The following is a 144179-nucleotide window of genomic DNA, read 5'->3' as shown; positions in this document are numbered from 1 at the left end:
CACCGGAGCAAAGGAGATCAAGGATCTTCGACCGATCAGCATGGTAGGTTGTGTGTATAAAGTAATTTCCAAAGTGATGGTTAGGAGGATGAGAATAATCATGCCAGGTCTAGTGGGGGAGACCCAGAGCGCATTTGTTAAGGGACGGAAAATACATGATGGGGCTCTTATTGCATGTGAAACAGTACACTGATTAAAGACAAAGAAGAAGAAAGCGACAATCAATAAGTTAGACTTCCAGAAGGCTTATGACCGGGTAAAGTGGAGCTTTGTGGATATTGTGCTACAGAAGATGGGCTTTGGGAGGAGATGGAGGGAATGGGTGAAGGAGTGTCTGGGTACAGCATCTATGTCGATCCTGATAAATGGTTCACCATCTAAACCCTTTAAGATGGAGAGGGGCTTGAGACAAGGTGATCCCCTATCTCCATTTTTGTTTGTTCTGGTTGTTGATGTTCTTCATAGGATGGTAGGGGAGGCAGTGAGGAACAAACGTATGTTGTCGCTACTGATTGGTAAGGACAATATATAGTTATCACACTTATAGTTTGAGATGATGTAAGGGTTATCTATTAACTTTGATAAGTCAAGTTTAATCCCAATAATTGTGACCAGCAGTGGACTCACAACATGTGCAACAACTTATTGGGTGCAAGGAGGCTAGCCTTCCAATCAGATATCTTGGCATTTTCTTAGGAGCAAACCCAAGGTTGGCTAGGACTTGGAAACCGATAATTGACAAGATTGAGGAAAAGCTCAGCTTGTGGAAGGCAAAAGTTCTTAATAAAGCAGGTAAGCTTGTCCTCATTAAATCTGTATTAAATAGCCTGCCGGTGTACTACTTAAGTCTGTATAAGATGTCGAAAATAGTGGCAAAAAAGTTGATATCGCTGCAGAGGAGATTCCTGTGGAGCAAGGAGGAAGGTAAAAATGGTTTGGCACTAGTTAAGTGGGAGATGGTTCAGGCCCCTAAAAAGATGGGCAGATTGGGGGTGGGTGATGCAGTGATTAGAAATACTGCACTTCTTTTCAAGTGGTGGTGGCGGTTTTTAAAAGAGGAGTGTCCGTTATGGAAGAGAGTCGTTTGCTCTTGCTATGACTTGAATCCCAATGTGATGTTATCAGCTCAGACATTATCTACTAGAGGGGGCCCTTGGAAGGATATCTGTCAGCTGCAGGTCAGGAATAGTATTGTGAGAGACAAGATGGTCGTGAGGTTATTTATGGAAGTGGATGATGGAAGGCGAACTCGATTCTGGGAAGACATCTGGTTACAAAGTGGTCCGCTAAATATGAGTTTTCTGAGACTGTTCTCTGTTTCAAACCAAAAAGGATCCGTTATAGGGGATTGTAGGTTTTGGGATGGGTTAGAGTGGATCTGGAATTTCTAGTGGAGAAGAGAGTTATACCAATAGGAGTTGGAACTAGTGCAAGACAGAGTAGTTTGGAAGTTCGACAAGGAAGGTATATTTTCAACTAACTCTTTTGTATAGGTGATGTAGTCAGAATACCTTCCAGAGGAAATAACCAGTTACAGCTTCACCAGAACCATTTGGAAAGGTTTGGTCCTGCCACGAGTGGAGTTATTTATTTGGTTTACTTTGATAGGAAGAGTTAACACTAAAGAAAGACTCCATAGACTGGAAATTATTAGTCAGGGTGATAACATATGCGTTCTGTGTAAAAAAGACGTCGAATATATTCACCACTTGTTTCTGGGCTGTGAGTTTACTTGGCAGGTGTGGTGCTACTGGTTATCTAACTTTGGGAGATCGTGGTCTTTTCCGGACTCACTAAAAGAGCACTTTGAGAGTTGGACAGGTGCTGCTACTAGAAAAGGAGTACGCAACAAGTGGCTCATGTGCTTCTTTTCAGTTATTTGGAACGTCTGGCTAGAGAGAAATGGGCGGATTTTTAGTAATAAGGAAGGGAGTTCAGAGGAGGTGTTCCAAAAATCCTTAATCAGCTGTAGAGAGTAGAGTAGCTTGGATCTCTTTTGTTGTTGATGGCAATGCCGGAGATGACATTAGGGATAGTGGTCTGTTTATAGTCTTACATGTTCTTTTGTTTGTTTGCTTCTCGTTCCACTGTTTTGTATTGAGCTCTTTTGTTAAAAAAAATCATTAGAATCAGGATGAACGCAGGTAGCACCACACAAAAGCCTAAGGCCTTGTTGGTAGTAAAAGAATTTAGTAGAGTGATTTGTGAATAGCGATTATAAGATCTTACTTTCTGCACATGTGAAGTGAAATTAACCTACCCCTAATTATAATATTGTATTATTGTAATAATAAATGAGAAATCACTACAAAAAGATATCTATTTATATATATTTGAAAATTGTAGTTAAAAAAAATGATGTCTTAGACAAAGACTATACTTTTCAGACTATGGAGACACTTTAATCGGAATACCTATTCAGTCATTGTCTATTCAGCCGTTGCCTATACATAAGTATTTTCTAATAAAAGTCAACAACAAGGTTCTGAAAATCGAATCGGACCGATCGGTTCAACTGGATTAACCGCAAACCGAACAGGTAGTTGGTCCGATTCACCTATAAAACTGTTCTGCAAAAAACCGATGAAAAAATTGGTCGAACTACCAGTTAACCAAAAAACCGGTCGAATCGCCCAGGTTTCAGCAAGTTTCGGTTTTTTCCCAAGCCACGAAACGATGCCTTTTTGGCGCTGGGTAAAAAAAAAGAGGGAAAAAAGGGGCTGCTGTAAAAATAACATTGCTGGAGCCACTTTCCTGAGTTTCCTCTTCGAAAAGCAGTCACCCCCAACCCTAAATTTCTCTTCAACCTTCTTCCCCACAAATGCCACCGTCACCATCACCTCCACCAAACGCCGGAGCAAAGCTCACCGTTGCGTGTTGAAGCGTCACCGTCGCGGATCAAGGCAGCTCTCACGGATCGAAGCGTCACCATCACCAAAGCATTGTCGTCATCTGGTCCTCGCCTTAGCATCGTCGTGGTTGTCGTCTGCTTGTCGTCGTCACTGAAGTGTTGGTCGTCGTCTGGCTCTGACCTTTTGTGTTCTCCGCCTCTCCCGTGGTGAGTGCTTCACTGTTTTTGTTTTTTAATTAATTTTGTGTATTTGGTGTTGGTGACAAAACTGTATGAATTGGGCAGATTTGAGTTCATGGGTTTTTGGTTTTTTCAATTAAATTTTTATTCCGTGAAGAATATAGGGTAGATTGGAGTTCATAAATTCAGATGCAGAGTTCTTCTGAGTTCTTTTGAGTTCTTCTAAGTTCAGTTTTAGAATTTTGCTATATAAATTAAAATTCTGCTCTGTTGAGTTTTTATTTGAATTTTGGTATTTTGAATTTTGCTGAATAAATTTAATTCTGCTCTGTTGAATTCGGCTATATTGAGTTTTGGTGAATTAACCAGATGAATTGCTAAATTTAATGATGTTGATTGTCGTATGAATTGATATATTCGTCTGAATTTTGGATTGTTGTCATTTTGAATTTAGATGAAACAATCACAAAATAATCAGTATTCACAGCAATTGATATTTTTCTAATAAAATCAAAATGATTGGTAAAAAAGATGCTTGACCCCTGTATAATCAATAATCTTGAGAAAAGTAGAAAGGTTATTTGTAGTTTATCATTAAGAGAGAACTTTTATACAGGTCAATAAAACTAGACTCCAAAATCTTTCAAATCAGAGAACTTAAATTAGTAGCATTATAGATAGAATATAGATAACATAAAATGCACCCAACAAAATTTCCAAGTCCATTCACTAAAGCATTGAAGACAGCACAAAACCAAATCTATATATAATGTCATTGCAGCAACTCACAAGGACCAACATGGTAATAACAAACTAAACATGGTAAGATATATGTCATTAATATTGATTTCTTATTGAGTTTTTCTCCTATTTTATTAGATGGAAGAGACATAGAAGTTGAGATGGATATGCCTGATATTTTAATTGAATCCTCAAATACTTCTTTTGGTGGTACTTCTAAAGATGGTGGCTTTGGATTATCTATTTATAATGGAGACATCGGAACACTTAATGATGATTATGACTTCTCATGAATAGTGCTTTTATTTTGTTGAAGTATTGTTTGTTCAATGTTGTTTCTTTTGGTTGCAAAACATATTGTGTTTGTCATTTATGTTAGTCTTGATTTTCTTTAGTTATAAACTTTGATATTTGAAGTTGTTTATGACTTTTTAATGATTAATTATGAATAATTTATTTTGTGAAATTGTTAAATTGTTAAATTTTATTAGTTTTAGAAATTATTGAATTTAAACTTTTAAAATGATATATTAAATTTTTTATAATTTTACTCTATATTTAATTAAACCAATTCAACTACGGTTCAACCTCGGTTGAATCATTGAACTAATTATTTGATCGGTTTGATGACCGGTCCGGTTCTCGCAACCTTGGTCAATAGTCAATCATACCTATTAAGCTGTTTCCTATTTTCAAAAGCTATACTTTTTTTGTACCAAAAGCTACATTTTTGACATTTAAAAATAGGGTGCGCTTTTCAAGTGATGCTGTTCAGGATCAAAGACTATGTTTTTCAGCTTCCATGCTTATCAGAATAGACTACACTTATCCTTGCTACTGCATCACTTATAAAGCGTAGCCACATTCTATACCATAACTACTAAGTATAGTCTTAGGTCCCTCGTTTTTTTTTGTTTTCTATATATATATATATATTTAATAATTTTTTGTACAACATAATATTTAGTAGCATGATTACATATATTATTCTATATTTTTAATTAAATGAGTTAAATATTATAAAATAAAAATAAATATATAATTATACAAAATAATTTCTTTAAATAATAAAAATTATATGTAAACAATAAATTTATAATGATCCAAAAGTACTGAAATGAAGATAATTTTGAATATTCATACATCTCATACTAAATTAAGTATAGTTATATCAAAATAAACATGAGACCACTTAAAATTTATTACTAATACTCTAAGAAAAACTAAAATATTATATCCTATACATAAGTATCTTCTAATAAAAGTCAATAGTCAACCATACATGTATTCATTTTTAACATTACTACATCTTAGCCAATAAACCACAATGATAAACAACTTAATCTTCATTATTCATTCTCAATATTACCGTGCATAATTATATAGTAAAATATTTATAATGACATTCGCAATTATAAAAATAAAAAAATTAAACTGAAAATAGTTGGGTAAATTATCAAAACTATGTCAGTTTAAAAAATAAAGTTAGCACAATTCTTGATGCTGCTTCAGTTTCTGATAACCAGAAAAATGATATTCAATAGAAAAAAAAGCATATATAGCTACAAAGGACATGCATTATTACATATTGAATTCGGGTAAAGTACCATTACGCTTTCAAATGCTATTCAACTTATAATTACCAACACTTCAAAACTATCAATGGCTGAAATTAGAAGATATATAGAATTGCAGAATTGAAAATTACAGAAAGAAGTGCATAAATTTAAAATTGTAGAAGTGCACAAATTCAAAAGTGCAAAAATGGGAATTCTAGCAAACAGAAGTGCACAAAATTAGAATTACAACAACCAAAATTGCACAAATAATTTTCAGTCATAGTAATACAACTTCAAGTGTTAAAGTGTTAATAAAGCCAGCAACATATGATTTTCAGCCATAGTAATTAAAATAAATACAAGCAAAAAATTATAGAACAAGGAAAAATGGGCATACCACATCTATGTTCGAAAAATGATCGAATTGATCCATGAGTATTATTCGCATCTATTGGAGAGTGTTGGGCATCTTGTAACAAAACTTCAAGTTCTTCTGGCCTCATTCTATGTTTAGATCGCTGCAGTATTAACTTAACCATATTTCGCAATTTATGAATCTCTTTTTCTTGGTGCTGTTGTTTGGCCTTCATGTCTCCAAGTTCATCTTCAAATTTGTCACTTTCTCTTTGTGCTACTTCTCTATTTCAGAAATTTTAGCATGTTTTTTTAAATCACTTTGTGTAATAAATCTTCCATACCACCTAACCCGATCTGGTTGTTCTTTCCTAAATAAGGCCTCAAATGCTTCCTTTTCCATATCACCAGCAGCTTGTCGATTTTGGAAGTCTTTTTGCTTAGAAGAATTTAAAATTGAATTAGTTACTGTATCCTAAATTTGAAATATAATTATTATTAATGATTCAATGAATTCTTATATTGCATCTTGTGTTTCCTGATCAATTTCTTTCCTCTTCCAACTTGTTTGAGTAGCAATGAACATTTTAAATCTTTTTGGTTCCTCATTTGTTTCTTTTGTAGCTCGCTACAAAACAAGGTCTTACTTCAGTTTCTTCCTTCAATTTATGCAAATATAAGTCCTAATAAATATAAATTTGCTCTTCTATATTAAATAATTAAGTGAACACCCAACCCGGTACCTGTCCTTTTCCTCGATGGACATCACGACCCTTGTCCAAAAAAAAGGGACATATCGGTCCCTGTCCCATACTTCCATGAGACTTCCCGGTCCTTCCGTCATCTCTCCTTACCAAAACAGACGGAAATTGCCTACATGTCAGTTAACGTTGTTGAGTTGGAGGTTAACACTCTGTTAAGTTCCACTTGGCCATTAGGGAATGGACAGTGGTTGATCTGTCCCCCTTTAGAGACCTAAAACTACGTCGTTTTAGGGGTCTGAGACGTTGCGTTTCAATTGAATAAGGGAACGTGACATTGGAGTTTCCATATAAGCCCCATGTGTTGCTCAGATAATTACTAGAAAACCCTAGTAGAGCAAGAGTCGTCCCCTTATAGTGATTGTTGACCTCTCAAAGTTAGAGCGACGTGCTGACAGTGTTGCTGACAAGGTTGCTAACTGACCTCCACATATTGGTGTTGACGGTGGTTGGATAGTGTGGTTGACGGAGCTTTGTTGAAGCCTGGACAGATATTGCACAGCGTTTACGGCGTGCCAGATTAGTGTGGTCCTTCCATTGCCTTTTCAAATGTGTGTTGTCGCTTTCAATAATTCTGACATGTTTTGGCATGTACATTGTGTGTGTGGTCCAAGAAGAAGAGAAATAATAAATAATGTCACTGGAAATAGAAATTGAATTAGGGTTTCTAATTTATAAGTAAAATTGAAATGGATTCAAATTAAATTTGTATGCTAGTTTCTGCTTTAATGTATGTATTATATTATACTACAGATGTCTGAATATTTTGCTATTCCCGTGTTTCATCACAGGGGAAAGTTTGTGAGAGACAGTGGAGGATATATGAGTTATGTGGATGGTAAAGTGAAGAGGTTCCCACCAATGGATTTGGATTATGTGAATTTTTTCGATTTGGTTGTTTTATTTAAAGAGTTGGGGTATGTTGAGTATAAGGAGATGTATTGGTATGACATATTGGCCTCTGACATGGAGTTTGGGCTTCATCCCATTAAGGGTGATCATGAGATTAATGAGATGAGGGAGAACAAACTCAAGAACAGGGACAGTGAGGAGTTTTACATTTATTTTAACCATCCTGTAGATATGTCAGAGGTGGTAGGTGATGGCTTGGCAGGTGAAAGTGTTGTTTTGAGTGATTCTTCATCAAGTTTTGACGACGGATATGAGAGTGCCAAGGATGAGGCATGGAAACCACCTCTAGCTGGTTATGAGGAGAACTCTGACACTAGTTCTGATGAGAGAGTGCTTAAGAAGAAGACACATAAGAAGTCTACTCCAAAAAAAGTTGTAACCCAAAGCAAGAAGAAAGGTAATGACAGGGGCATCTCCCCTAGCACTGCTAAGAGGTTGGCCTCGGGGAAGTATTCTGGTGTGAGGAGGAAGCATATCTTGAAGGATGGAAAGTCTAATGGTGGGAGCAAGGATAAAAGTAGGTCTCATTCAGCTGATGCAGGCCCAAGTAAGGAGCAAAGTATTAAGTGCAGTGGGTCAAGATGCCAACAACCACTTTTATGTGGTGGCCTTTGCAGTGGTACCCAATGAGTGCAAAGACACTTGGAAGTGGTTCTTGTCTGTTGGCTGAAGACTTGGGAGCTGTTGGGCAACATGGTTGGAACTTTATCTCAGATAAACAAAAGGTAGTATTTATTGACTTAATTTTCATTTATCTGTACTTTTATTCGTTGTTAGAACTTCCAGTTTTTTAGCATGAATATGTTGGACTGTGTTGATAACAAGGTCTGGAGTTGGCAATTAAGGAGGTCATGCCTAACGCACATCATAGGAATTGTGTACTTCACATTTGGAAGAACTTCATCAAACACTTCAAGGATCAGTAGACAAGGTCCAGCTCTGAGGTCCCATGCTTCGACAAATCCTACTCATGGCCCAATAGCTCCTTCAACAAATCCAACAAGTGGAGGTGGTGCAATATCAGCAGAAACAATGGCTGCTGGAAGCTTGGGAACTGCTTCAAGGGTTTTTAAATTTGTACCCACTCCCGGGTTCAAGCGTCCAGGACTTAGGCCACCTAAGAAGACATGAACTTGGACTACCTTTCGTTGCTATTTTGTATCATGGTTATAAGCCTTCAGGACACATGTTTTGCTTCAAAAAAAGTTCTATGTTTTGCTACTTAATACTACTGGTTTTAGGCATAGGGCTTTTGGTTGAGATCCCTACTATATTTTGGTTATCTAACTCAGGGCCATGTTACTGCCCATATTTTGAATGGCATATTATGTGTTAAGTTGTTTTAACAACTGTACTGCTCCTTTATTATCAATATATTAACATGCATCTTTCTTTGAATGTAGATACTTACTGCTACTTAGCTAGCATGTATATTTGTTAAGTTTATTTCATGACATATATGCCATTATCTATCAATACAGGGATGAAATTTAACATATTCATCACAGGCCATGGTTCAAATTTTACAAATTCACCACAATAATTCTTATTTCATTCATCATCAAAAGTGTTGTTCACAACTCAACTCTATGAAATGACAAAATTCAGCTATCAAAATCCTACACACTTGCTTTGAACAAGCTTGCAATTACAACCCCACCCAGAAATGCTAACAAATTAAACCCATACCTAATACATTTACTTTCAACCATTTTCAATCTGCAGTAATCTAACTGATCCTCTAAACCAATTAATCTTTTCTCCAACTCATTAACTTTGTTATCCACCACATAAGCATGGCCTTCCAATCAATTCTGCTTCTGCTTTGATGTCCCAAATGAGACAGCCTTGTTAGCATCCTCACCACATGAAGATACATAATCTTCTAGCCATGCAAAGAAGTTGCAATGCCATTTTTCAGTCTACAAAAAAGTTTAACATTTGTTATCATCTGTGGAATAGAAATTGAAAACAAAAAATTAGCTAAACCCTAAAAAACTACCTTGAAGTTTGGGCAGCAAAAGAATAATCTGTCTGGATTCTTCATCGTCCCTGACATGAACAATATTGCATGAGAACCACAATAACAAATTGGGGCAACCCATTTCTTCTTCCTCGGAGCTCCAGTACTCCCACTAGAATTCAGGCTCCAGCCTAAATCGTCTCTGCTTCGTAGGTTTGATGATGAACAACACTCTCCACTACCAATCATGGTCTCCAGGGTTTGTATTTGGGTTGGGAGAAGAGTGAGAGATTAGCAGCGTAGAATCACTTTCAAACCATTGTGTTTCAGTGAAGACTAAAAACGACGTAGTTTTTGGTTTCTAAAGCGGGACAGATCGACCCCTTACCATTTCCTAATGGCACGTGGCGAGAAACCCTAAAACGACGTAGTTTTAGGTCTCTAAAGGGGGACAAATCAACCCATGTCCATTCCCTAATGGCCACGTGGAACTTAACAGAGTGTTAACCTCCAACTCAGCAATGTTAACTGACACGTAGGCAATTTCTGTCTGTTTTGGTCAGGGGAGATGATGGAAGGACCGGGATGTCTCACGGAAGTATGGGATAGGGACTGATATGTCCCTTTTTTTGGACAAGGGTCGTGATGTCCATCGAGGAAAAGGACAGGGACTGCGTTGGGTATTCACTCTTAAATAATTATACTAGAACCACTCGTACTCTTCCAAAATTGATTGGCGCATGTGGTGTGAAAACTTCTGTTGTTTCTTATGTTAGTTGTTCTTTTGACTTATTGACTATAAGTGAACAACAAATTAGCATATAATTACATAAAATAGAATTGGCAGAAAATCAAATTACAGAAGACAAAATTAACAGAAAATAAAAATTGGAAAAAAAACATAATTACATAAAACAAAAGTGCACAAAATCTCCTAACGCCTCCACCACCAGTTATTATTGCAGAAAATAGAAGTGCAGAAAATTTAATTACAAAAAATTGAATTAGCATAAAACTAAATTACAGCAAATATAGCAAAATCCATTGGCAATATAGCAAAATCCATGGAATAAACCCACAACATATATAATTTCTAGCAGAATAAACTGACCTGAACTTTACAAAAATTATAAACAAAATATTTCATAATCACTAAATATTCAAGGATTACAAAATTCTATGACAGAAAAATCCAAATTATCCTTATAAAACACATGAGCAATCCTCACCTTAATAATTTTAACAAGTTGATCGACTCCACTCTCTCCAAGAAACAAAGGCTGCAATATAAGTTGAGCTTCAGGGAAGAAATGCAAAAATGAGTAAAAACATTGAGACCTACTTATTCAAGCGTCAAATTACCTATCCAAGCTAGAAGTAATTCAGCTACTACACAACCAGTTGACCATATATCTATCACGGTTGTATATTCATCAGTGGCATCAAAGATAAGTTTTGGAGCACGATAGTATCTTGAACAGATGTAAGAAACATTAGGTTCTCCTTTCACCTGATGAATTAAAACATGGATGAAGCTTGAGTGAAAAACAAAAAACCTCTATCAACAATTTGTGTACTAAGCACAAAATCTTACCAATACTTCAGCACTTCCAAAATCATATAGTTTCAGCTGATGAGTGTGTAGGTTCACCTGACACCAGTAATGTTTATCTGAGTACGACAAATAGTAACTAATGCCATCATAAGTATACTAGACAAAGATCTTACCATCTTTGTGTTAAATTAAGCATAACTTAAATTCACAAGTATTACAAAAAAGTATGGTTCTAAAAATCAGACCGAATTGGCCGGTCGGACCGGTTCAACTGGAAACCGACAATGAAAACGGTCCGATTCGTTATCAATAACCACTGATTAGAGAACCGTTCAGAAACTGTTGAATCATCTGGGAATCAGTCGGCTGGACTGGACTAGTAATTGGCCGGTTCTAAAAAAATGCCGCCATTTTATGTTTTTTTTTTAAAAAAGAAAAACCAAAACCAAGTTGAAGCCATTCATGAACCCTTCACTTTCCCAATCATTCATGCAAATCCCTTTGAAGAAAAGTGAAAGTACCAAATCAAAACGGCTAAATCCTAGCCCTAGGTTCCTTGCTGCTGTCGTCCCCAGGTTCTTGGTGCCTCCTCTTCTTCCTCTTCCCCCTGTCCTGAACCCAAGTAGCTCGGCACGTTGTCCACTGGCTTTTCTGTTCATGGCTTGGAGCGGTTCGCCGTTTGCCGTCGTCTCACCTCTCGCTGTTGTCTCGCCTTTCGTCGTCGTCTCGCCGGTTGCCGTCCGTGTCTCTGTCGAAGGTGAGTAGTCGTGCTTTGCTTCTTCCTTTTAATTTTGCTTTGGTCCTGATGGCTCTGTTTAATTTCTGAATGCTCGATTCTTCTTCTTCCTTTTAATTTATGAAATTTTTGTTAAAATAATGTTGCTAATGCTCTTATTCTTCTTCTTTGCTAATGCTCAATTTAATTTAGTGTCATCACTGTTTTGATATGTTTTATAATGTACTACTCTTGCTGTTTTCAGTGTTTTGTAATTGCTATTTTATAATTTGTCATCCTTTTAGTGTAATTATTAGTTAATGCTCCGTAATGTTTGTTGCTGAATGCTGATTGTTGAGTTCACAGATGGTATTGAATGTTTGTTGCTGAATGCTGGTATTCAATCCGTAGTTGCTTTTTTATAATGTTTGTTGCTGAATGCTAAAAATGAAAATCAAAAGGTAGTAAAAATCAAGTGACAATGAAACCGACACAACACGAAATGTATAATTAGGGTTTAAGGTCTCCTCCACCACACGCTGCCAGCGAGCAAGCAATTAAACACGCTCATTGAGAGAGAGAATCAAGAAGCAAGAAAAGATCAATGGCATCAAGGGGTGAGTCTCTGAAGCTTGAAGGTGAAGGGAAAGAGCTCGAAGGGTTCGAAGGGATCAGAGGATCGTTCCTTAAGCGAGAGCGTGAAGGAGTGGTCGACATGGGCGATGAGGAAGGCCAAGGTTATCACCCACTATGGATTCATCCCTTTCGTCATCATCATCGGCATGAACTCCAAACCAAAACCCTAACTCTCTCAGCTTTTCAGCTCTATTTGATTCTTCATCTCAGCGAATTGAATCAAATCAACCAGGCCTTCCTCTTCTTTTTCTTTTAGTTGGTTCTTAATTTTTCTAATATATGTAACTTTCTGAATCAACTGGGTCATATTATGTAGCTTTTTTTATTTGGGATATTTTTGGAGACGCATTAGAAGAGCTATTTTATTATTATGTTTGCAATAATAATATTCACATGTTGTGTATGCTTGTGATTGTTCGGTGTTTCCATTTTCTTTTCAAGTCACTTGTTGTGGTTGTTTATTGAGTTAAGGCTTTGTATTTGTGTGTGTGATAAGAATATATGATAATGTTGAATGCTGTTGCATCTAATAGGAGTTCTTGGAGTACCCTCATCTTTGGTCTTTTATATAATTTATTTATTATTTTATTTTAAAATAGTTTTTTCGGTTGAATTACTGGTGGAATCGATTGGACTAATAAACCAATAAATCAAAGACTAAAATGGTTTGATGGTTGGTCCCATTCTAAGAAGCTTACTAAAAGGCAACGAGGCCTACATGTTCAAGAAATACGACGGTCCACTTATGATAAAATGAAATCTGGCATTTTCATATAGAGCAACAGGAAGAAGTATTTGATTAAAGAAAAATACAAATGCAAAGTAGTTTTAAGAGCAAGTCACCTTCAGTTGCTATGCACAGAAATAGACATTTGAGGATATAGGAATAAGGTGTATAAAATTTTCAACAAATATAAGATGAAAATTGATTTAACAAAAAGAAAGGTATAATTCCTAATACAAAATCGCAGAATGTAACATGAGGCAGAAAACATCCCAATCCAGATAGAGAGTGAGCCAGAGAATGATTAATTACCTAGTGAGCGCATGATGGTGAGCGACGATGATGAGTGCACGAGGCTTGCGACGATGGTGAGCAACGACGGTGAGCGCCCGAGACGACGATTGTGAGCACCCGAGACGACGATTGTGAGCAAAGATGACGATGGTGAGCGAGATGGCAATGGTGAGTGGCAGCGATGGTTAGAGATAGACGAAGGTGAAGAAGAAGAGGAGAGAGACGAATGAAGGTGATGAGTGAAGGTGTGGGGAAGAGTAGCTTTCTTTGATTTGGTGAAATGAGTGGCGCAAAGGGGAAAAGCTAAGCGGAAAAGATTAAGTGTATTTGGTGAAAAGGAAAAAAAAATTACTAAGTGTTGGTGTGTATATTTGATCCTAGATATATTAGGCAACACTTTTGAAATGCACCCAAAACATAACAAACAGGTTATTCTTTTAAAAACGCATTCTTTGGTAAAAAAAAAAAGTATATTCATAGATATTAAGATAAGGTTACGCTTTATAAGTGCTCTTTATAATATCTAAGGAGACGCTTTTCAAGTGATGCTACAACTATATTTCTTATTCTCCTCTAAAAAGGTACGTAACATGAAGAAAAGCGTAGCCTATTCCAAATGTAGCTTAAAAAAAGTGTGGTTGAATTGGTGCTTTTCTTGTAGTGAATGCTAGTAATTTATAGCTAGCTGCTTATTTTAATTTTTAAAAGTGTGCCATAAAAAATAGCTTATGTTAGAGATATAACCATTAATGTTATCTTTTTTTTATCAACTTAAATTTTTAGAATAAATAATTTTATGACATAATATCAGAATTCTCAAGAGTCTCTCATTTGAGAAAAAATGTTATGGATATAATCATTATGTTATCTTCTTTTATCATCTTAAATTTTTTGAATGAGTGATTTGATGATCGTTTAAATAATATAAATTAAATGTTCTGTTAGTTAAGAATATATGAAAAAAAATTATCTTTGTCAATTTTTTTTAAAATAAAATATACTCAACTCATTCCTTTTTATCAATCCCTAGCTAAATCCATAATTATCATATGAATCTTGGAATTAATAATAATTTAAAAGGATTATCAAATAAAATTTGATTAACAATCAACAGAAAAAAAATAGTTGTCTACTTCTAAAAAGATTTATTCATTGTTAAGAATATAATTGATACTTCAATGATAAATAGTGCATACAAGAATGGGAGCGGGTTATATTATATGAAAAAAAATAAAATTAAATAAAAACAACAAATTTGAGTGTAGAAAAAAGTAGTATAAAATAATTTTACTCCTTTTTAGCATTTTTAATGTTTATTTTTATCACATTTATATATAGTCACTTATTATAATTTATGATATAAAAAAATAGCACAAAAATTAAAAAAAAAAATAGCTATAATTACTTGAATTAAATGTACTTATAATTAAGAACATATACAAATATTATGTTTTTCAATTTCAAAAAATATATTCCACTTGTTCTTTTTTTATCTATTACTTTGACTAATAATAAACGCTTATCAGGAAACTTAAAATAATCAAGGAGTAATTTAAAAAATATTACTAAATAGAATTTAATTAAAAATGAGAAAGAGAGTTGTTAAGTAATTTTAAATAGATTTATTATGAGTTAAATTTTAAAATGGTTCATAAAATTGTATTCGAGACTCAAAGTAGTCCTTAAAATTAATAGTTATTCAATTTCGTCCTCGAAATTACACTTTGAGATTCATAGTAGTCCCTCAAGCAATTTCCGTCATCGAAAAACTGAGGTGGATTGATTCTTGCTATGCTGGCATGCCAACGATTACTGACGTGGCAAACGAAACTTTTTTGTTTGCAATGTGGTCCATTTCTCCTTTTAAATTTATAATCCCCAATTTTTGTTTCATAAATTCTCTTCCTCATTCTCTTCTTCTTCAACCCCTTTTTCTACTCTTACTCTTCCAAATCCAATCATCAATGCAACAACAATGTAAAACATCAATAGTTATTTATTAACAAATTCATAGTAAATCACGGTATAAGCTTTTCAACGCGTACTAAAGTACCAGTACCAAAGATAAGAAACAAAAAACATCATTTCATAACTAAGACAAAAAGAAATCCAATAAATTTTGTATAATGCTATAGATTACCAATTAGTTTATCACACACAATGTTCTAAGGAAAAACACTTTCAATTCATCTCCAACGATGATGATTCAACTCACCACTACCACCATCACATGGCTAACAACAACGATAACGTTGATGAAGCCCCAGCCTTCCCTCCCCATTCACTCGCAGCCAAGGCCACCTTCTCCCACCAGAGTTCCACCTGCTACAGCTCCCCGTCCGAGGTGGCATTAACTGCCAGCGACCCCACGGAGCCAGGCCCTACCAACAGCGCACTACTCCAACTTTAGCTTTCGCGATGGAACTCCTCCGGCATGGTGTCAGAGTTATTTCGGAAGGGACCCACGATGACGTTCCGGGACAACTTCGACGATGAGGAGCAAGACAACGAGGACGGGTCATGTACGGATGGCAGTAGGACACTATCAGCAAGAGAGGCGGTCGCGGCACAGGAAGCGGTTGAGGTGGTTGCCGTAGGGGAGGTTGTTGGAGGGAGAGAGGAAGACGAGGCAGTGCAGCCAGTGATGATGTCACTGATGGACTTGTTGGAGAAGACTGACAGGGAGATGGGGCTTGAAGGATCAAGGTACATTCTGAGTGATGATGAATTTGATGACGATGAGGAAGATGAGGATGGTGATGACTTAGAATACAGATTATATAATAGAGATAATTGATGATTGAATTTGAAAGAGTGAGAGTAGAGAATGGAGTTGAAAAAGAAGAGGATGAGGAAGAGAATTTAGGGAATAAAAATTGTAGATTAGGATTTTAAAAGGGGAAAGGGACCACCTTGCAAACAAAAAAGTTTCGTTTGCCACGTCAATAATCGTTGGCGTGCCAATGTGGCAGGAATCAGTCCACTTCAGCTTTTTGATGACAGAAATTGTTTGAGGGACTATTATGAGTCTTGGAGTGTAACTTTGAGGACGAAATTGAATAACTATTAATTTTAGAGACCACTTTAAACTTTGAGTACAATTTCAGAGATCACTTTAAGGTTTGACTCGATTTATTAATAATTAAGGATATAATTCATAATCAATGACAAATAAAAATAGTGCATGAAAATAAGAGTGAGTGGAAGATACCATAAAATAAAAAGGGAAATGATAAAACTAAAGTGACTACTACTTTAAAAGGAACAATTCAAGTATACATTACATTACACATATATAATATAATTTTATTTCTTTATTTTCAAAATAATTATCCAAAAACAAAAACAAAAGCACACATATTAGCAAGAAAGAGTGAAAGTGGACAATATTACACAACAAAACAACATTAAAAAAAGGTTAAAATAACTGATAATAAAAAGAAAAATGAAATATACATATTTATAATATAATTTAATCTCTTTAGAGTTTAGGATTTTTTATTATTTATATCTTTTAAAATGAATTTTTGAATACTATACTACTATTTTAGTAATTTACTTTTTGATAAGAGAAGAAAGTGTTATTTTCTTATGTGTTTAATTCTCTCCCTAGCTAGTAGTATCATCTGAAGGTTAATTGGTAATAAATAAGGCAGGTAACCTTTAATAATGTAACTTGAGAGCAGGGGCAGAAGACAGTGACAGATCTATAGTCATGGAAAACTTTAGAATATCTACTATAATAGCTAGTAGATTCCGAATGAGAAAATGTATTAAATACATACATAATCAGTAATTTAATAACTTAAGTTTTAAAGATAAAAAATAGGGTTTCCAACATCCTAAACACTCAAATAAACAAAAATTTTCCTCAATATAAGAAAAATCATGCAATCTTTTAAAAAAGTGACGAGTTTCTAGAGATGAAAAAAAAAAAGATTATCAATCTCTTCTTCATATGTTGTATATAGTAAGTGCACTATTTTTTTTGTTCCCCAAGATAGCGTTTGGTAGAGAGACAGAGACGGAAAGACTGAGACTGAGAGACAGAGACTAAGAGACAGGGATTGAAATAAATCTCAGTATTTTGTTTAGTGTAAAATGGGAGACAGGAATTGAAACAAGAATGAAACTCTAATTTAATTTGCACAAAGGGTAAAATTAGAATTAATTAATTGAAATGAAAGTATTTTAAGTATAAAATGTTATTAAAGTTTCAGTCTCCATCTCTAAAAATTTCAGTCCCCTGTGTCCCTATTTTTTGGAGGTACTGAAATACTGAAATTTTAAAGACAGAGACAGAAATTTTAGTACCAGTCTCTGAACTAACAAACACGATACTGAGTCTCAGTCTCTCAGTTTCTGTCTCAGTACCTCAAAACAAACGCTACCAAAGGAATGGAAGGGAGAGCATGATGTGAACTTAAGTTACTATACACCACCTATAAATAGGAACAATAATCATACCAATATAACTCGGACAATAATATGCCTGCAGTCTCACCCGGAAACCCTAAATCATAGCATTTCCAGTAAGGACTCGTGACAGTGTTTATCCCTGCAATTCAAAACACTAAATTAATTAATAACTGAAAAACAAAAAAAAATATAGAAGATCAGTTAACAAATTCTCATAATTATCCAGCAACTAATTATTAAAAGAAAATTTCATTTATAAACTCAGAGATACCAAACACCTACTTTTTTATATATACATAATTAATAAAATTTATTATTTTTTTATTAATATTTAGTTAACATTCTAAATCTTAATTATTGAATTTTAAATTTTAACCTTTAAATTATAAATTCTAATAATATAAAAATAAAGTGTTGATCAAGTATTTTATGTACAAATTTTATTTTAACATCCTCTTAAAAAATCTTATTTTATTTTTTTGAGAACTCTCAAGAATCTCTTATTTGAGAGAAAATATTACAAATATAACAATTATATCATCTTCTCTTATGAGTTTAAATTTTTAATATGAGTGATTTTATGACAGTTTAAATAACATAAATTAAATGTCCTTTTAGATAAAAACATATGAAAAAAAATTATCTTTGTCAATATTTTTTAAAAACAATATACTCAACTCATTCCTTTTTATCAATCACTAGCTAAATCCATAGTTATCATATGAATCTTGGAATTAATAGTAATTTAAAAGGATTATCAAATAAAATTTGATTAACAATCAACAGAAAAAGAATAGTTGTCTACTTCTAAAAAGATTTATTGATTGTTAAGGATATAATTGATACTTCAATGATAAATAATGCATAGAAGAATGATAGTGGGATATATTATATGAACAAAAAAGTGTAAAATCAATAAATAAAATCAACAAATTTGAGTGTAGAAAAAAGTAGTACAAAATAATTTTACTCCTTTTTAGCATTTTTAATGTTTATTTTTATCACATTTATATATAGTCACTTATTATAATTTATGATATAAAAAAATAGCACAAAAATTAAAAAAAAAATAGCTATAATTACTTGAATTAAATGTACTTATAATTAAGAACATATACAAATATTATGTTTTCGATTTCAAAAAATATATTCCACTTGTTCTTTTTTTATCTATTACTTTGACTAATAATGCACGCTTATTATCAGGAAACTTAAAATAATTAAGGAGTAATCTAAAAAATATTACTAAATAGAATTTAATTAAAAATGAGAAAGAGAGTAGTTAAGTAATTCTAAATAGATTTATTAATGACTAAGGATATAATGCATAATCAATGACAAATACAAATAGTGCATGAAAATAAGAGTGGAAGATACCATAAAGTAAAAAAGGGAAATAATAAAACTAAAGTGACTACTACTTAAAAGGAACAATTCAAGTATACATCACACATATATAATATAATTTTATTTCTTTATTTTCAAAATAATTATCCAAAAACAAAAACAAAAACAAAAGCACACATATATATTAGCAAGAAAGAGTGAAAGTGGACAATATTACACAACAAAACAAAATGAAAAAAAGTTAAAATAACCGAAAAAAATGAAATATACATATTTAATTTGTAATATCATATAATTTCTTTAGAGTTTAGGATTTATGTATTATTCATATCTTTTAAAATGAATTTTTGAATACTATACTACTATTTTAGTAATTTACTTTTTTATAAGAGAAGAGAGTGTCATTTTCTTATATGTTTAATTCTCTCCCTAACTAGTAGTATTATCTGAAGGTTGGTAATAAATAAGTTGGGTAACCTTTAATAATGTAACTTGAGAGTAGGGACAGAAAATGACAGATCTATAGTCATGGAAACTTTGGAATATCTACTATATATAATAGCTAGTAGATTCCGAATGAAAAATTGTATTAAATATATAATCGGTAATTTAATAACTTAAGTTTTAAAGATAAAAAAATAAGGTTTCCAACATCCTAGACACTCAAGAAAACAAAAATTTCTTCAATATGAAAAAAAAGCATGCAATCTTTTAAAAGAGTGACGAGTTTCTAGAGATTAAAAAAAAAAAACATGTTGATCAATCTCTTCTTCATATATCGTATATAGAAAGTGCACTATTTTTTTGTTCCCCATAGGCCCATATAGGAATGGAAGGGAGAGTATGATATGAACTTACGTTACTACACCACCTATAAATAGAAATAATAATGATACCAATATGACTCGGACAATAATATCCCTGCAATCTCACCTCTAAACCCTAAACCATAGCATTTCCAGTAAAGACTTGTGACAGTGTCCCTGCCATGCAAAACACCAAATTAATTAATAACTGAAAAAAAATATAGAAGATCAGTTAAAAAATTCTCATAATTATCTAGCAACTAATTATTAAAAGAAAATTTTCATTTATAAACTCAGAGATATCAAACACCTACTTTTGTATATTTTTTTATTTTGATTTAAATAATATTACATGATTAATAAAATTTATTATTTTTTATTAATATTTGGTTAACATTCTAAATCTTAATTATTAAATTTTAAATTCTAATTTTTAAATTCTAAATTTTAATAGTATAAAAATAAAATGTTGATCAAGTATTGTCTAATATATATATTAATAAAGAATGTTGGATATAATTCTAACATTTTTCTTTTGTTTTATCTTCTGCTTCTCGAAAATCAAATGATTACAATTTTGCATTGCTTGATGTCACATTTAGATGTCAAATAAGTATTAAATAGAAAATTATGTTTGTAAAATATACTCGAACAAATGATCCTTTTTTATCAATAGATTTGATTGTTAACAATACTGATCACAAAAACATTTAAATAGATTTTCACCCACTAAAATCTTACTCCGTATGACATTTTAATTTTAATTAATCGTGAATTTTGAGTTGTTACCATTAACTACTATTTTTATATGGCAAGTGAGTGTACAAAAATACTCATAAAAATTGATTCACATGACAAAAAATACCCATAAAAAATTAAAAACTCTCTTGTAACAGTTAAAAATAAAGTTCATATGTCAAATTTAACAGTTCTCATTACGTGTTTTGGTTGAATGACTGAAAGTGTGAGAATCTTTCTAGTTTACGTAAAATTTTTTATTAATGGTCAATTTATTATCTGGTTGTTCAAGTTTAGTTCCGATTTTGAATGAGTTTTGGTTAGTGAAAGGGGAAGTTAAGGTAAGAGCAATGAGATTTTGCAGTAGAAAATAAAGGGATCGGAGAGAAAAACTTCACCGATGGAGTTGAGTTTTTATTAAGCGTAAAGTATATTTTTTTTAAGTTTATTAAAAATTTTAAAAATATTTTTAATTTTTATTTTATTTTAATTTTGTTTTTGAAATTTTTAATTTGTATCAAATATATTCTTTAAGATTAATCTAGTCATAATACATGACACACTTATGTCTGATTTATTTGTATTGAAAGTTGTTCTTATAAAAATTATTATTGCTAAATTTATTCTAAATTTTTTGAAAAATTAGTCGTTAGGGGTATATATTTGATGCAAATCGAAAATTTATGAGGCAAAATTGAAACAAAATAAAATTTAGAGATATTTTTAAAATTTTAACAAATTTTAAAGACAAAAAATATACTTTAATAAAATTTAGAAGTATTGTTTATAGATATTTCTGTCATGTGAATAATTTTTTTATGAGTATTTTCACTACAACAAGTTATTAAATGAATAGCTACACTTATTTTGTGACCTTTATTTAAATAGTCATTATTAAATAAAATGATGACACTTATTTATATAATTTTTTTAGCATCACTAAAAATTCAAGTGTCCCAGTAATAAGAAACATAACAATCTATTCCTTTTCCTCTTTTTTTTTTTTGTTTATTTTCTATTTCTGATAACCATTTCTATTTTTCAAAACTATAATTGATTCAAGTGGTCCTGTAGCAATTGGAGTTGAGATTAGAAGCAAAGAGATGAGAAAGTACAACGGTGTTCGCATTTTTCGCCATTCGTGCTCTTCGCAGTTCGCATTTTTTGTGGTTCGCGTTCTTCACGGTTCAGTACTACTACCGCAGAGATGAGATGAAAGATGGCGTTTGCAGATTTAAATATGAATCTCTAGGAAGTTAGCATTTGTTATTCGCATCACAATTCGCAGTTTGCAGTTCGTGTGGTTCCTTATCTTCCCTTTTTTGAGTGCAAACCTTAATCTCCTCTTTTTGGCGGCCATTTTTTCTCTTTCAACGACAATATTGAATAAAGGTAGTGAGTAGCTGATTGTTCTTCTACTATTTTTTTTTCTCCTGTAATTTCTTTGTTGTTGCTTAGTGTTTATTGTACTGAACTTGTTGCAATTGTTTGTTGTTAGTGCTATATTTTACTAAAATTTATCATAATGATTATAACATGTTTTTTTTTGTTGTTTTTTTTGGTATTCTCTTATTTCTTTATAATTTTATTGGAACTCAACATGTTCAATGAAATACTTCAACTAAATTTCTTTGAATGTTTTATTTCTTATAAAATTCTACAATCTGTATCACAATCACAACTATGCGTTATATAAGAACGAATTGAAGGGAGAAAGAAAGATGCAGAATAAAAATCAAGGATTTGGCCTTTGAATTTAAGAAAATGTTATATATGAGTGTTATTGAACAATCTTAATAAAATATTATTTACTTCACTACAACATTTTCAGGTTGAGACAACATTTAAAAAGTGTTTCTAAAAGCTGCTAAAATGTTGCTTTTGATCTATGGCAACACTTTTGGACCTAAGACAACGTTTTTGGGCGGCGTTGCATATGCAGCCGTTGCCTTAGATCAAGGCAACACTTTTTTGTTTCAAAAGCAACGCTTTTGAGAGCAACACTTGGTAAGTGTTGCCTTTAGTTGAAAAACAACAACATTTCAAAAGTGTGTTTGAGACAACACTTTTGTAGTGTTGTCTCTTCTCTCGTATTTTGGTCACTACTAAAAAGTGTTGTTTATTTGCAATAAAATGCAACTCTTTTACGTGTTGCTTATAAGTTAGAATTTGCAATCCTTTGAAATGTTGCTTATTAGTTTTAAATATGTAACCCTTTAAAGTATTGCCTTTTCTTTTGGATATGCAACCTATACAAGTGTTGCCTTTTTTTTGGATATGCAACCTATTCAAGTGTTGCTTTTTCTTTTGGATATGCAACCATACAAGTGTTGTCTAATATTCAAAATATGCAATTAATAAAAGGGTTTCTCTTTTGATAAAAATAAAAATTATTTTTGTAATAAAAATACAAAAATATAAAATTTACAAATTGCATGAAGATGAACCCTATAATCATGATGAATAATTGATGTTCCTGCTATTTTTACACGATAAGCGTTAGAATAATCACCGGATAAATCATGGGACAAATATAAGAGCTTATTATTAATATTGTTGGTAAGATCAAAATGCGATTTTGCAAAGTGGGAATCAGATAACAGAGAGAGCCATTGCTTAGAGACGCATTTGAATTGAAAAACGGACTTCACTGGTAACCTTAACAAAATTCCTCTTAACAATTCCGTTGGAAGATCCATAGGAGAAAGCTGTTGTGCTTCTTTTTAGTGTCCATTTATGGTTTGTTTCTGAAATGCAAATCAATACATATAGATGAAGACCAATGAGCCCTTAAATAGACATCAAATCTGTTGTGGATTAAATCAACAAGGAGCTGAAGTTTAATTAGATTTTGTTTTAGACAATTCAAATTACCTATTTTTTAACCCTTATAATTCATCTATATAATAGATTATCTATTTTTTAAAATTATTCTTTTCCAGACAATTCAAATTACCTACAATGATATACATAGTGTGTTCAAATTTCACTTAATCCTCGTTTCAGTATAGATCATAAGCTATTCATTTCACAGTAGCTTAGTAGCAAATGGATTATTATATATAGATTGTTAACTCTCCAATACAAAATCTTTTCAGAGACATTCAGAGAAACTCAACTTTCATCTTCTATTTTTTTCTTTGCCCGGATTTAGTCACTACCATTATGCTTGAAAGTTAAAACATTTCAAAATAAATAAATAGCATTAATGACAATTATGATAACTAATAAATAATAGTAATTACTAAAACAAAAAGCACATTGTTAGTGACAGAACAAAGTAAAACAGATTTCATTAGTAGTAAAGACCGCAAGAAGCACACACCTTGTTGAAGAAACACATCTCTTCTGCTACCATTTTTGTTCTTCTACAAACAGACCAGCATGAATTTCATAACTACCGTTTTCTATAAATTTTATGTATAGCAAAATAGAGAAGGTCAGAGAGCTGAAGGTTGGAGAAAGGCTTGTATGAAGAGTAAAGACTTGTGAAAGAAAATACAAAAGTACAAGATTAGTAAGAAAATTGGAAGTGGTCCTTCCATTATTTTTCTCAAATAAGTTCAAACTCACTACAACAAGTCACCAGTATTAGAATTAGGGATCAAATCACCAAAAACACTAAAACAAAAAAGGGAAACACTACAACATTTTTAACCTATTGCAACATGTAAGGTAAGCAACACGTAAAAAGTGTTGTTTAAAATGATCAAAAACAATGCTTAATATTTGTTGCAATTAAATATTGCTATCGCCACACTTTTTTAACTAACACTACATAAGTGTTCCCTTTGATTAGATAGACAACACGTAAAAGGCGTTGCTTCAGCGAAATACACATGCAACGCTTACCATGTACATAAATTACACTTTTTTAGAATTGCTTTAAAAGTTTTAATAAGCTTCTCATTATAAGTGTTGTCTAAAATATATAAGTATTTTTTTTGTTAAAATTTCAATTTTTCCGCTAAATATATCAATAGAAAACCAAATGATTGAAATACAGAAATTTTTATTCATTCATCATCTTCACATTCAATTCCAAACAAAATGTTGAAACAAAATGCTATTGGTAACCCTAACCCCTAAATCAATGCAATTCGCGATTCCTTCTCTACTCGCGGAGAAGCATTCCCTCTCTGTGTTCCTCCCTAGTCGCAGTTTGTCGTGTTTGTCCCTACTGGCCTTGTTGTCCTCTCTTCGTGTTCCTCTGTACTCGCGGTTCGTCATGCTAGTCAGGTTCTTCTGTTCGTCTTGTTTTGCTCGCGTTCCTGCTCTCGCCTTGTTAGTTTGCATCATTTCAGCTAGTATATTTTTTAGTTGAGTTTTTCTTTTTCTGCTGAGCTATTTTTTCATTCATTTCTGTTTTCAACACATTTTACCTCGTGTTCCTCTCTTTATCGAAACACAAACACAAAATCCCTAACCCTAACACACAATCCCTAAACACAATCTTGAATTCGATTATGGCAATGGAGACATTGATGTGCGTTCTTCTCTGCTCGTTCATCATTGTTCGCGGTTTGCCCTAATCTGCTTGTGTTCATCGTTTTGCTCGTGTTCTTCTTTAGTTTTGAGCTTCGATCATCACTATTCGTTGTCTTCATCTCTAAACTCTTCGATTTTACTGGCGTTTGTTCATCACCACTAGTCACTGTTCCGCAAATACCTATGATTCTACCTCTTTCTTTTTCTTTTTCTTTTTCGCGCTTTAAATCCTAATTTTAATAATGTTGATGTTGCTATTATAGCTTTTTGGTGATATTTAATCGCCATCGCCATGCTCGATTATCAGTGCTCGCGTTTCTGCTCGTGCTTTGAGCTTCTCTATTTTGAGATTCTCATGTTCGATCATTACTGCTCGCCCTTCATCTCTGATTTCTTCCAATTTGCCGGCATTCTTCTGCTAGTATTCACCATTGCCAGTCACTATTCTGCAGGTATTAATGATTCTGCCTCTGTTTTTCTTTTCTATTTTAGCACTTTTTTGGTTTTGAATCCTAATTTTTGGTTATATGAAACTTGTGCACGTTAGTTTTGAGGTAGCTACTCTCACGGTGTGTAGCTACAAATTAAAAGTAATTGGTTCTACTCTCACTGTGTTTATTTGGATTGAAATCTCTCTGTAGAATTTAATATTGAACGTTATTGTGTAAATTTAAGGGTTTGGTCAGATTTTGTGATTATGAAATGTGGAGTTGTGAACTTTAACTTCAGCATTTTAGTATTCTTTCTTATTTGGTAAATTGAACTTTTACTCTTGGTTGACTTGCAATGTTCCCTTAGCAATTGTTGTATGAGTTCTATTATATAAACTTGTTTATTGGATCATAATGATATAACTGCATATTTTATAGCCTAATTCTATATGTATTTACGGTTATCATCCTGAAATTAAAGTAATTTTGGTTTAGCTAGCTAGGTCCGCTGATAAATACTTCATGATCTGAATTGATAGCTTATTTAATTATTATCCTTTTAGATACTTCATGTTCTAAGACCATATAACAAACACAAATTGGATTACAAGTCTCATAAATGTTTATTTCTCTGCCGTTGTTGTTGCCTTTTTGCCTCTTAACTACTGCTCTGTGTTTGTCGCCATCTTTGCCTCTGTGCTTGTTGCTGTAGTCCTCCAGGTAGGCTGTCGTTCCTCAATTTGTTAATTTATGTCCTGAGTTTGTCGCCAGTCCCTGTTTTAGTGTCTTTTGTCTCATATAAGATAATTAAAGTGTTCATACTATTAATTTATGCCCTGAGTTTGTCTCTATCCCCTGTGCTTGGTGTTTGGCTTTTGTTTTTATCTTGAAGGAGATTGATAAAAAAAATATTTATGGATCTTTGGTGAACACTAAGTGCAAATTGTGTGTATATAGCAAATTGTTGCGTCATAACCTCGTAAGATATTTCTATGGGTTGATTCTTCTTGATATTCTTTCTCACTCATTATGCATTTAGATGTGATTATATCCACATTTGACTATGGTAGTGGCTCTATTAGTGCCTATGATACCGGTGTCTAATTAGTAATTAATAATATGAATATCTGAATTTGGTTAACACTTGGGTCAAGTCATTACAATTTGTCTTTCCTCTTTTAATACAAACTTAATGTGCTTTATTGTATGATATTGATTTACAAACCATGGCTATAAATTCTGTGATTCTTTACAATCTTATCCACGAAACAATTTAGAATGGCATTTAGATACTTGTTTGCCTTCTTGTTGGCTTTATGCCTCTCACACCCTCCTTATTCTGTTCTTGTTGCACAAAATTTGCCATACAAAGCTGTGAATCTAGGAAATTGGTTGCTTGCTGAGGGATGGATGAAACCTTCTCTCTTTGATGGAAATGCCAACAAAGGTCTCTTGTTATGATTCTTTCTTTATTAAGGTCCACTTCATTTGCAAATTTAATAGAACTCCTTATGATTTCAGGATGGAACTCAAGTGCAGCTAATGCCACTAAGTTCCAGAAATGTCTCGCCGCAAAAAATGGAGGAGGAGCTGATCTTGTTGCCAACTGTACTTCAGCTTCTGCTTCAGGTTGGGAAACATTCAAGGTACGTTGCTATATATGAAAGAATTCCATTTAGATCCATTTTTTTATGCTTTAGGACTTTCGGTTGCGTAAACCAAAACTATCTTGTGCTTTTTTGCAGCTATGGTGGGTCAGTGACACATCTTTCAATTTTAGAGTGTTTAACAAGCAATTTCTTAGGATGGAAAAGTAATTTCAAGGTACGTTGCTATATATTAATTGATGAAAGAAATAAATAAATAGACATAGATGGACTGGAAGATATAAAGCTCATCTTTGGGATAATAGCTACAGAAGGGAAGGACAATAAAGAAAAGGTAGCCAAGGTGTGTGTCTACTATTTTATTTTATTTTATTTTATTTTTACATTCAATCAAGGTTTTTATGACTTTTCTCTGGTGATTTTCATGAATGCAATGCAACTTCTCTCTCCCTTCAGTGTATTTGGGTAAGAGTCTCTCTTTGATTCCTTCTTGTTATTATGTGTTTAGGGAGACTCTAGTTTATTTAATTTGTATGCATATATATATGTAGGTGAATATGATAAAGAAGATAAAGCAGCTAGGGCTTATGATTTGGCTGCATTGAAGTATTGGGGGACATCCACTACTACCAACGTTCCTGTAATTTATTCTATGTAACTTGATGTTTCACTTCAATCAATTAATTCTATATATAATTCTGTATCTATCACTGTTTTTACATATCAGCAACTATGAGAAGGAATTGGATGAAATGAAACACATGACAAGACAAGAATTTGTAGCCGCCATAAGAAGGTTGTACTAGTGCAGTGAATATTCTTGAGTAGAATATTATTCAAACTCAATTATTTTTTGTTCATCAATTGCAGGAAAAGTAATGGTTTCTCGAGAGGTGCATCAATGTATCGTGGAGTTACAAGGTTTCTAATCAAGTTTAATTTATCTAATCTATATTCTGTAATCATCACCAATGGAGTTTATATAATTTATTATTGTTATTATTAGGCATCACCAACATGGGAGATGGCAAGCAAGAATTGGAAGGGTCGCCGGAAACAAAGATCTTTACTTAGGAACATTTAGTAAGAAATACAAATAATAGAGAAAAATGAAAGCTGAATTATAAGAAATAATGTGAATATAAGAAAAATTGTTGCATGCAGGTACGGAAGAAGAGGCTGCAGAAGCTTATAGCCAGAGTTTTTAAGCAAGAAATATGAGAAGTACAAACATTGTAGCGGAAATAACATCCAAATTGATTGTTGAAGAAGCTAAATTTCGTGATATACAGGTAATTAGAAATTTGCATTATTATTTAGCAAATAGTAAAAGGATTTTAGGGAAGAATGAATTGTTATTAGCCTTGCTTAATGGATATAAAGGTAATTATAAAAGTAAGAAGAATGAGATTTTGCAGCGGGAAGGGAGAAGAAAATGATTTTTCTGTGGTCTGAGGTTCTTCTTGTGAGGATTTTACTCCTACTTAATTGGTCTACTTAAAGAGCTTTTGTTTTTAGTAATTGACTGTGTGGGATTGGCTTGGTTTTTTCTAGTTTTGAAATTTTGCTGAAAATGAAGCTTTCTTCAGCTGATTTTTGTCTTCCACCTCCGGAAGGTATGTTATGTATACACTCTTGTTTGCATATTCTTCTTCATTGTTCATCTCCCTTTCTATTCTCCACTATTTTGGAGCTAGTTATTGTTGCATACCAGTGTTAAGGGGGGTGAGAATGCTATTCTCTTTTAGATCTTGATGGACTTTGGTTGCTGAGAATTTTGTTTCTCAAACGTGATTTGGTTTGATTTGCTCAGCGCCAAGCCTTTTGTTGTTTATTAAGATAATGGTTTTGCTAATGAATATACCAAAATCAGTTAGTGCTCTTGACGAATTTAGGTGGCAGTTATGAACATTCTGTTGGATATTCATGGCATTGTGATGGTTGTTATTAAGATCATTGGTTAATGTACTAACTGAAAATATTTCACTTGAAGATTTGAAAACAGAAAATTAGATTCTGCTGAATATGAAAGTATGCTGGAAATCCAAGAATTTAAAATAGAAAATAATTGTGGAAGGATTAATGAAAGAGAAAGGAGAAGCTAGAAAGGAGAAGTTAAGGAGTGAAGGAAAAGAGAAAAATGTTAGAATAGGATAGAGCTATAATATACCTTCTGATTTACCCAAATAAAATAAAATAAATAGCTCGTTATGAAATAATGCAAATGTCCTAAATTGGATTCTGTTACAAATATTAGGACATTTAATATATGACATATGAGTAATTTTATATGAATAGGGTATATTATATTGATACATGAAGAAATAAAAAAAAATGGGGATTATAGCCAGATTTTAACACATTTTGATTGGGGGATTGCAGCTTGAATGGGCTTGGCAGCACCCTGTCGAATCCTTGGCCGTAAGGAAGGTAGCTGCAAATTTTAAATCCCTTTCGGGAGTTGCCAATAAGATCAAACTCGCATACACAATGCTCACCCTACCATCTTGGCAGAGGTATGGTCTTTATTTCTTTATTGAGTTTGGAATTGAAATTCTCTTTTTGTTGGGCTATATTTCAGTTCAATTGAGTTAGCGCTAAGTTTTTTGCCATGCTTCTAATTACGTTCACTTCTTTTTTTCTGCTTCTCTCTTTTTGAAAATTTTGTAGGTTTGCTTTCATAGCTATAATATTTGCAAATTCATCTCAAGAGCCATTTATAGGCATTTCCCTTTATTTTTGCTTTCACTCATTCCAAATATCATGGACTTCTTTTCTTTTACCATCATATTTTCTTTGTTTTTCTGGTCATTGCAGAAATATAGACTTGGGAAAAGCCAACCACAACTTGAAATCTGTTTTGGCAACAACAAACATGAAGGTAACTTGGTTATGGCTTCTCAGTTATTATAAATAGATTCTGATTCTGACAATGACACATAAATCATGTGTCTTCTCATTACAAGATCCATATTCAGATTCAGATGTTAGTAAAGAGAATGCAGGGTAATGTGTTCTTCTTCTCTCAGATCTTGAACATTAAAACACGTCATTAATTAATAGGTAGCATACATACCCCACCAATGAAAACTGTTTAGAGGAAAAAGAAATGGCTCTTTCCTAGAAAATGTGTAGCATTTGTACTATGATTTATAGCCTTATAGGCCAATGGATTTTGGTCAAGAAAGAAAGAAAGAATATGAGTAAGGACTAAATTAATGGTTTAAGTACGTGGTTATTGTTCAACTAGAAAGAAAGAAGAACCTGATTTTGATTCAATGAATTTGTAGAAGAGAAAAAATGGAGGATTCAGGAGTATGTGGAGAAGGGAAAAGAAAAGTGAAACCCAGGTGGTATATAAATGAGGGTGGTGATGAGGGCGGACAAGAAATTAAAGGGCTTATTAATTAAGAATAGTAGTTTCTTTGTGTTTTGTTAATTTATGATTGCTCTGTTTTTGCAGCACCTCTAAGCATTGTGGTCAGTGATTAATTATCATTTAATTTCATTAATTTCTTAATATCATACTTGTTATTAGCTTTGTGATTAGTTATTATTGTACGTGATGCAGGCACATGTTATAAGAACAAAGAGTGTTCAATTTATGCCATTCAATTTGTCATTTTTCCTCACATTAAGTGCGGTTATGTGGTTTGCATATGGTTTATTTCTCAGTGATATATGTATTGCCATAAGTACACCAACTTTATTAGTTTGAATATAAAGTTAAAGAATTTGAAAGCGACTTGACTTATTAATTGAGTAATTAATTGTCAGCTACCAAATGTGTTGGATTTTGCACTTGGGGTACTTCAGATGCTGCTATATGCCATATACAGAAATACTGCTATATACCATATAAAAAAGCTTACTATTTGGGACACAGGTAATTGATTTTCTAGTTATTTGATGAAATTTTTTTGTGCAAATGTTAAAAAAAATAGTTAATTAAGAATCTTCATTGTTCTTAATATTAAGTGCTTTTTTTTATTGTTATTTTGGCCACTGATGCATCCTAGTGCTCCACTTTATATTGTGTGCAGCAGTTTCAAACAAATAATAATCTGCAAGCACTCACATTGTCCATGAGAAGTGGTAGTAATAAGGATTCATCAACAACCAGCTGTGACAATAACAGCATTATTGAAGCCCTACCTTCTAATGGAAGAACTCTAGATACTTTGGCCAGAGAACTTCAATATACCGTGGCGTAACAAGGTTTCAATTTCATTATTGTGTTTAATTTGGAAATTCCTGCCTTGTATATTCCAATATATTAATTGATGAAAGAAATAAATAAATAGACATAGATGGACTGGAAGATATGAAGCTCATCTTTCGGATAATAGCTGTAGAAGGGAAGGACAATCAAGAAAAGGTCGCCAAGGTGTGTGTCTACTATTTTATTTTATTTTATTTTATTTTATTTTATTTTTACATTCAATCAAGGTTTTTATGACTTTTCTCTTGTGATTTTCATGAATGCAATGCAACTTCTCTCTTCCTTCAGTGTATTTGGGTAAGAGTCTCTCTTTGATTCCTTCTTGTTATTATGTGTTTAGGGAGACTCTAGTTTATTTAATTTGTATGTATATATATATGTAGGTGAATATGATAAAGAAGATAAAGCAGCTAGGGCTTATGATTTGGCTGCATTAAAGTATTGGGGGACATTCACTACTACCAATTTTTATGTAATTTACTCGATGTATCTTGATGCTTCACTTCAATCAATTAATTCTATATATAATTCTGTATCTATCACTGTTTTTACACATCATGTATTTAAAATACTAATTGAACTTTTAATATATATTTTAATTAGAATTTTATTATTAGTTATTTTGTCTCTTTTATAATTTTTTTTATTGTGCATAAATTTATTTATTAATTAAAATAATTATACATGTATGAACAAAAAAATTTATTGTATATTTTATTTTTTTATATTTTTATTACAAAAGTAATTTTTATTTTTACCAAAAAGGCAACCCTTCTATTAGTTGCATATTTTGTATATTAGACAATACTTGTATGGTTGCATATCCAAAAGAAAAAGCAACACTTGTATAGGTTGCATATCCAAAAGAAAAGGCAACACTTGTATAAGTTGTATATCCAAAAGAAAAGGTAATACTTTAAAAGATTGTATATTCAAAACTATAAGGCAACACTTTAAAGTATTACAAATTCAAACTTATAAGTAACATATAAAAAGGTTGTATTTTATTACAAATAGGTAACATTTTTTAGTAGTGGTCAAAATATGAGAAAAGACAACCTTGCAAAAGTGTTGTCTCAAACACACTTTTGAAGTGGTGTTGTTTTTCAACTAAAGGCAACACTTACCAAGTGTTACTCTCAAAAGCGTTGCTTTTGAAACAAAAAAGTGTTGCCTTGATCTAAGGCAACAGCTGCATATGCAACGCCGTCCAAAAACGTTGCCTTAGGTCTAAAAGTGTTGCCATAGATCAAAAGCAACCTTTTGTCAGCTTTTAGGCAACACTTTTTAAATGTTGCCTCAGCCTGAAAATGTTGTAGTGAAAGAAAAGAGGCAGCATCATACCGACTGTGATGGCGATATAGATGAATCCCACACAAGCCAAAATTTCAAAACTAGAAAAAACCAAGCCAATCCCACACAGTCAATTACTAAAAACAAAAGCTCTTTAAGTAGACCAATTAAGTAGGAGCAAAATGCTCACAAGAAGAACCTCAGACCACAGAAAAATCCTTTTTTTCTCTCCCTTCCTGCTGCAAAATCTCATTCTTCTTACCTTTATAATTACTTTTATATCCATTAAGCAAGGCTAATAACAATTCATTCTTCCCTAAAATCCTTTTACTATTTGCCAAATAATAATGCAAATTTCTAATTACCTGTATATCACGAAATTTAGCTTCTTCAACAATCAATTTGGATGTTATTTCCGCTACAATGTTTGTACTTCTCCTCATATTTCTTGCTTAACAACTCTGCCTATAAAATAGCAGCAACTGAGATTTTATTCTTCCAATTTCTTAAACTTAAAATTAAATGACATATTTCAAGACAAAAGGAACATACCTCACATTTATCTGCAGATAGCATTTCTGTAATCTAATTGAGTTACATGAAATTTCTGAAACATTAAGAAAAAGAAAAACAAGGTCACATTTCTCACTATTTTTACATAAGTAGCTACTTCTCCCAATTTAGAATACGGAGGAATGGAGCAGAACTCAGCACGAGAGAACGAAGAACAAGGTGCGAGCAAAAGAACATAGCGGAGCAGAGCAAACCTCGGCGCGAGCAGAAGAACATGGTGGAGCAAAGCAGAACTCGATGCGAGGAGAAGAACACGGCAGAGTAGAAGAACACGGTGGAGTAGAGCAGAACTTGGCAGAGCAGAGAGAAACGCAGAATGCGCGCATCAGTGTTGTGAAATTGGGGAAATTGTGTTAGGGATGGGATTAGGAATTAGGGATTTAGGGTTATTCATGATTTTGATTCTGAACGCCATCCAAGTGTTTGTCTGGGAGAGATCGGAGACCAACGCGCCTCCGCAATCAACCATGAAACTCACACACGCCACCCAAGCAAGCCTCCATGGAGCTGGCGCATCCACTCGAAAGAACCTTCCAGGACAATGGCGAGAGAAAGGAACGCAGAACGCGAGTCAATGTAGTCAAATTGGGGAAATTGAGCTAGGGTTGGAGTTAGGATTTTGATTCTAAAATAGTAGGATTTGAGTTCTGTTTCTAAGTAATAAACTAACAGGAGTGAGGAGGTGATGAATCAATTATCGCTTGTTTTCTTTCCTGTTTTTGGTTTCAGGGGAATTAAAATATTTGGAAGGAATTAAAATTTGGATGAAAAAAAATTAAGCAACGCTTTTCACCAGAAGTTTATTATTATATATTTAAAAGCAACTCTTATAAAGAGTAATATATAAATGTTATAAATGTTGTTTGTTTAATTTATTAAAACAACGTTTTTTATATATTTTTTAAATTGACAAAAAATAACACTTATTAACAAAGTGTTGTATTAGCCTTATTTTTTTGCAATAAATTTTAAGTAATGCTTTTAACCACTTTAGACAACACTTTTTAAGTGTTATTTATCGCACATGTTGCAATAGCTTAAAAATATTGTAGGGCTTGTAATTATGTGTGATTTATTTATTTATATAACTATATATTCAACATCTATATATGACTTGATCCTCTTTAATTTATTGTGTTTCTTACAGATTAATATATAATGTTATTTTTTTTGTTGATTGGTATGAATTTTCTACCAAAATTTCAGTCACGTTTTGAGATCCTAGGCATTACAATATATGACATTGGATTCTAAGCACTAGCAAAGAGCTTTCCTGCAAATTCAAGCTCCCCTCCTGCACACATAGTATAAATTTCTTATTATATCTTATTACAATATATGACATTGGATAATCTTTGATTTTTGATATGGTGTGTATACTCATATTTTGTGCACTCATATAGTATATTAGTATTGCGTGCTAAGAGTGGATACTCACTCCCTCACAAAAGTGATTAAGCATGTCAAAGGTTAATTAAATTAAAGTTTCACAGTATTCATTATTAAATTACATACCAATTTTAATGTAGTTTTTAAGTTTCTGTTATTTCAATTCATTGATTGCTTTTAAATAAACATCACATTTTCTCTGCCCGATGCGTTTACTTTTCTCCCAATTTTAAACACTTACTTGTGAATTGTGATGTAAGAATAGCATCTAATTAATGACATGAGCTCAAAATTGACTATTGCTTCAAAGTATCAAAGAGAACAAAATTTTGATGAATAAAAAATCTATTTAAATTTTTTCATCAATATTATCAGTGCCTAAATTTTTTTTACTAGAAATAGTGATTTTTTTTAAGAGTAAAGTATCGTTTTTGTCCTCAACGTTTGGGGTAAATCTTATTTGTGTCTCTAACATTTAAATCATCCTATGTATTCCTAACTTTTGTAAAAGTGATTCAATGTTATCCTGTCGTCAATTACACATCATGAACGCTTTAGTTTGAGTTTTAAAAATCTCTTATTAAAGTTAGAATACAAATGTCTGAGATAGAATCGATGATTCACTCCGAAAAACTAATTCCTACAACATTTACATAATTCACTTCTCTAGGAACATAATTGAATCTAAACACAAATAGTGGGTATAATATTAAAATCGAACACATCTAACTGAGACCTAATTGAGAATGAATACATCCAAGTGAGAATAATTGAAAAATATAATCTAATTTGTTAGTATAATTGATAGTAGGATAACATTGAATCACTTTTATAAACGTTAGGGATACAAATAGGATGATTTAAATGTTATGGACACAAATAGAACTTACCCCAAACGTTGAGGGTAAAAACGATACTTTACTCTTTTTTTAAAATAAAGTCAGATAATTAATGAGACAAATATATATATATATATATATATATTATTTAGTGTTCCGTTACTCAACCCTTGGCCCACAAACCGCATATATCTCGGAATCTAGTATAATTGGTAGATACCTTCTCTAACAAACTCTATACTCAGACTAGGGGTGTGCATGGGCCGGGTGAAACCGGGTTTGATGTGACCCAGATCCGGCCCGAAATATATACCGGGTCTATTTGTTAGACCCGAACCCGACCCTAGACCCGATGAAACCTATACACTTTCGAGCCACGATTATACCGGGTAAAAACCGGGTGAAAACCGGGCCGTTAACATTATATTATCTTGATACCTTCTTGTAAGTTAGCATGTAAAAATATCCAAATTTCCAAAATTCGAACCATTATTTGACATGATAAATTCACTTAGAAAAATATAATAAGAACTAACTCTTCTCTAAAATTAAAGTATAACCATAATCAATACTAATATTGCCTAATAACACCAAATATTTAAATCAATACAAATAGCACAAGATTATGCATTAGTCTAAAGTTTTATGCATTTTAAACATAAAATATTAACTTATAGTCTTATATATAATGACTAATAACACAAAATATTAAAGTTTACAATACTTAAATTTCACATAATAATAGCCATTATCCATCACTAATAACACAAAATATTAATTATGTATGATGACTGGGCTACCGGACCGATTTCGGGTGACCCGAGCTATGGCCCAGACCCGACCCGAAATAATGACCGGGTCTACTTTTGAGACCCATACCCGGCCCTAGACCCGATGAAATCATATCAAATTAGCCCCTAAAGTGTTCGGGACCGGGTCGGGTCTTCGGGCCGGGCCGGGCCATGCACACCCCTAACTCAGACTACCACCATCCCAATAAGTGCGGATAATAACAAACCATGGACCCGTCAAACTTGCAACAGAGATAGTACGCAATTTATTTTAATTCTATTCTAAACTCTCTCACACTCATACTTACTTGAACGTTTGAGTCTCTTTGCAGGTATCCAACGCTGCCTCCCCACAAGAAGATGACGTTCCACATCCTTCACTCCAAGAAAAACCAGTTCAAGTATCAACAGAACAAATTATATCTCAAAGTCTACTTTCATACAGAAATATTTAGTATTCTCATTGTCTAACTGTACTTTTCTATATCTCTAACTGTAAATATTGTTCGGATGCCGTGGGGATTAAACCTTTGCAGTTAGGTTAGCCTAAAATATGGTCCACTTGCATTGCGTTGCCCGAACAAACATAGGATACATGTGCGGGAAAGCTTAAAAGCAACTAAACTAAAAGACAAAGAATAAATAGATAAATAAATACTCCCTTATTAGCCACATGGATCAGAGACTCCATGGCATTAAAATTGAATGTTAAGGCTCCACCTAAAATCTTGAAGGAAACAGTAGTACCAGTACATGCTCCTTATATTTCCAGCACAACTCAAACTGAGAAGAGGAGAAAGAATTGATGATGCTGACTGCTTACATTTGAGAGATCAATCAATATAATATACGGATATCTCCTCAAAGACGGAACATGTAGGTACCCACTTCCTTTTCTTTCTTTCATTCATTCATTTCTCCATATATCTTCCTACGTTTAATTTGTGTTTTGTCTCTTTCCCTCTCCCGGCCCCCACTCCCCTCTCTTCATTTATGGCTCCCTCTCCCCCATATACTTCCCATGTTAATATGTCAAAACCGAATTGATAATTGACCAGTTAACTTTGCTAATTAAAATATTAAATAATTAAATAAAATTTTATTTTATAACAAGTGTTTTTTAATTTTATTTTTTATTAAGTTAACTATTATTTTTAAATTTAATTAATTTATTAATTAATTTATATCTATTATATATTTCAAATATTTATTAATAAATATTATATAATTATAAAAAATATGTTGTGATTAATAAAAAATATTTTTTTTCTTATTTACAAATATATTAACAAATTTTGATATTTATTTTAAAAAATGTGTATCATTAAAAAATATGATTAATTAAAATAAAATTAAAAATATAAAAACAAACATCGCTTTAGTATTTTGGAACTATTTCGTACTTCTTTGCGCTTTGAAATTCGACATCACTCAAAATGGATTGGATAGCAGTGTTTATAAGTCTCAATACAAGTCATAGAATGAGTAGATCACATGCAACGGTCGAGTTTTTTTAATATGAAGTTTATGAGCGGATAAAATTTAAAATCGGCATTGTAATTTTTTGATATTATGAAGCATTAAACATATGAAAATACTGCAACAAGTAAATTGAATTTATAATTGTGAAGGATAGAATAAGAATATGTGATGAAAATAGAGATCAAGAATTGAATCAAGAAATGTTAGCAACTAATTTCTGTATCTAGTTAACTAACTAACAAGTAGTTAGAAGCTGTTGAGCTAATTACTATAAATGGTAACACTACTCTAGCTAAATGCAACTCTAATTCAGTAATTCATTTTTTTTACATTCTCAATTTCTTTCAATTCTCTACTCTTATATTCTCTCAGCTTCATCTTTCTTTTTATTCTGATGATTTGCTCTCTCATCAATGTATGATAAAAAATATTAAAATAGTATCAAGAGCCTAAAGATTAGCAACACTTTCACCATTTTTCAAGTATCTCTTTCATGTCATCATTGACAAACGCAATGAAAATTATTACATTACATGAAATCATTCAGCCATTACCACGGTAGAAAACCAGAACTGAGTGATAAAATTATGAAAGAATAAAAAAAGAAGGGAAGAAGAATATTATACTTTGTATTTTTTATTGATTGAATTGTATATGAAAGTAAAACTAAGTATATATAGAGCATTGGCCTATAAAAGATAAAAACAAATAAAAATAAGATAAAGATAAAAATAAGATAAAAATAAGATAAAATAAAAACTAAAATTATAATTAAATTTGTGTATTTTATTGAGTTAAATTTATGGGTCATGAAATTTTCTTATTATTGTCATGTACTAAGATGAAAGAATAGTTTAATAGAAAGTCACTTCAAGAAAGAAAACATTTCAGCTCAATTCACTGATGCAATCGATCTTGCCAAATCAACAAAGATGGATCGGAATCAGAAGGGAACGAATTGATGGTCATCCGTGGACCCTCCAATCTTTATGTGTACACCATATGTGGTAACTTAATTTGGATCATATATACTGTTTAATCAATTATGATAGGTGTATAGTAAAATTAATTATTAAAATTAATTATTAGTATAAAATATATATTAAAATATTAATATATATATAAATAAATTAAATAATATATATTTATATATAAATATATTAATAATTAATTTTAATAGTTAATTTTAGTGTTAAATAATATTTTTATATTTTAATATATATCTCAATAATAGTTATAAGTATTAGAATATTAATATTCTGAGAAGGACAACGGCATACCTTATAACCTTTCATTTTTGTATTTCGAAATTATATATTGTATGATTTTTTTTAGGGTCCATTTAGTGTATAGATGTATTTTGGTACAGATTTATAGATTTTTGTTTTTATTTGGTTGTTTATTGATTTAAAAGCGTATCACTAAAAGTGTTGCTTAAAGAGAAAGTGTTACCCTTAATCGTTAACTTGGCTCTGATACCAATTTTTTGACTTTTCTTTCTTTTTCGAAATTTCTATTAACTCTTCATATTTTACTTCGAATAAGTTTATAATTTGTATAGATTCGATTGGTGGTGCTTTATTTAAATAATTTTTAAAAAATGTTGACCATTTCTACTATTACTAGTATTCTGATTTCATTTTTATAGTTTTTCAATCTTGTTTTAGTTTATAATATTCTTTTTTGCATGGATTATTATATATAAAATCTTTTATTTGTTTGTCTTTTTCTTTAATATAATTTCTCAAATCTTCAAAAACTTCTTTTATTTCTACACTTTCTGTTGTTTCTAAATATCTTTTTAATTTTTCAACTTTATTCTCCATTTTTTCTTTTAACAGCTTTAATTCTTTTAAGTCATAATATGGTTTTCCAGGCATTTATAAATTTTTTAAGTTTAACTCCAACTTGTTTATATTTATTCTTATTTCTATCCTTTTTATCATAAGGTCATCAATTTCGATCTGAAGATTATTTAATTCCCTTTTATACTCCTTTATTTTATTTTTTAATTTTTCACCCTTTTTCTTTTTATTTTATTTTCTGGTCTTTCAATCTTTGTATGCTTCATTATTTATTTTAGAATTTCTGCAAATTCTATCATTGATTCATCACTATTTTCTAGAGATTCTATTAATTTTTCTAGCTCTTCAACTTCTCTTTTCAACTTGTCATAGATTATTTTTAGAGCTTCAAATGCTCTTTGATTTATTTCAGAAAACTGTAAATAATTCAACCGATTTTCTCTTTCAAAGAGCTCTTGTTTCTTGTCTTGATAAGTTACATATATTTTTTCTTTATTTATTGTCATAATTTAGTGTTTAAGATTTCATTTAATTTTTCGACCTTTTTTGTTAATTCTTTTATTTCAGAATTTTCTTCTTTTAACTTAGATAAACTTAAAGGGCTATTAATTTTAGATTCTCTTATTTGAAAATTCGGTGAAACTAATTTTCCTGATGGTTCTTTTAATAATAGAACTGGGTTTTCAATAGCTTTATATTTTGGTATTTCTGTTTTCACAATTTTCTGAAATAATTCATCGACATAAATTCTTTCTCTGTTTTTAAATATTATACTATGATGGCTATTTGTTAAAGCATAATTTATTGCATATGTAATTGAAAATGGTTCATCGTCTTGTTCCATTAGATTCTTTCTGTGAAATTTATAAGCCAAACTTATAGATCTTCCAAGATTTTCAGTTGATAAAGGTATAGCATATCCAAGATGGGCATTGAATTTAACATTTACGTTTGCCAAGCTTCCATGAACAATTCCAATTATTTGATCTATCGGGTCATCAGTAATTCTCTTGTCACAAATTGCTAAGCTTATTGGTGAATTAATTCCTTTCATATATGTAGATTTGATTAAGACTTGTATGGTACTAATATGAATCCATCCAATTTTAGATCTTTTTTGTTGATCCTTAATTTTCTCAATCTGTTTACTCAATTCTTCATCATTTATCAAGGCTATTTCAAGTTCTCCGTTGGCGGATTTTATCTTTATAGGGGCTTCAAGTTGAATTTTTCCATAGTATATTATATTTTTTCTATTAAAAACTTCTTTTAAAAGATTTTGTTTATTAAAATTTTTATTTGATTTGAGATTTAATTCTGTTTTTAGAACAGCCTGTTTTTCATTATCTAATAAAGCAGTTAATCTATAATAATCAGATTCTTCTGTTAATTCTAAACTTTCTAAATAATTCATAATTGAAAGACTAGAATGAAGATGTACCTTTTTGGAGAAAAACTTCCTTTATTTAGTATATTTTACATAAGGTGTTTTTATCTCCAGATGGGAGATTATAGATACTAACTCCAGAGGGGAGTTTAGAATTATTTTTTCCCTAAGGAAATTCTTTCTCAGACTATAGAATCGCCTCGGCAGCTTCCTCCTTGTTCTCCTAGCATATGAGTACTCTTAGCCTCCTGCTTCCTATTGTCTGATGCCTTTACAATTGCCTAAGCAACCTATTTATAATAGTTGGGTTTGATGGACAATTCCCATCCTTACCCTTCTTATGACGTCATTGCTTACGTCATTGTTTGTTCTCTTTCACCAGCTACATTGTTGGTGCTCTATGACCTAAGTGCTTACGTCACTATGCAATAATGTTGAGAGATGCTTCAGATGCACTGTCCTCCTCTTTTATCATGTGACCCTCATATGCATTGTCTTCTTCTTTCATCATGTGAGTTGATTCCGTTTCATTATTGCTTTCTTCAGATATCTCTAAAGCACATAGCTGGCACTTGTGGTCTTCTCTGTCTTTTATCAAATAGCACAGATTCCTCTTTATCCCTTCAGGGAGCTTTTCTAAAAGTCCAGATAAGCTGTAGAATGCTGATTCAAATTCCACCAGGAGTCTCATCTCTCTTTCTTCAATTTCATTTCTTTTACTGGATACGAGCAGAGTACTTCTGCTTTTATAATTAATCCTTGTGTGAGATTCTTTCGTTATTTTTTGAGTTCTTTCAAAGACCTTTGCTAATGTGCTGGCGAGCCTTCCTTCATGACTGTAAATCGTTAAATCTTGAATCTGATCAATTGGTTGAAAATTTTCTGGGAAGACGGACATGAATATTACTTGGTGTGCTGGAACCAAGCATTCTTCTTCTTCATTAAAAATAGGTTGACTGTTTGTAAATTTTAGGGATATATCCCTTGGATTTACATTGTCAATCATATTTTTAAATCTCTTTACTGCATCAACGAATCCTGCAGGAAACTCACTAATAATTTTTAGATCATTAAAAATTAAAATTGTATCAATTAATCCATACTGAAAAAACTGATAGGTGTCAGATGGGGAAGCATCTGGAAATATAACCAGCTTTGTTAGCTGTTCTTTGGCAATAGGATAATATCCCAAAATTGCCCTTTTTTCTTCAGTCCAATTCAGGACTATGTTAAGGGTTTCTCTGAGATTTGATCTACAGACCCTTTTCTTTTCCTTGATTTCAGCCCTTGTAGGAATGTTTCTGATTATCCCTGTTCTCTGGGTTTGAATTGGAGCTTTATCTGCTCTTTTTAGGGTTTGCTCTGGATGGAGAGCTTCATATTCCCTGAAGGATTCCTTTGCCTCTTCCAGTGTTAGAAATCCTCTTTTATGAATTATCCTTGATTGATGTGTGAATGGTGCTGCTTTTTTCCAGGCATCATATACTTCTTTCATGGGGCCATTATAAATTACATAATATTTTTTATCTTGGGTGGATTTTTTAATGATTTCAGCAATTGTTTTATTTTCTGAAATTTTTTTTTCACCTGATTTGTCCACCATGCTTAGCTGGTTGAACTCTGATGGTTTTGCTTGTTGTGTTGATTTCATTGCTTCAATGGCCTTCTTGAGAGATTGGATCTGTGTCCTTATTTGCTGACAATGCTTGCATTTTTCGAGTTCTTGCTCATAATTTTGAATTTCTTGATCTAATGCGTTGTAGACGAACTCCATTCTCTTGTTAATAATGTATCTGCAATAACATTTTTGTCACCCTTAATATATTCAATTTTTATTGGATATTGTAACAAAAATAATTGCCATCTTACCAATCGTCCATGATTATAATCAACTTTTAAATTATATCGTATGAAACCTGTTAGGTAACTTGAATCTGTCCTTAATGTAAATTCTCTGGGTAGTAAATCAATTTTCCATTTCTTAAGAGATTTAATTGCTGCTAGAGTTTCCGTTTCATGAGTGGTATATCTCTGTTCTGTTGGAGTAAAAGCCCCTGAAATATACCTGCAAAGTAATTCCTTTGGGGAATATTTAGAATCTAGTGATTCTTTTTCTTGTTCCAAACTTTTTATAGCTTTCTTAGCTTTTAGACATCCTGACCAGGTTATGTCTGAAGCATCTGTTTCTACTATTAAGTAGTCATTTTCTTCTAGAATATAAAGTTCTGGAAGTTTTTCACATAATTCTTTTATTCTTTGAATTTGCATACTATCTTTTTCACCCCATTTCCATTCTTTTTTAGTACTTATTTTTGGAAATAAGCTTTTAGTGTATTCTGTTATATTTTTTAAAAATCCTTGATCAGAAATATAATTTATACACCCTAAAAATCTTTGTAATTGTTTTCTATCTTCTATTTTATTAGGAAATAAATTTACCTTTTCTAGGACATTTGGTTGAAGTTTTAGCTTTCCTTGAGTGGATAGAATTAATCCAAGAAACTCTATTTCTTGTTTTGCTATTCTTGCTTTCCTTTTGCTAAGAACTAATCCTTTTTTTTTACATCTTTCTAAAACTATTAATAATTTTTGAAGATGATCTTCTTTATCCTGTTTTGTAAAAATTAGTATATCATCAATGTATACTAAAATAAATTCATTTAACTCTTTTAGATTTTCTTCCATAAATCTTTGGTAAATACTTGGGGCTTGTTTTAATCCGAATGGTAATACATTCCATTCATAGAGCAACACACTTGTTGATTCTTTTGTTGGGCAAGTAAAAGCAGTTAATTTCTTTGTTTCTTCGTCTAAACGAAGTTGCCAATATCCTGATTTTGCATCAAGAGATGAAAACTAAGTTGCTCCTTTGATTTTTTCTAAAATAGAATCTTTTCTTGGAAGTTTATGAGCATCACCAATAGTTGCTTCATTCATCTTCTTATAGTTAATAACCATTCTTCGTTTTCCCCTTTTAATTTCATTATTGTTTTCGACATAAAAGGCTGGAGCCGCATGAGGACTTTTACTTAATCTTATAATTCCTTTTTCCAAAAGATCTCTACATTCTAATGAGAACTCTTCTCTATCTCTTGCGGAATAAGGAATTTTATTTGGAACATTTATCTCTTTTGTAGGATCTTTTAATTTAATGCTTACTAATTCGTTGTTTGTATTTTTAATATCTAAAGGATTTTCAGCACAAATTTCTTCCAAAAGTTCTTCTATCTTTATTTCAAGATTATTTTTTGGGATATTTATCTGAAAGTATAAATTTAAATAACATGCCTCTAATATAGAAAATATTTTAAATTTTAAGATCTTATCTATAGTAGTAGTTGGTATTTTTATACGTTTTGATTTTTGATTTATTGAAGAATCGTGTGGAGCTTTTAAAACTATATATGTTAATTCTTGAATGAATGGATGATATAGCTTTAAAAAGTTATTTCCTATGATAAAATCCATTCCAGAGTCTAACATATATATAGATGGAACAATGAACCTATAATTTTGAATAAAAATTTCAGCCATCTCTGCTTTTTGGTTAATTTTATGTATTGATTTGTCAGCTATTCTAACTCTTAATGGTTTCTTTAATTTTTTCCAATCAAGTTTTATATTTGAACTAGCAAAGCATTGTGTTGCTCCAGAATCTATGAAAGCATTTATAAACTTTTTTGTTATTTTTATAGTAATAAATGTGGCATTATTACTCAGTCTCTGAGTCTGTTTCTGAGACATATTCAAAAATATAGTCTAAGTTATCATCAGATTCCTCTAATGGTTCCATGAAACAAGACTTAGCAATTTCTATTTGTTTAGTAAGATCCTTTTTATCCTTCTTTTTCGGGCATTCATTTGAATAGTGTCCTTCTTGGCAGTACCAACACTTACAATTTTCTTTTTTATTCGGGCAATAGTCATTTTTTTGTCTTTTGTTTTTATTGTTATTTCTTTTTCTAAAATACCTCTTTTTTCTCCAGTTTGGATAGTATTTTCTTTTTCTAAATTGATATTTTCTTTTTCTTTGAAAATTTTTATTAAGACCATATTTTTGGGGTATCTCTTCATTATCCTGACAGCAAATTCTAATTATATTTGCAAATATTTTTTGAGTTGCTTCTTGCATACAACGTTCTTTTATTTCCTCTCTTATTGCAAAGGTTGCTCCACCAAAATTATTTTCAATTGTCCCTCTATTTATTTCTCTTATAAATCTTCCCATTATAAATTCATTAGCAGGATATGGAAGTTTTGTTATATACATACTAAGATAATGATTTTTATCTTCTTCTTTTAATTTGTAATAATGTATTCTATATTCACATATATAAGACTCCACATTACATAGATCATATATCTGAATATTAACTAAATGGTTTTTTGCTTCTTGATATTCTTTATTATAGACTTCTTGTCTATGATCTATAATATTTTTTCCAAAAAATTCTTTATATAGAATCATCATTATATATAATATCTTATCATAAGCTGTTATTTTTGTTGCTAATTCTTCTATTATTTGATTTTCTATTGATGTCATATAATCTCTTATAGTTCCTTTAGTATGAAAACCTATGTAATTCCAGATATCTCTTCCAGACAATTCACTAAGTTTTGGATTAGTAAAGGCTTCTAATAAAAAGGAATTCAACCAATTTTCGAAAATTTCTTTTTCATTCTTTTTACAGTCTAAGTCAAGCATTCTCTCTCCTTCCATTTCCTAGATTTTAGGAACGTATTTTGATGGTATTTTTGTATATTTTGAATCTTTATTTATAAACCCTTTTCTAAAAGCATAACTATCAAAACCTGTTTCCCATTTAAATTGAGATTGATTATCCTTAGATGTTCCAGCTTCATTATTTTTAACTTGTATTGGAATTGCTGGTTCTTCGTCACTTGAATAATCTAGGATGTGTTCTTCATTTTCTATATTGTCAGAATTTACTAATTCTTCTTCTATTTGAAATTCCTGTTCCATAATATTATTTTCTTGAGCCATTTTTAATTGTTTAAAAAGCATTGTAACTTCTTCTAATTTTTCTTCAATATTCATAACTTTAGTGGTGGTTTTACCTTTAAATCTGTTATGTTGATTATATTTTGAAATTTTTCTTCCTTGGTATTCTCTTTTTCCTTATTTCTTTGAAATTTTATGGATACTAATATTTCTTCAAGCATATCTACTATAGAATTTAATTGTGGATTAAAAGTATGATAAAGATGTGGGAAATCATTTCCATGGTAACATTTTTTAGAAATTCCGTGTGAAAAATAAGTTTTTTCAGATTTTTGAAGTCCTTCAATAAAACTTATAGTAAAATAAAGATTTTGAAAAAAATCATTTTGTATTGATTTTAAGAATTCGGTGTCATTGGTTAAAATCATTAATTTTTGATTTATTAATTTTGATAACTTAATTATTTCTTCTCTTAAATCTTCTAATTTACTTTTTTCTATTAGGTGACGTTTTTTTCTGTAAAAAGTTACAATTTTAAGTGAAAAATATAGTTTTAAAATGTGTGGTTTAGATTTTGCCACGTAAGCAATCTTTAAATCTTTAGATTTTTGTCTATAATTCACTTGTTTTTCTTAATACGGTTACATAACCAAGTTAATACGAATACATTTTTAAAGTGGTATCTGAATTGATGTTGTATATTATAATTGTTTTTAAAATTTTAATTGTATTAATTATATTTTTAAATATAATATATCAATTTTTTATTTATTTTTTGTTAAGAACATGTTGATGTGATTTAATGACATAAATTTTTAATAATATGTGTCATATTATAATTTAACTACATATAATTGTATGATTACAAATCTGTTAATAATACGTAATTTGGAGATAGAGTTATATCACATTTTACAAATTTATTCAGCCACGTAAAAATATATACCACATATTATAATATTATTTATTTATGAATAATCTATTCTATTATTATTATATATACACTAAATTAATCCTTCACTTTAAGTGATTTAGTTTAACTTTTAAAAATAAATATTATGTACCAAAATAATTCTTTCATAATTTTTTTTTTATTTTTCTTGGTCTATTCAAAATTCAAGAACCATTTTAATGCACAACACTAATTTTAAAGACCGACATAGAAATTTAGTTAGTTAATATATATTAAACCGTAACGAAATTTCCATATGTCTTCAGAAACGGAGGTCATCGATGATCATTATCATGATCATGATGGTATGATGATAACAAAGTACTCAAGTTCGGGAGCAATTACTACCCGATGCAGAGTTTGGGGCATGCATGGGTCTTTTATCTAGCTAATCAAATTCGGATTAAAATAAAAAAGAAAGAAAGATAAACTAAAACTTCTAATCATTTTTTAAAATATTGATAAATCTTTTTTATTATTATTGATAAAAATATAGTGATTAATTTATTATTAATTTTTAATATACATAAAATATTTTTATATATACAAATATATGATAATTAATTTAATATTTAAATTTTGTGTACTAATAACAAACACTTTTTTATTGTCGACATGATACTGATCTACTTTAAATATCTAATGATTCAAATAAAACAAAAATACAAAATGAAATGATAAAGGACGTGAGTGCTTGGTTCATTATTAAAGAGCACTTATGTCTCTCAAAGTGGATGTACACACACGTGTAATATATATATATATATATATATATATATATATATATATATATATATATATATATATTAGTATATTTATTCTATAATAATTCTGATAGTTATCAAATTTTAAAAAATATTATAAAAATTAAAATAATATGTTTTTTATTATTAAAAATATTATTAAAATATAAAAAAATATAATTTTAATTTTAACAATATAATTATCATAGTTATTATATGTATAGTAATATGAGAGAGAGAGAGAGAGAGAGAGAGAGAGAGAGAGAGAGAGAGAGACCTTAATTTTGTTAAATTGAGTGCTTTATTTGACACCGAATGCATCGTTATTCATTTGCAGCTTTTGCTTCTCTTTGTCATAAATAATTGTCTACGGATTCGAAAGCAGTGGTGCTAGACTTTATAAACTGAATGGCTAACAGTATTAATTGCTACAGGATACACATTTCTGTACTATATATATGGGGATTTTTTCCGTAAAAAAATTAAAATAATTAATTATTTTTTTGAAAAAGATTTCTTAGCTTTATTTTTAAGGATATGAATTTGCTTTTTGAAAACAACAATAAATTTGTCGTACTTTTGGCGAACTCTATAATGAGTTCGGCACTCTATAATGAGTTCGGTACACTATTTAAATTTGGTGGGACCATTTTTATTTGTTCCTTTCTTTTTTTTTTTGGTGACTTTTGTTCCTTTCTTTTATTCTTTCTTTCAAATTTTTTTTATTATTCTTTTTTGTGTTTTCTATATTCGTAAAGTTTGGTATGAACGATATTCTAGGTTAGTAAATAATAGTCTATTTTTTATCTTAATTAAAATTATTTCTTATGCTTATATAAAGTTATTGTTTACATGTTAGATAAAATTGTTAGGTATAGATTTTTTGTTGGTTAGAATAACAGATTTACTGTTTACATGTTAGTTAGTTAGACGTACTTTTAAGTGTTGTTATGTTAAGTAGATTGTTTTATGTTACCGTTTTTCAGTATAGTTACTGTTTATTGTCTACAAACATGTTAATGAATATAAGAAAGTATATTATTAGTTAATTTAGTCAGAGTTATTAGCTTGCGTTGTGAATTAGAAGGTAATTAGTGGAATAATTAATTAGGTTAACTTAGATAAGAAAGAAACGTGAGCAATAAAATTTAGAGTTGAGTTAGTTATAAATTAATTAGTTACATGACGACGTCAATTAAATTGGGTAACCTTAAAATTAATAGGTTTATAAGCTATTTTTCATTTAATTTATTTTTTAATAATTTCGTGTTTGATTTTATTTTACTAGATTGTGTTTTGATGGAGCAACAGTTATTGGGATATGAGGATGAGATGTATAGATTGGATCACGCTGAGCACATTGTTGGGAGGCTTGATCGAGTGGTATAATTTTTTACTTTTTTTTTATTTTATTGTATTTAATAAGCAGTGAACTTGTTATTATATTTCTTTACCGTCCCTTTTTTCTTACCTTTTTTTTTTGTTTGGTAGGCGCCTCGAATCTTGCGCACCAGATGGAATCTGATGACACGGCCGCTGGAGCAGATTAGGCCATATCTGAGACGAGCCGAGTTTGAGTATATGGCCTATATGGTCGAGTTCGAGCACGATTGGTCGCTTGCCTCGACATTGATAGAGAGGTGGAGGCCTGAGTCCCATACCTTTCGTCTACCGTGCGGGGAGATGACTATCACCCTACAGGATGTGGCCTATCAGTTGGGACTCAGGATTGACAGTGATCCTGTGAGTGGATGCATAGGTGGGTGGGAGTAGCACCATCAGGGACGGACCATTGAGGAGTTATATGAGCATATTCTGGATGTTGTTCCCGGCCCAGAGGACAGACAGTCACAGACGAAGTGGACTGTGAAGCTCACTTGGTTCCATAATACGGTTTGTGGAGAGCTAGAGCAGGACGCCACAGAGGAGCGCCTGATGAGGTACACGAGAGGATACATCATGCAGTTGATAGGGGGTATCCTCTTCCCAATTGCATCTGACTCTCGGGTGCATATCAGGTGGCTTCCCCTGCTGGAGGACCTTGATACGTGTGGCCGGTTGTCGTGGGGTTCGGCTGTGCTGGCATGGCTGTACCGCCAGATGTGCCGGGCCACGAAACATGGTCAACGCAACTTGGGAGGATGCGTCAGCTTGATGCTTTCCTAGGCCTACCACCATATTCCGTTAGTACGGCCCGATGGCTTTGATACTCGTCGCTTTCTGGTGGTCGAGAGGTATTATAAACACTTACCAAAATTATTCATATCATTATTAAGTTGTTAATTAATAATAATGGATAAAATAATATTGTTGTTGGTTGTGTAAGTGGGTTCAGTACCGGCCTGACAATGCCACAGGCGAGAGCAGGCTGAGGTATTACAGGCGTACCCTGAACGGGATCGGGATGCTGAATGTAAGTGATTACTGTTTAATTTTAACAAATTTATGTTTAGTTTACTTTTGTACCTTTTGCATATGATTATTTGAATGTCGTCGTGTATCTGGATCCAGGAATTGTCGCTAACTCTTCAACCGTGAAGTTTGTCCTCGATCGATCAAACTGGTAAACATTCATAGTGTTCACGTGCTTCGAGTTGAATTCTATGGCCTTCATCAATGTCTGTGAGAATTCAGCACCGACCTGACGTTGGGCCAGTGTCTCGGAACCCTTCCTTGCAAAAAGTTCACCTAAACGAAAATAACTTGACTTAACAAGACCCGTGATTGCCAAATTGCGGGAACCCTTCATAACAGCATTAATGCACTCAGAGATATTGGTTGTCATATGACCAAATCGATGACCCTCATCAGCATACTGTGCCCACTATGACCGTGGCATTTCTTCAAACCAATTTGTAATAGCTACGTTTTCGCCCCTCAGACGGCCATAATAATGAGCGAACTCACGATGCGACTTCGAGTATGCTGCATTAATAAGAACCTTCTTAAAGTCTTTGTTCTTAAAGTGGGTCATGAAGTTGGCTACAATGTGTCTTGTACAAAACGCTTGGAAGGCATGAGGTGGTTTCCATAAACTCCCTTCGGCATTCAGTGCTCCATCAATGGACTTGTGTCTGTCAGAAATCACTAAAACCCCTGGTTGTGGTGTCACATGCTCCCATAGGTACGAAAGAAAGAACGACCACGCCTCCTTTGTCTCACCCTCTGACAAACCCCAATTTGACGGTTTATCTTGTATTGAATTTAGGGGATTTTATCACCTTTTACCCACATTTATTCAATGAAATAGCATGGTTTTGTATATTCTCCTTTAATTGTGCTTAAGAGTGAAAACATGCTTTTTAGGTCTTAAAATAGCTAAATTTAATTCTCCTTGATTCCATTAGATGCCTTGATATGTTTGCTAAGTGATTTCAGATTTAGAAGGCAAAGATTGGGTCAAGGGAATGAAGAAAGAAGCATGAAAAGGTGGAGAACTCATGAAGAAATGAAAGAACCGGAAAGCTGTCAAGCCGACCTCTTTGCACTTAAACGACCATAACTTGAGCTACAGAGATCCAATTGATGCGGTTCCAGTTGGGTTGGAAAGCTAACATCCGGGGCTTCGAAACGATATAAGATTTGCCATAGTTGCTACACGTATGGTGGCGCGCACGCGCAAAGTACGCGAACGCGCCGTTGCTGCCACCTAGCTCACTTAATGCAACACGTGGCCATCGATTTTAGAAGCCTTGTGGGCCTAATCCAACTCATTTCTGATGCTATTTAAGCCAAGGATTGAAGGGGGATCAATATACTTTAATCATTAGTCATAGTTTAGTTTTAGAAATAGTTAGAGTTAGAGAGAGAAGCTCTCCCTTCTCTCTAGAATTAGGATTAGGAATTAGGGTTAGATTAGGATCTCATAGTTCTAGGTTTAATTCAAGTCTCCTTCTACTTCTACCTTCAATTGATGATTGCCACACTTTGGTCCTTCTCTCTATCCCTATTCTCTTGTTGTAATTTCTCTTATTTTGTTTCTAGGTTTTGTAATTGAGATACTCTTGTTCTCTCTATTTTCTTTCAATAATGCAATTTGAGGTAATTCATGATAATTGTGATTTCTTTGATTGTTGTTGTTAATTCTTTACATTCAATTGTAGTTAGAATTCATTCTTGTTGTGATTGACTATACTTTTCTTTTGTGCCTTCCAAGTGTTTGATTAAATGCTTGGAAGAATGTTAGACTAGAATTTTATGTTCTTGGCTTGAGAAGGTAACTTAGGATTTCTTGAGTCACTAGTGTCCAATTGATTGATAGTTGATAGCCATTAACTCTAGCCTTCATTAATCCAATTAGTGGAAAGCTAGGACTTATGGACTAGGATTGATATAACTCACTTGACTTTCCTTTGTTAATCGATTTAAGGATGACTAAGTGGGATTAATCCTTGCAACTACCATACTTGTGGCTAGTGATAATGATGAAGATCCTTGACAACCAAACCTTGCCAAGACCATTTTGCGAATAAAGTTTTCCTACCATTTACTATTCACATTCCTCATCCAAAACCCCAAAATAAACAAGTCCATAACCAATAACAAGAACACTACCCTGCAAGTCCTTTGAGAGACGACCCGAGGTTTAAATACTTCGGTTTATAGATTTTAGGGGTTTGTACTTGTGACAAACAAATTTTTGTATGAAAGGATTATTGTTGGTTTAGAAGCTATACTTTACAACGAGAATTCATTTGTGAAATTCTATACCATCAAAAATCCATTCATCAAAAGTTCAATTACATGCATTTCACCTATATTATCTATATTCTTGCAAGTTTGAACTCCTTTTAACAATTCAATACAATTGTGGTTTGGACTTGGTCCTTATTACTTAGCTCTTGTACTTACACATGCTCTCTTGGGAATTGATTTGTTTGAACTAAGCATTTCCAATTGCCTTAGATAGTTGCATTTAGATAGGACTCATATAGTTTAGTTGCATTCAATAAATGCCATACCCCTTAGTTCCTTCTTATTTTAGCATGAGGACATGCTAAGGCTTAAGTGTGGGGAGGTTGACAAACCCCAATTTGACGGTTTGTTTTGCCTTGAATTTAGAACATTTTGATAACCTCTTGTCACATTTAGCCTAAGAATTAGCATGGTTTTGTTATCTCTTCCATGATTGTGCTTAAGTGTAAAAACATGCTTTTTAAGCCTTGTCTTGGTGAATTCTAGTTTCTGTTTGATTCCATACGATGCCTTGATGTGTTTGCTAGTAACCTCAGGTTGAAACTAGGCATGGATCAAAGGAAGCAAGGAAGGAAGCATACAAGTGGAGAGAAGCATAAAAAAGTCAAAGAAGCAAAGTCAGCCATGCACGCGCACGCGCACAAGGCGCTTGCGCGCACATTGCAGAATCGACCAGGGACGCGCACGCGTACCATGCGCGCACGCGCCGATGATGGCACATGACCTCATTAATGCAACACGTGCCTGGCGATTTGAGAGGTTTTCTGAACCCATTTTTGGCGCCAAATTGCTAAGGGAAAGGAATAAAAGGATGAAGGATTAAGGAGGAGGCATGAATCATTCATCACTTAGGATCATTGATCACTTTAGGTGTTAGTTACCAATTAGCTTTGTAGTTAGTTTCTAGAGAGAGAAGCTCTCTCTTCTCTCTAGGATTAGGATTAGGTTTAGGTTAATCTCCCTTCTTAGATCTAGGTTTAACTCATGCTTTGATTTACCTTTCATTTACCAATTCTTAATCTTCTCCTCTTCCTCTTTCTAGATGTGTGCTTAAATAATTGTAATTCTTCATTTTGTTTTGGATATATTGTTGTTCCTTGGTTTTCTTTCAATAATGCAATTTGAGGTAATTCATGATAATTGTGATTTCCTTGATTGTTGTTGTTAATTCTTTACATTCAATTGTAGTTAGAATTCATTCTTGTTGTGATTGACTATACTCTTCTTTTGTGCCTTCCAAGTGTTTGATGAAATGCTTGGTTGGATTTTAGTGTAGATTTTGTTCCTCTTGGCCTAGGTAGAGTAATTAGTGACACTTGAGTTATCTAATTCCTTTGTTGATTGGTAATTGGAGAGATTGCTAATTAGTTTGGAGTGCACTAAAGCTAGCCTTTCCTTGGGAGTTGGCTAGGACTTGTGGCTCAAGTCAATTCATCCACTTGACTTTCCTTTAATTAGTAAGGGTTAACTAAGTGGTAGCAATGAACAATTCTCATCACAATTGAGAAGGATAACTAGGATAGGATTTCTAGTTCTCACACCTTACCAAGAGCCTTTTATAGTTGTTAGTTTATTTTCATTGCCATTTACTTTTCATGCTTCTTATCCAAAACCCCAAAATAACTCATAACCAATAACAAGACACTTCATTGTAAGTCCTAGGGAGAACGACCCGAGGTTTGAATACTTCGGTTTATAAATTTTAGGGGTTTGTTTTAGTGACAAACAACTTTTTGTATGAAAGGATTAGTGATTGGTTTAGAAACTATACTTTACAACGAGAATTCATTTGTGAAATTCTAAACCATCAAAAATCCGTTCGTCAAAATGGCGCCGTTGCCGGGGATTTGCAATGGTGTTAGGTTATTGGTTATTGTACATATGTGAATATTGTGAATAGGTTTATCTTTTGTTGTTTCTTAATTTTTGTTAGTTTTATTTTGTTCTCTCATTATGAATTCTCACCACTTTGGCTTTGAGTTTGGTTCTAAGTGTGTTGTAGGAAATGTGGACTTTAATGGCAACATGTACCATGGATGGAACCAACAAAGATGGGAAGAGCCTCAAGGAATTGATCACTCCTATTGGCAACAACCTCCGGATACTTATAGGTATAATTTCCATCCTAATGCATGCCAACTTAGCGGCTATGATGATTCTTTTTGTGACACTCAACAACCACCATCATATGCCTATGAATCTCATCCTCAACATGACTTTGAACCACCTTACTCACAAGCCTCATACCACCAAACACCTCCATATGATCCTAATCCCTATCTACCATACCAACCACCTTATGAGCCATATGAACCATACATGGAACCACCACCATTCCAACACAATTACTCTCAAGAACCACCTCAAATGTATGAAAATCTCCAGCCACAAGATGAATACCACTTTCCACCACAACCTCCCATGGAAGAATACTCATGTCCTTCAATCCAAGAGTCATATGATCCTACCCATGATATCCAAGAAGAACAAGAGTCAAGGGATCGTTTCAAGGAGACATTGGATCAATTTCAAGCAACCATGGAGTGTTTTGTGCAACAAATGAAAATAATGGAAAATATTGAACCACCACAACCTTACCAAGATGAACCACCTTCCAATTATGAAACTTCCCTCCCAAATAATGAACCTTCTTTTCCACCATCACCTCCCGATGAAGCCCCCACGCAAGAATTGAGAGATCTTGAATCTCATATCTTGAGGCCACAAGAGGAGGATGAAAAGAAGTTTAAGGAGCTAGGAGCCAAGATGGCTATCCTAGTGGAAGCCGTTAGCAACATGGCCTCCTCCCAACTAAGCAATCAAGGAACTCACATTGACGAATGTGGAGAAGCAACCAAGGAGCATAGTGAGGGAGTGAGTTTAGAGCTTCAAGGTGAAGAAAAGGTGTTGAAGCAAGAATTGCCACAAGGGGAGGAAGTTACGATAATTGAGCCGGAAGAAGTGGTTGAAGCCTTTGAAGAGGTTGACCAAGAGATGGATTCAATCATTGAAGAATTCTTATGTACAATTGAATCCTCTCCAATTGGGTTTGACATAGAGGGTAAGGAAGAAGATACCTCACCTCTCATGCCTTTGGTGAGCAATGAAGAAGAAATTGAAGTGGAAGCAAGCCACCAAGAGGAAGATGTTGAAGCTGAGGAAAGTTGTAAAGAGGTGGAGATAGTCAAGGAAGAGCACAAGGGAGTGGAACTTGCAAGATCATTGGAACCACCCCTTCCTAAGTCACCATCCTACACAACATTCAAGTGGGTAAAATTCTTATCCCTAAGCTTTACTTTCCCACTTGAATATGGTTTGATTGAAAATGATGGTCAACTTAGAGCTCTTTGTGGAGTTAAGAGTAAGAGAGAGTTGTGTAGTGGTTGGAAACATCATTCCAAGTTCATGATGGTTGCATGCTCAAAGTTGAATGGCAATGGTTGGTGTAAAATCAAATGGCATGGGTCTAGAAGGTTGTTTGGAAGCTTCTTTGAGAATTCTAAGGTCATGACACCCAATTGGAGCTATGATGATCAACTCGAAGATGGGTGCAAAAACAAGATTTGGGATCCGGGAATATATGAGGATCAATTTTGGGAGCTCATATCTTGGGAAGAACCTCACCCAAGCTTGGTGGAAATGGTTGGAAATTCTGACAACCAATTGAAGAGCAAGCATCCTTGGAGATTCAAGGATGAGTACAAACATAAGCCACCATGACAATAAGCTCCTCAAAATGTCCAACTTAAGGACTTAAACTAAAAGTGCTAGGTGGGAGACACCCCACCATGGTAAAATCTTTCCTTCCTCTTTTAGTTTTGTTTAATAAGTGATTTGAGTTGCCATTGTAGGTAGATTTTCATTTCATATTGATTTGTTTGTAAAGATTGGTTGTTAGTATGTTGTATTCATTAGTAGTAGATGAATAAATCCTAAAATCAAATTGCATTTTTGTGAATTGTTTGATATTTGATTGAATAAAGAAGAGTTTTGGACATTATAGGGAGCTCTTGGGCATTTTTTCTGCTTTTTAGGCAAAAAAAAAAAAAAAAAAAAAAAAAGAGGGCATCGGCGCGTAAGCACGCTGTGCGCGCGCGCGCGGATTGCACTTCTGCAACTTCCAGTACAAAAACCAGAGAGTTGTGCACGCTTTGTGCCAGCATTGTGCTGGGAGCACAAGCTCATCCACGCGTAAGCGCGCTGTGCGCGCGCGCGCGGATTGTCCCTGCTGCATCCACGCGTAAGCGCACTGTGCGCGCGCGCGCGGATTGTCCCTGCTGCATCCACGCGTAAGTGCGCTGTGCGCGCGCGCGCGGATTTGCACCCTGCTTTTCTCCTCCCTCCTTTCTCCTTCTTTCCTCTTCTCTTCTTCTTTCTTTCTCATTTTTTTTTCTTCTTCCTCTCTTGAAAGATTTTTTTTTTCTTTTCTCTTTTAATGTAAATAAAAAAAAAATTTAATAATAAAAAATATATATATATATATATATAAATAATAATAATAAATAAATAAATAAATAAATAAAATACAAAAAAAAAAATTTTTTTTTCTCTTCTTCCATTTTCTTTTGTCTATTACATTTGCATTCTTTTATTCTTTGCATTTTAATTCTATTTGTTCTCGTTTTATTTTCTAAATTTCTCATTTTAATAATGGTGTTGAATCCTCTCACTCAATTGTTGAGAATTTCTTGCATTTGTTTTGGTGCTTCATGACTTGTTACATTAATTGTAATATTTGTCAACACACAAGATTAGTGCTTTAGTCCTTCCTAATTCATTATCCTTTGTTTTTTTTTCTTGTGCCGTTTCATCATTGAGTTAGGATAGAATCAAATGCTTTCATGCGTATCACTAATCTTGTTTGTGTCAATTCTTATTCGATCTTGATGCTCAATATACTCTCCATGCTTTAAATTTACTCTTGCATCAAGTATCAGTTGATATGCCTTTTGCTTATATTGATTTCTCACTCACATGTTGTAGCTACCATGTAGTAGAGAATCATACTCTTATTTGGCATTAGCCCCCGCCTATGTTCTATTTACTTTGATATCTTTGTTGTAGGCTTAATTTTCTTTCTTTTTCTCTCCTTTTAGGCTGGCCACCAAGAAAGGAGGAAACGGAAAAGCTTTTAAATGGGGGCAACGAACAAGTCATCCGCACAACCTTTCGAAGAAGCTCATCAATTGTAGCAACCCATCCACCTTGCTCTCCTTTGCATGCACCGAGGGCGGTGCAATCTTCAAGTGTGGGGAGGTCATTCGACCGATCTCCATGGGTAACAATTTCCTTTTCAACACCAAATTTTTCTATCTTTCTTTGTTAGAGTAGCTATTGCATTGCATGATAGGTTGCATGTTAGTTAGAATTTGTACATATTCTTACCACTTCTTTCATATTAGGACTACTTGGTTATGGTGATGATTTCTTTTCCAAGAAAATTGTTTTTAGGGCACCCTACCAATTTGAAAATTTTTGTTGAACTTGCTTGAAAGAATTTATTTTGGAACATGGTTTTGAGCTAAGAACACAAGCTTGTGAGATTTGAGCCTAATGGTGTGGTTACATCTTATAACCACTTATTTTCCTTCGTGCGTGTAATTGTTCTCTTTCTATGATTGTAATCTTTGATTTGTTTGAATCTATATGTCCCATTATTCCTTGTATTCATGCATTTATATGATTGAGGCCATCATTTCATTAGCTCACTTATCCAAATAGCCTTACCTTTTACTCTCCTTTGTTAGCCGATTTTGAGCCTACGCTTAACCCACTTGTTCTTATTTTAGCACATTACAAGCCTTAAAGCGGAAAACAATGAATGTCCTTTATTTGGATCTTTGATTGGCTTAGGCTAGTGAGTGTGAGTGTCATCCAAGAGTGGGAAAACTTTGGGACATTGGTTGGGATAAAAGGGTGTTTGTGTTTTGTATTTTTATATTGGGGAATTGGTACATACTCATGTATTGATTAAATGTATAGACCTTATGCATTGATGTTCTTGTGTATAGTTTGAAAGAAAAAAGAAAAAAATGAAAAGAAAAAGAAATAAAAGTGAAAAAGAAAAAAAAAGAAAAGAAAAGAAAAAATGTATATAGAAAAAGAAAGAAAAAAAAAAGAGAAGAGCAATAAAGGGGACAAAATGCCCCAAAATGAAGCTCAATAAGAATCAATGCATAAGTGTTGTGAAATGAAAAGAAAATGCATGAGTATGTGAAAAAGTGAGAAATGGGTAGTTAGATTAGTACTTAATTGTATAGGTCATTATATAGGTTAGGTGGGAAAGTTTAAGTTAATCAAAGATTCAAATCCTAAGTCCACTAGCCATATATGATCCTACCTTGACCCTAGCCCCATTACAACCTAAAGAAAAGACCTCATGATACATGTATGCATGCATTGAATAAATGTTGATTGTTAGAAGAAAAACAAATCTTGGAAAGCATGATTAGGGGAGAATTGAGGGAATCAACCCCAAACACCGAGCGACTAGAGTGCAAACACTTCCGGTGAGGGTTCGATGCTCAATTCCTTGATTCCCGGCTTTCACGAGCGTTCTTCTTGCAAGTCTATTTGAACTTCAATTTTTATATTCGAATTGGTAGGATTCATGAATCGTTATATGATCTTGACCCTACTTGTGCATGAATGACTTGGAGGATTGATTTATTTTTAACCAAATAGGTACAACCATTTTGCATCTAGTTGCATTCATGTAGATAGGATGCATATAGATAGGTTACATTGAATAAATGTTGATGCCCTTTGCTTTCTCTTGGCTTAAGCATGAGGACATGCTTGGTTTAAGTGTGGGGAGGTTGACAAACCCCAATTTGACAGTTTATCTTGTATTGAATTTAGGGGATTTTATCACCTTTTACCCACATTTATTCAATGAAATAGCATGGTTTTGTATATTCTCCTTTAATTGTGCTTAAGAGTGAAAACATGCTTTTTAGGTCTTAAAATAGCTAAATTTAATTCTCCTTGATTCCATTAGATGCCTTGATATGTTTGCTAAGTGATTTCAGATTTAGAAGGCAAAGATTGGGTCAAGGGAATGAAGAAAGAAGCATGAAAAGGTGGAGAACTCATGAAGAAATGAAAGAACCGGAAATCAGTCAAGCCGACCTCTTTGTACTTAAACGACCATAACTTGAGCTACAAAGGTCCAATTGATGTGGTTCCAGTTGGGTTGGAAAGCTAACATCCGGGGCTTCGAAACGATATAAGATTTGCCATAGTTGCTACACGTATGGTGGCGCGCACACGCAAAGTACGCGCACACGCCGTTGCTGCCACCTAGCTCACTTAATGCAACACGTGGCCATCGATTTTAGAAGCCTTGTGGGCCCAATCCAACTCATTTCTGATGCTATTTAAGCCAAGGATTGAAGGGGGATCAATATACTTTAATCATTAGTCATAGTTTAGTTTTAGAAATAGTTAGAGTTAGAGAGAGAAGCTCTCCCTTCTCTCTAGAATTAGGATTAGGAATTAGGGTTAGATTAGGATCTCATAGTTCTAGGTTTAATTCAAGTCTCCTTCTACTTCTACCTTCAATTGATGATTGCCACACTTTGGTCCTTCTCTCTATCCCTATTCTCTTGTTGTAATTTCTCTTATTTTGTTTCTAGGTTTTGTAATTGAGATACTCTTGTTCTCTCTATTTTCTTTCAATAATGCAATTTGAGGTAATTCATGATAATTGTGATTTCCTTGATTGTTGTTGTTAATTCTTTACATTCAATTGTAGTTAGAATTCATTCTTGTTGTGATTGACTATATTTTTCTTTTGTGCCTTCCAAGTGTTTGATTAAATGCTTGGAAGAATGTTAGACTAGAATTTTATGTTCTTGGCTTGAGAAGGTAACTTAGGATTTCTTGAGTCACTAGTGTCCAATTGATTGATAGTTGATAGCCATTAACTCTAGCCTTCATTAATCCAATTAGTGGAAAGCTAGGACTTATGGACTAGGATTGATATAACTCACTTGACTTTCCTTTGTTAATCGATTTAAGGATGACTAAGTGGGATTAATCCTTGCAACTACCATACTTGTGGCTAGTGATAATGATGAAGATCCTTGACAACCAAACCTTGCCAAGACCATTTTGTGAATAAAGTTTTCCTACCATTTACTATTCACATTCCTCATCCAAAACCCCAAAATAAACAAGTCCATAACCAATAACAAGAACACTACCCTGCAAGTCCTTTGAGAGACGACCCGAGGTTTAAATACTTCGGTTTATAAATTTTAGGGGTTTGTTTTAGTGACAAACAACTTTTTGTATGAAAGGATTAGTGATTGGTTTAGAAACTATACTTTACAACGAGAATTCATTTGTGAAATTCTAAACCATCAAAAATCCGTTCGTCACCCTCAACAACTGCAATTGCAATGGGCAGAATATTTGCATTGCCGTCTTGCGCTATGGCCATCAACTAGTTGCACCAAGGTACCTAAATAGACATACATTAGTGGACTTCTTGTACACGGCTGAATTATTTAATAGCGAATAACTAAACCTGAAATAAATCTTACCTGGCAAGTACATCTGCATAGCAAATAACCAACGAGGAAGCTCATTGTATGAGTCCTCCCAATCGCCATTTATTCTAGCGATGACTCTCTGTTTTGCAAGCCAAACCTTTCTGTAGGACACCTTGTAACCAAAGTGATTCTCCACACATCCATGTAGAACCCTGATGCTAATTGTTGCATCGGCCTTGACCATTGTGAAAATGTGTTGCGCAATCACCTTCGAATCCAACCTACGATGATCTTGCCCCATCGAAGTTTGCATGCAAGTATGAGGACCAGTGTATCTCCTATCCTCCCACCTTTCTTGCTTTCGGCGATATGATATGAGTATGCTCCAATTACAACTGGGTCCGAACTGGATATGTAACACCCTCACTATCAAAATGTCACGCTTCCAGCTGCGCTACTCTGATAGCAAAAAGTATTATGACGACTTCATATACTTAATAATAAAATAGGAGCCTTTGACTCGAAATCGTATCACTGTTCTTTTTGAAAATCGGAAAAAAAGAATACTAAAAATCAATGGTAGCGTTCACAAGGAATGGATAAACTCAAAAAAGAATGAATTCACTTTTTCGAAAGAAATACTAAAGGTATTGCATCAAAACAACTCAACTTAAAATAATATATGCAAGGTTTATAAAATAGAACTTAATTAAGCTATGAGCAAAAATATTTCCTCCAGAGTCTTGAAACACACTCAGGTGCGAAATCACATAAGAATACGTATAAAAATTGTGATAAAGTTGAAAGAAAATCGAGTTGTAGTCAAAGAAGGAAATCTAAGGTAGAAAATGTTTTCACATATCTATAAAAGAATAGGTGAAACATTACAGGTAAACAGATCTAAGTATATAAAGAAATTTTTCTGTTTATCTGTAATGTTTCACCTATTCTTTTGTAGATATGTGAAAACAATTTCTACCTTAGATTTCCTTCTTTGACTACAACTCGATTTACTTTCAAATTTATCACAATTTTTATACGTATTATGTGATTTCGCACCTGAGTATGTTTCAAGACTCTAGAGGAAATATTTTTGCTCATAGCTTAATTAAGTTCTATTTTATAAACCTTGCATATCTTATTTTAAGTTAAGTTGTTTTGATGCAATACCTTTAGTATTTCTTTCTCAAAAGTGAATTCATTCCCTTTTGAGTTTATCCATTCCTTGTGAACGCTACCATTGATTTTTAGTATTCTTTTTTTTCTAGTTTTCAAAAAGAACAGTGATACGATTTTGAGTCAAAAACTCCTATTTTATTATTAAGTATATGAAGTCGTCGTAATACTTCTTACTATCAGAGTAGTGCAGCCGGAAGCGTGACATTCTGATAGTGAGAGTGTTACAAGATACATCGTGAATTATACCTCAAATGGTCACTCTCTAATTTTGTACTCCGTAGCCCTCCTGATGCTGTACTGCTTAACTGCCAACATGACTTCTTCCTTGTTCCCAAATTATTGTCCAACCTCAAACTCGTTGCTTGGGTCTTCTTCAGGACCTCTCTGGGTAAACGACCAATCCAAAGTCATTGCATTGAGATTCAACCTCGTGAAATGATCTGGCCGGTCATATGGTCGAGAAATGGCAGGCTGTGTCAGAGAAGTCTGTGTGTCACCGTAGTAGTTCATCTCCTCTTCCTCGTCACCATCATAAGGGATTTCGGGTGGTTCTTCGTCAGCATTATCTCCATCATCGGGGTTGACTTCATACTGCTCCATCATCGGATCTCTGATAGCAGAGCCGTCATGACTTTCAAGACCGTCATCCATTAAGTCAACGTTACGAACTTCAACATTAGACCCCTCCTGACTACTCTCAGGTGGCATATTTAGATCCACCATCGTCCTTCTGATAGTTCGTCTAACAACTCCACTCGTCGGACTATCATCGACAGTATCTGCAGATGATCCTCGGCGACCAAAGTCAACAAGAAACACATATAATTCCAACAGATGAATATTGGTCCATCGGTTGTGCCACGACCTTATAAGCCATACGTCCTCGTCGTCACGCAACCGGTACCTAATTCAAAACAATAGAAATATCGCTCACAACCATGGTCTGATAAATATAATAGTAACAGAGACAAAGACAATACAACTGTAATATACCTTTTATAAAACAAATTGCCATCTATTTTGGTCGGATAACTGTAGTAAATTTTTTCACCCTTTTTAGATTCTTATGCTGTCCGACAGAATAAAATATCACATTCTTCAAAGCTGTTAAACTGTTGACTTTCAGTGTCATATAGGTAATTATCGGTTGACCCAATCTAAAAATAATTGAACTTTCTTCATCATACACTATTTCACCATCGTAATGAATGGATAACAATGGATTTCCTGACATCGTAGCGACAATGTTAATAGTGAGAAAGAAAGTAAATAGAGAAATTGTGGCTCCTTAATCTTCTCTCCAATAGACCTGCTTTTATTTCCGAACTTATCATAGAGTTTGTCGAGGGTAAGGCGAACTCTATATAAATTATAGAGTTTGCTGGTGGGTGCGGCAAACTTGCTGTTATTAAAAAAAAAATCGTATCCTTAAAAATAAAGTTGAGAAATCTTTTCCGGAGAAATAATTAATTATTTAATTTTATTTACGAAAAAAATCCATATATATGGTTATTGGATGGTGTAGAACTTGAGAAAATTGTATGTGGATCATATATACGTAGGAGTGGCAATATGTATTCTATTCGTAGATATCAAATTCGATCCAATCTGATCGGATAGAATTGTCAACTCGATTCGCAAGGGGTAGGATAGGGTGCAAGTAGGATTTTCGTGCGAGTCGAGTAGGGTGCGGATTGAGTCTCAATCCTATCCGACCAACCTGCTTCTTATAGATATAGTATTATATACTTATATAGAAGAGTAAAGTATCGTTTTTGTCTCAAATATTTAGGGTAAGTCTCAAAATTGTTCCTAACGTTTAAATCTTCCTATTTAAGTCGCTTATGTTTCAAAATTGGCTCAATGTTATCCTATCGTTTGGAATCTGTTAACAGAATTAATGGCGGGACAAAATTCAGACGATCATTAATTAATAATTTAATATGTTTTTTTTTTACATAAAAGTCAGTTCTATTTTAAATTATCATGAAATTATATAATAATATTACATCTTTTTTATAACTCATGGATAGAGTCAGATACGTGCGGATTAAAAATGCGTAGAGTTAGGATTAGAATATTCTCAATCCACAGAATATAATTGAATTTATATAAAAATCTCAATTCGCAGATCGAACCTCGTGGCCGTCTTCTTCTACATCGTCTTCGTCTTCGTCGTCATGGACTTGCAGATCGAAGCGCGGTGGTTGGATTCCGCCATTGCTAGTCAGTTTGCTCGATCCCGTCTCTGTCTCGCCGTTCCTCCCTTACCTCCTCGCCGCTTGTTTCGTTCCTCCATCAACATCATTTTGGGTCTTCTGTCGTTAGTAACTCTGCTTCAGTTTTTTTTTCTTTTGTTAATTTCAATGATTTTGATTTTCTATTTTTTAATGAGTCAAATATTTGAGTTAATTTTTTTGTCGGTTTTTTTCAAGTAGCTTTTCATGTCAATTGGACCGACTAAATAAAGACCAGTTCCGTCAACTCATAACAATAAATATTTGAGTTAATTTAATGTCAATACAAAATTATTTAGCAAACTATTATTTTAGGTAACTTTATAGAACTAACTCAATTAATATCAAATTAGTTTATATTTTTTATAGTTAAAATTATCGATACTCAAATATATGAGTTTCGAAATAATAATTTACTTTTCACAAATAATTATCTTTTAAGGGTTCTTTTATTAAATCAGACAACTCTAAATAAGTTATATTATTTTGACAGAAAAATTCCTTTAGCAAATTTTGAAATAATTAATATAAGATAATTAATTAAATAATATCATTAAAATAAAAATAAAGTATATAAAAAATAATTAAAAATTACTATAGAGAACTAACTTTTAATTAACTAATATTAATAATTAAAATAACTATCACCATTATTGCCATTATTATCATATTTCATGACACTGCAATCCAATAAATACTGACAACAACACATCCATAATCGTATCAAGCGAAAAAGTAGTTTTCAATGAGAATAAAAAAACAACAAAAAGTTTCCAATGACAAAAAAATAAAGACGAAAAAGAAGCGATTATGTCGTCAGAAGAAGTAGAAAATAACTATTTCGTGGTGATTCGATTAATCCCAAAACAAACGGCACAAACGACCGAAATAGAATTGAAGTACATTGTTTTTAAAATTGTCGCATCATCGAATTTGTGGGAACAAAGAAAAGAATACATCAAAATATGGTGGAGATCAAAAGAAACTAGAGATGTTTAGTTGGATCAGAAAATAACAACAATAAAAAAAATGAAGAATTACCAGAGATTAGAATATTTTTTAGATTAGTATCAAGATGAACAACGTCAACGAAGAGGAGAGGAGTGGAAACAAAAAATAAAGATGAATATTTAGGGATTAGGGTTTTATAAATAAGAATTGAATCAATTTATGTGTTTTAATTAAATTCGAGATACCAATTTGAGTTGAACTTATTGTGTGTCTATATCAGCGTGCAGTTAAGTACCAACTTAGTACTTAACTATACACCTGAACGTCGTTAAAACGTCTAATAACTTTTGGACTAACAAAAATTATTTATTATTCTAAGAGTGAAAGATTTATTTAATCATTTTAAAAAGTAAAAGACTAATCTAAAATAAATTAAAAATTTTAAGGACTATTTTAAATATTACCTCATTTAGAATACATGAAGGTATGATTGATTTGATTATGATATTGTAAATCTCGCGTGCCATATATTCATTTCTAAAATATAAAGAGTATATTATATCTCATATATTAATTAAAAGTATTGTTCTTATGATGTTCATAAATATGACATAATTCTTATTTTTTAAGTTAATTTTTAAAATTAAATTTGAACTATATAATTTTAATAGAATTAAATTCTTTAAGCCGATTCATCTCAATATTTTTTAAAAAGTATTGAATATATTATGTTAACTTTATTTTCTAAAAGGATATTATAATCTTTGCTTCACAGAGAATGCATTATTAACATTTGTCCTTTAGTCGTCATACCCAAATTATACCTACAGGAATGTTATTGTATTTATCGAATTATCTTTATTCTATCTAAAATTTTGGATATTCTTGTTTTAAATGTTAGTTAATACCAAATTCTTTCAGGCCCGAATTTGACGCGTATACAAAAATTTGTTTGGTTAAAATTTAGGGTAAAAAACCCTAATAAGCCAAGCCAAAAATAGTGTAACGTAAATACGCCAAACTAAAAATCGTTTCAGCAATAAGCCAAAAGCTATTTTTATGTAATTCGAACCAGCTTGGTTCGAACTCCATTTCTACATCATTCGAACTAGCTTGGTTCGAATTATATACAAACACATGCACACACATAATTCGAACCAGCTTGGTTCGAATTACACACAAACACACACACTAATTCGAACCAATTTGGTTCGAATTACACACAGTAATTCATGGTATAATTCGAATTATGTTGTTAAAAAATTAATAATTTATTAAAAAAAATTTATTAAAAAATTTATTAAAAAAATTAATAATTTAAAAATTAAAAAAATATATATTTTTATTTCATACGTTAAAAAAAAGCTAACAAAATATTTAATTATGAAACTTCCTTAAAATATTAATGAGCTATCAATTCGAATTCCATACAATACTTTTCTGTCCATTTTTAATAGTTCATGAATATTTTTTAATAAATTTTTTTAATAAATTTTTTTAAATTATACTACAAAAAATATTTTATCCTATGCAAAACAATTTTAAAAAAATGGCTTAAAAAATGTTAGGAGTACTATAAAAATTTGTAATGTTATAATAACTTAGGTAAATACATGCATGTACTCAAATTTTAAATAAAATATTATACATAGTCAATAATAATTTAGAAATGAAAGAAAATATTTTATTCCATACAAAATAATTAAAAAATATATTTTATTCTATACAAAATAATTTTAAAAAATGGCTTAAAATATGTTATGAGTACTATAAAAGTTTGTAATATTCTAGTGATTTAGGTAAATACATGATAAAAATATTTTTTCTTTAATTTCTAAATTATTAGTGACTATGTGGAGTATTTTTTTAATGTCTTAAGTCATTAGGACATTACAAATTTTTATAGTATAGTACTTCTAACATTTTTTAAGGCATTTTTTAAATTATTTTGCATAGAATAAAATATTTTTTTATGGTATAATTTAAATAAATTTATTAAAAAATATTCATGAGCTATCAAGAATGGGCAGAAGAGTATTGTATAGAATTCGAATTGCTCAACATATAATTTGAATCAGAGTAATTCGAACTTCCCTATGCGTAATTCGAATCATGTAATATCTCACCATATAATACAAAATAATTTTATTAAAAAATTATCATGAATATTTTTTAATAAAATTATTTAAATTATACCATAAAAAAATATTTTATTCTATGCAAAATAATTTAAAAAATGCCTTAAAAGATGTTAGAAGTACTATACTATAAAAATTTGTAATGTCCTAATGACTTAAGACATTAAAGAAATACTCCACATAGTCACTAATAATTTAGAAATTAAAGAAAAAATATTTTTATCATGTATTTACCTAAATCACTAGAATATTACAAACTTTTATAGTACTCATAACATCTTTTAAGCCATTTTTTAAAATTATTTTGTATAGAATAAAATATATTTTTTAATTATTTTGTATGGAATAAAATATTTTCTTTCATTTCTAAATTATTATTGACTATGTAGAATATTTTATTTAAAATTTGAGTACATGCATGTATTTACCTAAGTTATTATAACATTACAAATTTTTATAGTACTCATAACATTTTTTAAGCCATTTTTTTTAAATTGTTTTGCATAGGATAAAATATTTTTTGTAGTATAATTTAAAAAAATTTATTAAAAAAATTTATTAAAAAATATTCATGAACTATTAAAAATGGGCAGAAAAATATTGTATGAAATTCGAATTGATAGCTCATTAATATTTTAAAAAAGTCTCGTAATTAAATATTTTGTTAGCTTTTTTTTAACGTATGAAATAAAAATATATTTTTTTTAATTTTTAAATTATTAATTTTTTAACAGCATAATTCGAATTATACCATGAATTACTGTGTGTAATTCGAACCAAGCTGGTTCGAATTATGTGTGTGCGTGTGTTTGTGTGTAATTCGAACCAAGGTGGTTCGAATTATGTGTGTGCATGTGTTTGTATATAATTCGAACCAAGCTGATTCGAATTATGTAGAAATAGAGTTCGAACCAAACTGGTTCGAATTACATAAAAATAACTTCTGGCTTATTGCTGAAACGATTTTCAGTTTGGCATATTCACGTTACACTATTTTTGGCTTGGCTTATTAGGTGGCTATTCTTTGAAATACACAAATGACGTGTGGCAGACTTATTTAGTGTTGGCAGCATTTAATGCAAGTGCGGAAGAAGATTAATAAGAAGCTAAGTGAGTAACTTTGGTCTTTGATTGCCTTGGGATTAGAATTTGGACCTCTAAATTTTAAATTTATATTTTAGAAAATAAAATATAATTTTTTATTTTTAAATAATTTTTTTTATATATATTTTTTATTTCACTTATAAAATAAATAATAAAAGATCACACTTTAATCTCTAAAATGAGATTCAAATTTTAAAAAATCCAAATCCTTAATATTATGGTCATTTTTTGAGTAAAATTGATTTTTTCATGTAGACGAATGGGTTTATCAATATAGGTTAAAATTTCTAGGCATAGATAATTTTAGAGGGAAATAAGATAATATTGGATTATTTTAATATTTTATACGATTATGATAGTAGTATAAAATATTATTGATGTTTTATAATTTTTTAATTATAAAAAAATAAAATGTTATTAATATTTTGTAAAAAAAATATTATTTTAATTATATAAAAAAATATTACTGATATTTTGTAAACATCTATAATAATATATAACATAATTTAAATTATTATTAAAAATTTTATCACTTATAATCTAATAAACAAAAATAAAAGTTCCATCAGTAGTGCATGGGTTTTTGAGAAGCGAAAAAAGGAAGAAAAAAAAAATACGAGAAGCTTCACTATTAAGATTTATGTGCCATATTTGACTTATGCTGTGCTTTTCAATATAAAATTATTTAAGTTTCAGTTTTTATATATTATAAATAAGTAGATAAATAAAAATAAGTAAAAAAAATTTAAAAATAAATAAATAAGATAAAGAGAAATCATTTTTAATTAGAAAGGTCTATCTAACACTTATGATGAGTTTCTTTCATTTGTTTCTCTTTGCTTTTTCTTATTCAAAATAATTGCGTCAAATACAAATATGAATAACTGAGGTTTTTTTAACTGAGGTTTAAAAAACCTTTTAAAAGCGACTTATATATGCTATATTTAAAAATTATCATGTAAGAAAGAAATCATCACATAAAATGCAGGTATAGTTGTCTATGTAGTTAATCATCATCATTATATTATTCTACGATAAATTGTATTTTAGTGTCAAAAATATTAACGTAATACGTACGTTCTAGTGTTAGTATGCATAAATTTTTTTTAATTTATTTTAAAAAATTATTTTTTATAATTATATAAAAATTAATATTTAATATATAATTAATTAATTATCAATTATTAATATTTTTAATTATTTTACTTATATTACTTATTAATTATTCTAATGATTAATTATTATAATATAATTTTTAATTAAATATAATTAGCTAGCCTATGACATTAACATTAATAGTTTTGTTAACATTTTTTATTATGCATGTGTATATCATATTAGTATTAAATTGATATTGATATCAATAATTAATTTTTATAATTAATTTTGTGTTACTAAAAAGTATATATAGTGTTTATTTTGTGATTTATGGATCTAGATTTAAGAGCCAAAGTATATTTTGTTTAATTTTTTAATTTGTTATTTATTTTTAACTATTTCATAGAATAATAATGTATTTTTTATTTTTCATTGAAGTTGATCATTTTAAGGTACAAGTTACAATTTGTTATGATATTTTTTTTATGTTGTCATTCTATTATTTTTTAAATAATTTGATAATTGTTTTTATTCAAACTTATTCTTTTTGTTTAACATTACAACGCAATTGTTTTTTACCGTAATCGTTTACAATGCACCACATCTATCAAATACCACCTCGAGTTGATTCATTATTGATTCTATTTTACTGAATAATAGTTGGATCTACTCATATGTTATGATCAACTTAATGTAGAGCTGACAATATATATCCTACTCGCGAGTACCTAACTGGGACCAACTTATTCAGGGAGAGTGGTTTATCCAACCCGCTGTGGGTAAAGTAAGGTGCGGTGCGAGTTTGCTTGTGGGTAGGGTAGGGTACGGGTTTAGGGTATACTCTACCCTACCCTATCCGCACCTCTAATATATTATATAATATATGTGTAAAAATTATGTATGTAGTGAAGAAAGTGAGTGTTATTAAACCTACAATCTCCTTCTTATAAAACTTGAAATAACTACTAAATTAATTGATGATCATATTATTTGTAATTTTATGTTGGATTTTTTTAAGATTTTATTGTTTTTAATATTAATTTGAACTTATTTTTTATTTTATTAATATATATGATATTTGAAATGATTGAATTTTATATTTGCTTAAATTTTTTATTTTTCTGTGGATAAGGTCGGGTAGGATAGGGTTTAGAACTTTAAGGTGTGGTTAGAGTTATGGTCGAGAGATTTTCAACCCGCGGGTAGGGTAGAGTAAAGTTTTAAGAAAGTTCTCAACCTGCAGATAAAATTAGGGTAGAGTCCAAACCTTACCATACCCTACCCATTGTCAGCTCAAACCTAATGAAAAGTAGGTAAAGTTATTTTTTTAGGAGGAGCTCGATTTTTTATTGAATAATGACTTTCAGTTATCCCTTCCATACTTTTTATGTCTACCAAAAAATCTTTAAAGTAGTGGAGCTTATAATGAGATTGAATTTTTTCAATTTAAGTTCAGTTTTCAAAGAATTGCATTAGACTTGAAGAGACAATTTTAAAGATTGGTACTGTATTTAAAATTTTCTACCTTTTAAACTTTTTGTAATAAAAAATCAATATTATTTTATAAAAGGTAACATTTTGGTGCTAAGAATGCTGACTTGGTGCATTCTAATACCAGTATGTATCATTATTATATTATTTTACAACAAGTAGTATCTGACACAAAAAATTTTAATGTGGTGCGTTCTGATTTCAGTATATATGCATATCTCTTCCTTCTCAACTTTTAGAAAATTATCTTTATAATTATATAAAAATTAATATTTAATACATAATTAGACTAATTATTAATTATTAATATTTTTAAAATTTTTAATTATAATAAAAAAATTCTAATCGTCAATTATTATGATATAATTTTTAATCAAACATAATTAATCATAATTGTATATTAACATTAATAGCTTTATTAATATTCTTTATTACATGTGTGTATCCTATTAGTATTAAATTGATATCCCCGCCGGTAACAAGAGTAAAAAGTGGTTCTCACCTCCCCCGATGATCTAGCTTGTTGGTCTGTGTTCTTTGGCGCCCTATCTCTAATCTAAAGGGGTGTAAGCACTTACTGTCCTAAGAAGCAGGTTTCATTCCGTCCAAAAACTTTTTATAGCTTTTCAGCTGGTTAAACAGGTTTAACCTTAAGATATCATTAATTAATTTTTATAATTAATTTTGTGCTACTAAAAGGTATATATAGTGCTTCTTTTGTAGTTTATGAGTTTATATTTAAGAGTCAAAATAATTTGTTTATTTTTTTTAATTTGTTATTCATTTTTGACTATTTCATATAATAAAAATTTATTTTTCATTAAAGTTGATCCTTTTAAGGTACAAGTTACAATTTTTTATGATTTTTTTATGTTACCATTTTATTATTTTTTTGATAATTTGATGACTGTTCTTACTTAAATTTATTCTTTTCGTTTAACGTTATAGTGCGATTGTTCTTTGCCACAATCATTCACAATACACCACATCTATCAAATACATCTCAAGTTGTATTCATTGATTCAGGTTCTATTTATATAGATGTAAGAGTTTAACGAAGAGGCAGTGAACTCTATTTTACTGAAGAATAGTTGGATCTACTCTTATATTATGACTAATCTAATAGAAAGTAGGTAAAGTTAGTTTTCTTAAGAGGAGCTCGATTTTTAATTGAACAATGGCTTTCAATTATATCCTCCATACTTTCTACTTCTACCAAAAAATCTTTAAAGTAGAGCATATAATGAGATTGAGTTTCCTCAATTTAGATTCAGTTTTCGAAGAATTGTGTTAGGCTTGGAGGTGCAATTTCAAAGAATAACTGTATTTAAAATTTTTACTTTTTAAACTTTTCGTGATAAAAAATCATTACATTAAACTACAAGAGACACGGAGGATAGCGGCAAAAAATTGTTAGTTGTTGATTTAACCGCCGCAAAATTCAGAGATGACAGCAATTGACATTCGTGTGCCGCAGCATCTTATTGATTAGCGGCTACTGAATACAAAACCACCGCTAATCAAGACCTTCATCATCAATTCATTTATTCAACCTATTTTTTATCTTACAACCAATAATTTCCCCTACAGCTGTAGAAACCCACTAATTGAGATTGATAGCGCACAAAACCCTGACGTCGCTGCTCCATTGTGCCCCTGTGTCGTCTTAGAGTCAATCCTGTGGTTGTCCATAGATCGTCCTCACACCGTCGTTGAAGGTTCCCCTCTCCTCAACCATGCGTGAAACCCTTACACTCTCCTCCGAATGTGTGCGAATCTCAGCTATCGTGGCCTCTCTCCTGTCACTAGTTCGTTCTTCCCCATTGCTCTTTCTTTCTTAGTTTTCATTCTTGATCACTTACAAAATTTGAATCCTATTTTGCTCAAAATTTGTCTATATCTTGATTCAAATTATGCTTTCAGGTTATTTTGATTTAGATTTTGTCTATATCTTCTATTAATTCAGGTTAATTGTGGCTGTTTAGAGTTAAGAATTTGAAAGTACTACTAATTTGATTTATTGTATGCGTTGTAGTAAAATTTTTAGTTAGAGTAAATAAATGCAAATAGTTAATGATTGTTTGCTCTCTAATGCCATTGGTCATGCACTTGGATCAATTGTGAAAGTTTGCTCTCTAATAACAAATTTAAAGTGTTACATCTTTTTTGAAACTCGACAGTAATTTCATTAGTTTCGTTATCCTGTCATCAAAAGAAATGCCCAAATATCTAATATTTTGTATTCTCTTAAAATTTTAGAAATTGGATCAATGGAGACCAAAGTATAGGGGTAAATTTGGATTTGGTCATTCGGGTTTATAACAAGAGGTTGGCATTGGCGTTCTTTTCCTTGGGTACGTGCTGGATTGTTACCTCTTCAAAATCCTCACATAGCTTCTTTACTTTCTCTATATATTTCTGAAGTAGAAAATCTCTGGCTTGGTAATTTCCGTTGACTTGGGAGATCACGACTTGGGAATCACTGTTGACTTCAACCTTCGACGCGCCGACCTCCTTTGCTAGGACCAGCCCCCTATCAGGGCTTCGTACTCCGCCTGGTAATTAGAAACCGGGAAGTCGAACTTGATTGATTTCTCAAAGATCACTCCCGCCGAGCATTCAAGAATTATCCCTGCTCCCCCAAACATTTGGTTGGAGGCTCCGTCGACGTGCAGCTTCCACCGTGTATCCGTATTCCCAGATGATTCTTCCGTCACTTCCACGAGAAAATCTGTCATCGCTTGGGCCTTAATCGCATGTCTAGGTTCATATCGCAGGTCGTACTGGGATAGTTTAACCGCCCATGTCATCATGCGGCCCGCCAAGTCAAGTTTTTGTAGAAATTGGCGGATAGCTTGATCGGTTCTCAGTGTGACTGGGTGGCTTTGAAAGTACTGGCTCAACCTTTGAGATGAGATCAATTGGGCGTAGGCCAGCTTTTCTAACTTGGTATATCTTAGCTCCGCCTCTTGGAGCACCTTACTGATGAAATACACTGGTTGCTGGATCTTATCTTCTTCTCGAATGAGGATGGCTGCCATGGCTTGTTTCGTCACTGCCAAATACAAGAATATGGGTTCTCCTTCTTTTGGCTTGCCGAGATCTAGGGGTGCCGAAAGTATCCTTTTGAAGTGGTTGAATGCCTCCTAACAAGTCGGGGTCCATTCGAAGGCAATTCCCTTTTTCATCAGATTGAGGAAAGGACCCCAAGGAATCGAGATAAGGCCGTGAGCTTCCCAGCCAGCCTATGCACATCTTTGACACACCCCGGGCTCGTCATCCCAAGGACGGCCTCACATTTGTCCGGGTTAGCTTCTACCCCTCTTTGGGTTATTAGGAAACCCAGGAACTTCCCAACTTCCATAGCAAACACGCATTTAAGGGGGTTGAGTCTCATGTTGTGTTTCCGGAGTGCCTTGAAGACAGCCTCGAGGTCGTCAATTAAGTTGTCGGGTTCAGCTATTTTCACCAAGACATCATCAACGTATACCTCAACCGTCTTGCCGATGAGGTCGTTAAAAACTTTGCTCATCAACCTCTAGTAAGTGGCTCTTGTATTTTTTAGTCCGAACGGCATTACTCTATAACAGTAAGTTCCTGCTGGCGTTATGAACGCCATTTTCTCTTCGTCGAGATGGTGCATCGGGATTTGATTGTACCTAGAGTACGCGTCCATGAAGTTCAGGAACCGGTATCCTACCGCCGCATCTACCAAAGCGTCAATGTTTGGGAGGGGGAAAGAGTCCTTTGGGCATACTTTATTGAGCGAGATCCGAGTAGTCGACACACATTCTCTACTTTCCATTGGCTTTTTTAACGAGAACCATATTTGACAGCCACGTCAAGTACTCCAGCTCCCTATGAACCTTGCCTCTAGCAGGCTGGCCGTCTGTTTTGCCACCTCATTATCCCTTTCATGGGACATCTTCCTTCGTCGTTGCGCCACCGGCTTAGCATCTGGCTTAACGACAAGACGATGAGAGGAATTCGGGGTCGACCCCTAGCATGTCGGCCGGAGTCCAGGCGAATAGGTTGCCATTTGCTTTGACGGCCTCCATGAGGGGTCCTTTAAGCTCATGGGGGAGGTTTCTATTCATGAAAGTGAATTTTCCCTTCGTATCGCCGACTTGAAACTTCTCTAAATCACCTTCGCGCTATGGCCTTGGCTTGTCGTCTACTCTTGCATCTAAGTCAGCCAGGAGCACTCCAGACGCCTCCTTCGACTTCTTTCTCAGGGAGAGACTGGAGTTGTCACAAGCGACTGTCGTTTCTCTCCACTGATGGAACCAATGGTTCCGTTGTCATCCACAAACTTCATTGTTAGAAACTTGGTGTATATGACTGCTGAGAATTCATTGATTGTTTTCTCCCAAGAATGATGTTATAGGCTGTGGAGTCTCTCAAAATAACAAACTCCGCCATTACCGATCTCTTACTTTCACCGGCTCCAATGCAGATCGGGAGACTGATTATCCTGTCAAGCCTTATGTAGTTGTCACCCAGCCAATGACGCCATGTTGGTGGGTCTTGAGATCGGCTTCCTTGAGCCCCAAGGCGTCGAACACGTTTCTGAACATAATGTTGGAGTTTGCTCCTGTGTCAACGAGGATCTGTTTGACTAAGCCCGTTCCGATCATCGCCGTGATCACCATGGGTTGATTTTCGGGGTGATCATGGCACCATCGGTCCCCTGTGCCGAAAGATATCTTGGGAGGTTTCTTGGACGGGGACTTGGGGTTTCCTGTTGACATGGTTAGGACCTTGGCGTCTTTCCTCGCTGCCAATTTTAACCTGGGGGGTGCGTCTCGTCCTTCTATGACGTTAACGACGACCATCAGGCCGTTATCAGGGTTTTCATTGGATATTTGCCTTAGCTTTACGATGCGGCTTCGGTCTTCCTTGGATCGCTCACATTCTCTTTTTCTTGGCTCCCTTTTGAACTGGAAGAACTCAGCCAGCTTGCCTTCATGAATAGCCACTCCAAGACGTCTTTTAGATAAAAACAATCATGTCTCTTGTGGCCGAAACCTTTATGGTAACCGCAATACAAGCTCTTGTTCCTGCCTGTCCTATCCTTCAGCTGCCGGGGTAGGATGCCCTTATCCACAATCTGTTGATAAACTTCCACTATGGGTCCGTGAGTGGGGTGTAGTTCATGAACTTCTCCACCCGATGAAACGGCTTGGCCTGCTTCCCCGACGCCCCCTCCTTTGGTATCTCTCTTAGTTTGTCGGCATACATGGGTTGGCGAGGAGGTGGGTTGGTTGGTTGTTGCTTATTGGCCGCCACCACCTAGCTGACCTCCTCATCATTGATGTATTCTCTTGCCACGTTCTGGATCTTTTGTATGGTCCAGACGAGCTTGGTGGTAAGGTGCTTCCTAAAGTCTTTATTCAGTAAGCCATTCGTCAAGTACTGGCTGGCTATTGAATCGGTTAAACAGTCAATTTTCAAGCACTCGTCGTTGAACTTATCCAGAAATTTTCTGGTCGACTCCCTGACTTTCTGGATAATACCCAACAGATTGATTGGATGTTTGGCCTTGGCAATGCGTGTGGTGAATTGTGCAAAGAAACTGCGGGATATGTCCACAAAAGCCGTAATGGACTCCTGCGGAAGCGCATTGAACCACTGTATCGTTGGGCCCGCCAGTGTCACGTTGAAAGCTCGGCATCGGACCGCATCGCCAACACCTTCAAGGTTCATTCTGGCCTCAAAGGCCGTCAGGTGTTCCTGAGGGTCCTTCGTCCCGTCGTATCTCATGTTCGTTGGCTTGTCAAAGTTCTTTGGTAGCCGAACCTTAAGGATCAAGGGATGGAAAGGGGTCACACCCATGATGATGGCGTCTCATCGTCTTCTCGCTTTCTCTCTGCGAGCCTCTCCATGCTCCTCCGATTTATCTTAGGTGGTTTGCAACCGAACGTCCGTTTGAACTCTTCCATTGTTCCTCCGGGGGCTCCTTCCCCGTGTTTCCGACCTCCTTGGGGGAGATCGGGTGCGAGATAGACTAGGATGAGAGTCTCTACTATGCTCGGGATGATAGCGATCCCTTGCTGCCAACTCTCTTTTGAGGTTCTGCACGCGGTGGCGGAGTTCTTGCATGATCTTTGCACTGTCATCACCTGTTCCGCCAAAGGGACATCTCTCGTGTAAGCAAGAGGGTGGTTCATCTCTATGGGATCGCGCTCCTGTGCGCTCACGGGAAGAGGCGACGGAAGCTAACCTGCTCATCAAACAGGTTCCCTCTTGCTCGCATGCCTCCTCTCCTTCCTCTCCGAGAAGAAAATCCATTCGCGTCAAGTCCCCACAGACGGCGCCAATGTTCGCCTGCTTGGGTTCTTGGTTGATCGAGACAAACTGAAGTTGAGTAGACTCGAAAGGGTTAGGACCTAGGCGTGAGCTAAGTCTGGAGGAGGTTGCGCGCTAGGACTCGCGCGGTGACGATGTGGTGGTACCACCTGCAAGGACTCTGATGCTAAAGTCAGTATCCGTACAAGAGGTGGCGGTTTAGTGTTAGAGTATGTGACATACCTTTGGGAGTGGGTCCCTCCCTTCTTATAGTTCGTACTCGAGTGGATCCCTTGTGGCCAGGTCCACCTTCCTGGAAGCTTCTGCTAGCTGTTTAGGCTCCACGTGGATGAGGAGGGGAAGGCAGGTCCCCTCCTGGTTCGGGTCACGTGTCCCATTGGGTTGGCCGCTCGGGCCCGAACCCGAGTCGCTAATGGGTTGGATCGGAACAACTGTTCCTCTGGTGTCTTTTATTTGTCTCTTTACACTCCGGCTCTCCTGATATGTGTAAAGATTTGTCTCCTAATTTTGTTATGTGCTAATATTTATGTTTGATTATTTTGTAATTAATTAAATATGAATCTAATTCAAGAGTCTCTCTCCATATTTGTGTCTGAATTCTCCTTCTATTCTCAGATCCAAATTTTGGAGTTTGGGTGTTGCTAGTAGTTACTGGTGATATCCAATGGATGACTGGTGTTTCTCAGCCTCTTTTTTGTCCAATCAACCCATCTTTTCCGCCTCTTCCACTCACTTCTTTTTCGTTGTATCTCTTTACTATTCCACTGCCATCTTTTATTCTTTTCTCTACTCTGCCTCTTTTGGTATGTGTGGAGATTTGTCTCCTAATTTTATTATGTGCTGAGATTTATGTTTGATTATTTTGTTTTCTTGATCTTTGTTTGAAAAACTTTTTTTTGCTGCATTAAGATCTATTATTAATTGGTAATCTCATTTTGCTGGTATTAAGCTTTTGTTTAGTGTGCAGAAAAAAAAGGTATGTAATATTTTTTTATTCTGATTTGTCTATAATTGTGTTACATGGCTATGGGTTATTCTTTAAAATAATAGCGGCTATAGCCTCTATAATCGCTGTAAAATCAACAATTATGATTAGTGATGGTTATATTAGTAGTTGCTAAAAATCGTCCTAAAAATCAATCACCGCGCCTTAAACTATGTCGGTTTGCAAACGACCAGTATGTTGTTTTACGGCAGTTTAAAATCATCCTAAAAAAATCGTCGTTATCCGGCGTATCCCTTTTACTGTGTTTATGAGTACATGTAATATATAATAATTGTGAGTTTACAAATTAATTTGTAATTACGTCTTGCAATGTTGAAATCAAAAATAAAATTGGGACGAGGTTTGTTTGAGACTGATATTTGTATTTATGAATAGAAAAACAAAATGGAGGGAATGAAGATTGAGAGAATTTGTGTTTTCAAAATTTGACATTTTAAAGATAAGACTTGAAAGTGAAATAAAACAGTCAACAACAGAACATTATGCAGAAATTGTAGAAGCTTGATGTTTTGCATGTAGTGGTGTAGTTGTCTTCTCTAGACTAATTAGTAATTTAGTTGGATTTAGTTAGAAAAAATTTTGAAACATATATACCATCGCTGTTGCAAACTTGCAATATGGCACATCAATATGTCTTTTGTTTGAATATATATGTTTTAGGATAAGAACTTTTAAATTTTAATATTGGCTTGCAGTGTGTGTAACACGCCGCAATGGCAAAGAACAATGTTTTATTAAAGATAAAAGTTGGTCAAAATCGATCAAAACCAGTTTGAACCGTCCAAATCCGGTCAACTTGTGTGTTGATGACATCAGCATGACGAACACAGAATTAAAAGGAAGATAAAGAGCCTTACAAGTTACAACCACTAAGTTGAGAAGTTTTTGACTATATATTGCGCTTCTTTTTTAATATATTACATACTTAATACCATTACCAATTTTTTTCTATTGCTTGCTTCCTTGCTTACTTTTATTCCTCAACTTTTCTCTGACATAACAATGTATCTTTTGGCTTAGAGATATTAATTAGATAACTTTAACATTGAAATTGATTAGCAACCCATGATTTTGTTGGCCTTAAGAATAGGGTTTTTGTCAATAGGGACAGTTCCATCATTACCAGCAAGAGCCTTATACTTGTCTTTCCTAGTGAAGCTTGTGCATTTATATGACAATGTTTCAGCAATGAGGCTCTGAATATAATTGGCTACATCAATGCTCATTTTCCGACCTGACCCGCAAGTCAACTCCTTAGGCAACTTGTTCAAGAACGTTATCTCATAAGCTGGGTTAGGGTTCATGAGTAAGAAGAGTGGATCCATCCCTTTCCACCCTCTAGCAGTTGTTCCATGGAACATGCTCATCCTATTCACCATTGCCACTGGCACCAATTCGTCGGTCAACTCGGCGAACAAGGCCGAAAACCTTAGAAGGAAAGGTTCCCTACAAGTTGTCCCTTCGGGGCAAATTACAAGGTCACCCTCTTGTAGAAGCTTCTTAATCATTGAAGCATCTGCGGATCGGTCGCGTCTTAACCTAACTGTCTTGATCGGTGCGATTATCTCTGAGAAGCGGGAGATTGAGTAGGTTACCACCGGTATAGGGCGACCAAGAGCTATGGAGAGGAAAACAGGGTCAGTCATGGTTCTATGGTTGCATACGAAGAGGACACCACCTTGGCAGTTGGATTTATTTGCTGGCGGAGGTGGCGTTCCTTTGACGGTGACATAAACGCCGAGGAGCCATAAAGCATAGTAGGCAAGTGACATAGGGAGGAGAGTTGCGGCAGCCAAGCGGAGGCAGGCTAAGGGAAACCCTAAAGGGATCCAAAGGAGTGTTAGCAATGCATTCAGAGGTGTTGGCTTTTGGACAAGCCTTCCATCATGAAATATTATGGGTTTTGGAAGCTTCCCACTTGGCACTGCCTTCACTTTTGGTTTTGGAAGGACAATATATGCTTCCTGCATGCGTGGAACCAACAATATACACACTATTAGAATTTCATTTTACTCAACCTAGCTACTAGCTAGCTAGTAGAACAAAGTTTACTTTGGATTTCATACATATTCTTTGTATTCTTTCCTGCTATAAAAATATTCTTTTTAATGTTTTTCTCACTTTTATCAATTATTACTTTAATTGAAAAAGTATACAAAATAACGCTACACTAAAAAATAGTGCATGTGACATTTCTTTCTTTCTCTTGTACAGAATGCATGTTAAGTATTTAGATGCCATAATTTGCTTTATTTATCATTAATTAATTGTCGTAATAATTAATGAATGCTAAATAAGATAATTTATGGCTGTTTTTGGCTGATTTTCTTTGGTTCCAAATATTTCAGTTAGAGGCCTATAGATAGCCTATATATAGATAGTAGACGTGTGCCATTAAATTTTTTCAAGGGTTAGTTGTTAGTTTTTATTGTTTATTTATTTTGACAGAAGGGTTGGGGTTAGTTTGAAAAGCTTCATTGATGTCACATATTTATTACGTAAAAAATTATTAGGCCCATTGTTCTCATAATCGGACTGAAACGTTCGACTAGGTTAATTAAGAATATATTATCAAATTAGTTCGGTTTAAGATATAAATCGGTTTATAATTTAAGAAATTGATTAAACAATCCATTAATCGATCAAATTAATACAAATTTTTTAGTGGTTAACTAATTTAAAATAATAAAGTATAAAAATGATATTTTTTAAAAATTATATACTTTATGCATAAATATATTCGACTTAATTTTAATTAAATTTCGATTGAACTTTTAAATTTATAAATTTCTAAATTTACTTATTCGATCATTATCGATTTAAGTTTTAGAACCTTATTATATTTGGATCCATTGAAACTATGGACTATGCTATGTGCGTGTGCACTAAAATCAAACATTAAAATTAATTACTAGTATAAAATTCATGTTAAAATATAAATATATATTAAAAATAAATTAAATAACACATATATTTATACATAAATACATTAATAGCTAATTTTAATAGTTGATTTTGTTGTACAAATAACATTTTTTAATTATTCATATACTTTTTATTGTCTAAAGTTTTATAAGTTGGTAGTGCAAAATTATTTTACACATAAGTTACTGATCTCAAACAGATAATTTATAATACAAATATATTATTTATATATCAAAATTAGTCATTAAAATTAATTATTAATGTATTTATGTATAAATACATTAATAATTTAATTTATTTTTAATGTATATTTACATTCTATCATATATTTTATACTGATGACTGATTTTGGTATACACTTAACATAATAATTATTAGTTGAGTGATAATAATATAATAGCTAAGATATGCGAGTCCTTTGAATGTATTTTTTCAAAACAAAGTAAAAAATAGTTATTATTACCTTGCACAGAGCCATGAAAGGAGCATCACTGAGTTTATCTCCAAGTCCAATATCTGGTCTCTCATCACCAAAGGTTTGTTTTAGTACATCCTCTTTATTTTTTCCAACAAGAACTCCAGGCTTGCGAACAAGTCCGGTTGCTCTTCCCTTATAACTTCCTAACTCTGTCCCCAAAACCATGTCCGCACTCAACATCTCCTTCAAAAATGGCTCTACCATCACCCGTGGATTTGCCGTGAGGACGTACTTTCGTCCGCACGACGAAAACACGCGCCATGTCTCCGGATGGAGGTCCTCAGAGTAAAATTTGGGGAGCACAGCACGGGCTACGGACTCTATACTGGAAAACCTCATTCCCGCCATAGAGGTGAAGATGAGGACTTGAATTCCCGCAGACTCGGAGACAAAGTGGTATAGAATGGCAGCCAAGGGGGATGCCAAGAGAAAGAAGAGGAGCCTTAGGTACCCACCGACCTCAAAGGCGATTAGGGCAAAGTATGGGAAGGAACTTCGCCCTATGAGCAAAGTTCCATCCATGTCTGCCACAATAGTGTGGTTTTCTCTCCCTATAGAGTTACATTTTTCCACTGGTGGAAAAGTAGCAATAGTTTTGGCTGAACTATTTGCCATGTATCTATATATGATAAAGCTGAAACTTAACTTCTTTAGAGTGAGAAAATATTGAAGAATGCTGGTTGAGTATGCCAATTCCTTGTGTGTGTGTATATAGAAAGTAATTGGTGCAGTGTAGAGAGATATATAGGGTGTTTCACTTATTGGATGTTTGATAGACAATAAAAAAAATTAGTTTAAATAATCAATAATTAATTAAAATAATTATATAATTTTATATGTAATAAATATATAATTATAAATTTTATATGCATAAAATTATATATGTTAAATTAAATATGATTTTAGTGATTATTTCTCAAATTTGCTGTTGTATTGAATTTTATAATAGAATTGAAATTAATGCATTCAAAAATATTGAGAATTTTGAATTGGAAAAGTATAGGTAACCAACAAAATTTTTGAACAATGTATAAACAATGTGAATTAATAGGGTTAAAAGAGTAAATTTAATTAATAGCATTAAATTAGAATGTAGTGTATTTTCATTTGATTGGTGGTTGTTCATGTTGTTCAAAATTTTTATTGTTTTCCTAGCACTCTTCGAATTGAATTTATAGAAAAAAAATGAGAAAAAACTGGTGAAGGGACTAGTTTGGTGTACGACATTCAATTTCAGGCACTAAAATGAGTCACTTAATGCAAAGTGAGGGACTAATTTGGTGCATATACAACAATGACATAATGGATGACACATGGACGAATACTGTTGTGACACGTGACCAAATAATATTGTGACACATGGTACAACCATCCACGTCAGCATGCCATGTGTCACTGGTCACCACATCGTCATACCATTACACGTAGCCAAATCATGAAGTGACACGTGTCACTTACAATCCACGTCATCATGTCATATCATCACGTCGTTAATGGAAAATAGGTCAGGGACTAATATGGTGCACTTTTTTCAATTTCAGGGACGTAATTGGTTCAATTAGAATCTCAGAGACGATTTTAGTGTATGACGTCAATCTCAGGGACCATTTTAAGGTTTAACTCGTTGGAATTGCTAGGATTAGTGTTTATCTTTTTCTGTGCTTTTTGGGTTCTTAAAAACAATTTTTTTAAATAGCTAGACCAAAAACACCTTTTAATTAATTTAGAAAAAAAAAACACAAAAATAACTTTAAGTTAATTAAACGTATTATACTGTCAAATAATAACAATTAAGATTTTCTTTGCTTAAATACATTTAGAATGAGTAAAATTCTAAATAAAAGACCCGTGACTTGATGTCATGTAGAATAATTAATTACTAGAAATTAAATATCCCATTAATACAGAGTCTATCATTTAGCTAATTTTAAAACAATAACAAACCCATCTTAGGATTAAGGTTGTCTAGTGTTATTAGAAATTAGATAGTATCCCTAATGCAAACCTGAACTGAAACTATTAAACATTTATTTTATTAAAGGATAATTATTTTTATTGATTAAAACGTATCGCTTTTATTGGGATTTACTTTAATACAATAATTTTTTAGTTAAAAAAATTATAATAAATATCATATATATTAATTAATAAATAATATAAAAATATATTTTTGAAGTGTATCACTTTTATTATATAAAAATAATTTTGAATACTTTTAAAAATTTCTTTATATATAAATATATAATCTACTAACAAATATGTGATTATAGTAAGTAAATTGTATAAAAATATTCTTATTAGTAAATTATATAGAAATATTTTTAATTTTATCTTTAATATTTGATTTTAATTTTAGAGTTTAATTTTAATGCACTAATAATATAAAGTATTTTATATAATCATGTAATTACAACTGTTTGTTCTTTTGGATAACTATTCATGCGATTAATAAAAAAATAATTATTTTATAATGACAACGCATCAAAATTAAATTCTTAGTTTTATCTCTAATGTTTTAATAGGTCTCAATTGTACTCTTAAGTGAGACAACATATGATAATCTTACATTGATGTGCCATTGACACGTTAGCATACAAAATTATAACAATTAAATATTATGAATATTTTTAAAATTTTGTAAATTTTAAAAATAAAAAATATATTTTATTCTAATAATAATAATAAATATGAATATATAATAAATTAAATTTATAGTAAATATAAACTAAAATAGAAATAATAGTAAACTAGCTCATTTAAAGATTAAGACAACCCAACAAAATAAAAGTATAATTTTTTTTAATGAAATTTTAGGACAAAATACCTCAGTAAATCAAATACAGTAAAAAATTATTTGAATCACCAAAATTTAAATTGATGTAAATTGAATTAGACTAATTTGAATTACAATTTTTAGCAGTAAATCGAATTAGACAGAATAAATTTAGTAGGTAACATTGTATTTGGAGTAAATTAAAATAGGCTATTTTGATTTATACAAGTATGGAATAAATCGAATTAGATGGGTCAAATTTATGAAAAGTTGAATTTTTTATGGTAAATCGAAATAACCTAATTTGATTTATATGTATAAAGACCTACAATTATAAATCGAAATATGTTGATCAAATTTACTAAATATTTGGCAACATATGTAAATGGAGCCTAACTATTGGCGATTTAGTAGCCATTTTATTTTAATTATTTTTGGACAAAATAAATAAAAAATTGATCATACATAATACATAATAATAATAATAATAATAATAATAATAATAATAATAATAATTATTATTATTATTATTATTATTATTATTATTATTATGGAGAATACTTAAAAGAAATATTAAAATATGTTATTTTATATATTTTTTAATTTAATAAATAAATATTAATTTTGAAGAAGTCTTATAATTAAATATATTGTTAGCTTATCTTTTTTTAATGTACGAAATACTATAAAAATTTGTAATGTACTAAAATTTATAAGCAACGGACATAAATCGAATCCACTAGGTTTGATTTATCATGTATTTACCTCAGCCATTACATTATTACAAACTTTTATAGTATTTCTAACCTCTTTTAAGTTATTTTTTTAATTATTTTGTATGAAATAAAATATTTTTTATGGTATAATTTAAATAAATTTATGTCAATGAGTTATAGCTCAAATGGTATAGTCTCTCCATACTCAATTAAGAGGTAGCGGATTCGAGTCTCCATCCTATCTTTGGTAAAAAAAAATTAAATAAATTTATTAAAAAATTATTAAAAATATATTTACTCAAGTTTCAAATATAATATTCTTTTACATAATTAATAATTTTAAAATTAAAAAAATATTTTATTTCACGCGAAGCAATTAATAAAATGATTAAATTTAAATATAAATATTCAAGCATGAACTCAAATTTTAAATAAAATACTCTATATAATCAATAATAATTTAAAAATAAAAAAATTTATTTTATTTCATGTATTAAAAAAATAAATTAACAAAATATTTAATTATAAGACTTTTTAAAATTAATATTTATTTATTAAATTAAAAATAATATACAAAATAATATATTTTAATACTTTTTTTTAAATATTATTATTATTATTATTATTATTATTATTATTATTATTATTATTATTATTATTATTATTATTATGTCTGATCAATTTTTTATTTATTTTGTCCAAAAATGATCAAAATAAAATGGCTACTAAATCGAATTAGCCAGACTTCATTTACATATGTTGCTAAAAATTTAGTAAATCGATCAACCTAGTTCGATTTATGATTATAGGTCTCCATACATGTAAATCGAATTAGGCTATTTCGATTTATCATGAAATTAAAAACCCAAAATTTCATAAATTTAACCTACCTAATTCGATTTACCCGTACTTGTATAAATTAAAATAGCCTATTTCGATTTACTCCAAATATAATTTTACCTATTAAATTTACTCTACTTAATTCAATTTGCTGTTAAAAGTTGTAATTTAAATTAGTCTAATTTGATCTACATAAATTTAGACTTTGAATAATACACGTATCAAATTTTATTTTGGATGATCCAAATAATTTTTTTCTTGCATTTGGTTTACTGACGTATTTTGCCCAAAATTTTATTCTTTCATATTTTTCTATATGCTCTTTGTAACAAAAGATTTAAACTTTAATTTTTACTTCTTGTGATAATAGTAATAATTGAATGAATTTTTTTATTTTAAAAATTATTAAAAAAATTAAAATAAGATAAAAGATAAATTTTTAATAGATTATATAATTTTATATATTAAAAAATATTTTTTTAAACTCATTTCAAATATAATAACTAATAATTTTAATTCTATGAAATACTTTTGAATAATCTAAAAATATTAAAATCTTAAAATATATTGTTAAATGTGAACCTGTCAAATATCAATTTACTCAACTCCCCTCCCCCCTCCTTTCACTTTGCCATGTGTGTATCTGAAAATATATGGTATATACTAAACATATGTACCCAAAAAAAAAAAAAAATTTGAATCCATAACTTTTTAAATAAGTATAAAAAAATTATGTTATTTAAGTTATAATTTATTATCACTAAACATGTGTACGTTAAGAGTTAGGATGACGGGATGACACCAAAATAGGTTCATTAATTACCTTTCATTAAGGTGCGACAATATTACGTATTTTTTCCTCGGATTTAAATTTTTTTTAAATAAAATGTCACTATTTTAAAAATTATTTATTAAATTATACATTTCAAAGTATATTATTCAATTATTATCTTTTTAATCATAAAAATATTATTTTTATTTATTTATTATAAATATTTACTGGCAGATTTTATCATTTTACTGTCCACTAATAACTTGCGGCAAATTTAGAGGTAGATTTTGATGGTTCAAAAGACAAAAATCTTATGAATTTTACCATCGAAAAAAAATTTGACTATAAAGTTGGTGCTATAAGTTGAGTCTTCGCTCACTGTACCATGAGAATAATCCGATGAAAAATATGTTTTTTTTAATAACTTGGATGATCACTACGTTGGTAAATTCATCGGTAGTACCAATTTTTTTTATTTTTTCTCCAAGCTATAATGGATCCCGATAGTTAATAAATGATTATCAACTTTTAATTAATGAATAATTAGTATTTTATCTGAAAACAATGATTTATATAATATGTAAAAGATTAAATATACAAGATCTAAAAATGAAATGAAAGTTTGATCAAAAATATATAGGATAGAACTATATTGACATTAATCTTATTCAGATTCATCATCTTCTTCTTCTGGTTCATCATCCTCCTCTTCCGAAATAATTTATTGATCATCGAACCCATCTTCTTCTTCTTTGTATGCATCAACCTCATCTTCTATTCTTGAAGATCGTCGTCGTCTGGTGGTTGTGTCATCATCTACCCTAAGATTAATGATGTCATCATTCATAATAGCAGCCGGCCTAAGAATAATCAGATTACCAGTATCAACTACTTTTTTTGAAAGAGTTGAGTCATTAATTTGAAAAAGTTTCTGACCCTCTGTTCCATCAGACTCGATGTGACTTCTTGACTTAGTCTTAATCACAACCACCTAACTAGACTTATATGACTTCGAATAAGATAAATAATATACCTGTTATACATTTTGAAGTAGAATATAAAAAGATTATAGTGCCTATATTTTTCAGTCATATTTACTTTAAAGATATTGTAGTTCTTGTAATGAACTAACAATATTTAAAAATGTGTTAACTAAAAATAAAATATTAGACTGTTAGACTAAAAAAATTAAATTATTATCTAAAAGGATTGATAAATACAAACAAAAATTGATGCCCTTCAAACTTTTCTCTTAACATTTTATACAAAAATATAATTATTTACTATTTTACATATTATTTCTTATTTTTCACATCCAATGTAAGCGAATTTGAAAATATATATTTCCTACCCTAAATTTACAGTCACTATAAGCAAAAATGAAAAAAAAAAATTTCAATGCATATTTTTGCTAACACTACCAGCGAAGTTGGGACAAAATAAACATGTCAGTTACTACACAAATTCAATTGTTTTCAACAACTTTAAATACCAATAAGGTAAAATCTCAATTTCGATCGAAAGAAAATATAAAAAATAAAAAATAATAATAAAAAATTTTAAATTGTGTTTTAGTTTAAATTTTAAAAAATTTATGATTTTATAAATTTATGAATTAAAAATAGAATAATTAACAATTTTTTAAAATTCATTAAAAATATCTTTTAATTTATTAATATCTAAAAAAATATCATAAAATTTTTTATATTTAAAAAAAATCATATAAAGTATAGCCTTTAAAATAGTATAAAAATTTAAACTTAAAATTTTCAAAATTTGACGTAATAATTATTACCGCCAGCAAAATATTTGTTGTACACTTAATTTTACTATTTATATGATAATTTTGTTAATATAATATTTTAATTATTTTCTAAATTACATATTATATAGATTTAGATTGAACTTTTTATTTTATTTTATTACGAATAATAACTGTTATTTTTAATTTGAAAAAATTTATGTTATAATTCATATGTTACCTTAAAAAGTTATACATAATTTTTTTAAAAGTAAAAGATTTTCGGTTATTTAAGTGCTAATGAATTAAATAATAATTTTTAATAAATTTTAAAAATTTGTTAATTATTTTGTTTTAAATTTATAAATTTATAAAAATACATATTTTCTAAAATATAAATTAAAACATGAAATTTAAATTTTTTATTATTTTATTTTTTAATATTTTATTTGAATCTAAATAAAAATATTTTTATTGATATTTTTTTAATTTAAAATTAAAAAATGTTAATATCTTGTTGAAAATAATAGAAGTAGTTGTGTAGAGTAGCATCTGTCCCAAATTTGTTGACAGTGCTAATGAAATTTTTTTGCTTACACCAACTGCGAAAATAAGAAATAATACCTAAAATGATAAATAGTTGTATTTTTGTATAAAATACTAAAATGCATCTGTCCCAAATGTATTTTTATATAAAAAAAAATTTGTTAAATAAAATAAACAAGAGATGAAAGATAGAGAAAGACTTAGAAAGATTATCTATAAAGTGGTCAAACAAAATTTAATATAAATGATCTCTATATAAATATAATACATGATAAAATTTAATAATATTATTTATTTGATCTATGTAATCGATCTCACCTAATAGAACAAAATTTTTGTGTTGTTGTTTAAAAAACTCGTTGAAATTATGGTTTATTAAGTTTTAATTCTTCTACATGGTTCCACCACTTACTATAATGTTGGACCAGTGGTGATTTTTTTATTTTGATTTTATGTTATGCTTTTAATGTACTTTTAACTCACTCCCTCTACTCCAATGGTTGTGCATCGTCAGCAAGTTCACAACATCCCTAACTTTATCAAAATAGGTTTATTAATTACTTTTCATTAAGATGCGTCAATATTATAGGTTTTTTTTCCCTTGATTTTAAAGTTGGGCCACCTCGTCTAATTTATTTAATCAAAGACGCTACATTAATTTCCCTTTAACATTATAACTAGGGGTGTACATGTTCGGGTCACATCGAATTTGACTTAATCTAGATTCAGTCCGAAATATAGATTGAGTCTAATTTTTGGACCCTAATCCGATCCTAGATCTGATGAAATCTACGCACTTTCGGGTCGGGTAAAAATCAGATAAAAATCGGGTCTTTAATATGTAAAAATCACCTAATCTCCAATCTTTATTTCACAATTTATATAGTAAAATTCACTTAAAAAAATATAACAAGAACCAACCCTTCTCTAAAATTATAGCGTAACCATAATCAATACTAATATTATCTAACACCAAATATTTAAATCAATACAAATAACACAATATTATGCATTTGTCTAAAGTCTTATGCATTTTAAACATAAAACATTAACTTATAATCTTATAAATGACTAATAACACAAAATATTAAGGTTTACAATATTTAAATTCCACATAAGAATATCCTCATCCATTACTAATAACACAAAATATTAATTGTGTATGATGACCGGGTCGAATTCGGGTGACCCGAGCTATAGCCCGGACCCGACCCGAAATAATGACTGGGTATATCTTTGAGACCCTTACCCGATTTTAGACCCGATGAAATCACATTAAATTAGTCCATAAAATATTCGGGACCAGACCAGATCTTCGAGTCGAGTCGGGTCATGTACATCCCTATCCACAACATCCCTTCACTTTGTCATGTTATTTGAGAACCAATGGGATATTCTGCACGTGTAGGTTAAGATGACACCAAAATAGGTTTATTAATTACTTTTCATTAAGGTGCGTCAATATTAGGTTTTTTCCCCTTGATTTTAAAGTTGGGCCACCTCGTCTAATTTATTTAATCAAAGACGCTACATTAATTTCCCTTTTAACATTATCAGACTATGAGCTTGTCAATGACATCTGATTTTCACTTCATATTTAAGAACCTTTTAATTTTTGACTTTTTTTTCCAATAAATAAAAGAAAAATTTTGTTATTATGTCCTAAGAACATAGATTAAATATACCATAAAAAAATTTTAATATTATTTATACATTAAAAACGTAAAAATATTTTTTTTATAGTATATTTAACCTATACCCTTAAAATATACGATAGCAAAATTCATAAAAAATTATATTAATATTTTATATAAAAATACAACTATTTACTATTTTACATATTATTTCTTATTTTTGCAGCCAATGTAAGCAAAATTAAAATTGTATATTTTCTGCCCTACTTTTACAATCAACTGATAACAATTAAAAAAGAAAATTTTCAATATAATTTTGCTGGCACTGATAACGAATTTAGAACACAACGGCTAATTTACACAGTTTTTACTATTTTCAAAGCTCATTTAACGTTAATAGAGAATAAATATCTAAAAAAATTAATTTTAAAATAAAAAATATAGGTAGACAATAAAAATATTAAACAATATAAATAATAGATATATTTGATGTTCATTTCACTAGGTGTACGGATGATTATTTTAATATTAAAATTTAGATAGTTAATTTAGAGGTGTAATATATTTTTATTTGATTGGTAGTTGTTCATATTATTCAAGATAATCATTGTTTATCTAGCACTCACCTTTTAAAATATAAATATAAATAAAAATATTTTATTTAGATATAAATAAAATATAAAAAATAAAAATAAAAATTTTGTTTTAGTTTAAATTTTGAAAAATGTGCTATTTCACAAATTTATAAATTTAAAATGACACTATTAACGATTTTTGAAAATTTATTAAAAATTATTCTTTAATTTATTAGTATCTAAAAAATTATCGAAACTTTTAATATTAAAAAAATTTATTATATAAAATATATATAATCATCTAAGGATGGCCGAAGAACTCAAATTTGGATTTTTAGAATTTGAGATAATAAATACCACCATCAAAATATTTGTTTATGCATTTTATTTTACAAATTAAATAATAATTTGATTGATATATTATTTTAATTATTTTTTGAATTACATAATTGCATAAATTTAGCTGTTGCCTTTATATGTTATTTCTAATTTTAAAAAAAATTATATTTTAACTCGTGCTATTTTAGAGGATTATATTTTTTAATATTAATAATCTTGGTAATAATTTTTTATGCGCTAATAAATTAAAAGATAATTTTTTTAAATTTTAAAAAATTATTAATTATTCTATTTTAAATTTATAAATTTGTTGAAATACAAATTTTTTAGAATTTAAACTAAAATACAAAATTTGAATTTTTATTCTTATATTAGAAGTATTCAATTTGTAATTAGCCAATTATGTTTTTAATCATAGTAATTAAGAGTAACATGAATATGATGTAATGTATTCAGTTTCGGTAGTTGATAAAGTAGTGGCTTATTTTTTATTTGACCACACATCAAGAAATTTGCCAAAAAATTTGCCAAGAAAGCAACAAATATCACTTGTGTTTCTTCTATCAATTCGATCTCCAGCAAAATGTGCATCGCAATAATAATCCACTAATTTAAAGGAATAAGTTTTCGGATACCATAAACCATAATTAGTAGTACCAAGTACATATCTAATGATTCTTTTTACTGTTGAAAGATGAGATTTTTTGGACTTTGATTGGAATCTTAAGCATACTCTAACACTTTGAATTATATCCGGTCTTGAAGATATGTAAGATACATTAAGTAATCAATCATTCATTTATATCTAGTCTCATCTACATCTCTTGCATGCCCATCTTTGTCTCGCTTGATGCTTGGATACATAGGAGTTTCCATAGGTTTAGCATATTCCAACTCAAACTTTTTGACAAGTTTCTTGGCATACTTCTATTGATGAACAAAGATGCCATCAACAATTTGCTTAATTTATAAGCCTAGAAAAAAGTGAGCTCTCCTATTATGCTCATATAAAATTTACTAGTCATAAACTTAGTGTAAAATCTGCACATAAATCTTTATTAGCAGAACCAAAAATGATATCATCAACATAAACTTGCACAAAAATAAAATGATCATTGAAATTTTTAATAAATAAAGTAGTGTCAAAGGCTCCTCTCTAAAAATTATTTTTCAATAAAAATAAGTTAAGCTTCTCATACCAAACTTTAGGAGCTTGTCTCAAATCGTATAAGGCTTTATCAAGTTTAAAAACATAATTTTAAAAAATTTTATTTTCAAAACTAAGAAGTTGAACCATGTAGATCTCTTTATCTATTATTGCATTTAAAAAAACACATTTTACATTCATTTAGAATAATTTGAAGTTACAATGAATTGCATAGGCTACGAGCAATCTGATAACTTTTATACAAACTACAAGAATAAAAGATGCATCAAAATCAGTTTGCTCTTCTGGATCATATTCTTAATTATATAACTTCTTTGTATTAAGTCCTGTGATTCTCTACTATATATGTACATTGATTCATTCATTATTCAACATTATATTATATCAAAGAAGATGAAGTTAAAGAACAATGTTATTGGTAATGGTGCAAGATTATGGAGAGAGTAAAAGAGGGAATAACTCATCAGTGACCAGGCCCTCCCTGTGTTCATCAGAGAGTGTGGGGAATGTTCTCACTGCAAGTCAGAGGAGAGCAACATATGTGACATTTTCAGGATCAACACTGATAGGAGTGTCATGATCCATGATCAAGAATCAAGATTCTCCATCAAGAGAAAATCAATTTATCATTTTGTTGGGACTTTCACATTCAGGGAAACTGTGGTTCATGCTGGATGTGTTGCAAAGATCAACCCTAAAGCACCACTTGATAAAGTTTGTGTTCTCAGCAATGGAATCTGCACATGTTTGCAACATCATCCTAGATTAATATATTTTTTCACGTTTTGTTTGTTGGTGATTCTGTTATCTGACAATTTAGTTTTTATTTTTATGTTTGTAGGTCTTGGTGCCACTGTCAATGTTGCAAAACCAAAATCTGGTTCTTCTGTTGTTGTTTTTGACTCAGGAATTGTTGGTCTTGTTCTATGTTATCCTCTACTTTTCTTTGTATTGCAGTTTTTATAGCTATGGATCAAGGACATTAGTGAGTAGTGACTTTTGTTCTTTTTTTAATCCAAATTTTTGGTTGCTGAAGGGGCAAGGATTTCTGGTGCATCAAGAATTATTGGGGTTGATTTAGTTTCCAGCCAATTTTAATTGGGGTTTATACGAGTTTCAAATGTTTGTGATATAAAAAGTTCAAATTTTATTTAAAAGATATTAGTTTATATTTTTAGAATAATTTAATTTAATTTGATATATTTTGATTTTGTTTATTTAATTACTAAATTGGGCTTTATGTTTGTGGGCTTAGGATTTTCTATATTTTAACCTAATAAGAGGTTATAAATACCTTATAAACTAGTGTAGTTGTATATAATGATTTAGAGGTTTAAAAATTTTTTTTTAGTTTTGTGATAAAACTATGACATTGACAAAATAGGTTGAGAAGTAGTGATTCGCTTTGTACTCAATTTTAATCTATCATTTTTGTTTTTATTTTAATTTAAATGTATCTTTTTTTATTCGGTTTGAATTCTTATCATCTTATTTATCTTTTTTCTTTATCATTTGGGATCAAAGTTCCGGTATTAGATTAATTCTTATTAATCTATATTGGTTCTTTTATATATAAAAAAGAGAATCTAGTGTCTGTCGCCTCTTTTTTTATGTTTTTGTGTTCATATTTTCGTTTGCGGTTCATTATTGTTTAGTCATTATTGTTAATTTTATTGTTTAAAAAAATAAAAAAACATACATACGGTGCAAAAAAAAGATAAAAAAAGAAAAATATAAGATTCGAGGATGAATCTTCTTTGTAATTATTGTCCTTTTCATATACTATTTTTTTACCTATAAGATTCGAGGACGAATCTTGTTTGTAGAGGAGGAGAATATGATATGTGTTTTAAATGTTCATGATATGAAGAGTTCAAGTGTTATTTAGAAAATATTAATTTATATTTTTAGAATATTTTAAATTAATTTGATGTATTTTGATTTTGTTTATTTAATGACTAGATTGGGCGTTATATTTGTGGGTTTAAGGTTTTCTATATTTTAACACAATAAGAGGTTATAAATACTTCATAAACTAGTGTAGTCGTAATATTGAATGATTCAGAAATTTGAAAATTCCTTTTTAGTTTCTTGATGAAACCATACATAGTGTGGACAATTGAGGTTCAGAAGTCTCTCTTTTGTTGCATCGGGAAAATTGAATAGAAAGTTGAGGAGTTTATTCGATTCAATTCGCAAACTATAGCGTTGACAAGTTAGGTTGAAGAGTTCCTTTCTTATTTAGTCAAAAATTAAATAAAAAATAGAGTAATTATCTTTATACTCAATTTTAATATATCTTTTTTTATTTTAATTTTAATGTATATTTTTTTATTCATCTTGTTTATCTTTTTTCTTTATCACATTCTCTCTAAATCAAATGTAGTAGATGATTAAGCATAGAGTATATTGAACAAGTTTTTCAAATCTACAAATTGTATTTACTTACTAATGTTATTTTCTCATTTTACTAATTGTTGAAGGCTAAAAAGTTTGGGGTTAATAAAATTGTGAACCGAAAATATCATAATAAATATGTACAAAAGGTTAGTTCATTCTAAGTTTTTTTTCAGTAATTATTTATACTTTCATAGAAGAAAGACTAAAATGTTAACGTTGTTCAATAGGTAATTGCTAAAATGACCAATAGAAACATAGATCGTTCTGTTAAATGTACTAGCAGCATCCAAAGTATGATCTCAACATTTGAATGTATCTATGGTGCAATTGAATCAAAATTTGTTCTTTTTTTAATTTGTTACTATAATGTTGTTATGATAAGTTATTTACTTATACTAAAACTTAAATATTCTCTTCCCTTTTTAGGCTTGGGGTGTTGCTGTTCTTCTTGGTGTACTAAGCAAAGATGATGCTTTTGAAACTCATCCTATATATGAACTTCTTGAATGAGAGGACTCTCAAGGATACCTTCTATGGTAACTACAAACCCCGAATCAATCTTCCTAATGTTGTGGAAAAGTACATGAAAGGGGTTAGCTTTGTATACTAAACTCTTCATTGCGATGGATATCCTTCTTCAGCGATGATCGAGTAGTTAATTAAACAAAAATATTTGATAACTAAAATAAATTATTGAAAAATAGACAAAATTTATTTTATTTAGTATTTATTAATTATAAATAAATATTAAATAAAATAAATTTTAGTTATTGTTTTTATCTTTAGTTCTTACTTCTTAGCATTACCTAATTAGGCAACATGTTGGTGAGGACTTTTAATGACTTTTCTTCCAATTTTAATTAGTGTTTAGTTTTTGTGTTTGATTGGGCCCCGGACTTAAACCTGTCTAGCCAAACATTCTGACAAAATAAATCTAATTGCCTAGTTGCTAATTTACATTGTTTTACCCAATCCAGTCGCATATTAGTTCAATATTTTGTTTAAATAAATATTAATGGTTCATATCTCGCAGTAGCAGCAAATTTTTAAAAATAGAATTCTAATTTATGATAAATTAATCTTTAGCTTATTAAACTAAAATATATTTTAAAAAAACGTAAAAATAACACAATATGACAAACTAATTCTATAATAATTTAGTATCAACTTTTATATAATATAAATAGGTTTATATATCATCTAATTAGTTTCAAAATAGCATAGCGCTTTTTGAAATATCAGACAATTATTGTTATATAAAACAATACTATGAAAGTTTCATTTCTGATCTTTAGCTTCCTGTGCACCAAGTGGGTCCAAATCTCATTTGATCAAGTGTTTTGTGACTTTTGTCCACTTATAGAAATAAGTGATCAATTTATTTCTTGAGAAATACTATTTGTATACTAAAATTAGCACTAAAATCAATCACCAATATATTTGTGTATAAATATATGTGTGGTTTAATTTATTTTTAAAGTGTATTTATATTCTAACATATATTTTATACTAGTGACTGATTTTAGTGTACACATATCTTAACTCTTATTTCTTTTATATTAATGACACTTCCTTGTTGAAAATCCAACTAAATTTGACACTATGTGTCTCTGTTTCATGTGCTCTCTCAGCAGCTCGTACTTGAAACCTTCTAATCTTGGGTGCTAGACCACACACAAAATCCTGTGCACGTCTTCCTTCAGAAGTTAAATCCTGTATCTTCTCTAATTTCCACCTGTCGATCAAAAACTCCAAAATGTCAGCATAATCATTGGCTGTGTAGACACCAAGTCGTTGTGCCACTGCAGCGAAGTGATGAAAGAGGTGTGGATCCTTCCCATCCTGCATCAAGTGTGCTGGCATTGTGATTCCTTTGCGCATCATGTTTGATATTGCAACCACTGCCTCTGTAGGATCCACTTCTAGAAGCTTCTCAACGATCTTTGTGTATGCATTCTCGTGACGCTTTTCATCTGCAGCAATGGTGCCACATATTCGCGCAAGCACTGGATCACCGTTTTCCTTAGCAAGCCGAGCCGTGTTGCCGTGTGAAATAAAAGTAGCCCGTTCTTGAAATGATGTGTACACAAATCCCATATATGGATTCTTGTCTATATCGCATTCCTACACCAAAATAATAAATATCAGATTAATTTTGAAGTAATGTAAAAATTTTAGAGAAATGTTAGATGAACAAATTAATTTTGTAACTAAGTTTAACTAAAATTTTTTTCTTATGTTTTTCTTCCTTTTTTTTTAACTTAAATTTTCTTATGTTTTTCTTCCTTTTTTTTTTTACTTAAATTTTTAGTTATCAATCTTTAAACTAATAGATCGATTTAATTGAATTTGATTATTAAAATAATTTAGTCACGTAGCATTATCTTAAATTTTAAGATGATGATGTAATGATACGTCTGCACTAGCTAATAATATTATTTAAGAGCTAAATCTTTCTCTTAATTTGTTTAAATTTATGTCTTGGCAAATAAAAGTTGAGATTCACATGTACATCATAGAATGAATCATTTAATTTTGGGAGCCATTTATATAAAGATGTCAAAAACGTCTTTTTTTTAAAATTAAAATTTAACACATATAATCAATTAAATTGTATTATTTTTATTAAAATTAGATCGGATAAATCAGTTTAGCAAAAAAATTAATAAATTAAATTTTGAACCAATATAAATTAATATTTTTTATAAAATATTATTACAATATCCCTATTATAAAAACATAACTAAAATATCCCTATTATATATATATATATATTGAAAATTTTAAATTCTAACCCAGGATATAGAAGTAAAGAGCTAGAATTTAAAATTCTCAAAATTAATATATATAATAAGAGTATTTTAGTCATTTTATATAATAGAAGTATTGTAATCATTTTTTATAAAAAATAATATTAATTTAGACGAATTCAAAATTTGATTCACAGTTAAATTAATTTGTCTGACTTAATTTTGACAAAAATAACATAATTTAAGTGATTATATGTGTTAAATTTTAATTATTAAAAAGTATCTTTAGAAAAAGACATTTTCTGTGTCTTGATGTGGGAGCATCCTTTAATTTTTACACTCCATATTGTGAATAGATATTTGTTGATTTAGTAAACAAGACAATTAGTAGCAGCAAGAAAATGCATCTTACCATGCCAGCTGCAATCAAGTAATGGATGGTCCTCTCAATCATACGCATATCAACTCGTCCTGAAAGGTACAAATAAGTTCGGAGCAAGTCTCCATGCCTATTCTCTTCTGCGGTCCAAGCCCGAGACCACACTGCCCATGGGCTTGTGCATGAGCCCGTCTTATCCGCCACGCCATCGAGCTGGTTGAGCCTTGTTTGATAAGTCGGCAAAGCTTCCTCCGTGATCATATCACCCACCAAAACCACAAAATAATCGTCTGGAAGTTCAGCTGTCCGATCTCTTAGAGCCCTCAACTAAGTATTTTGAATCAATATATATCATGAGTTAGTATTAAATAATATCATTATATCAACAAACGGTGTCAATTTAAGTAAAGTTATACCATTTATAATTTTTTGTTTTTTGTAAACTTGATGTATATATGAAATTCAATAACAAATAATAAAGATTATTTATATTAAATTCACCGATATCAAAACATAATGAACAACTAATTATTGAAGAATCCTTTTGTTTATGTATTTTTTGAACAAATATATTAATAAGTTGGTTTTTAAGTATATAAAAAGTATTATAACAAACGATTTTAGATTGGCATGAAATTTTCTAGAAATAATTAAACATATAAGCTTCTAATCTGTCTCTTGATTTTCCTAAAACATTATATTATTCTTAAGATGGAAAAGTACAATCAATCTATATTATATTATTCTTTCTCTTTAAAATTTTCCTTTTTTTTTTATACAATAATAACTCAGACCCTTTACTTTTATTTGTTCACTAATTATTGTTAGATTATTGGTTTAAAAAGAAAATTAATTCCCTAACAAAACCGCATTAAATAATAGTTTAGCGACAAAACATAGATAATATCCAAGCCTGAATACAAAATTGCGATCTCACCTTATTGTTGAAGTCCTCGTCCGGCAGGGAGAAGTCCGGTAAAAAATCAAGAGGCTGCCAGCTTTGCTCAACGGGCTTGACAAGTGGCAAGATGCACTTTGAAACCCAACCCTCAAGTGACTTGAAAACTTCAATCTTCTCTGGTGGGATTGCGTATGATTCAGGGGTTCTTATTAGTGTTGAAGAAGGTGCATTTGGAAGTGTAGGTTTACGTGCATGTGGCTTGGAGACTTTGGATTGTCTGTGATGGAAACCATTATGGTCCCATCCAAGTGATACCATCTTGGCTGTGAACGTCGACATTGCTTGCAAGTTGCAATAGCATTGTCCTCATACATGATTATATATAGTAGAGCGTATTAAATTTAGGATTAATTTACTCTTTTAACCTTATTAATTCACATTGTTCACACATTGTTTAAAAATATTGTTGGTTAACTATACTTTTTTTATATATTATTGTTTCTCTTTCGTCATTTTCGAATAAATTTAAAAAAATTTTAAAATTTAATTTATTTTAAGAATTCAATTTGAATGGAGTGTTAATATAAAATAATTTTACGTATATATTCAGTCATGTATCACATCAATAAAAAATTTACTGTACAATTTGAATTGATTTAAAAAAAATTAATCCGATAAAAGTTATATAGTTTGTTGTAATTTGGATTATATATATCGATTTGATTTTATTTTATTTTTAATCCGATCTAATACCATCCGAACTATTGGGTTTGGATTGGTTGAGGTTTATTAGGTTTTTAAGAAAATTTTAAGATTTTATTATTAAAAAATAGAAACAATTTTAAGTTAGTAAAATAAATAAATAAATTTTATTTTATATTCATAAAAAGTTTTTTAAATAATAATAATAATAATAATAATAATAATAATAATAATAATAATAATAATAATAATGACTAAAATAATAGTATATAACAAATTAAACATATTATATATAAAATTTAAATTTAATAATATGGTATTTTTTATAATAATATTATTTTGGTATTTTTTTAAAAATCTTTTGAATAAGCAAAATAATTTGATGTTATGTCTATCTCATGTAAAAATATACTTTTTATCTATTAATTATATTTAAGTACAACAATATAAAAGTTTATTTATTTATTATATTAAAACATTTTTTTAATTTATTAAAAAATATGATAATTTTATCTTTTATAAAAAGATACTTTTTATTATTTTTTAGTATTTTTACTCTAACTTAAAAAAAATAGTCAAACACATTAAAATTAAAAAAATATTTTAAAAATAAATTTCTTTTTTTTTCCTCACTTAATAACATCCAAACAAGCATTATTAATTTAATTGCAAAGTCTACTTATTACTGTATTCATGGCATACAAAACTTTTTCAACTAAACCAGTTGCTACAAGTTAAACCATTCAATAAATATTACATATGTTTAAAATAAAAGAATATACTTTTTTTTTTCTATCTCAACCACCTTTGAAAAAAAAACTAATAATTTCATTATATTTTGAGAACTAAGTTTTAAGGTTTCATTTTGAGAACTAACTAGTTGGCTAGTGTTATGAAGTTCATTATCAATTTATCACTACTAAAGTGCTTGTTGGTCTGTTTTTTAATTTTTTTAATCATAAAAAGAATAATTATAATTTAGTATTTAAAGAATAATTATAATTTAGTATTCAAAAGCATACGTAAGAAGTTTAACTTGAAAGAATCAAGTTTGACTTCTCATAATAATCATTTTGAAATTATTTCTACAAAACTGTGAGGCAAAAATGAGAGTCAAAAAGAAAAAATGTGAGGGAGAACAAAATTCAAATCAAACTATTTTCAATATATATAGGTATAAAATTTTTTTTGGTGGGTTAATTCATTTATTTGTTTATAGTTTTTATATTAGATCAAATTTAATAAGTAAATTATTGTTGTTTGTTAAGTTTAATAAAATAAGTTTTTACTTAATATATAACTCAGTAAAGCAATTTATATTTAATTTTTCCTAAAGTTTGACTTGCCCTCTCACCCATGACCCATGCATGTGGGTCATTCTTCCCTGCATGCTTTTCTTTTTATGTATCAATTGTTAACAAAAGTTAGGCATCAATCCTTCTGTCAGCGATTTAAAAGTTAGAGGATTTTTTGGTGGTTTATCTTATTTAAAAGTTACACCTGCTTAGTTGCTTATGAAAACTATATCAATGCCCCGATGCAAGTTAAAAAAAAAATGAAAGTATATCAATGAATGACATTGCAACCCAATTAATCGTGCCTAACTTTTGGAAGAAATGTGTTAAAAGTAATAAATTGCCATTAATTAAACCTACTGCTGGCATATATTTCATTAACGACATTTTTTCTAGGAATTAATCTATCTATTTAATTTTAATTTTAATTTTAATTTTAATTTTAATCCTATACAATCCAGTCGTTCTTTCCTTAAGTGTCAACCTCTTATTTTCTAATTTCTACCTTTGTTTTTCTTTCCTTCTCTATTATGTCTTTTCCAATTTCCAACCTATCTCAACTATTGATTACACGTTTTTGTTTATCTCTTCTTTTGGTCCAAAAGAACAGCTGCATTTAATGTTTCCACTTCCTGATTTCATTATTTACGACTATTATTCAAACTAGTGCGTTGTCCTCGCGGGTCTTGTACCACAAGACTATTTGAATGTGCATTGAGTATTGTTGTCGGCTGCTTACACAACTTATTAGGCTGCACATGGATCGGATTGGATCGGATATAGCCTAAAATTTTATTCGATCTGCACTGCACTCATTGGATCGAATTGGATACGATATTCGCATTTTTTGAAGCCGGATCTGATCCGATCCGATCCGCACGGATGTCGGATATATCCGCATAACACAAAAAAAATATTTTAAGATTCTGTTTGGTTATTTTTACAAAAAAATATCCAAAAAATTTATTTTTTATTTGTTTAAGCCTATTTACTCCTAAAATATTATAAATAATAGTTCTCTTGAATAACAAAAACAAAATAATAACATAAGAATAAGTTTAATTATTCTAAGTTAAAGTACAACATCAAAAATTAAAAACAAAATATCATAAAATTCATAAAATAACACACTAAAATTCATATCACATTAAAGTTTACTTTCTTAAACTATGCTAATTATATGTGATGTGCGGATATGTAGATTTGCAGATCGGATCCGCGGATATCACTGCCGAATCCGCAATCCGATCCTACCATAGTGCGGATCGAATAATATCCGCAAAATTCAGATCGGATGCGGATAATTACTATGGATATGCGGATATTATCCGATCCATGTGCAGCCCTACAACCTATTGATGGCCAAAAACGAAGCAGGAAGTAGCATGGGAATATATTAATATAGTCGTTCAAGTTAGAATAGGAATAGAAAAAATATATAAAAAAAATTGTGTAAAGTATTCTTTATTTGGATATATTTGAGTTGTGAGTTCGAAATAAATATTTCGTATATAAAATATAAAATTAATTTTTATCACATATGCTACTAATATACTCTATTTTGCATGGACATTGACACAGATATGAGACATGACACGACATGGTAATGAGCGAAAACCAGAGTTTATGGATATCGACAAGTGCACCGGATCATTCAAGTAATACCACGGTAAGTGAATATCGTTTCCACAAAGATTAAAAACTAAGTATGCAATATCGAATTAAATTACTAATTAACTCAATAGAACCTGAACTGAGAATTGTTGTGATTTACTGAAAACTTAAAAGGCTTGAAACTTGAAGTTGAATGTTTCGGGCAGTGTTGTTGAATTGGAGAAAATCAATAGTAGTGAATGTTTAGAACTTTGGAGATGTTTATGTCCTTAGAAAAATTAACTTTGTTAACTTAGTTTTACAGTTTACAAATTTCTGTTTACGACGAATCTAAAGTAATCGATTTTCGATATCTTGGCTCCTCGGTCTCTCTTTAATTAACCAACCACCAATGTTTTGATCAATTGATTAATCAAAGAGGTTAAGTTCAAAAATTCGATTCAATTTTTCAAAGAGAAAACATAATTTTCAAGAATTGTCCTAATTCGGATTATATGTCACATATGCAAAACTAGGGTAATAAAAAATCATGTATTGTTGCACACTTACAAAATCTCTTACGTCTAGTTGATTTAAAAAGCTATGTGAAAGAGTTTTCAAGCACGATTTGAAAAACTATTCTGTCGAATCAGTTAATAGACCTAAAACAGGATTAGCACATCTGTCGATGCTACTAATTCTTTATTGATGAAGAATGAAATACTCAATCATAAACAGATTAATGCAAAACTTTAAAATAAAAAAAATATAGATTAATAAACCATCAAAATATGAACAGAGCTCCTAATCCTTTGACAAAGGCTTAGTGACTCATGGAAAATTGAAAAACAAAACAAAAGAAAAAAAGAATAAGAGAGACATGTGAGGCATCCGAAGATCCTTCCCTCACTGCTTGTTTCTTTCTGTGAGTTATCTCACTTATTTAAACTTTAGATTTTCTAATAATTCAAATTCAAATTCAAAACTAAATCTTATCTTAATTAGAAGTAATTAAGAGAATTTTCTAATTCAACTAGAAACAGAATAAAAAATAGAATAAAATAAAATTCAAATTTAATCAAATACAAATATTCTTCAATCTTCAGAATGGAATAAAATCATATTTTTATTGGCGTATAATGAACTTCTCTAGAATGGCATTTTGCTGAGGAAATCGAGCTTTGGCGTGTAAGGCTGAGCAGTGGTGTTACACGCAACCTTTACTGTTGATCAAGGCATGGCACGCCTTCCCACGACGTGGCATGTCCTTTGCTGAAGTTCTTTATTGGGCATGGCACGCACTGCATAGCGTGGCACGCTTCTTTGCTGAAAACAGGTTCGTGCATACGCATGAGTGATGCGTACGCATGACGTGAATTTCTTTTTTACTGTGTGGCACGCATTCCCAGTTTGTGGCATGCCTTGCACAACGTGGCACGCTTCAATTTGATGCGGTTAACTTGTGCATATGCATGGAAAATGCGTACGTATGATCAGAGACTTTTTGATACCCGTGCGTACGCAAAACACTTTGCTCATTTGAGAAGCTTTGTTATGTTACTCTTTTGATCCTCCTTCTTTGCTACTTGATTTTCTCATCTTTAAATCTTGTATTATCCTTAAAAATACTCTAAAAATATTTAGTAGGAACTAATAATCTAAATTAATGAGATTAAGAGAAGATTAGGCTCTTAAATCTAAGAAAACAAAAGAAAAACATATAAAAAACAAAATAAAAACTACTAAAGATGCGGACGCATCATACGGGATACGCAAGCACCCTAATTTAAAATATAAATTAATTTTTTAATTATTTTTAATGTCTTTTTTTATGATATAACGTATTTAAAATATTTTTTGTTTTAATACATAATAATATATACTATTTCTAAACTCATTTCAAGAATATATATTAAGAATAAGGCTAAACACGCTTATACGTGATGATATTTAAATGTATTTAAGCGTGTCCGAAGAAGAATTTCTTGTTTTTATTAAAATACAAAAAGACATGCATGTCGAAGAGTGTCGAAAAATATCATATTTAAAATGTATTCAACTCACCGATACGATAAATCAAGAAAATATACGTGCTTCATAGCTAATACTTTTTGCCGTTAAAGATGGCAAGCATTTATTAATTAAATTTATAAATATCTATATACTTACATATATCAATATAGTTTTTGTTTCTTTTAAAGTGTTTTATAAATATAGGTATTATTAATATATGGATTTTTATACTTATTGTTGAGTGTATATGGTATAATTACTTAATTTATTATTTTAAAATTTTTAAAGTAATTCAAATTGTACATATACATAACTGAATTATATATTTAATAATATTTCTATAACTAATACAGGATTATAACTATTAACATAGATTTATGTGATATTGTATTTAAAATAACTTTTAAAGCCACCTACCTAATAAGTTATCCATATTAAATATTGAGGTGGCAACATTTACTAATAACACACCCACCTATCTTTCTCGTTCTTGTGTTCATTGTTGAGGTAAGATAATTAAGCCACCTACTGCTTCCATCAATTAAGTCTTTTGTAAAGAGGTATTTATATTTTTTGAAAGTATAAATTTTTTATTTTATGTGTGATAAATTAAAAAATTTATGTATTTATATTTGTAGTTTTTAAAAGATAAATATATTTTTAAAAATATTTAAAATAAAATTTTTAGAGATAACTTATATTTATCAAAATTAAAAAATTTAATATAACTTCATATATTAATTAATATTTAAATTTAATTTTTATATTTTTTTTGATAGACAACGGGACATAAAGCCCAAAAATAAAAAACTAAACAGAAACTATCTTAAAAAATACAATTCTAATGAAGTCTGCATGGAAGTTTAAAGAAATACATGAGAGAATAGAAAAGAAAAGGTGACATTCCGGCTGAAGTTCATATTCTTGCCAAGCCAATTTATCTGTACAAGCATTTGCTTTTCGAAACTCATGATGGATGTTCCAATTACTTAGCCTACTGCAGCGATCTTTATTAATAGTCAAAACTAATGCTCTTGTAAAGTGTAACTCGATGATTTCTTGAAGGTAAAGACTAATTACTAATTTAGAATCCACTTCCATACAAATATTCATGTAACCAAAGTTTAGGGCCAAGTAAACCCAACAAAATACCCCAAAATTTTGCTAGAGTCACTGCATAGCTCCCTAGATTTGCACTACAGCAAGCCAAGAACTTTCTTTCATGGTCTCTTATATATACCACTACAAGCTGTCTGACCGTCTTTTGTAACAGAGTCATCGGAATTAAGCTTAATTAATGAAAGGAGGGTTTGGGGGGATCCAACAAATTTACTTTTCAGCAAAGCATCCAACTCTTTTTCTTACCTGAGTTATCTCATCATGCGTTGAGTTATACTCTTTAGCTAAGTGCACCGCCAAATCATGGATCTTACTTTCATCTACTGCATTGTCTCCCTCAAAAACATGTTTGTTACGACAATACAAAGAGAGCATAGGGTGCAAGCAAACAACAAGGGCCAAGTAATGCCTTGGTACTGGGATTGAGTAACAACCAGGAAAAGAGGAATTGGTTAAAGAACGTATCAGATCTCAATGAAGTATCCATACTCTTCCACGTATTATTTGCGACTCTACAGTTATGAAGGAAGTAGAACAAAGACTTTGTAGAAGAACACAAACTGGGCAAGTATTGTCTTGGGTCATGTGCCTACGGACTCGAACCTCATTTGTTTAAAGGGTTTCATTAGCAACTAGCTAAAGAAAGGTGCACAACCTTTGGGGGCTTCAACTTTCCAAATTCTGAAAAATAAATCAGCCTTAGAGTCCTTAGGGGATTTAAGTAAAGGAAGCATGCTGACTTTATGCTAAATCTATCATTAGAATTAAGAAGCCACGCTACCTGATCATCCCCTAAGTTTACTTCAAGAGCCTTCAAGGATGAGAAAACAGTGACCCAATCGTCTCTTAAAACCTCTGCAATTACCTAAATCCCAATTGCAACTTGTTGCATATTCATTGACCATGTCATTCAGCATATCCTTCGATATATCTGATTGAGCAAAGTCTTTAAGTTTATTCATGTCGGATCCAATGATCTTTCCAAAACCGAGAGCTATTACCATCACTGATCCGTCATACCAAATTCTTTTCAAATTTGGGCCATACTTGCTAATGTGAAATTTGGCAAAATCACAACTCGGCAAGTGCACCGAATCGTATTAAGTAATACCATGGGAGTGGGTTATCGTTCCCATGAGAATTAACGGACTGAGCACGCAAGAGTTAATCGATTGTTCTAACTAGACAATTACAATTTAGGGTTTCAGTAACATCAAATAGAAAAAATAGAAGATTCAATGAAAGCAATTTATAAACTGTTGAGAGAAGAATATGAATGGAATGCTAAGGTTTCAGAGATGTTTAAAACTTCAAGAAAAATATTTTTTATTATCTATCTTGACCATACAAAGATTTATCTTACGGCGAACCCTAATTAACCGAACTCCAATCCCTTGGTAGTCCGAGTTTCCTTAACTTAACAAATGTCAATCCTTTGATCAATTAATTACGCAAAGAGGTTAAGCACACGTACTGATTCACAAGCCACACAATTCTTAAGATTTAAACTTAATTGCTTCAATATCACTTATCAAGCTAAGTTCAAAACTTTTAGAAATCGAGAGAAAAGGTTTTCAAGCTTAATTCTATCAAACAGTCTTTTTCAAGAAGCTTATAAAATTCAATTAGGATTTAAACTATTTCCCAATCAACTCAAACTCTTGAGATGAAGAACGAAAACCAAATTCTTAAGAAAACATTAATGCATAGTTCAAGAATAGACAAGTAAGAACATTAATCCATGGTAATAAATAGAGCTCCTAACCTTAACAAAAGGAGATTAGTTGCTCATGATCAAAAGAAAATCTAGAATTATGAATTGTCAAAACTGCCGAAGAAGAAGCTCGCATATGTGACTCCTTTTCTTTTTATACTAACCCTAAGACAAATTCAAAATTCAAAACTAATTCAAAATAGAAAACTCAATCAAATCCAATCTCATTAATTAGGTTTTTTCCTAGAATTTTTCCTTCAAGATAAGTTTCTTTGATCTCCTCTACAATTGACAATTAATGCTTGACTTCATGGGCTTATGTTAAGTCTTGAATTAATCACTTAAGCGTTTGAAGAATTAGAGGATTTGGTGAGTGAATTAAGGCATCTGGGAGTGGCCCATTTGGTGCGTGAAACGCACCCTTTCATGCGTGCAATGCATGGCCTACACTTGGGAATGTTGGCCTCTGTTTCATACTTCACGTTACATGCATGGATACCCACGTCGCACGCATAGCCTGTTTTTGTGCAATTGCTCTCTGTTTGACGTTTCACGTTGCACGCATCCTTATGCCCTTCATCCCAACCATCTCAGAACCTCTTTCTTTCTGAATTTTCCAATGCTTTAGCATGAGCCACTCCAAGTCCTTTGGTGTATCTTGGTTTGTTCGGATCCTAATTCGTCATAGCCCTCTTATTCTTGCATTCCTTGACTCCATGTCCCAATCTTTCACCGTTTAAATAATAATGATCTTGTAATTTCTCATATTAGAAATGAATCTAAGTATTAAGTAGATCATCTCTTTTAAGATAAAAACCTGTTAAGAGGAGTTTAGCATCATCTAGAGCTACCTTAACTCTTAAAAAAGTTCTCATCAGTTTAGTATCTCTCCATGAATTCTCTACCTCTAAAACTAATTTCATCATGTCTCCTATAATTTTTTATATATCTCTCTATTAACTCTAAAGTAGGCACCCCACGAATCTGTACCAAAAAATTCATAAAATTATGCAAATATTGATTGGCTCTTCATATATTCTTGTAGGTTTAGCAAATATCCTGTAATGCTTTAAAGCCCACCGTTTTAGCACATGCTTGCCTTTTTTCTTATTCTTGAAACATATCAAAAGTATATTTTTTTCAATTTCTGAGATAGCTAATTCCGCAGGATAACCCTATATCCTCAAAACAACATTCCTGCATGCTTTCAAATTTAATTCTTTCTTAGTTATGAGTTTGTCAATGAGATTCAAGAAGTCTTTTTTAAAGTCATGTTGTACATGCTTTTTTATTCTAATTGTTTTACCTTCTATTGACTCCGTATTCTCAATTCCTCTCACTTTCATATATGACATTGCTCTTGATTTGCACAGAGTAATATTGTTGCTGATAGTGTGTGGTTACAAGTTGATGTGTGTTAGTGAATCTCTATAATGGAGAAACTCCTTAATATGGAGAAGAACTAGACGTTTCTACTGTTGACTCTTTTGTTATGAGAGAGAGAGGGAGAGGGAGAGAGGGAGTGAGAGAGAGAGTACTGACGGATGATGGTGTTAAGTATAAGAGTTGGAATCTCAATTTAACTTTTAAAATCTTTTGATATTACGATTTTAAATAAGTAAATTGACTTTACGAAATTTATATTAGATCTGACGATTTTATGATTTAAATTTTATTAAAATTTTATATTTTACATACTTAATACTTTTTTAATTTCACGTAAAATCTCAATTTTTTCTATCATATTAAGTGAATAAAAACTTATCATATTAAAATTTCTAATTTTGTTTTGAAACTAAATCCTGTAATTTAAGATTTTTGTTTTTAATTTTTGTCTTTGTCAATTAAGGCCCACACAAAAAAATGGATCTTTGGCCTTACAATTACTCATTTGCCATTGCACCTACATTCTAGAAGTTACTATTCATTACGGTTATGTTTGGTTGATGTATAGAATGAGACATAAATACAAAAATATAGACATTAAAAATATAGATATAAAATATTTATGTTTATGTATTGTATTTGGTAAAAATAATGAATAAGACATACAAATATTTAGAAAAGACTAAACTACTTTTCTTTCAAAAAAAATTTGAAAAGATAGGAGGACAAATTTTAAAAATTTAAAAATTAAATAAGAATAAAAGAATAAAAAATTAGTATCTTACAAATTATGTCTTAGTTATCACTAAATTAAAAGTACACAAATTTAGTATCGCTGTGTCTATTCATATCCTCTCGTCTTCTTAAAAAATTTGTGTCTCACCAAACCAAATAACGAACATATATCACCATATTCATATCTCATCATCAACTAAACACTGCCTACCTTAACACACACAATCCAGTGAGACAGGTCATCAATTTTCTTTCAAGAATAATTAAAAGGACCATTATATGGTGGCTCCTATATTAGCATGGCTATAAGTTGATCATAAAACACAGTTACAAACACGTGGTACATATGTCAACAATTAAAAGCTAAATAGAATACAGAGTGAAGTCAACAAATAAAAAAAAAAAGATGCACTATGATGTTTTATACTCTTTTAGTATGTCTGTATTTTTTCTCTCTGAAAGTGAGTAAGGACCTAGTAAAAAATGTAAAAGGCTAAATTTCAGATTTTATTTATCAAATTAACAATAGAAAAAGTGTTACGAATATCTGTGACTTATTGCCTTCAATTCTTTATTTTTTTTTTAATTATTAATAGATGTACAATAATAGGTATTACATTCATTGATATATTAACGGTACAAAAAAAAACACTTAATTCATGAATGAAACTTTAAATTTTAATAAGAGGAGCTAAGTCTAGTAGTACATGAACATAACAAATACAAATATACCTTTTAAAAAAAATAAAAAATACAAGCATGAAAACATGTGCTTCAAGATCTATTGAAATGGCCCATGTATCTATCTATCGTTTTTGAAAGTTAAAGAGCTTGATTGCAACAGCAAAAATGAGCGCAAATAACACCGCAAATCCAGAAACCATAATTGCACAAACTCCTATGAAATCATGCTTGAAACCATAATAAAGTCTTATGAAGTCTTGCACTGAAATTGGTTCTGATTCCATTACATGAGTTATGTCTCCAAATTGTGATGCAACCAATCCATATAAGGTCCATGACACAGGACATACCCAACAATACCACTTCCACCACACTGGCATCCTCTGAAATAAAAATAATAATAAAAACAAAAACAAGTATCATTATACACATGAATACATGATTGAATTCATTTATATATAGATAGATAAGATACTCTGTTTTAGGAGTTATTTGTCATGGTACAAACATTTTAGAGTTTGTGATATCTGTTTGCTTTTAATATTAAGTTAGTAGTGATAAAATAAGACTTGTAACTCGATTATGATAACAAAAATAACCATTAATTATCATAGACTTAGGATTCAGAGTTTAGATTTTTTTTTATTAATTTTTTTATTTTGTCTTAAATCTTAGACAATACGTTAAATATTCTATAAAATTAGATTTTTAATTCTTTATTTCTATTTTTTTTAGTATGAAGAATAGATTCTATTTTCTTTTTAATTTTTTTTTTTCATTTTAGAAGAATTAAAGTAACAAGAGTGGAATTCAAAACTTTTTTAGTGATATAAGTTTTGATATTATATTATAAAATTATTTATTTCAAAAGTTTAAGTAAATAAATAGAAGTTACAATAATGATTATATATCTAATGAATAGAAACAATTTAGTATATTACCAATATTACTTTCACATTTTTTCTTAAAAAGATATTTAATAATTTTATAAAGATTTAAAAAAAGGAATTAATTAATTAATCCATTGGGATATTAGAAATACTTACTGTACGAGGAATGACAAATCCTGAAAAGACGTTCCATATTCCATAAAAAGCAGCAGCCAGAATGGAAGCAATATGGTGGTTTGGTGTTGCTGCCACAGCCATCATTCCATAGAAGGTGAAGTAGCAAAATGTGAAATACATAAAAAATATATACCAAAAGAGTTTCTTCACATTCCACTCGAATCCAATCATGGCATATACTATCACACCGTATGTTACAGCTTGGGCAAAAATATAAGGTAGTTCTATCATCACCTGTGACAAAATTGAATATAATCACATACACATTATTATTATTATTATTATTATTATTATTAGATAAATGTTAACAGAGACGCACAATAATTCATTTAAAGTTTTGGTACATACTAGTTCACTCTTCATTTTAAAGTTGTAGATAAAAAATAAGTGTCTTTTCTTGGTATTTTTATAAAATTTTAGGATATGAGTAAGGTTGGTAATGGATAGAGTAAGATAGGGTTTGGACTTTATCTTAATTCTGCAGATTGAAAATTTTTTAAATTCAATCCTACTCTACTTGTAGATTGAGAATCTCTCAATCCTAACTTATCTACAGGGATGGAACTAGATGAAATATTAGAGAAGGAGTAAAAAATATGTACTCAATAAGATAAGACTAAAATAAAATTTTAAAGAGGACTAAACTAAAATTTATATATAATTTATATGTAAACAAATTAAAATAAAATTCTCAATTCTACCCATATTCCATCCTATCCGATCGGATTGAGTAGAGTTAGGTATCCATAGGTAGAATACATATTACCAATCCTTGGTATGAGTGTCCATTAGTTATTTCTAACTAAAAGTCAATCACGTCTCACTAATTTTAAATTATTCTTAAAATACATAATATTAAAAGATAATTATTGATATGAAGTTATTTTTCACGTAAAAATAATAATTAAAAATTATTAAATTATTAGATTGTAATTCAGTTAAATTTATCAAGTTAATTAACAATTTTTATTTATCATATTTAGATAAAAATAATATTATATAAATAATCACCTTATCACATTATAACAATTAAATACACAAAATATATCATTAACTAAATAAAAATCAGTCATATTAAATGTATATAAAATAAAAAAATTACAAAAAAATCGTTAAAATTAAGAGTTTTTTACAAATTTAATATTAATGTACTAATCATATAAAAAAATATATATTATCATCTAATTAAATTTATATGTTTAAATAATTTTTTAAATTACAAATTTAAAAACTAATTATTTTTGTTAATACGACAATACAACATTAAATCTTCATGTAAATCTTTTACGTTATGTATGAAAATTAAGTTATATATATATATATACATAGGGTAATGCTAGGGAGACAAAAAAACAGCCAAAACTTATTTTATTTAGCATTTGTTAATTATCGCAATAATATTCTTTTAAAAAATGTGGATAACATTACCTGTGCAATTGCATAAGGTAAAGCAGAATACATTCCGGCAGCTCTTTCTCTATAAAAGACAACTCTTTCAATTGCTACCACTGGTTGTACAGAGGCTGAATTCTGAATTCCTATGAACAAAACAGCAACATACATTGAACCCATGGCATTGAAAATATCTTGGCTGCTTGAACTACAAGTCACCAAATAAATGAAATTAGTGTCTAATCAATAATATTTTCTTTAGAAAAAAGTAATAATAAGATTAACAAAAATACTATTTTAAATCAAAATCAGTCTAATATATATTTTATATTTCAATATAAATTCTACATTAGTAACTAATTTTAGTATACATTTAATATAGTTATAAAATTAAAGTACTAAGTAAGGTTTAATATTTCTTTGCATTTGACTTACTATTTGTCTCCAAGTTTCCAAAATATTGTCCCAAAGATGAAGGATATGAGCACGGTGGCAAAAAATCGAACCGCCGTATACGGTGGATTGCGCCAATATGACCAATGTTGTTTCCATAAGCAAGCTAGGCATTGAACCAGAAACGGTTGCGAATATTGAGTTTGAAAATATAGATCCTTTGAAGCAGGGGCAGGGTTTCCCAATTCTGCTATGAGGTTCTTATTCCTCCTGAATCATCAACAATGTATAATAATAATGCTAAGCATTTTTCATAATCTTGATTCCCCTTTATTTATTATGAAAAAAAAAAGCTCATGCTTACCTGTACAAATCAGAATTTTTGTACATCTCATGAAAACCAACACCTAGATTTAGTTCTTGTGCTGGAGTTGTAACTTCTAACATCCAAGTTGCTGGGTTATAACCATCTTTGATTTTACTAACACCATCAATGCTCTAGACAATAGAAATATATTAGAAAAAGAGATGTTTTTAGAATCAAGAATTGTGCACATAATTAATTCTAAAATATTAGTGAATTTAAGTTTCATCATCACACCTCAAAATAATTGATCAATTGGCTCGAACGATGACCCAACGGTCCAACATAGATTTCTTGTCCTCCACGCTTCAATAAGAATAACTAACATGACAGGTAAAATAATTATGAAAAAATATAGGTAACAAAAAAAAATTTTGAACAATGTGTAAACAATGGGAATTAATAAGGTTAAAAGAGTAAATTTAATTAGTAGCATTAAATTAGGGTGTAGTGTATTTTCATTTGATTGGTGGTTGTTCATGTTGTTCAAAATTTTTATTGTTCCCCTAGCACTCTCCAATAATTATATCAAACTTTAAGTACACTTATCAAAGATATTGTCATATAAAAATGGTGAAAACTCAGGTGCAGTCGACTTCACGTGAAGTTGATACTTGAGAGTCGTTAGATAAAAATTTAATCAAATTAGTTAAATCATCTAACAGCTCTCAGATATTAACTTCACGTGAAGTCGATTATACCTCTATGAAAATAATAATGGAGAGTTTAATATAATATATTTAACTAAAATACTTAATATAACATGTATTTGCATCTTATCTATCATTTTTTGCATAAAAATATCTTTATGCGAGCAATCTCTGTATAAATATATTATATACACCTCATCGAAAGCTTCAAATATGTCGATGCTTGGTTGATGGATGGTGCAAACAACTGTTCTTCCGGTGTCAACTGTATTCCTAACCGTCCTCATAACAATGGCGGCGGCTCTAGCATCTAAACCGGAAGTAGGCTCATCCATGAAAATTATGGATGGATTAGCCACTAATTCAACCGCTATAGTTAATCTCTTGCGTTGTTCAGTTGAGAGTCCACTTACACCAGCCAATCCAACTAGCGAGTTCCTCAACAAGTTCAATTCCACAAGCTCCATGACTTCCTCAATAAACATCTAGATAAAAAAGTACAACCCATCAATCTCTAATTTCACAACGTCCATTTATCATAATTTGTAAAGTTACTTAAACTTTGATTTTATTTTTAACAAAAAGATATTAATTAAGTAAAAAAAAAAGATAGCATTAATAGTTAAAATAATTCCTAAAGTATTAAGCATACATCAATTTGGTCATCTAAAGTTCAAATGTCTTAAACTGATTCTTAGAAAATATATCTATGAAATAGATAATGACACATGTCATCATTATTTTGCTACACATTATCTAATGAATTTCGCTAGAGAGTCAATTGAATATTTGTACAATGTGTATAATGGGCTATTTATTTGGCCTAATATGAGTTAAAAAATGAATATCCAAATAAAATACTACTAATTTCTCAAACACAATATACCCATACTATTCAGAATAACCATCCGGTTACCAGGGATAATAAATATCTGATATCCTACTGAATCGAACATCCCTAAACCCATATTATACACATTATACAAATATTCTATTGGCTCCCTATACTTCCTCTTATCTAATTAGTAGAAAAACTAATTTGATTTACTGTTGTACTTTTTAAGAATTAATTTGAAGCATTTGATTTTTTGGAAAATTAAATTGACGAAAAAATATATATATATATATCTTTTAAAGACTATTATTAACTCGAAAATCATATAAGTGCATACCTTTCTTGTATTGGAATCAACTTCAATGGGTAAACGAAGCCATGCTGAATAAAGTAAGGATTCATAGACAGTAACATGAGGAGAATGGATATCAGTTTGCTCACAATAACCTGAAATTCTAGCAAATGTTTCTTGCTTCTTAGGATATCCTGAAATTTTTATGCTTCCGTCGATATATCCACTGGTTTTCCGTCCGGCAAGAACATCCATCAAAGTAGTTTTTCCGGCTCCACTTACACCCATCAAAGCTGTGAGAACACCAGGCCTAAATGCACCACTAACACCTTTTAGAAGCACTAACCTATCTTCTACCACACCTTGATTCTTCATTTCCTGCCAATTAAAATTTGAAGACTTTGGGCTTATTTTTTGAACTAGAGTACTGAAAACAACTTGCAATCAAAAGCTTATTCAAGATTATTGTGATTGAAAAAAAAAAAGGGACATTATATTTTTTTCGGAGCAAATTGTCAACATTGTGATTTTATTTTTAGAGGACTAATTAATTTAATTGGTGGGGTAGTATAAAACAAAACAAAAAAAAAAATTAACCAAACTTGCCTTAACAACATTGTTTAGAATCCAATTTTTAAATACAAATTTGAAAGTCGCTTATTACCTGAGGCATATCAACGGAGTATACAATTTGGTCAAAGGTAATAGAATGTGGCTCAAAAGGAAGAACCATGCCTTTTTTCTTCCCATTATTGCTGCTATTGCTTGAAATACTAACTCTTGTTGAACTTTCTACAAGGCGATTCAAAAGTTTGTCAACATTTAAAGGCTAAAATTTTTACATATGAATAATTTTAATATAAAATACAAAAATATTTAATTATTTTGGTGTTTTATATTATTATGATGGTAGTATAAAATGTCGATAATGTTTTATAACAAAATATTTTTTAATTATCAAAAGATAAAACGTCATTAATGTTTTATAAAAAAAATATTATTTTAATTATAAAAAATAAAATGTCACTGATATTTTATAAAAATAATATTATTTTAATTATAAAAAGATAAAAATGTCATCGATGTTTTGTAAAAGCTAATAATAACAATGTATAGCACATAGTTTAGGTCATCTTTAAAAAATTTATCGCTCGTAATTCAACATATAACTACATCCGTATCATTTCAGAACTTTAATAATAATGTAGTAATAATAAGTAATTCTTTTCATGATTATCCTAGCTAATTATTTTCAAATCTAAAAAAAGGCCTTCTATCAAGACAATAGAGTTCTTTTAAAATGATATAATTTAATTAATTTCAATTATTTACTAATTAATATGCATGTTAAACCATAAAAAATACCTTTTTCTTGACAAAGGGATTAATTTAAATAATGTAGATACCTATGCGTGGTAATTGAACTTCTTGAGCTATGCCATTACTTGTTTTGCCCTCAGACTCATCAATTATTGTTGCTTGTTGCTTCTCAAATGCTGCTCCAAAAAAAAAAAAAAAAAACATATACATGACTACATGTTAATAAAAGTATCACTCTAATTAAGAATCTTAAATAAAAAAACGATAATATTAGAGAAATAATAATATAATGTTATTTATAATTTTATATATGTATAATATTTATAATTATATATTTATTATATATAATATTATATAATTTTTTTAGTATTAATTAAAAAATATAAAATAAAATAAATTTATTTTATTTTAAACTAATTTTCTATTATCTCTCAAAATTTTTTAAAAAGAAATTAAGGATTTAGATACTCACAATTGAGGTACGTAAGAGCCAGGATGTATACAATGTTAAAAATGAATGTAAATCCAATTAATGCTCCAACTCCAATCCAATACCAATAAGCTTTTGTGAAGAATCCACGAGCCTCTAGTGATCGAACTCCAAGTGTCTTGTTTGAGTTTGGGATGAACTATATATAATTGAAGAGCAAATGATGATGAATTAGGCATCAAATTAAATTCATTTCTAAACTAATAGTATTGTTAGTTGATAGTTTACGGTTTAATTATTTTGGTGGTTGTCATCATTTTATTAAATTTTTAATTAGATTTTTATATATATTTTTTAATTAAATTTTCATATAATATCAAAAGTATTGGAATCAGCTGATTACTCAGTTAAATAAAATAAAATTTTTATTTAAGTGATAGATATATTTATTTTATTTAACATAATATTTTATTAATTTTAATATTTTGGTCATAACAGAAATTTAATTATAAAATTTGATATGATATAGAGATTTATTTAAAAATATATATATAAAAACTTAATTAAAAATTTAGTAAAATTATAAAGATTCATAAAATAATTAAACCATAATAGTTCAAGAAGAAATTACCATCACCTTGTTCCAACTATTCCCAAGGAATTCATTAACCATTATAGCATTTTGAGCATACATCATTGGTGAAATCCAAAAACCCCAAATCCACCCGTCATTGATGTCCTCTATTACATTACTCAAACAAATGAAAGAATCATCAGTATCAAATTGAACTTACGATACGATTCAATACAGAATGAATATTGGAACACACTTATTTTAAAATTTTGTTAAAAACGAACTGGTGCATGACATATATTTCGACATGAATATAAGTAGGGGCGAAATTAGATGAAATATTAGAGAAAAATTAAAAATATTTACATAATAAAATAAGACTAAAATAAAATTTAAAAAAAAACTAAATTAAAATTTACATATAATTTATATATAAAAAATTAAAATTAGGGGTCATCGTCCCTTTTGCCACTATATGTGGCTCGCCGGTGAATATAAGCTAAGTAAAATATTATAAATTATAGTGGTTTAAAATAATTATAATAGTACTTATCTTTTTGGTGACTATAATAGTACTTATCTTGATATGTCAAATAATTTCGCATGTTAAAAATAAATATTAATGATAAATATTACTTTTAAGCCTGTTCCAAAAATTATATATAAGTAAAAAGTTTATGCTCAAATGAAATAAATTAGTACAATGTTCTTTTAATTAGGTATATTTAAATATTTTACTCAATTAAGTTATTATGATTTTAAGATTCAATTTTTTATTTATACTTTTACAATATAATAATATCCCCAGCCATACTTGTACCCTACTTTTTTTTCCAAAGGAATTCATGTGCCTAATTAATATAAATAGTATAAGTATATGAAACAAATTTTTAATCCATTAATATTAGTAAGTTGTCTTTTTAATTCTCATTACTGTGGTAATTTAGGGTTTAAAATTTAAGATTTACAATTTAAGGTAAAAATATAAGAATTTAATTTTAATACACTGATACAGTTATCTAATTATATATATATATTTTATAATTATTCAAGTAGTTATTATAAAAAAAAAATTACTAATATAATGTTATGTAATTAAATACACGTGTAAAATTATTTTAGAATAATAATATCAAAATTAAATTCAAAAAATAATGTTAAAATGTTAGTAAATATGTAAAACTAAACTTACTTCTTGAAAGAACAAAGCCTCCCAATACAAAAAAAGCAAGAAGTGCCAATGATCCAAATGTGTTTGCGACGATCAGATTCCTGCCTATTGCGGCGATTGCTCGGAATAAACTAGAAGCCATTTGGCTTGTCAGAAATAGCACCAGGTATTGCTTCAAGAATCTGCATAAACAACATAATGAAGCCTCATCACACCATAAGTTACACTACACTATAGCTACAAAGCAAATAAGAACAAAAAAGAGTGTTTGTTACCAGAGACAAAAAAAGAGAGAAAAAAGTAGATAAAATATGTGCAAATAAAAAAATATTTATCTTTTTGTTTCGCTAAATTACTATCAGACTACTATTTTATCCAATATTGATCCACACGTGACAGAGTTAGGTTAAATTTCAGAAAGAATAAAAAATAATGTCATAATAAAACAAATTAAAATTAAAATTCTAAAAAGATTATACTAAAATTTATATATAATTATATATATATAAAAAAGAAGTTTGGGAGGTCATTGCCTCCTTCTTCTCTATGAGCCGGATCTTTCCTAGAAAGCTCCACTTTTGGATTCACAATGTTCCAATAAAAATAGGGTAATGCTAGACAGACAAAAAAAACAGCCAGAACTTATCTTATTTAGTATTCACTAATTGTTGCAACAATTAATAAATGCTAAATAAGACAATTTATGACTGTTTTTGGCTAATTTTTTTTTTATTAAATATTTTTGAAAAAATAATAGGAGAATTTTTTTATGAAGAGTAAAATTGAGTGAAGAATGAATAATTTTTTTAAATTTAAAAAAAAATGTTATTATATATGATAAATATTTTTTGGTAAATTTTTTTATTAAAAAATATCATTTTTATTTTTTATTAAAATTTTATTTTTTACCATAGTATTATCTAAGTAATTAATAATGCCTACTTTGTTGATAGCTTTTTACCTACAAACATTTGGATCATATCCAATGACATAATATGTGAGAATTATCCAATCAGCAACTTCCAAAAGTGAAAGTGGGATCCTAAGGATCCAATTAGGTATAGCACATGCCCATGGAGGGTAGAATAGATTATCCCGTTGCTTGTAGTACACAGGAAGCTTTGCAATGGTCATTGAAATCTCAGCCATTCCATTGAACATAATCATTACTACTGAGAAAAATAGAGCACCGGAATAAACAATTCCATCATAAACTGATTCTCGATGCATCTTAGTTCGTAGGAACAGTGTCATTTCAATTATGGCAATGAGAGTAAGCTGCCCAAAAAAAAAAAAAAAAAAAAAGAAGAAGAAGGAGAAAGAGTTAACATGAATGCCAAATAATCATATATACAATCAAAACTTAAATAAGTTTTAGTTATATAAAATTAGTGAATTTTATTTTGGTCCTAATAAAATTTTTATTATTTTAATCCTTGTAATAAGTTAAAATACTTATACGATAGATCAAATGCTAGTGTGCAACATATTCATTGCTATTATAAGATGAGACATATTACAATCTTTTGTTAAATTATATTTATCGTAACAAATTTATATAATGTTATCAAAAGAATTTTTTATTTTTTATTTTTTATTTTTTTTTTCTAAAAGACAAATTTTATTGGTGTAATAAAATAAAAGGTCTATTTTGGGCTTACAGCAACAGAGAAATGGGAATTCCCCAACTAAGTAAAAGTATTAGATGTTATCTCCTCATTAAGACATAGAACTTGAAAAGGGTAAAGTGAAAAAGGAAGAGTTTTTGGAGAAGGAGTGTCGTTCTTGGAGCTTCATCAATGGAGGTGAGTCACTGCTTCCAAAGTTTCGGATCTTGCAATAGCTACTACTTCTTGAGGAGAAATGACTTTGGCTTCAAAAATTCTCAAGTTCCTCATCTTCCAAATCTGCCAGGTTAGTATTGCTGCCAAATGAGTTTCTTTTTGCATCTGCCTACACTCTTTGAGTTGTTCTTGGAGCCATAACCACCATCTCCATGTTTCTGTTTCTTGGTTTGTCCAGGGAAGGTTTGCTATTTTCCAAGCATTCTCTGATTCCGGACACTGGGTGAGACAATGGAGAATTGATTCTACTGTAGCATCACAACGATTACAGATTGGGTTCACCATTTGGATTCTAGAGTGCAATCTTTCTTTAACTGGTAAGCCTTCATGCATTACTTTCCATAGAAACATTTTAATTTTGGGCTGGCATTTTAACTTCCAAATTGAACTCCAGACTTCTCTTCTTCTACGTTGTTCTGGCAAAAATTCAACTGGTGCATGGTAGAACTGAAAGGCCAACGTATATCCAGAGGCAACCGAGTAGCATTCATTCTTCTCTTTACTCCAGGTAACGATATCTTCTGTTGTTCTGATGCCTGTGTTCATGATTGCCTGCGCTACTTTTTGTGTGAATGTTGAGGTGATTAGCTCTTGATTCCAATTTTGATCTGGTAGGAGTAGTTCAGAAACCCAAATCGGGTGATTGTGTGAATGGTTGATAATTTGAATTTCATTTGGTTGAATTTGCTTTATCCAGTTGTCCTCTAAGATTTTAACTGAATGTCCCCGTCCAATCTTCCAAAAAATGCCTTTCTCCAAAACTTTTCTACCTTCCAGAACACTTTTCCAGCCCCAAGATGGATTATTACCTGTTTCTGCGCGTAGAAAGGTTGAAAATTTAAAATATCTGCTTTGATAGACCTTGTAAATTAGAGAGTGAGGTCGAGAGATCAGCCTCCATCCCTGTTTTCCTAACATTGCCAAGTTAAAAGCCCTGAGATCCTTAAAATTCAGACCACCTTGGTTCTTTGGTCTACAAGCAATCCGCCAATTAATCCACTGCATCTTCCTCTCTGCGTTCTTTTGGCCCCAGAAAAATTGCATTATTGACTTTTGGATGTCCTCTAATAGTGTCTCGGGGAGTTTAAAGCAGCTCAGTGTGTATAGAGGCACTGCAGTTGCCACTGCTTTTATTAAAACCTCTCTGCCACTAGCTGACAGCAAAGCTCGCTTCCAATGCTGTAGTTTTTGCAAAACCTTGTCTTTGACGAAGTTAAATGTCTCTTTTTTTGATCTATTGACCACTGCTGGAAGGCCTAAATACTTGTTCTGGCAGCCAACATGTGGTATAGACAACAGGACAGCTAGCTGATCACGGACTGATAGGGGAGTGTTCTTGCTAAAAAAAACAGAAGACTTATCTAAATTTATCACCTGACCACTCACTTCTTCATAGTCTCTAAACAACTTTAGTAAACTTTCGCAATCTTTCATTGTCGCCTTACTGAACAAAATAGAATCATCTGCAAAGAATAAATGACTGACCTTAGGGCATCTGGGGTTCAGTCTCAAACCAGAAAATTCTAGCCTCCGTTCTCCTCTGTGGAGTAGACGGGAAAAACCCTCTGCACAGAACAAAAATAGATAGGGGGAGAGAGGATCACCCTGACGTAATCCTCTACATGGTTTAAAAAAACCATGAGGTTGACCTTCCACAGTAACAGAGTAAGAAACCGTTGTCACACACTCTTTGATCCAATCCATCCACTTTTTGCAAAATCCCATCTTGCTCATAATCTCCCACACAAAAGTCCACTCAACCCTGTCATAAGCCTTGCTCATATCAAGTTTTAGAGCCAATTCATAGTCTCCATAACTCTTATTCTTCAGAAAATGCATAAACTCATGCGCAATTAAAATATTATCGCTAATCAATCTTCCTCTAATAAAAGCGCTCTGAGTATCACTTATCACCTGATTCATTACATGTTGTAGATGACAGTGGTAATGTGGCCTCTGATCAACAAGGTATTGCGGCTGTAGCTCAGGAATATTTTGTTAATCTATTTACTTCTGACAACCCAAGGGAACCTACGGAAATTTTAGAAGAAATTCCTACGAAGGTAGATGCTCGCACAAACCGAATGCTCACTAGAACAGTAACAGATAGTGAAATTAAAGCAGCAGTGTTTTCTATTAATCCATTTTCAGCTCCGGGAGATGATGGGTTTACAGGAAAGTTTTTTCAATTTTATTGGGAGCTAATTCAGAAGGATGTAATTAGTGCAGTCAAGAGTTTCTTTTCAGGAGGTAAATTGTTGAAAGCTTTCAATCATACAAATATCTGCCTTATTCCGAAAATTAGAAATGCTAACACTATGAAGCACATTAGACCAATCAGCCTTAGTAGTATTTTCTATAAAATCATTTCTAAGATTTTGGTACACAGACTACAACATGTAATGAAAAGAATTTTTTATTAGATGCACTGTTAGTAAAAAATAAAATTGCACATGCATTTAATTACGTAATGTTATATCGGTAAAAATAATTTTTTTATTAATCATGTGAATGATTATTTAAAAAACGAATAATTGCACAACTATATAAAATATTTTATAAACCGCTAAAACAGCCATAAAACTAACACTACACTAGATTAGCCGCTAAAACAGCCACAAAACTAACATACTAACATAGTGCAGCGATTTCACAAACCGCTGCTAAGCTATTTGCCACCTCTCTCATAGCGTATAGTAAAACCAAACATTTTAACATTTAAAAAAAATAAAAGTGAAATCCAAACTATTGATTCATTCATATAAAGTAAATTGAAGTGATCACCTGGAATAACTTGAAGATGTAAACAAAAGAGTTCCTTTTCATAAGCAAATACTCTCTTGAAAAATTAGCCTTTAACAACTCCTTCTTGCTGATGCCATACTTGTTAGTTGTCAATGCAGCTGGGTGATTCAAAGACTTGTCAAATGGAGTTGCAAGCTCATCCCCCATTCTTCTGCCGACGTGGAACGACTGAAACGCTTCCACGAATTCAGTAATGGTTATGAATCTGTAAGGTTGATCTTTGCGTGCCCAATATTGTTCTTGATCTTTTTTAGAAGTTACCTATAACAAATGATATATAACTTAGATATATAAAGACTTTTTGGTAATTATTTCATAATTTAGAAATAATAGATAAGATTTCAAGACCTAATTTACTTAAAATAGACTAAATCTCTAGAATAGTTATTGAGATTCACGCCATATACTGATTTATTAGTCTTTGAGATACCAATTGTATTATTAATATTGTCTCTAAAATTGATTTTCGGTTATTATACGAGTCCTTCGACCCCTTTTCGATAATGACTCAGCAAACTGAGCCACGCTTGAGATACTGGTAAAGCAAGGTAGTTTGCTTTTGGCCTCTAACGAAAGTAAAAGCGACACTATTTTATAAAGGGAACTACTTAAATGAAGATGGCAAAAATATCTTCTCATGAAAATGTTTTGTTTAAAAGTGTGGTTTATTTATTTAGCCATACTTTAAACAAAAACAACACTTTTATAAATATCAAAATCTAACCATACAATCCATCGTTCAAAAGTAAAAAAAAAAATATATTCACACGAAGACAATTATAAAATCTTCATTGTAGTATCACCTTTTATAAATGCAAAAACTGTTCTAAATGCCAACATATATCATTGGACATTGGACGTCAAAAACAAACAAGAAACAACATTATTTCACTAGTGTCCAGCGTAGTATTGGTGTACCAATTTATCACTCGGTTCGTTGAGGAGTTGACGAACCACTATAGTGTCCATAAATCAATCTCAAGGACAATAATAGTACAATGGAAACTTTAGAAATTAAATCGACGCATGACGTAAATTTTAGAGATTTAATCACTTTAAAGAACTAGCATTTTTTTTATTATGAAAGATATGAATGCCAAATATTGGGCTAATTATTAGATAAAAGTAACCAAAATAGATAATTCATTTGACTTACCTCTTGAAGGAAATCAGCAACAGCTTTTCTCTCAGGGCACTTAAACCCCACGTACTCAAAAAAATCAAGAACATGTTCACGGGGTCCTTGGTAGACAATTTCACCATCAGAGATTAAAACAATGTCATCGAAAAGTTCGTAAGTCTCCGGTGCCGGTTGTAGCAAAGAGATCAACGCAGTTCCGTTAAGAATGTGAACATATTGCTTTAAAGAGTTCACAATCTGAAAAGTTGTGGAACTATCCAAACCAGTTGAGATTTCATCCATGAACAGAGCATTTGTTGGTCCAACTAGCATTTCTCCCGTTGTAACTCGTTTTCGTTGTCCTCCCGATATACCGCGCAACATCCCGTTCCCTACAATTGTATCGGCACAGATATCCAAACCCAAAATCTGCATTCATAACCTTGTAGTTTATACTTTATAGTATTGAATCATAAAAAGGAAAAATATAGGTAGACAATGAAAATACTAAACAATGTGAACAATAGATATATCGAATATTCATTTTGCTAGATATACGGATGATTATTTTAATATTAATATTTAGGTGGATAATTTAAAGGTGTAGTATATTTTTATTTGATTGGTGGTTGTTTATGTTGTTCAAAATAGTCATTATTTATCTATCACTTTCCTTATAAAAATGATTGGTAACTAAAAATAACTAGAGTGCGCGATGCGCGGAGAGATTATTAAATTATATTATATAGTGTGTTTTAAAAGTGTTATATTATTTAGAGATTGATTAGATAATATATAAATTAATATTAAATTTAAATTATTTATATTAAAACTATTTTACAGAATATTTTTTTGATAATTTGTATATAATTCTATATAATTATTCAACTAAAAATAATATAAATTAAAATATAGTTTATTAGTTTAAAAAATTGAATTTATTTATTTTTAAAAAAGATACAAACCTTTTATATTAGAGTTGTATAAAATTATATTTTTATTTGTTATTTTTATTTAATATAAATTAAAATATAGTTTATTAGTTTAAAAATTTAAATTTATTTATTTTTAAAAAAGGCACAGGCCTTTTATATTAGAGTTGTATAAAATTATATCTTCATTTGTTACTTCTATTTACTTTAGTTTGTCATCCTTTGTCTTCTTATATATATGGTGTTGTTTGCCTTGCAAATAATTAAAGAAAAAAAAATAAGAATGAAAAATACAAAAAATATAATATATTAATTTTATAAGCATAATATATTTAAATATACATAGTAAAGAGATGTGTCAAATTTGAATATATTTTTGTTTAGAAAAATAAGTGAGAATAAAAAATATCAAAAATATAATATAAAATTTTGAATTAATTTTATAATCATGATATATTCGAAGGTATTTAGTAAGAAAATATGTCAAATTTAAACTTATTTGAAAGAGTAAGATAGATATATTATTAACATGTATAAATTGTAGAATTTCAATATTTGAAACTGAAATTTTTATAATTATTATTATGACATTTTTATTGTATATTTATTGTATTTAATTAGTACCTTATGTTTTAATGAATAATAATAAATAAGAGTTTTTCTTTTAATTTTTTTAAAAATATTTTGCTAAAAGATGATTGGTTGATTTTTAAGTTTTGTCAAATCATCAAAATTGCTGATGTGGCATCATTAGAAGAGAAATATGACTTAAACTTATTCTATAAGAAGCTGATATCAACTTTTATATAATAAAAATAGATAAATTAGCCAAAAATAATCGCATTAATTATTATTATAATTAATAAATACTAAATAAGACCGGTTCTGATTTTTTTTTAAATCTCTAATATTACTAAATTGTTAAAAAACACTAGTGTCAAAAATACATTATTTGTTATACACAACGGGATTGAAAATTTTATTTATATTTTTATTTTCAATTTTTTACATTTTATTAAGATAAAAAAAGGTAAAAAAAAAATATTATTTACCTTTATTTTAGAATAGTAAAACAAAAACAATTTCACAAACAAACCAATCATCAAATTTTTTTAACTTTTCCTATTTCTAGTGTTATTACTTATTACCTTTAGTACATAATCTGTTACTAAGCTTGCCTCGTGTCCTCCGGTTGCAGTTGCCTAGTTTATTAGAAGAACCAAATGCCAAGTATATGTTATATCCATTAATTTCATATAAAAATTTCTTTTTATGTAATAGATTCTTTCTTACCTTCATGTAAACATCAATATCAACATCAGGTTTAATCTTTGCTTCTTTCTCTCTTCTAGACAACTCAGATAGCAAGTCTATCAAATGTGGATCACAAAAAGTTACAACCAGTTATATTATATATATATATATATATATATATATATATATACACTAATTGTCTTGCGACAAATACAAAGATATTGAAAAATAAAAAATATATTTCGAGAATGACATAAAAAAAAGAAAAAAATAAAATGTTTTTATTTTGAAATTAAATTTGTCCTTTTTTTTTACCCTAAAAATTGGAGATAATAAAATAGAAATAAAGACATATTTTTTAATCTTATTTTCGTTTTTATTTCTGTATTTTCTATTATTGCAAAACACTTAGTAAACACAAGTAGTTAAAAAATTGGTAGATACTTCAATGAAGATTTTATAATTATCTTCATGTGAAAATTCTTCTTTTTAATTTTTGGATGATGAATTGTAGGGTTAAATTTTATATATTGTGAAAGTGTTGTTTTTATTTAAAATGTGACTAAATAAATAAATTACACTTTTATATAAAACATCTTTATAAAAAGATATTTTTGGTATTTTTTTTAGTAGCTCCCTACAAAATTAATGTGATGAAGAAACAAACAACGGGTTACAAATTAAAATTAACTAACCATAACGGGATCCAACTCCTTGGCACCTTGCTGAGAAAGTCAACGTTTCTCTAACAGTCATTTCTCCAATATGAACATCATATTGACTAATATATGCAGCAGTTCTTTGAGGTACAAACTCATTCATTTCATGCCCATTATAACTCACTTTTCCAGATACCTTTAGACCAAATTTAATAATAGGCATCCAAAATTAGATGGGAAAAAATTAATCAAAATATTACTTTTCTTATAACATGTTTAACTAAACCCTTTACAAAGGATTTTGGTTTAATTTTGGAGCATTAGTGCTTAATAAAGAACTTAGTCCATACAATTACTAGAAAATTAAACCATAAATTAATTTCGACTATGTTATGTATACATTAAAATTAGTCATTAAAAACATTACTAATATAAAATATATATTAGAATATAAATACACATTAAAGATAAATTAAATCACTTATGTATTTATAAACAAATATATTGATAATTAATTTTAATGACTAATTTTACTACAGTATATAAATAGAATTTTAAATTAATTTAGATAATTCAATTTATTTACTAGAAACAACAACTAGGGCTTGTCCAATTAGTTGGGACTACATGAAACCAACAATATTCATATGAATTTATTAATCTCTTCTAAATAAATTAAATTTCTTAAAACTGAACATATATATATAGTACTTCTCCAACACTTCAATGCATGTATTGAAGAATAAAATGATAAGATACGTCTGGTCCGTATTTTTATGTTTTGTTTTTATTTTAATATTTTCTATTTTTAAAAATTTATAAAAAAAAAGTATAATTTTAATTTTTAAATTTTATTTTTTATAAAATTTTAAATATATATAAAAAATAAAAATACAAACTAAACACAATCTTAATTTTTACCTTGAGACTTGGGTCAAGTTTTCCTGATAAAGCTAGAAGTAGAGTGGTTTTTCCAGAACTTGGAGGACCAAGAAGCAATGTCATCCTACGAGGTTTAATTATTCCACTAACATCTTTGAGGATAGTCACTTGTTTCTTTTTGCTTGGGAGAATGTGGAAAAAAGTCAAAACACTCTACAACACACAAGTGATAATTATTAAAGATTAATGTGTGACTAATTTCTTGACATAAGAAACACTTAAGAAAATAATTAATTAAATAAAAAAAAACACAACATTAATTAATCTTCCTAACAAGTCTTACCTCAACTAGATTAGTAGCAAAGTTTATGAAAGTAGGCATAGCTCTACTCCCCACATAAGCTTCAGCCTCAACATTTAGGTGCTCAAATCGAACTTCAATTGTTGGAATGTCAATTCCAACTCTAAAATAAATAACACATATAACAAGCAAACAAAAAAAATTATGAAAAAAGAAAAGACATGACAAAGGGAGAGAGGAAATAGTCAACCAAAAAAGGGAGAAATAATAAAACATTATGAGATAATTACTTACTACATATGCAAATATCTTTTTATTAATCCATTCCATAATATCTATTCCATGATAATCTATAATTTTTAGCATAAAAATTAGACCATATTCAGTATGAAGGTAAATGATAGAAAAAAACTATAGATAAAGAAATAAAAAAATTAACTAATAATTAAATATTTTTTTATTCTAATTAATATACATCTTTTTTTGTATATTTTTTATTTTTAATAATAAAAATTGTTGATAAAAAGTAAAAGAAGATAATTTTTTAAAATTATAAAAAAAGTATAAAAATATATAAAAAAATTGTGCAAATATTATTTCTAATAAATTTAAGAGTAAAAAATAAGAATCATGATGAAAAAACATGCAAAGAGAAAAAATAAGACTAATTTACACCTCCCATGCAAATTAATTTAGAGGACCAAATTGAATACATACCCAAAAGGAATTTGCACTTAACTCTCTTTAGAATATACCTATTATCCTTTCCAATTAGAGAAAACAGGGGAAATTGGAAAAATTGTATGCAATAGTTTCATGTCCTTAAAAGATTATTAGAACAAAAAAGAGTAGAGATTTTGCAAAATTACCTATCAATTCTTTCTCGGAGCTTCAACAAGAACTTATCATTATCCTCTTCAGTAACCTTGATCAATCTATCTAGAAGCTTCTGCCTATCTTGGAACCCAAGTTCAGTGATGTCAATCTCATTAGCCACACCTCTAGATGTGGTTAATAACCCCTTTCTCAAACGATTATATGTTGGTAACTTCTCAAGTGAGGCCCATTTAAGAGCTTCTTCATCATCTTCTTCTCTTTCATTAGAGAAAACCTCTCTGGCTGTTCTGTTTCTCCAAAGTGTTGAACTTCTTGTTCTTGAAGTATTGCTTGCTCTGTATGTATCACTTCCTTCCATTGATTAATTACTATATTATTCAAAGACAACAAACAATAAAGCTTGAAACTTTAGCTAAAACCTACCAAAACCCAGAAGGCTTTTTTCATTATTCAAGGCCTAAAGGGAATTAAAATCAATTACAAAGTGTGCTTTGCTAAAAGAATGAGAACATTGAATAGGTGTCTAGATTGAAGGTTTGATGAGAAACACTCCAATAATGTTATATTATAAACAAAACTAAAAAAGTGTTAACTAACTGATGATGATCACTCTAACGTGTAATTGCATGGCTTCTTAATTGAATAAATGACCATTTGTACCCATAAAAGATGAAAATACTGATATATGTATCCACACTAAATCGAAGTTAAATTTGTATCCACACAAGATGTCTTCTGTGTGACAAAAGTACACTGTTTTTGGAGGGTTGGAGTGCCACGTAGGGTACCTTTGTCACACAGAGAGCATTTTACATGGGTACAAGTTTAGTTTCGATTTAATGTAGATACATATATCAGTGTTTTTATCTTTTATGGATACAAATGGTCATTTATTCCTTATTAATTTTTATGTTTACATGACGGTTGAGAAGAAAACAATTCAATTGTTGCCTAATTACTGTGTTGTGAGACCAATTTGGGATAATTAGTCGGTAAAAATGAATGTGAGTTAAATAGAAGAATTTATGAAATGGGTCATGTGAATTCTAAAGAATATTAAGAGTGCTTTTTAATTTTGATATTGAGTTATAGTGGTGTTTTTTTTCGGTAATATTAGAGAGACAAAAAAAAAAGTTAAAATTTGTCTTATTTAATATTTATTAATTGTAACAATTAATAAATGTTAAATAAGACAAGTTTTGATTAATTTTGATTAAATTTTTTTTGTTATTAAATATTTTCGATTTTTTTATAAAGAAATCACAAATCTAACCCTCTAATATGTGAAGTTTAATTGTTTTAAAATTTTTAAAATACAAAATCAACCCTCTTATTTGTAAATTTATATAAATCTAATCCTCTTATTTGTGAAGTTTAACTTTTTAAAAATTTTTAAAACATAAAACCGGCCTTCCGATTTATGAACTTATATAAATCTGACTCTTTGATTTGTAAATTTTAATTTTTTAAAATTTTTAAAACACAAAATCGAACATTTGATTTGTGTTTTAATATTAATTTTTTTTAATATACAAATCGAACCCTTTAATTTATAATTACTTCTATGCTAAATTAAAACACACTACTTTTTTATAATAAAAAATAATACAATAATAATTTTCCTATAAAAAAAATCAGCCTATTAAGAGACCTTTGGGCTAAGGTTTGATGAGAGAATTGCAATTGTGAAAGAAACCCAACTATTTGTGTCAGCAGGGGACCTCAATCACAGTCTTTCTTACCTGGCAAGAAATTGAAATTAAGAATTAGCCGATTTTTCACCAGAAGTTCAACATCTTAATTCTATATTTTTAACTGCCAAATAGATCGGTTTGAGACTTTTGAGTAGAATTTAAATTCCATATCTAAATTTGCACTTCTTTATTACTGTTTGTGAGATATTCACTAAATTAATATTTTAACAAATTCTTCTATATGTTAGACTAAAAATATTTAGAATCACTAATTTAATTTCCTGTGAAAATTTCATATCTTATAATTATATGCACGCAGGGACGGATCCAGGAATCTAAGAGTGGAGGGGCTGAAAATTAAAATCTTGTATAATCAAATATAATACTATATATTTAATAATAGATATAATTATAATTAATTTTTTTATTAAAAAATTAATAAATACTTGTCAAATAAAAAAATTATCTCAATTTTTATAATTTTTTTATAATTTTACATCTAATAAAATATAAAATTATATATTTTTAAATATTTTATTAATTAATTTATTTTATTAAGTATTTATGTAACAGTAAATTATATTTTTATATTTTATATTTTTAAAAAATATAACATAAAATAATATAAGTTAATTGCACTAACAATTTTGTCATGTGAATTTAAAATATATTAAAGTATTTTTATATAATAATAGGGATAAAAATTAATTAAAAAATAATAAAAAAGAAACAACTAAATAAAATTAGAAAAAAAATAATATTATCATAAATAATATTAAAGTATTTTTTATATAATTATAAATGTTAAAATTAATCTTAAAAAAATGTAAAAAAAAACTCTAAATTAAATAAAAAATACAAATAATATAAATATATGTAGAAAAATTTAAACCCTAATACATAAAGAATAATAACTCTTTTTACTATCACTACATTATTAAATTTTACTCTATACAATACATCTATTATAATAGTATATGAGCTTTTAAAATTTGTTGGGAGAGCCAAGGCCACTACTCGGCCCCTTGAGTCCGTCCCTGATGCACGATTCGTAGACTAATAAAATATTAACTATCTTAGGTGTATATTAAAATTAGTTAATAAAATTAATTATTAATATAGGATATATATTAAAATATAAAATACACATTAAAAATAAGTTAAACTACACATATATTTATAAAAAAATATACGATGATTAAATTATACATGTATTTTGTAACAAAAACTTATTTTGTTAAAAATTCCAAATATATTATAATCAGTGACGGATCTAGAAAATTTTGTCTGTGGGGCAAAATATATATAATATAATAATAATTTTTATAATTGTAATATGATATTATAAAATATGATTACTCCTCAAATTATTTAACTAACAAATTAAAAAATAAAATAATAATTTAAAATAATTACAAATAATTTAAAATTTTATTCTTCTAAGCTTTATATTTTGAAAAAATTGAATAATCTTTTCATTGTCAATACAATTAAATATCTCTCTTTCTATATATGTGACTAAATAATCATTTAAAAATTTATCTCCCATACGGTTATGAACCCGGCTCTTTATGATGTTCAGAGCAAAAAAAGTCCTTTCAACTGATACAGTTGCTACAGGCAAAACTAAAGCTAACTTCAAAAGAAGAAACACTAATGGATAAACAATATTTTTTCGAGTCTCAACCAATTTTTCAGAAAGAGCACCAATTCCCTTTAAGTTTGAGAATTGATCATCAGAACGCACATCTAATATGAAGTTCTCTAGTTGACTATCAAGCGCCAAAAGTTGAGTGAAAGAAAATTCTAATGGATAGAATTGAGCTAACTGGATCAACTTCTCCTTATCAAACGCAAAAAATGAGTGTCTTGGATTCAAACAAGCTATACAAAGAAGCAATTCAGTATTCACCTCGGTAAAACGATTGTTGAGTTCTTGAAGTTGTCTATCAACTACTTGATAGAATATCTCAACTTAAAAATGATGCAAGTTTGAGATCTTTTGAGCTTTACGTCTTGATCTTCCTTGTAACACAAATATATCATCCATTTTTGGAACAGTAATATTATGTTTGTCACAAAACAACGAGACTTCATCAAGTAAAAGAGACCAACCATCATCTCTTATATTTTGCAACCGTTGCTTAGACACGTTAACCAATGCCATAGCATTTACAATGTCTTGATCATTCCTTTGTAATGCTTGAGATAACTCATTAGTAACTCCCAAGATACTTTTCATCAAGTGCAAGTTAAAAATGAATTCAAAGGATTGAATGACATTCAATAAATGACATGCTTCAGCTCTTTGTTCTGAATTATTTCCATCTTCCTCAACATATTCAAGAACATTGACCACAGAAGGAAACAAGGAAATTAATCTAAGTATAGTTCCATAGTGTAAACCCATTTAGTATCTCCAGCTCTCTTTAAAGTCATTTCTTGAACCACGTCCACCAGAAATTTCTCCACTTTATAATGCTTCAATTGTCTTGATCATCTGACTATCACGAAGCATATCTCTTCGTTTACATGAAACTCCAACAACATTGCACAAATTGGTTAACAAATTAAAAAGCAAAGCGACTTCAACTTGTTTTTTTGCAACCATTACAAGAGCTAACTGAAGTTAGTGGGCTAAGCAATGCACATAGAAAGTATAAGAATTTTCTTTCAATATCAAAGTTTTCAAACCATTAAATTCTCCTTACATATTACTTGCACCATCATATCCTTGTCCATGTATTTTTGATAAACTTAAGTTATATGTTTCTAATAGTGATTCCAATACTAATTTTAGAGATAAAGCATTGATATTAGAAACATGAACAAGACCAAGAAAATGCTCTCTAACTTGCCTTGCTTTGTTCACATACCTTAAACAAACTAACATTTGCTCTTTAATAGAAATATCGCGGGCTTCATCAATCAAATTAAAACAGCAAATAATTCATCCCCAAGATCATTAACAATAACTTTTGTCGTCTCACTTGCTGCAGCTCTTACAATATCTTTTTGAATTGAAGGTGCTCTTAGTTTAAGATTTTCACGAGCATTTTTGAAAGCACGATCAATCTCTTCATTATGTTGCGCAAGAAAGTTTAGAAGTTCCAAAAGATTTTCTTGATTAACAAAATCATCTGTCTCATCGTTACCACGAAAGGCTAATTCTTGTCGCAAAAAAAATCTAATACAATCAATTGTGGCTGTCAAGTGAATCAGATTGTTTTTCAATAGCAGCACTAATGTGTTGTTTTGGTTTCATAAGTGCTTCACATTTTCTCCAAGCTTGATTATGAGCACTATCATGAATCCCAACATGAATTTGTAGTCTCTCTTTTTTTTTTCAATTTGAAAAGACATTATTTACAAAAGCATCACCACCTTCAGTCTCAAGTTTCATAAGATAATAACAAAGACAAAAAATAGCATTTTTTGATATACTATATTTTAACCAGTTGCCATAGTCATCAAACCAATTTGAATTAAATCTTCGAAAAGAAGAACAACAAGCAGTTTGCGGAAAATCATGAGTCCTTGGTTGTCAAGGACCTTTTTGCAAATATGCACACCTAACTTTGTCTTTGTCACTTGGATGATAACTTGATATCATTGGTCGTTGTCTTGGATCTACTATAAAACTTTCTACTTCGAATTCTAAAAATCTTCTTTTGTTAGAAGAGGTCGACGAATTGTTTTGGGATCCAACCTCTAATAATGACGTTCTTTTAAAATATTTCTCCATTACTAATAGAATAAAATTATAAACCTAAGTTAATTGACTAATATAAATAATTCACAATTCTATACAAATTTAAAAATATATTATAAAATTATAAATACAAAATTGGCAAACATGTGTCATTTAAATTGATTTCTAAATTCCATCAGCAACAACTAATGAACTAAATAACTAATAATATCCTAAATTTCTAACTCAAAATATGTCAATACACAAAACAATTAACAACCAGATTAAGAAAACCAAAAGCAATTATATAAATAGAACTGAATTGCAGAACTCAAGACTCCAAGAGACAATTAACCAAAAACCAATTAACAAATAACAATAATTCATGAATGTATTATGTATGTACTGTACCAAGAGACAAGAGCAAGACCACAAGAGTGAAGAGTCCAAGAGATCAAGACTGAACTGCAGAACCCCGAAGGCCTGAACTCCACGAGGCAGAACCGCAGAACCCAATAGCCGTGCGGCACCCAGCAACATAATCAGCGGCACCCAGAATTGCTAAAGCCTTGACGATTGGATTTTATGTCGGTAAAGAATTTTTATAAAAATAATCACGTTTTAAGTATAGCTTCTAAACTAATAGAGAATCCTTTCGTACAAAAGTTTTGGTTGTCACAAGTAATAAACCCTTAATAAAATTAATAACCGAAGTATTTAAACCTCGGATCGTCTTCTCAAGGAATTGCAGGGAGGTGTATTTATTATTGGTTATGAAAAAAATGTATATTTTTGGGGTTTTTGAAATAGGGAACAAGGAAAGTAAATTGCAAGAAATAAAATAATAACTAATAAAGCTCTTAGCAAGGTATGAGAACTGGAAATCCCATCCTAGTTATCCTTATCAGGTGTGATGAGAATTGTTATTGCTCCCACTTAGTTAACCCTTACTAAATAAAGGAAAGTCAAGTAGACTAATCAACTTGATTCCTCAAGTCCTAGTCAACTCCTATGGAAAGACTAGCTTTAGAGGGATCCAAATCAATCAACAATTCCCGATTTTCAATCAACCGCTGAGTTTGACAACTCAAGTGTCACCAATTACTCAACCATAGCCAAAAGTGGAAAAATCTAAATTTTTTATATCATAAATAGAAGAAAGCAACCATAAATATGAAATACCTCAAATTGCATTTAAACATAAATTCAAATCTAACATGAAGAGTTCATAAGCCAATTTGGCAACATAAATAATTAACAAATAAAAGCATTAGAAAGGTAAAAACCACGGGTCGTCCAGAACAATGAAATAGCTCCATTATAATCAAATGAGGTACAAGAGAGTCTCAAAAAAAGCACAAAAACGTGCATATAGCCAGCCAAAACATCAAATCACCAAAGCTTACAAATGAGAAACAAGAAGATGAAATATACCCAAAAACCAGAGCTGTTGTCGAAGCCAATTTCTCTCTTTGTAGACCTCCAATTAAATTCTCCACCATTTAGAATGAAGAACAAGATGTGAAAACTTTACAGTTTAAATTTCACGTCGATCCAACGGTGAAAGAATAAGAAACTGCCGTTCAAAAATTGTTACTCTGTGTAAAAACAGGAAACCTAATTTCTCTTTTGTGAAGCCAATTTCTCCCACTGCGAACCACTAATCAACATCTCCACCGATCAGAATGAAGAACAAGATGAGAGAAACACGTAGTTCAAATTTCAAGCCGATCCAATAGTGAACGAATGAGAAACTGTCATTTGAAGTTTACTGTTTTTGATAAAAAACGAAAATTCTGTTTTTCCTTTTTCTTTCTCACTTGGTGGCTACACTCTCTCACTCTCAAAAGATCCCAAAATCTTATTAGAGTTGTGGCACAATGAGTGTAAGAGACACCATCAAAATGTTGGGTCTGTGCCTCACAAATGAGAAAAAAACCCAACAGAGGGGCTGTAATTCTCTCCAAACATTCATAAGTTGATTTGTAGCGGAAACACTTTTATGAAAAATTTTATGGGCCTAGCTAGTTTACGCTACAGAAAAACACAATATTTATAACATGTTCACATTAATTAAAATGATTATTATAATGGATCCTGCTAGGGAGACAATGAACTATTTGTACAATGTGTACAATGGGCTATTGAGTTATAAATGAACATCTCCCATACTATCTAGAATAACCATCCGAGTACTAGCGATAATAAACACCTTCCCAAAAGCTTAAACTGAGGCTTGAATTCTTGACCTTTCAGATCTAGCGCTCTAATACCATGCATGATACCACTCATCCCAAAAGTTTCAGCTAATGGGAAAAAGTAACACCAATGATTATATCTCTAATACTCTCTAAACTTCCATTGTACACATTGTATAAATATTCCATTTGCTCCTCATACCTTCCCTTATTATAAATGTAAAACATTACATAGATATATATTGTAATGAAAACACACAAAATGACACACATATAGCCACATAGGAAATAGAATAAAGTGAAAGTGACAACAATGTATCCAACCAAATTTATTTTAAAATTTATATAGTCGTAAATGGAGGTCTTTTTAATCTTGAAGATCTGCAGTATTTGTAAGGAGCTCGTTTAAAATGATATTGAACTTGTCAATACGATCAGTTTCCAGTGCAACTCCAACTTCAACTCCATCATCTATGTCCCTGCAAGGAGAGAGAGAGAATATTCCTGGATAATTTGCATGAAGTAATTCATTCAGTTTGGGTTTTCCCCACCCAAAGTCGGTCTCATATGAACCAAACTTTGATGAACCTGTAACAGCCAACACACGTTGAGTCATTGCTGCATTATTTTTCATCATAGCTAATGACATCAATCCTTCAACACCTTCGTAGGGTTCAGATTGAACATCTCTAATTTTACTTCCAATAGCAATAGCTGCCTCAAAAATACCATTTTGTCCCACTAGCTTGCTCTTCTGAATTGCTACTAAAGCACCAGCCAAACAATTCCCGAAGTATGTTAAGGGTATTTTTAATTCACTAAGGTAACGACAATCTGCAAAGAACAAAAAGTATACCTCTTCATCTTCATTGGGAAATTCTTCAACACCAACATGGGTCAATCCTAACATAACATTAGAAACCCAAATCAAAGAGCATGTCACCACAAACGTTGACACGTGTAATGATGTCCCTTCACCAAGGCTTTGGCACTTCATAGACACTAATTTCTTCAAATTCTCAATATGCTCAGGCCTCAACACAGTAGTTTGTCTCACCATGTCATTCGTAGCATTATATGGAATAACAGAGTCCATCCAAGCTATGCTATTTAAGGACATATTCCACATTTCTTCTAAGAAATTAGGCTTAAGCTTATTTGGATCTTCAATTTTGTCCCTAGCAAGGATCGGGAAAGAAAGTAAGCTCTCGTCGAAAGAAGACGTAACCCTTTTTGACATACAAAGTGAAGACCAAAACTTGAGAAAGTTATGAAAGGCTCTTCCATCACCAACCATATGGCTAAAAGTCACGCATATAGTGAAACCAGAATTTGGAAGGACAGTGACTTGGATAGCCACAGGAGAGATCAACAGGGTACCATCTTGTAAGGCACGTGGTGAGGGCAAAGTAGGAACAAAAGGATCCAAGATCGTGGCATCTTTTGGTGCATGAGATATGAGGTTGTTGAAATTTGTTGTGGACTCAGCAACAATAAAGGAAAGAGTGTCACCTTCAGAGTAAAGGATGTGAGGGCTTTGTGGCTTTGGAGGGAAAATTATGTTGGAAGAGAAAGGAAAAAAGTGTTTGAGTGTAAGAGAAAGGGAGTGTTTGAGATTTGGAAGCACTTTTTCGACGAACTGTGTTTTGGGGTAAGGAAAGTCATAGAAGAAAATGCGTTTACATGTTATAGGACAACATAGCCATGGAAGGTCAAAGAAAGAAAGTGGAATAGAGTTTGGAGAAGGAACTGACCCTGGTGGAGGACCAACTTGGCACTTCTCAATCAAATTCACTGTTTGATCATGTTCATTCACTTTGTTAGCCATGATATTATGGAAAGTCGATTCAAAAGGAGCTCAAGCACAAATGACATGCATGAATAATGTGTAAACAATATGAAAATAGCGTGCTAGAGACACTCTATATATAGTGTTGTTAGAATAGGCAAAACCCGTTGAGATGACCCATTTAGATCTACCAAAATAAATCGGGTCGTGAAATTATAACACAGTTAACTTGTAAGTTAAATGAAGTCATTAAATATATATTTTTCTTTTTGAGTTTTGATTTTGCGTTTTTTCAAAAATCCTAAGTTTTAAAATTTAATATATATATATATATATATATATATATATATATATATATATATATATATAACTAAATGAACTATCAATTCAATTTTTTTTTTGTCTAATTTCCAATTTTAATTTAGTTGTTTTAGCCATGAGTCATTATCTAATTAATTTTCAATATAAAAAATTTAGAATGATAAAAATACTTTGACCTCAAAAAAAAATTCTACGTTAAAATCTAAAGTTAAAGGAACAAAAATAAGGACCCTAATAGCGTAACGTCCGCATTAATGAAGTTTTATACAACGCAATGAAGTTTTTAAGTTTATCAATTTGATTTTTCTTTTTTTAACTCTTTTATTATGATTTTTTTATCGGTTCTGCTAGGAATCAATTAGGGTTTAGCCAACTTCTACCAATTTTTTAATGAATTAGATTTCGAAATCCATCTTAACAAAAGTAAGTTGATATATGTAGATATTTTTTCTACTAAGCATTATGATATTTTTTTTATACTAAATAGATGTTTTTTAATGTATTTTTTAAGTTTTTTATATTACAGATGTGAATATTTTTAATTTTTTTAAAAATTATATATATTTTTTTAAAATTCTATAGCTGAATATTTCTGTTGTTAAGTATTGAAATATTTTTTTTTATATATTACATAGATATTTTTTTTATATATTTTTACAATTATTCAAAAACAGCTCGTGTTTTACACCACTCTTTCTTCCATATTAGCCTATGACTTTGATACCACCACAAAAATAGAATTCAAAACAATTCCTTAAAAAAAGAATTATATATACACAAACAAATTCAAAATTAAAAATTATGGTGGGTGGTATTTGGGTGATTAAAAGTGAGGACCCTCATTTTTTTTCATTCAAATCCTAACCTAATGTCATCAATTTTCATTTCATAAATTTACATGATGATTTGGTGTATACATACGTAAGATTGAATCTATTTCCTTGATAGAATAATCGCTTCAAGGAAATTAAAATCATCATCATAGTCAAAAATGGCATCAGAATATGATGATCAACTCAGTTGTTTATGTGAAATCTTTTCAAAATTCGACATGAACAACGACAGTAGCTTAACGATTCTAGAACTCGCCGCGCTCTTGCGTTCTCTAGGGATCAATCCCATGGGAAACCAGATCCACTTGTTGTGGACAAACATGGACGTTAACGGCAATGGCTACGTCGAATTGGAAGCAGCGGTGGAGCCGGTGCCGAGGTCGAGGACCATGTCGGACTTGACGTATTTGACAGCTTTGTCAGCGGCAAGCTTCTTGAGGTCATCTTGCGTGAGGGCAGGGCTGGAAAGGGCCTAACGGTGAGGAAGAGAATCTGTGTGTTGTTATTGGGGTTAGGGCTGCACATGGATCGGATAATATCCGCATATCCGCGGTAATTATCCGCATCCGATCTGAATTTTGCGGATATTATCTGATCCGCAGAGCCATCGGATCGGATCGGATCCGATCCGCATTAAGGTAGGATCGGATTGCGGATTTGACAGTGATATCCGCGGATCCGATCTGCAAATTCGCATATCCGTACATCACATATAAATAACATAGTTTAAGAAAATAAACCCTAATGTGATATGAATTTTAGTGTGTTGTTTTATAAATTTTATGATATCTTGATTTTTATTTTTTATGTTATACTTTGACTTAGAATAATTAAACTTAAATATTGTGTTATTATTTTTTTTGTTATTCAAGAGAACTTTTATTGATATTATTTTAGAATTAAATATGCTTAAACAGGTGAAAAATGAATTTTTTTTTTTGTAAAAACAGTCAAATGGAATTTGAAAACATTTTTTTTAATTATGCGGATATACCCGATATTCGATCCAATCCGATCCGCATACTTGCGGATCGGATCCGGCCTGAAAAATTGCGGATATCGTGTAGTGCGAATTGGATAGAATTTTAGGCTATATCCGATCCGATCCGATCCGATGAGTGTAGTGCGAATTGGATAGAATTTTAGGCTATATCCGATCCGATCCGATCCGTGTGCAGCCCTAATTGGAGTATGTAGGTTAATATGGAAGAGAAGAAGAATGTTTTTATAATTTTTAATTAGATTTACTTAATCAGTTTCTAATTATTTAAATTTTAAATTTAAAAATTTAAAATTATTAATAATCATAATTAATTAAGTTGTTCAATTCTTAGCTTACACACCCAGTTCTATACTTTTCCTTTTTTTATTCGTGTTTATCTTAAATTTGTGTTGTATACTTGTATGTAAAACTTTCAACTCCTTTTGTATTTTAAATTGTGTTATTTCTCATTAATTTTGATATTTCGTTATATCTTCAATTTTTTATATTCCCTTATATCTTCAATTTTCTTTATTAAGTATTGTAAATTTCTTATATTTTTGCGTGCTTGACCAAAAAACTAAAGAAAGAAATTAAAATAATTTTCTTAAATTATTGCAGTTTTTAAGTAATAAAATTAACAATTTGCGACATAAGTCATCTCGTTTAATTCGTGGACCATCTATCTTCAAACGAGTTGAGTTGGATTGTTTAGCTGGTCAACGATTTTAAAATTAGTTGAATAGACTCATTTATTTTACTAGTTTAAATAAATCGAAGCGAGTTTAATGACAAAGGTCTAATAATAGTCCAATGAAACTACTTTAGTCATGTTGACTGGCGGATATTTGTATTAAAATTTAAAGCTAACAACGTTAAATATTAGGTTGATTATTGCCAACCCTCACTCATATAGCTAGAGGCAGGGACAGATCTAGGTTCATCCGAGGAGGCGCTTGTCCCACTAAAACTTTGGAAAAGAACTGATAATTATATATTGACGTATACATACATCGACAATAATTCTTTTTTCCACAATAAAATATACATTATTTTTTAATGTTCCATCATAAAAAAAATTATCTTATTAAACTTAGCAGACATTAATTATTATTCTGTTAAATATCTAGTAAAAAAACTGTTTATATCATGCAGATAAAGGTCAAGTCTAATGCAAAAAATTCATCTGTAAAAATAAATTTCACCATAAGTCCGATCTCTTTACAACATAGAGGACCAGCTCTACTTAGCAGAAAAAGAGAATGCTTATTTATCAGAAAAGATAGATCTATTCCAACAAAAGTGGTTATTTACTCTACTATAAATACACACTAGAGTTTTTAGGTATAACTCACGTTCTACACTACTAAAAATTTGCCTAAAACTCTTACTAACTTAAGTATCGGAGTCTCTTACAGGTACCACCTCCACCTCCTCACGAGAAACTCGGACAGGTGGCAAATCAACGTTTCAGGTAACTCTCGGAACATTGGCGCTGTTGCCAGGGACCTGGGGTTCACCCTCTGGCAAATGGCGGACCATAAGCTCAAAGATGACTATACGACATTTGAGTCTGAGCCAGAAGATCAGCCAGAAGACCAAGCCTTCTTGCTTCCGTCTCCACCACCCCATCATGGCCCCATGGGGAAGGGACTTCAGGAAACCCTCAAATAAGAAGGATCCAGTCCAAGGTCCACCATCCCGAGGCTGAGGATCAACCTCATGCGACCGAGATCCTGGATCTCGTCCATGGCCAAGGGGACCGGCTACAATATCTCGAACACGAGGTTGAACGACAACATAAAGTAGAACGAGAGTACGACAAGAAGTAAGGCGACGAAAAGAATTAGAAGACAAGTTACGAAAACTGGAAGCTGATGTACAAAGGAGGAATAATCAAGCGGAGCGTGAGGAAAGTCCCCTGGGAGGGCAAGATCCGTTTATAGAAGAGATCATGAAGGCTAAAGTCCCTAGGAACTTTAAATCGCCCGACATGAATCTCTATGACGGAACGTCCGACCCGAGCTACCAACTCAGTAACTTCAGAAGCAGAATGTACTTAGCCGACGCCTTTGACACTACTCGTTGCAAAGCCTTCCCAACCACTTTAACTAAGGCTGCAATGAAAATAGCCTGCCCCCCAGGTCGGTCAATAGCTTCGACAACCTCGCCAAGAAATTTTTGACCAGATTCTCCATCAAGAAAGATAAAATAAAGCATGCCCTGAACCTGCTAGGAGTAACGCAAGAGGTTGGAGAAACCCTTCGTGACTATATGGAAAGGTTCAACAAAGCTTGCTTGGAAATTTAGAATCTACTAACCGAAGCTATAATTATGATTCTGGTCAATGGCCTTAGAGAAGGCCCATTTTCTCAGTCAATATCCAAGAGGTACCTAACTTCTTTGAACGAAATTCAGCAAAGGGCAGAAAAATACATCAACATGGAGAAAAACTCCCGACTCAGGGAACCTCCTTCGCAATCTAATTTGCCCTACTACTAAACTCGGGACAAAGAAAGGGAGCCTAAGAAGAAAGATGAGAAAAATGTAGAAAAGCCTCGAAAGTATCATGATGGGGATTTTACCTCCACAAAACACCGGCAAGTGCACCGGGTCATATCAAGTAATAACCTCAGGCGAGTGAGGATCGATCCCACGAGGATTAACAGATTAAGCAAGCAAAATCAACTGATTAATCTAGTCAGACTAGCAAATTAGGGTTTTGGAAACTTTGAAACATAAACAGTAAGTAACGAAACAAAAACAGAAGCAAACAGCGAGTGTGAAAAAGATAATATGATTGAGAAAGTTAAGGTTTTAGAGATGTTAACTCTTCCAGATTAATGCTTTTCACTTTCCACCTTGATCATGCAAAAATACTTTCATGGCAAATCATTAGTAATCAAACTCCAATCCCTTGGTGATTTAATTTCTTTTTAACCTAATTAATCGCTAATCCCTTAGTCAATTATTTAATAAAAGAGTTGAAGAATGTTTCTGATTTATAAAACCACACAATTCATAAGAGTTTAACCTAGTTGATTTTATGTCATTTATCAATCCAGTTTCAAAACTTAAGAATTATGAAAATCGGTTTTCAAACTTAATTCAATTAATCAACTTTTTCAAGAGGTTAAAAGAA

At 30.8% G+C, this 144179-nt stretch overlaps 6 protein-coding genes and 4 pseudogenes across 11 annotated transcripts; 4 read left to right on the top strand and 6 right to left on the bottom strand.

Moving 5' to 3' along the window:
* Positions 1-7199: 7199 nt before the first annotated feature.
* LOC148572794 (uncharacterized) lies at positions 7200-7988 on the top strand. Its single transcript, XM_088504797.1, has one exon. It carries the CDS (start codon positions 7200-7202, stop codon positions 7986-7988), a length of 789 nt encoding a protein of 262 aa, XP_088360923.1.
* Positions 7989-12195: 4207 nt separating this feature from the next.
* On the top strand, positions 12196-16042 carry LOC148572793 (uncharacterized; annotated as a pseudogene).
* Positions 16043-25335: 9293 nt separating this feature from the next.
* LOC148572792 (AP2-like ethylene-responsive transcription factor PLT1) lies at positions 25336-32395 on the top strand (annotated as a pseudogene).
* Positions 32396-73433: 41038 nt separating this feature from the next.
* LOC148572791 (uncharacterized) lies at positions 73434-73955 on the bottom strand. The gene has a single exon (XM_088504796.1). The coding sequence runs from the start codon at positions 73953-73955 to the stop codon at positions 73434-73436; it is 522 nt and encodes a 173-aa protein (XP_088360922.1).
* Positions 73956-75398: 1443 nt separating this feature from the next.
* LOC148572790 (uncharacterized) lies at positions 75399-76677 on the bottom strand. Its single transcript, XM_088504795.1, has 3 exons — positions 76216-76677; positions 75943-76024; positions 75399-75877 (listed from the first exon to the last, which is right to left on the bottom strand). Exons 1-3 carry the CDS (start codon positions 76675-76677, stop codon positions 75399-75401), a joined length of 1023 nt encoding a protein of 340 aa, XP_088360921.1.
* Positions 76678-79284: 2607 nt separating this feature from the next.
* LOC107626548 (glycerol-3-phosphate acyltransferase RAM2 pseudogene) lies at positions 79285-82247 on the bottom strand (annotated as a pseudogene).
* A 10923-nt stretch (positions 82248-93170) lies between these two features.
* LOC107626547 (alcohol dehydrogenase 1-like) lies at positions 93171-95746 on the top strand (annotated as a pseudogene).
* A 722-nt stretch (positions 95747-96468) lies between these two features.
* Positions 96469-99505, bottom strand: LOC107626546 (stearoyl-[acyl-carrier-protein] 9-desaturase 6, chloroplastic-like). The gene is made up of 3 exons (XM_016329449.3): positions 99203-99505; positions 98299-98592; positions 96469-97260 (listed from the first exon to the last, which is right to left on the bottom strand). Exons 1-3 carry the CDS (start codon positions 99503-99505, stop codon positions 96691-96693), a joined length of 1167 nt encoding a protein of 388 aa, XP_016184935.3. The 3' UTR covers positions 96469-96690.
* An 11024-nt stretch (positions 99506-110529) lies between these two features.
* Positions 110530-129887, bottom strand: LOC107628106 (pleiotropic drug resistance protein 1-like). Of its 6 annotated transcripts, none has more exons than XM_088504465.1 (22): positions 129562-129887; positions 128735-128855; positions 128431-128604; positions 127546-127705; positions 126890-126966; positions 126745-126798; positions 124701-125093; positions 123524-123805; positions 119857-120173; positions 118917-119077; positions 117782-117891; positions 117193-117349; positions 116807-116896; positions 116065-116192; positions 115446-115778; positions 114468-114758; positions 113861-113944; positions 113624-113757; positions 113302-113529; positions 112903-113074; positions 111454-111708; positions 110530-110790 (listed from the first exon to the last, which is right to left on the bottom strand). In XM_088504465.1, the coding sequence occupies exons 1-22, from the start codon at positions 129885-129887 to the stop codon at positions 110530-110532; spliced, it is 4308 nt and encodes a 1435-aa protein (XP_088360591.1). The 6 variants fall into 6 exon arrangements, with proteins under 6 accessions (XP_088360591.1, XP_088360594.1, XP_088360592.1 ...); XM_088504468.1 differs by having other exon boundaries at positions 117193-117328; XM_088504466.1 differs by having other exon boundaries at positions 117788-117891.
* Positions 129888-137181: 7294 nt separating this feature from the next.
* On the bottom strand, positions 137182-138940 carry LOC107626545 (coumaroyl-CoA:anthocyanidin 3-O-glucoside-6''-O-coumaroyltransferase 2-like). Its single transcript, XM_088505450.1, has one exon. The coding sequence runs from the start codon at positions 138938-138940 to the stop codon at positions 137480-137482; it is 1461 nt and encodes a 486-aa protein (XP_088361576.1). The 3' UTR covers positions 137182-137479.
* Positions 138941-144179: the final 5239 nt, after the last annotated feature.

This window comes from Arachis ipaensis, chromosome B2 (assembly GCF_059453495.1).
Source record: "Arachis ipaensis isolate K30076 ecotype BB chromosome B2, ASM5945349v1, whole genome shotgun sequence".
In the NCBI taxonomy this organism is placed as follows: Eukaryota; Viridiplantae; Streptophyta; class Magnoliopsida; order Fabales; family Fabaceae; genus Arachis; species Arachis ipaensis.
This window is presented reverse-complemented; position numbering and strand designations above follow the sequence as displayed.

What these genes read in the sequence shown, in the direction of transcription:
- LOC148572794 (XM_088504797.1), top strand. Translation starts at nt 7,200, where the DNA reads ATGTCTGAATATTTTGCTATTCCCGTGTTTCATCACAGGGGAAAGTTT.
- LOC148572791 (XM_088504796.1), bottom strand. Translation starts at nt 73,955, where the DNA reads ATGGCAGCCATCCTCATTCGAGAAGAAGATAAGATCCAGCAACCAGTG.
- LOC148572790 (XM_088504795.1), bottom strand. Translation starts at nt 76,677, where the DNA reads ATGAGATACGACGGGACGAAGGACCCTCAGGAACACCTGACGGCCTTT. An exon ending in AATACATCAATGATGAGGAG is followed by an intron (nt 76,025 to 76,215) that starts GTCAGCTAGGTG and finishes GTTTATCAACAG; the next exon opens with ATTGTGGATAAGGGCATCCT. An exon ending in GTATTGCGGTTACCATAAAG is followed by an intron (nt 75,878 to 75,942) that starts GTTTCGGCCACA and finishes CTATTCATGAAG; the next exon opens with GCAAGCTGGCTGAGTTCTTC.
- LOC107626546 (XM_016329449.3), bottom strand. Translation starts at nt 99,505, where the DNA reads ATGTCGACGTTCACAGCCAAGATGGTATCACTTGGATGGGACCATAAT. An exon ending in ACGAGGACTTCAACAATAAG is followed by an intron (nt 98,593 to 99,202) that starts GTGAGATCGCAA and finishes CAAAATACTTAG; the next exon opens with TTGAGGGCTCTAAGAGATCG. An exon ending in ACTTGATTGCAGCTGGCATG is followed by an intron (nt 97,261 to 98,298) that starts GTAAGATGCATT and finishes ATTTTGGTGTAG; the next exon opens with GAATGCGATATAGACAAGAA.
- LOC107628106 (XM_088504465.1), bottom strand. Translation starts at nt 129,887, where the DNA reads ATGGAAGGAAGTGATACATACAGAGCAAGCAATACTTCAAGAACAAGA. An exon ending in AGTTCAATTACCACGCATAG is followed by an intron (nt 116,193 to 116,806) that starts GTATCTACATTA and finishes ATCGCCTTGTAG; the next exon opens with AAAGTTCAACAAGAGTTAGT. An exon ending in ACTCCGTTGATATGCCTCAG is followed by an intron (nt 115,779 to 116,064) that starts GTAATAAGCGAC and finishes TTTAATTGGCAG; the next exon opens with GAAATGAAGAATCAAGGTGT.
- LOC107626545 (XM_088505450.1), bottom strand. Translation starts at nt 138,940, where the DNA reads ATGGCTAACAAAGTGAATGAACATGATCAAACAGTGAATTTGATTGAG.